This window comes from Spea bombifrons, chromosome 4 (assembly GCF_027358695.1).
Source record: "Spea bombifrons isolate aSpeBom1 chromosome 4, aSpeBom1.2.pri, whole genome shotgun sequence".
In the NCBI taxonomy this organism is placed as follows: domain Eukaryota; kingdom Metazoa; phylum Chordata; class Amphibia; order Anura; family Pelobatidae; genus Spea; species Spea bombifrons.
In genome coordinates, this window is record NC_071090.1 from 102539439 (window position 1) to 102683617 (window position 144179).

At 45.5% G+C, this 144179-nt stretch overlaps 5 protein-coding genes across 10 annotated transcripts; 2 read left to right on the plus strand and 3 right to left on the minus strand.

Moving 5' to 3' along the window:
* Nucleotides 1-9196: 9196 nt before the first annotated feature.
* LOC128490177 (neurogenic locus notch homolog protein 2-like) lies at nt 9197-53825 on the minus strand. Its single transcript, XM_053461934.1, has 34 exons — nt 53690-53825; nt 32505-32586; nt 25399-25541; nt 24959-25294; nt 24670-24792; nt 23437-23670; nt 23159-23314; nt 22143-22328; nt 21743-21856; nt 20687-20800; nt 19741-19974; nt 19226-19336; nt 18827-19034; nt 18562-18710; nt 18179-18292; nt 17814-17933; nt 17450-17602; nt 17128-17356; nt 16348-16549; nt 16096-16249; nt 15819-16003; nt 15462-15594; nt 15079-15330; nt 14786-14898; nt 14124-14695; nt 13677-14009; nt 13171-13319; nt 12793-13006; nt 12560-12644; nt 12165-12327; nt 11730-12028; nt 11421-11568; nt 11117-11214; nt 9197-10893 (listed from the first exon to the last, which is right to left on the minus strand). Exons 1-34 carry the CDS (start codon nt 53760-53762, stop codon nt 9613-9615), a joined length of 7260 nt encoding a protein of 2419 aa, XP_053317909.1. The 5' UTR covers nt 53763-53825; the 3' UTR covers nt 9197-9612.
* Nucleotides 53826-77010: 23185 nt separating this feature from the next.
* LOC128491105 (epoxide hydrolase 3-like) lies at nt 77011-84758 on the plus strand. Its single transcript, XM_053463294.1, has 8 exons — nt 77011-77078; nt 78493-78755; nt 78837-78922; nt 80505-80662; nt 81246-81374; nt 81927-82030; nt 82929-83077; nt 84359-84758. The coding sequence occupies exons 2-8, from the start codon at nt 78513-78515 to the stop codon at nt 84600-84602; spliced, it is 1113 nt and encodes a 370-aa protein (XP_053319269.1). The 5' UTR covers nt 77011-77078; nt 78493-78512; the 3' UTR covers nt 84603-84758.
* A 4596-nt stretch (nt 84759-89354) lies between these two features.
* On the plus strand, nt 89355-110184 carry BRD4 (bromodomain containing 4). 4 transcript variants are annotated; one of them, XM_053462953.1, is made up of 21 exons: nt 89355-89533; nt 95858-96182; nt 100239-100376; nt 100979-101114; nt 101213-101293; nt 102758-102987; nt 103392-103793; nt 104041-104169; nt 104558-104770; nt 104923-105116; nt 105586-105908; nt 106117-106227; nt 106361-106413; nt 106773-107064; nt 107238-107894; nt 107992-108101; nt 108221-108386; nt 108519-108646; nt 109050-109243; nt 109557-109773; nt 109855-110184. In XM_053462953.1, the coding sequence occupies exons 2-21, from the start codon at nt 95892-95894 to the stop codon at nt 109924-109926; spliced, it is 4137 nt and encodes a 1378-aa protein (XP_053318928.1). In that variant the 5' UTR covers nt 89355-89533; nt 95858-95891; the 3' UTR covers nt 109927-110184. The 4 variants fall into 4 exon arrangements, with proteins under 4 accessions (XP_053318928.1, XP_053318931.1, XP_053318930.1 ...); XM_053462956.1 differs by having other exon boundaries at nt 108224-108386; XM_053462955.1 differs by lacking the exon at nt 89355-89533 and adding an exon at nt 93624-93724.
* Nucleotides 110185-122168: 11984 nt separating this feature from the next.
* LOC128491537 (A-kinase anchor protein 8-like) lies at nt 122169-131589 on the minus strand. Its single transcript, XM_053463856.1, has 14 exons — nt 131559-131589; nt 131128-131163; nt 130997-131029; nt 130206-130344; nt 129512-129719; nt 126423-126507; nt 125927-125976; nt 125190-125229; nt 124545-124620; nt 124036-124234; nt 123871-123952; nt 123659-123789; nt 123279-123374; nt 122169-122713 (listed from the first exon to the last, which is right to left on the minus strand). The coding sequence occupies exons 1-14, from the start codon at nt 131572-131574 to the stop codon at nt 122495-122497; spliced, it is 1410 nt and encodes a 469-aa protein (XP_053319831.1). The 5' UTR covers nt 131575-131589; the 3' UTR covers nt 122169-122494.
* Nucleotides 131590-132747: 1158 nt separating this feature from the next.
* On the minus strand, nt 132748-140373 carry LOC128492108 (A-kinase anchor protein 8-like). 3 transcript variants are annotated; one of them, XM_053464554.1, is made up of 13 exons: nt 140283-140373; nt 138705-138737; nt 138265-138433; nt 136938-137238; nt 136470-136584; nt 136095-136132; nt 135813-135864; nt 135660-135738; nt 135426-135567; nt 134852-134957; nt 133853-133983; nt 133414-133509; nt 132748-133278 (listed from the first exon to the last, which is right to left on the minus strand). In XM_053464554.1, exons 1-13 carry the CDS (start codon nt 140317-140319, stop codon nt 132955-132957), a joined length of 1623 nt encoding a protein of 540 aa, XP_053320529.1. In that variant the 5' UTR covers nt 140320-140373; the 3' UTR covers nt 132748-132954. The 3 variants fall into 3 exon arrangements, with proteins under 3 accessions (XP_053320529.1, XP_053320527.1, XP_053320526.1); XM_053464552.1 differs by having other exon boundaries at nt 135660-135732; nt 140247-140365; XM_053464551.1 differs by having other exon boundaries at nt 140247-140364.
* Nucleotides 140374-144179: the final 3806 nt, after the last annotated feature.

The window sequence follows — 144179 nt, forward strand, 5'->3', positions numbered from 1 at the left end:
GGGGGATCTAAAGGGGGTTCTGCGGCATCCCCTCTCTCTCAGGCTCTCGCTCTCCTTCTCCTCCAGCTGTCTCAGGTGCACTGACTGTCTCTCTCCCTCCTCCCTTCCCCCTTTCTCTCTCCTTCCCTCTTGCTATGTGACGTCATCAAAGGGCGGAGCCGTGCCCTTCCGTCTAACAGGTAATTCGCTCTGCACAATGGAGGGAGGCAGCCAATTCCTTTCCGATATTAATAATGAGGCTGATCTGTGAATCACCCGGCATGTCATCACATAAAGAGACTCCATTAGAACATGGATCGCTTCAATCGGGCTCCACTCCTGGCAAAGCAAACACGAGTGCCTGATCAGTGAGTGTGGGCTCAGCCATTGTGACGTCACTTCTTTCTCTCCTCTACACTGCATTGTTCTTCATTTAGTGCTAAGTAAATATGCTTTGGATGTGCCGGTGAATTAATGTCAATTCAATAAAATGTATGTGGCTTAGAGCATCATAATTGTGGTTTATTATATATGTATAGTAGTGGAGGAGGGTTAGATGTAATGGAAGTTTTACGTTACTGAGAGGGTGGTAGATAGGTGGAACTGCCTCCCAGCAGAAGTGGTAGAGGCTAACACAGTGAGGGACTTTAAACATGCATGGGATAGGCATATGGCTCCTTAACCTAAGCCGAGACCAACGACTGATTAAGGTCTGAGGCTTTACACCAGGAGCTGAGAATAGTGAGACTTGTAGTCAATCATCATCTAGAGAACCACCTTCCTGGCTGTGGAGGTAACGCAGGTGAAGCCTTCCTGGGCTTGGGTGGCGATCATCTCACCTGTGTGTATTTTTGAATGGAAGAAGAACAGGTGTCTGTAACGTGCCTTGATTGTGCATCAATATCCAGGGCTGGTTATCAGGGTCTTTGTCTCCAGCAGACACTTCTTTTTAGTACTGGAAAGAAGCAGGCTGTGACACCGCCGTCTCGGCATCCTAGGCAGTAGCGTAGCGGGCCTGTCTGCTTACCTCGTTGAGCTTCTATCCACCTATCATCCAAGTTTCCGTGATTTTGCTCAGGTACGTGTGTGGTCTGTGGAGATAGTTGGACAAACCCTGAATAAAGGGGAACATTAGTTGCCACCTCAAAGAAAGAGGGTGATGTGGAGCGGGTACTTAGGGTGACCCAAGCTAGTTAGAGGACATCTGGACCTCAGCCTACAGACGTTATCAAGGTGGAAGAAAGACATGCAAAGGTGAGGAGCCTACAGGAACAACACAGCAAGGGACCCTGATCTATGGGGCCCATTAGGAAGCTAAGCTCTCATGGACCAGCTCCTTAGGGGCCACCTCAGAGGACATGGAAGGAGTGAGGCACATAATTATATCGATGGAATCATTATAGAATATAGAATAGGTTTGGTACCACACACTAGGCCACCAAAGTACGGCTCCTCCGTGCCAATTTTTGGTTGTATATAAGTCACTGGCTCCAAGAAGTTTGTTGGCTCCATGGAGGTTCCAGAACAGCTGTTTTGAGAAGACCAACCAAACCGGTTTATTTGTAAGGATGGATTTCCCAATGTTCCTTAGGGCTGACAAAACAAGATTGTTTTATACGGTGTAATTGTTCCAATTATCAGAGGCCTCTCCGGCGTGGAAATCACAGCGTTTGTCTTTGCGCTTTTTAACATGCCTACGAGAAACTTTCACGGCTCTCGGCAGACGTTCTCCTGCAGATCCAGCAGACGAGGACAAGAAGCACCACGGTCTTCAACGAGGTCCAACGTGAGACCCCCTCAAAGATCCCTCATCCGTGATGGAGCCGGAGAAAGGCTTAGCAGGGGGTATTACAGAGCGGACCCCCTGTAGAACTAGAAAGTATCCAAAACTCAACGAACCCCCCGCCTCTAAAAGATCTAGAAGAAATCCCGCAGGTCGGAGAAAGCCACGCATAAGTTATTTAATTGCCCCCGAGTGTTAGGAGTACAATAAGATCCCACGATGCACCTGGCTTTACAGTACCGGGACTTTTAGAGTATTTAGATTAGGGCTGGGGTTTTAGCGGCCCCCTAGCGGGGCTCAGGGTTTGGAGAGCGTAAACAATAAAAGGGAGGCATTTACAGAAGAAAAGGCGTCGTATAAATTCAAATACCCAACGGAGACAACGGAGGTCGGGCAAACGCCCCAACTTATCAGGGCCATCTCAACGTAAAAACTGCTTTGGCTCGGTTGCACCTTGGGGTTGCCTGTTCCACCAGAAGCTTAGAGCTCGTCTGATTCTCATTGACCGCGCAGGAGGTCCTCATTTTACATCAACTTAATTTACAGCTCTTCACACTTACATCATGCCTCCATCGGTATTATCGAATCCCTTGTCTCGTTCCCCTAAACGTTACACAGGCTGCCCATACCGGCCTAATCAACAGCAAGCAGTGGCTTAACGAGAGGAAGAAACAACTTAATGGGGAGGAATAATCTTGCAGATGCTGAGAACAGGAATGGCTGCTCCCATGGCATAGAAGGCATTGGGAAAAGTGAAAGATCTGATTTAAGGTGCGTTGCTGTCTTCGGTACGTGTGTAGAAGCAAAAAGTGATTATTCTCAGGTCCAAGTAGGGGGTTTTAGTGAGCATTATAGACAGTAGGAGAGAAGGCGTTGGGGATTCCAGGCAGGGGGTACACCCCGCACCCCACAAACATAACCCGTTTATATGTGAAGGTAAATCTGATTTAGCTTCCCGTCGGTGTTCCTCGCCCGTGTCTGAATCCTCTCCGACTCCATGACGTCATTTAATAAGCTGATGCCAAGTACACCGGCTGGAAAAAAAGAGAATATCGAAGCGTACCAAGTTCCTTCCTCTTTTTTTTGTTGATCTGAAATGAGACAAACAATAAATCCTTTAATCCGCCATCGCCCTCACGTCAGTCTGCGTAGGGGTTTGGCCCATTGACCATTGGTCGCTGCTTAGCGCTACGCAGGTATCATCTGATATAATGTGCTTCAGCGACAATGCCTGCTACCCGGCATAATAAAACTACATTTATGTCCTCGTTTCTCTCTTTATTTTACCCCTAGCCATCCAGATCCACAGGTACAGCGAAGGCTAGTCGATGTGTGACCTTTTAGCCATGCTCTGCTCTTATGTGATATTGCACCTGTAATTCCACACATGGCCACTGGGGGCATCTGGACTAAGGCAAAGCTGGCTTCCGTGCAACTGGATCCTTTCTGTGCTCATTCTTTTAGGCTTATTTGGGAATGACTGTAGTTACTGTAGCACATTGTTAATAAGCAACCATGTACAGTAACACCATGCCTTTAATTTCTAACTAACCATAGAATTCGGCCCGTCTAGTCCATTTTTCCTGATGCAAAGATTCTGACCTTAAATAATCCTTGGTCCTGTCTTACATTCAGGACAGCTTTATGCCCATCCCATGCATGTTTGAATTCTGGTACTGTATTATCTTCTACCACATCTGATGAGAGGCTGTTCCACTTATCTACCACCCTCTCATTAAAACGGCTAAAACATTTAATCTTCTTGTTTGTTTTCTCCATTGGATCGATAGTGGCCTTTAGTGACCCCTTCATCCACCTTGAAAGGTTATCAGGGGGACTTTTAAGGTTAGTAAACAGAAACCGGCCAAGCTAGTCATTCCTCGTAATTGATCTGTCTAATTATAGAAGGTGACCTGTTGGTAGCCTTTAAGGAGTAGGTTTGTCCACCACTGATTTACACCAAACAAACCGGTTAGGGTTATCTGCCTCATCCAGCCGAGAAGACTAATCCTCTCACTCACAGCCACGCTGAGATAAGACGGGTGCAGCTGATTGGACAGTAAGCGGGATAATCTTAGAGGAAACAATTACCACGTTAGACAGGGATACGAGCCGGGCTTATAGAGGAAGTGCCATGGGAAAAATATTTCCTCCAACCCCCAGTGCTGTATACAGTAATAACCCCAAGCACTGTATACAGTAATAACCCCCCAGTGCTGTGTACAGTAATAACCCCCCAGTGCTGTGTACAGTAATAACCCCCCAGTGCTGTGTACAGTAATAACCCCCCAGTGCTGTATACAGTAATATAACCCCCCAGCACTGTATACAGTAATAACCCCCCAGTGCTGTGTACAGTAATAACCCCCCAGTGCTGTGTACAGTAATAACCCCCCCAGCGCTGTATACAGTAATAACCCCCCAGTGCTGTGTACAGTAATAACCCCCCAGTTCTGTATACAGCAATAACCCCCCAATGCTGTATGCAGTAATAACCCCCCAGTGCTGTATACAGTAATAACCCCCAGTCCTGTATACAGTAATAACCCCCAGTCCTGTATACAGTAATAACCCCCCAGCGCTGTATACAGTAATATAACCCCCAGCGCTGTATACAGTAATAATCCCCAGTGCTGTATACAGTACTAATCCCCGTGCTGTATACAGTAATAACCCCCAGTCCTGTATACAGTAATATAACCCCCAGCGCTGTATACAGTAATAACCCCCCAGCGCTGTATACAGTAATAACCCCCCAGTGCTGTATACAGTAATAACCCCCCAGTGCTGTATACAGTAATAACCCCCAGCGCTGTATACAGTAATAACCCCCCAGTGCTGTATACAGTAATAACCCCCCAGTGCTGTATACAGTAATAACCCCAGGGCTGTATACAGTAATATAACCCCCAGCATTGTATACAGTAATATCCCCCAGCGCTGTAAACAGTAATAACCCCCTAGCGCTGTATACAGTAATATAACCCCCCCAGCGCTGTATACAGTAATATAACCCCCCAGCGCTGTAAACAGTAATATAACCCCCCAGCGCTGTATACAGTAATAACGCCAATGCTGTGTACAGTAACAACCCCCCAGCGCTGCATACAGTAATAACCCCCCAGCGCTGCATACAGTAATAACCCCCAGTGCTGTATACAGTAATAACCCCCAGTTCTGTATACAGTAATAACCCCCAGTGCTGTATACAGTAATAACCCCCCAGTGCTGTATACAGTAATAACCCCCAGTGCTGTTCAACAAGCAGCATTTAACATGGCAGGCTGAGCATCATAGGAATTGTAGTTACGCAGCATCCAGAGAGCGACCTGAGAAGCTCCAGCAGCTGGCTGTCCATTCAGGAACTTCAGTGCGAACCACTTTTAAAGAAAAATGGACCGTTTCCTTTATTACGATACAGATTTCTGGAGCTTTCCTGCATGAATGCATTACGTTCATTAACCCTTCCTATACAAAGGGGTTATCTGAGTCCTGAGCCAGCAGCAAACAGATTAAAATTCTTCCCTGTACCCAATACCCCCCAGGATGTTATATCCGGGGCCGTGACGCCGGTCCGTAGGATATTCTGTATCAGAGGCTCGTTGTACGGTTGTGTTCCGTGCTTCTTGTTCGGCCCCGAGCCTCGCGCTTTAAGTCCTTTTTATTGTGTGAAAAGAAAGAAAAAAAAAAATCACCATATTTTATCTTTTTTTTTTTTAATAGTAAATTAGATGATACGGTAAAAATAACGGTATCTCAAGAAAGCCCTGTTTGTCCTGAAAAAACAACAATATATAATATGTGTGGGGGAGCGCGAAATGAGAAAGATGGAAAAAAAACAGCAACGCTGAAAAATGTTAAGAGCCCTTATTCCAAAATGTACTATGAGTCTGGTCATTAAGGGGTTAAAGGCTGTAGTACGGCGGGTGACCGTTGTCAGCCTTATTTGCATATAAGTACCCAGAATCCCTTGCGGCGGCGGTTGCAGCACGACAAGTTTTGGATTTCTGGCTGGTGTATAATTGTTATTTAATTGTTTTATATAGCGCCATCATATTCCATAGCGTTGTGTTAGATTAGTGATTAATAACGCCTCCGTTACCTTCTTCGCACGGTTCACACACATTCGGTCTGTTTACCGCAGGACGGGATGCAGTGTAATTAGTGCGGCCGATGCCATCCCTCCATAGAATGAAACAATTTACAAAGAACAAGGAAAAAGGTACCTTGTGTGATCTATCAATAGACAGCAGCGACTGCGTGTAAGCACAAAGGTCGCTCTCCAAAGCGCTGAGGTCATTCATTTAACTGATGACATCACAATACCTTGTATTGTGTTGGCTTCAAAACTCCTCATCTATGTTTCCTTGCAAGTCGTCTTCCATTACTACGTGCGGGAGGACCATCTGGTGTGAGATAAAGGGGGATATCCGTGATGAGGATACTTTTTGCGAAGGCTACAAGGGTGTTTATTCACTAAAACAGGAGTTGCGGTTTGAACGCCCCGTCTTCACCATGCATTATAAAGGGCCAACACCGACAAGTTTCCTTTACAAGAAGAACTGTGCTGGCCCTGTAAGATGTATAGTCAAATCAACTAGAGTCCTTCGAAGTCCCCTCGCCGATTGATCTAGCCACTCTGCAGGGCCAGCTACCTGCTGCTTTCCAAGCCCTTTAAAATGCTGACGCGGCATTCCTGCAAATCCCTATATTACACACCATCCAAAACTGTATCTAGGAAGACCTAATATCCATGCAAAGTCGATAGTTAACCCATTAATGACAATGCATTGTGAGCCCGTACATGTACAGACTTTGTCATGAAGGGGTTAAAACACTCTGCACCGTGTTACCTGTTAAGATTGTCAGCTCACAAGATCCAGGCCCTCGTCTCATTACTTCTTACTGGGCCTTTCATCTATGGACAGGTTCAAACTGTTCGTGAAATATTTCCTATCCCCCGTTGCGACAGCGCTACAGACCCTGCTGGCGCTATAGAAATAAAAGCAATGTGTAGTGGTAGGCGTTTGCCTGAAGACAAAGTGTTTCAAAAGCTGTTAAAATACAAGAAAAAAAAAACTATCCTAAAAAAAATTCGTCCTTGTTGGCAAATCTTCTGCGTTTTTCAGCCAATAAGAGTCCATCCCAGCTGGTGGGGTTCCCTAGGCAGGTGCGTAGGGGCCACTCCTCAAGGACGAGCCACCCCGGCCTACTGATGGACATCTTGGCCGATCACACACCGCTTTGGTGGTGCCAAGTGACCCGGCAGTAGCCGTACAAGCTATTGTAAGGGAATATATAGCTTTCCATATAAAAAATAAAAAAATAAAAAAAAAAATTCAACCAGAAATTAAAAACAAACAAAAAACCACATTCCATTGACTACAGTTTTTTTTTATTGAATTAGACACTTTACATGTGAAGAAATTCGTACCAGTTTTATTTACACAGTATAAACCTACATGATAATTTTTTTTTGAGTAATTTTATTATTTCATACAAAAACAAGAAAAAAAAAAAAAAACACGTTATCTCGAGTAATAAAAATATACATTATAGCCGATTAATAAAAAAAAAAAAAATCTAAACATTGTTCTATTTATTAAATGCACAATCTGTGTATAAAAAGAAGGAATGTTTAACCTTACAAAAATGTATTATTTTTTTTTTTTTTTGGTCGTGACATCGTTAAAAACACTGGGTGATTTTGTAGAGATTGCGGGCGCCAGGCAGTGGTGGTGATGCCCTACAATTACTGGATCTATTGGCGTTTCTATTGGCAGTGCCTGATACGGTGCAGTCATACGTGTGGTTATACCAGGCTATACCGTACAACGTTATCAGCGACATGGGCAGTATGAAAAGATCTACGCCGGGGGCGTCCAACCTGCGGCCCTCCACCTGCAGCAGGACTACATCTCCCGTAACGCTCTTTCAGCTAAAGGGGTGGCTGAGGAGGATGGGAGATGTAGTCCTGCAGCAGATGGAGGGCCGCAGGTTGGACACCCCCGATCTATGCAGTGCTATCCTGCTATAATGGATCAGCTGTGGATCTTAAAGGGACAGCAACACTATATAATGATCACAACAGCTGTTCAAATAAGAAAACATCAACATGCCTGTTTTCTTACCGGGGGGTCTCAATCATATGCGTTAATTTTTATATACGCGTTGGAACCATTTTATTGTTACTGTCCCTTTAAGGTAAACACGATCGCCCAGATAGAACGATATGAATAACTCCCAAGCCTCTCAGCCGTACAGCCATAGTGAGCAGGTATTATGTGTCAACAGTGACATCTAGTGGTGAAACTGTACATTACACGCATTGTATTTACTTACAGGACACAGAGCTTTCGGGATGAATCCATCCGGGATGAAGAACCTCTTAAGGTCGCAGGCAGTTATTAGACTTAATACAATAAAAGCAAATTAAAAATGCACACAATTTGCCAGGCAGTGTTATAATTAGACACAAATCATGACATAGATATGTGTATATATATATATACGTATTTATACCACAGTATAAATAAAAAGTAGAATTTATTATGTCATATTAAAATCCCCCCCCCTGCTTGGGTCAGCAAACAAATTCTTTATTATGTGTTCTCTCTATTTGTAAAAATGATTTTTTTTTTTGTTTCTTTCTTTCTATGTATACCCAGTACACAAAAATATATATATTTAAATATATATAAACGGCTACAGCCCAAATAATACAATTTAAGTATTACAAAATTGGTAACACCAAAAGTCTTCTCCTTTAACCATGGAGTTCTCGTAAAATCCGTTTCAATTTTCATCACGAAAATTGCAATTGTTATTAAGAATTTAACTAAACATATGGCCAAATTCTGCCTTAATAAACCCTTCACACTCAAAAGGTAAGGCAGACTTATTATTATTACTTATTTTTTTCCTCACAAAGATTTTGGGATGAAATTGTCAGTTAAAAAAAAAAAATTAACACAAAATCAAACAGTAAGATTTTATGATTTATGGAACAAAAATAAATCTGAAGTTCTGAGTTTGTAATATTTTTTTTTAAGTGTATATTATATAAATTTTACACAAAATTTTGCCAAATAATTGGAAAATAAAATATATAATTTTTTTTAAAAAACTGACAATTTCTTTCCAAAATAAGTTGATTGATCTGCCCTACGTGGCATTCTCTATTTTAAATTGTACCTTAAGAAAAAAAAAAAAAAACAATTATACCATGTAACAAATTTCTTAAATATCTAAAGTTTTGTACCGACTTTTCAGACACTATCCATAATAGTTGTCAAATTGTTGCCAAAACACAAGAAATAAAAAAAAAAGAAGAGAAGGCTGAGGGGGCAATCTCCATATATAAAAATACATCTACAAGTCCATTTTTCGCCCCAATAATGGAGCAGCGTGGGGCAGTGACATTAGCATAAAAAAAAAAGGAAGAAATCCATCCCCTTCAATTGTAACATTCTTCTTAGTAAATAATACAATATTAATTTGTGGTAAAAGTACATGTATTTCTCAATTCTGTTTCTTCTGAAACATGGCAAGTCATTAAAAAGTCTTTTAAAATAAAAATTAAAAAAAAAAAAAAAGTTGGCCCAGATGTAGATAATTGTTTTCTTCATGGTCCCGTCATAAAACATTCTTATAATGGTTTGAGACTTCATATATTGTGCTGTTGCTTAGGTTTTTTGTTTTTTTTTTAAGGGAAGATAAAACACTATAGAAAAAGGGGGAATATAAATGAAAGAGAGAATAAAGAGAAACGGAAGGGAAGGGGCGGATGGAATGCATAAGTATTAGGCATGGTAAAAGAGGAATGTGGGCTATTTAGTCACAAAAGCAGCTCAGGCAAACACCTGCATATTGTTGGCCTGTTCGGGTAAATGGGCCGTCTGGCCATGCGCACCCACAACCACCACTGGGCTAGGGGTGGCGTCGGACCACTCCGACACAGAGTGGGGGGATGGGCTGGACCACTGCTCGGGGGATTCCGGAGAGGGCGTCAGATAGGGATGCTCGCTGGGAACGTGCAGGTAGTGTTTAGGAGTGTCCTCTTGAGAAGGTGCAAAGGTCTGCTGAGGAGGAGCAGGAACAGCTGGGGGGGTCTGGATGGCACCCTCGCTTTGCACAACCTGCTGTTTGAAGTAATTGCCCTCTGGCGGGGTCAGGGACTGAGTCGACCGCTCTGAAACGTGTGGCATGCTTTGCTGCCTCAGGTGAGCGACGTTGGGGGCCACTGAGCCCATCTGGCATTGCTGCTCCATGGCCATCTTCACGGGGCTCTGCATAGCCATCTGATTCTGCAGCATGAGCACTTGCTGGGCATGCAGCTGATGTAAGTTGGGGACGGAGCCCACCGGAGGAGCTCCCGCCATTACATTGCGCGAGGAATGCGAAGGTGCCAGCTGGTTTTGCCAGGCGAAGGGTGCGTTGGGGTTCACCATGCCCAGATTCAGCCCATTCACAACACAGCTGGGTGCCCGCTGCAGGGGAACTCTTCCTTGAAGCGCCAGAAGGGCATTGCCTTGGGACTCCCCAATCTCATTAAGACGAGCCAGGGATACCGCAAAAGGCCCCTCCATAAGCCCATTTACAAGGGGAGTTGAGGGCACTGAAAGAGAGCCAAGGTGGTAAGTACCAGGGGCAGCCATTGCTGGAGAGCCAGGGTTGGCATTGTACGCGCGGGGTGAATCGAGGGAGTCGACAGGTGATAGGGTGACCGAACTCTCCAGCAAGCCTCCATTTCCCTGAGGACAGTCCAAGGACAGCTTCTTGCCTCTACTTTTTGCATCCTTGGCCTCTGCCCGATTCAGACTGGCTCCGCCAGCTTTGGCACCAGCTCTGCGGCTTTTCTTGCCCTGGGGAGTCTGCTTGATGTTACCCATGTAGCCATTTGGAGGGCAGAGTAGCGGTGACATAGTGTGTCCAAGAGGGCCTTGGGAGCCTCGAACTGTGTTGTGCTCCTCCAGTAGCTGGACAATGTCGTGGTGAAGCCTTTCTTGAGCTATGTCTCGAGGAAGCCGATCCATATGGTCAGTGATCTCGCGGTTTGCGTAATGGTCGAGGAGGACCTTCGCAGCTTCGTAACTTCCTTCACGAGCGGCCAAGAACAATGGTGTTTCGTCCTGAAAGACAAAGAACGGAGTGAGAAGGACATAGTATTTAACTGCTCATTTTACCAAGACAATGACCGTTTCGTCATTATTTGTCACTCTATGGCAGGGTCCTTTATTTTTATAAATGAACGTACTATTGGAGAATCAGCATTTACACAGAGTAGAGGCACTCCTTCCATCTTGTCATTCTGATCGGTCTAGGATACCCCACCGAGCCTCAGGCCACACTCACCTTGCCATCTTGCATGTCTTTGTTTGCTCCATTCTTCAGCAAAGCCACAGTAGCCTCTATGTTATTGACAGCAGCCGCCCAGTGCAAAGCCGATTTACCTGTCAAAGAAAAATAGGGTTGCTTAAGAAATACGTTATCCGCTACAGATGATTTGCTCTTCTAGCTCTAGGGGCAGTCTGACCGATATCGAGCCAGGAGAAAAATCCCCTTACATTTTTTTGGAATGGCACGAAGAAAGCAGACAGAGGAACCACGAAAAGACCATCCCAGACGGTTAGACCTCACGGTTTAGGTTGGTACTCACCGAGTTCATCCACAGCATTCACATCGGCGTGGCATGCGATCAGCTCCTCCACCATACCCTCTACAGCCAAGCGGGCAGCTAAAATCAGAGCGGTTGACCCATCACCCATTCGGGCATCAAGATCTGTGGACCGATTTCTAATCAGGATCTGCAGAGGGAGAGGAACATGTACAATGTTAGCTATGGAAACATCGAGAGACGCAAAAATACATGTCTACATCCCAAATACACAATCTAAAAGGATAAAGGAAATACAGCGATAGAAAACACCTTGGCTGAGCTTGGTAGTTCTAGTAAGTTTGAACTTGCCTGGAAGACACCTTGGGCATCGGAGGCCACAGCCGCATGAAGCGGCGTTCGACCTGTATGGTCCTGCGCGTTGGGGTCAGCGCCAGCATCCAGCAATCTCTTGGCGGCGTCTGCTCGGGCGTATCGAGCTGCGAGGTGCAGAGCCGTTTCTCCGGTACGGTCAGTCTGTGCCCCGAGTGATGCCCCTTGGCAGATCAGGTCAGTAATGGCAGAGACTTCACCTTCCTCTTCATCTTCCTGTGACTCTGGCTCAAGTCCTCCTCCCAAAAAGGAGGCCAACATAAGAGGGGTGAAGCCATCTATAATTCACAACAGAAAGGACAGCGGTTATAAAAAACATTCCAGGCAGACAGGGAGAATCAATTCTCTGATGCACCTCTAGACTACCCTTCTGTATCCTTCTCAACATAGATGTTCTGACCGGCTTCCACTAACCTGGCCCTCTCACGTTGACATCCATGCCATCGCTCTCGTAGTCACCCTGTGGGGGCGTCAGAGCCGTGGCCGGAGGCAGCCTGATATCAGCAGCTGCCAAGTGGTGTTGAGTCCAGGGACGGGGGTCCACCGAATCCTGTCGACAAGGGGAAAGGTCCTCGGTCTGTTGGAAAATAAGAGTAGGCAGAACAGAAGATAAACAAACGTTCAGATTTTTGTGGAAATTGCAAGCTCTTAAGGGAAATGTTATTACTTGACACATAATGCCGATAACAGGGGAAAACAGTCAGTTTACAATGAGACACCATTGTCTTCCTACAAATGGAAGGATGCTGGTTGAAGGCCTATCACTCCATGTCTCAAATCAAGAAAACAAGATTTTGGCGCGTACAAACCTTCAGTCTCTTTGTCTCCGGACATTCAGTCTCCGTCCAATCTTCTGACGGGTCTTCCATGAGACGTTCAGCTTTTGCGATGTTCCTGTAGAGTTTGAGATTGACCAGAAGTGAAATAATGATAAAGAAGAGCACAAAAAGCGAGACGATGATAATGCTGAAGGAGGACCTGATGGCAGGAAGAGATACAAACGGGGTAGATAACATAAAAACAGGATGCAATCCAAGCTTACTTGAGTCCCAGAGCATCTTGTCCCACCGGCTCCCTACGGTCTCTCTCCTTCTTCAGAATAAAGCCCTCTGGGAACCACAAGGTGCTGTGTGCTCTCTTCCTACGAGACACCAGAACTCCAAGTACCCCCACTACCAGAACCAGCAGCCCAGCTACGCCAACCAAGGGCAGGAGACGAAGGGGGCTTATGGGCTCTGGCGCATCCAGCTTCTCACCTGGGAAGAGACCCATAGCAGCTTCAATATACTGTGCACGATTGGCAATCATGTTCAGTTAGTCTATACAGTGCTCGGTTTCCTTGCTTATTAAAGCAATCTTTTATATTATCCTAAAAACACAGCCATACTTTCATGAATGCGTTCAAGTCTACAAGACCCACCTCGTACAGATTTCAGCGGGTAGGGGAAGTTCAGCTTCTCTAGGCCGTTCAAAGCCGCCAGATAGTCCGCCGCGCTCTCCGTGTCCGGAAAGCACTCCCCCATTTCCTTGACACATAGTCTGTTATCAATTTCTAGGTTTACGGTGGATCTGTCGAACAAGAGGAGAAAAAGTTACTCGGGTAATACGCTTCATTCGCATGTGACATAGGGGTTGGATGGTCTACTAACCACGGCCAGATCTCACATCTCCAAGTGTCAGGGACACGAGTACCCTACGCGGCACTCAGTGGTCGGTACATATACAAAACCGGACAGAGGACATTAGCAGCTTGCACCATAAGTGCGTGGAATAAATAATCAGAGACAGCCACTAATTCCTTTAAACGTATTGTTCACGAGCCATAAATCGGCTTCTAGCAACCCCCAAAGTAATGGCATTTAGTAGAAAATACTTGCTTTATTCTCACTCTCTATATTCTGATGAATAGCTTACTGCTGTTCTTACCCAATGATATCGCTGTCCAGCTCCCTCTTCCCCCGCCGCTCAGCCATCTGATCCCTCCGATAGGGGTAAATCATGTATTTCCCGTCACTGTCAGTGCAGATCCTTAGCGCCGTGCGCAAAATGGCGCTCAGCCTCTGCAGAAAAGCGGTGCTCTGTTTCAGCAGCTCCTCGGGTGGGAGTAAGACCACTATGACCAGCACTCCACTCGCCAGGACCTCGCCTTCAGTACCTCCGGCACAGTCCAGACCATCCCATCCGCATTCTTCCTTGTTGCATCCCTGGTCACAACGGCCATCGCCATAATGGGCCATGCAGTACTCCTCATATAGAGGGCTGATGATGAAAGAGACGACTCAGGAAGTAGAAAAGTACTGCATACCCCAAAACATCTAGAAATATTTACCCCACTCTGCCTACACCATCCACCCTTCAGCGATCATCACTTACTTGCAAACGTCCTTCCCCCGGCAGTCGAAGTTATCATACAGACACTCGGCCGAGACACAATCCTTGTCGCACTTTGAGTTGTTGAAGAGGCTCCGGCAGTGTTGATTTGGGCATCGCTTCCACGGATCGTCTATTTGCAGGGTGCAGTCCCAGCCATCCCATCGGCACGCAGCCACGTTGCACTCCCGGTCGCAGAGGCCATCTCCCGCCTTCCCAAGGCACTGTGGGATGGTACATTCTTGTGCTGGAGTCGGTGGAGGTAGTGGGCTACGTACAGAAAAGTCACAACGTGTTCCTCTCATGTGCGGTGGACACTGGCAGGTGAAGTAGGGGAAATGGGACGAAGGATGGCATGTTCCCCCGTTACGGCAAGGGGACGTTGAGCAAGTGTCCGAGGGTGGGGAGCGTGCAATAAGTGGAGGGAAGGTGGCATTGGGAGAAACGGGACAGACGGCTCCTGGAGGACAGATGCAGCGGGGACCCGATGGGGGAGGAAGGCAAGTGGAGCCAGGAGGGCAGGCAAGTTCTCTACAAGATAGGAGGGAACGTTCACATGAGGGTCCTGCGTAGCCCTGCAAGACAAAAGTAAATTACAAATTTAAGTGAAGCTGCTGATGATGGTCACGGAATATTAGAACAGAAGAAACAGAAGTCGGACTTACACTGGGACAACGGCAGGTGTATCCAAGAGCCGTGTTCACAGTCACACGGCAGACGCCTCCATTTTTGCAAGGCCTGGATTCACATGTATTCACCACGCTCTGACAGTGGCGGCCTAAAAACGTCAGAACACAAGAAAACATTCATTTTAATCTCAAATTAAATCAAAAAATTAAAATAAAAACAATTAAGTGTCCAGACTCGCATCTAGGTCACATTCTCTTCCGCCTTAGGTCGAACTCCCAGCTCCAGCCTCATTCATGGAGCCACGTCCATTCCGGCACATGTTACTCACCGGTATAGCCGTTCCGGCATATGCACTGATAGTCGTTGGCCAGAGGGACGCAGTCCCGGGTGTTGTGTGGATGGCAGGGTCCAGATAAACACTCGTTGATGTCCCCCTCGCACCTCTCGCCTGTATAACCGGGGGGGCAGTTGCAGCGGTAGCCTCCGACTTTGTCCACGCATGTTCCATTATTCAAACATTTGGGGGGGCCAGGGCTGGTCAGCATGGAGCAGTCATCTTCGTTAATTTCACACAGCACGCCTATAAAATATAAAAACCGATGAGGAACGCAAAGTGTAAGAGGGGTAAAAATCTGGAACATTCAAAAGAAGAAGACGGCAATAGAGCGGTAACCGGGTTACAAAATGGCGGTCAAGCGAGGGAAATCTTACCAAGTGTTCCTGGGGGACAGGAGCAGATATAACGGCCAATCAGGTCAATGCAAGAGCCTCCATTTTGACACGGGTGGGATTGGCATTCATCAATGTCATATTCACAATTTTTCCCCTCATATCCCGCTGGGCACTGGAACAAAACAAAGGATTAGAGCGTATTCCCGTAGAACGGAGCATATTAGAGACAGATGAGCCACACATGGAGGGTCCTCCAGACCCAAAGACGGAAAGGACGTGGCTTTTTGGCCATTTTGCACGGTTTCCCTCAAGGTGTTGGGCTCAAACCCATGCTGGTTCACACATTCACAAAATGTATCTCACCACGTTACAAGCAGTATCAATGTTCTTCCTCACCTCACATACGTATCCACCCAGAAAACTTCGACAAGTCCCTCCGTTGTGACAGGGATCTGGGTCACATTGGTTGATCTGGGTCTCGCAGTAGCTGCCCGTGTAGCCTCCTCTGCAGAAACATTTGTGAGAGCTGCCGGTATTCATGCAGGTGCCTCCCGAGAGGCAGAGCTGCTCCGCGCGTACACCTGAGCGGAGAAGAAGACCACCGTTACACTCTTGTTTTCAGACATACCCCTTAAGAAAAAGCAACTTCTTTCCTTGTGCCGCCATTACTCACCCCTCCTGGCAGCTGCCACCTCACAGGACACGCGCGGGACATCGCAGTAGCTCCCAGTCCATCCCGCGGGGCACTCGCACCGGAAAGTAGGACCTACTTGAGTGCAACGGCCGCCATTCTGACAGGGGGACCGTCGGCAGAGGTCCAGCAAATTCTAGATAAGAGCGTGCGTGGTGTTATTTACGAAGGTATCCCTTTGGATTGACAGCATGTATGATATCCCCCTTTACACTGTATCAGGGCAGTCCTCACCTGGCACTGTGCCCCCGTGTATCCGAACGGGCAGATGCAGCGGTAGGATTCTACCCGGTCCACACACGCAGCGCCGTTCTGGCACGGGCGCGAGGCGCATTCGTCCACTTCATGCTGGCAGTGCGAGCCCGTGAAGCCGGGGCGGCAGAGACACGTGTACGTGTTGATCCCGTCCACGCACGTGCCGCTGTTGAAACAAGAACTAAAGGGAAGAGGTCAGAAGAGTTAGCGACAGCACAGGACAGACGCAGACAGCAATTCTTGCTTATACAGGGGCCCCGATATAACGCATAATAAAATGGATGCATTATATAGAGCTAAATAAGCTTTTCCTGCAGCTGAAGCACTGGGGCTGAACCGTCATAATGTATATGGAAGTCTAGGCGTTGAGCCTTACTGATATACTGGCTAGGCACACTAGGGCAAACCTCCTAACTGTCCATCTTTAAGAGGGACAGTCCCTATTTTGGCCCCAAATGCCTCTGTCAACAAAAAATGTTCAGAATGTTTGCTGGGTATGAATGTGTTCATTTTCTACAGCCCTAAAACTCACAATGTGTGCGGAATCCGAAAGGAATGAGTTTAATAATTAAAAAATGTGAGAGAATGCCTTATTTTTAACGGCTTAATCAGTTATCGAAATAGCTACGAATACCAAAGGTCGCATAAAGGATTTGGTGAAGACTCTAACCGCACGGTCCCTCTTTGGCGCTATGCCCTAGGGGCCCACCTGTTTCATCTATACGATAAGGCAGGTCACGTTTATAAGAGCGGGCTCACCTTTCTGTGCAGTCCTGTACGTTTGTTTCGCAGATGGAGCCGGTATAGCCAGGCGCGCAGGTACACACGTAACTATTCACAAAGTCCATGCACGTGGCACCATTGCGGCACGGATTACTTAAGCATTCGTTAATCTCGTTGGTGCATCTCGAACCGGTGAACCCGGGAAGGCAGGTGCAGGAGTAAGTGTTTATTCCATCGTTGCAGGATCCTCCATTGCGACAAGGATCTGAGGGTAGGAAGAAGAACAAAAAAAGGTTTAAATGTCCCGTTTCTCATAAGGCTTGCATGGATTTGTCGGACGCAGAAGGGCGCCACTCACTTGGGGCGCAGTCGTCGATGTCCGTCTCACAGTTGGGTCCGGTAAATCCAGCTGGGCATGCACATGTGTACCCGCCTAACATATTGGTACAGACACCGCCATTCTGGCACGGACTCCGGGCACATTCATCCACGTCGATGCCGCAGGAATCACCTGAGGGAGGACCCAGAACATTTCACTTCTCATATGTACCAATGTATCGGGCCTCTGGTTGATGTTAAACTAGCTTCTTATGACCCTTCAGAGGAAATTGTTTCTGATGTTGTGTAGCCCAAGCCATTATCCCATCCCCATATGTATATATACACACACACACACACATTTATACATTTGGTATTACATATAATACAGGTGAGCCCCTTACCTTCCCAGCCAGCATGGCATTGGCATGTGTAGTCTTGGTAATCAGAGGTGGGAGAGCAGATGCCCCCGTTCTGGCAGGGGTCCGGGGCACAAGGGTCCAGCAAAGTCTCACAAGTTTGACCTAGGGGTAAAAATGCAGTTTGTAGCAATTACTCAAATAAAACATTCCTACGGACCCTTCCTAAATCAATCGACAAGCCCATAAGACCTACCCAGCCGACCGACAGGTATGTAAAGCCCCCTGCAATTCCTCCCATCCCCTCATATCTACAACAGACCTGCCACAGCTTTAACCTTCTAATTCCAGGCCCAAGAAACACCTTTCTCCCCAACGGTTAATCAATGATTCCTCCCCAGCCCAATCACCTGTATAGGGCAGAGTACACAGACAGCTGAAGCCTGCGATTCCATCCACGCAAAGTCCCCCGTTGAGACACGGAGCAGGGCCGCATTCATCGATATTAATTTGACAAGTGGGACCTATGCAGAAGAAAACCCCCAAAAAGTTACAAATTAGGAAACATGAAGCTGGAAATCTGCATTCTACAACATCGTACGGCCAGTAAACCTTAGTAATAATAACTTTCAGAAGAAGCCAAAATGACTTTCCATGTCCTGTTCGGATAATGTTATCTTAGATACTTAGAGCCTTCTAAAAGAAATGTCTCAGCCAATCAGCTATTCTATCAGTGTCTGTATGAAATAGTGTGTTCACAAGTATGTGATGTCATCCAGAAATAATACATCACCTCGGAATCCATCTCGGCAGCGGCAGACAGGCCCTCCAGAGCGTTCTGTGCAGGTCCCTCCATTCAGACAGAGGTTGGAGGAACAGCCATCGCCAGACCGTCGATCGCACATTTTACCTGTCCAGCCGGGCTGACATTCACACAGATATCTGGAGGCAAGATGACATGATAAGAAAGGGGGCTCGAAGGAGAGGGGAACTTAGTAAAATGATGGGGTGGGGGAGTGGATTTTTGAGCAGTTACACCCCATTTTTGAAGTACGCACCCGTCTGTGACTTTGCGGCACGCTCCGTGTACACATCCGGCCATGCAAAGCGCTTTATCGCGGTCCTGGGTGGGATTACACAAGGAATCACGGGGCCCGCCACCCTCGGGACAGAGGCATCGGAATCCGTTCTGCAGAGCCTGGCACGTGCCCCCCGCGTGGCAGGGGTTGGACGCGCAGGGAGACACTTCTATGTTACACAGAGAACCTGAAACCGGAAGGGGGGAGAGAACGTCAGCGCTCCATCATGGATGACAGCACCTGGTATCGCTCATCATACAGTCAATTCACACAAAGACCCATATTACTAAGGTTGCCAGGGGGAACAGGGCATGAACTTTAGGACAAAGTATTTTTGTTACCAGTCCTCATCTGGCAACGTGAACAATGAAGCCTCACCTGTGAATCCCGGCTTGCAGACACAGTCGTATCTGTTGATGCCATCTTTACATTCACCGTAATCACACGGGTTGCTGGCACAATCATCGTAATTGTGTTCACAGTTCACACCTGAAAAGAAGATGAGTATGAGTGGTGCAGACACACAGCTACTCCGATCAACACTCTATGGACCAGGACATAAACCTTCCTTTTTAACCAACCAGATGGGGGGGGGGTTAGGGTGCTACTCAAAAAAGCACATCTCACCCACTAAAACCTCACATTATGGCGGGACAGGCGAACATCTCAATCGCCTTCCACTCGGGGAAGCTCAAGGCCATCTATAAACCATTCAGAGCACCAAAGCCTGTCCTAAACCCAATCCACATTACACTAAACCTCCTACAAGCTCCGGAACTCATCTGGGTTCCTTTTTGGAATTTTTGTTTCATTTGTAAAGCCCAAAAAGACACGTCCAACCGGAATAAATAGTGATTTTGGAAAACATGTATAAACAGATCACAGCCGCTTACCAGAAGTCCCAGGCTGGCAGTAACACAAGTACTTGTTGACCAGGTCAATGCATTTCCCTCCGTGGAGACAGGGATTGCTGTGGCATTCGTTGATTTGGTTCTCGCAGCGATAACCCGTGTATCCCGGATCGCACGTGCAGGTGAAGCTGGCGATGCCGTCGCGGCACTTACCGTGGTGACAAGGGTCGGGCGAGCAGTCGTTAATGTTACGCTCGCACAGCGGACCCTCAAATCCTGCATTGGGAAATAAGCGGTTGAGTGAGGCTTGAGGGTGGTTAGTCTGAAAATACTAACTAACTAGTTTAATCTAAAAACGGTAGGTCCAGATGGGAAACCAAACAAAAGAGCCTGGGGCAAAATTAGGCTAAGGGGGCAGCAGAGCGGGAAGGATACGTCAAGGGGCTGGAAGGGACTGATGGTGCAATAAACATTCAGCAAACAGAGCAGCAGAAAGGTTGGGCCAGAACCTGGTTAGATAAAGTCTCAAGGTTGTTCTAGGTCATCCAAAACACAGGCAGCTCAATCTAGGTAAGATGTGCAGGGGCAAAACAGTACCAAACACAAAGCAGGGAGGGATGCTGGAATAAACAGCTCAGTGCAAGCTGGGGGAACGATCAGGAGGTCGCACCAACGCAGGTCTGGACAAGCAAAGAGGGCTCATGGAAAAGCAGCAAACAAAGCAACACGATGGACCGACTAGGCACGATGCAATGGCCAAGGTATGGCAAGATGATGGAGCGGAGCAGTCCGAAGAAGCACAGTCCTCAAGAAACCAGAAAATCAAGGGAGGAAACAAGCAGGAAAACCAGAGACAGTCCAAGACTTACCTCCCTGAACATAATAAGAGACATCCAGAGAGCGTGAGAAAGAATAGGATACAGCATCAGAGAGACCCACCGGGTGTAAGGAGACCCTCAGTCGCAGAAATCGAAAGGGAAGAACTCACCCTCAGCACAGCGACACTCGTACCCGTTGGGTCTGTCCACACACTTGGCTCCGTTTTTGCAGGGAGTGCTGGCGCACTCATCTATGTCGATCTGACACATGGAGCCCGTGAAGCCTGCGGGGGGTGGGGGGCGTTATTAATACAGTTTGCTGGTCAAAAAGCACCATTCATGTACCAGCAGATAAACAATTTCAAGCAGGGCTTAGTTGAGATAGAAAATCCTACAACAGCATCAATTTCCATCTCCTGAACCCAAGCCTTCTAGGCGTGAGGAGAGCATCCCAATAGAGCACCGGTGGTGATGTTTCCACCACATCCTGCCCCGTTTTAAGGACCATTTCTCCGTCGTATGTTATACTGGCTGTTCAGACATTAATATGCGGGCAGTTCCAGGATTTTACGAGCACTATTTATTTACGTTGCCCACAAGCTCCCCACACCCAATCTGACAACTATACACACTCGCCAGGAATACACGCAGCTTCAGAAACAACCCCCGTTAAGAAGAATAAATACTATAAACTGCGAGAGCAAATCATGAAAGTAAATCCCTGGAACCTATTGACCGTATGAGAAATACGACTCCGTAGAATATTTCATTCCATCTTTTCACCTCAGTCTACCCCAGAGCGTCTCATTCTTCGCCTACACTCCTACAGACTGCGCTTCTTTCACTTGGCTTCGCTCGCTCCTTTGGGAGGCGAAAGGCATTTAGAGGAATAATAAAACCCAAAAGTCTTCTGGCAGGAGAATATTCCAATGTTTCCAGAAACGTACATTACCCCAACCCCCTTATACTGTAAACCTCAGCCCTGTAATAGCTTAGTCCATCTCCTGGACAAAAACCCTCCAAGCCTTTAACTCCTAAAATACCAAAAGCGTGTTAGCCTCTGCTGACGGACAGATTATGCCAACTCAGCCATTTGACTGACCAGCCGATACCGCGCCACTTGCACCTCCGCAGCTTTTTTTGCCCATTTTGCACGTTTTCTGCCCATATTTAAAAATTTTATTGACGTCAGTCACATGACTCGTTATTCTGCATCCATTACTCACCAGTTGGGCAGCTACATGTGAATCCATTAACCATGTCCTTGCACACTCCTCCGTTAACACAAGGGCTGCTCTCACACTCATTGACGTTAATTTCACAGAATGTACCGCTGAATCCTAAATTAGGAAAAGCAGGATTAATATATAAAAAAATTTTCATAACCCAAGAATAAAACTTTACCGGATTCTTTACGGCAATGCCATGGATTTTCATCAGTCAGCATCCGGCTGGATGATTAAGACTGAGCCACTCTGTTGCATACAAAAGGCAGCGTCTAGCAGAATGGGCTACAGTAACAGAGCTAGATCATGTACAAACTGCTAAAACGTTATTTTTTTTTTTCCTTAAAAAAATATTAATCTGGTTTTAGCCAAATTATTAAAAATGATTGGCGTCTCTCACCTGCCATACAGATGCAAGTGAATTCTCCAATACGGTCCAGACAAGTGGCATCATTCTGGCAAGGGGTAGACAGACATTCATTCACGTCTGTCTCGCAACGGGGCCCGGTATATCCCCGGCCACACTGACACTGGAACGAGCCTTGGGTGTTCACACAGCGGCCAAAGTGCTCACAAGGGTTAGCACCTGAAGACAGAGAAGACGTCATAAAATAATGCATCCTAATCCTTTGACAAATCCTCCATGGATCCCATCAATGCCAACACATTCCAAAACCTCTTACAACATCCCCTCATTCACCGCTTCTCAAACTGATTGACAGCAACACGGAGAGTAACAGGGAGAATGCGTTTAAACCAGTTCGCAGCGGTTATTTGGGGGAAGCAGTTCTTAAAATCATGTGTGTTACAGATTGTTACAGAGCTCGATCACAAGTCTGATGTGCCGTGTCAGGCTAACATTAAGAACTAACGAGCAGCAATAGCTTACAAAAAATTATATTATATATAATTATATATATATATATATATGTCTTTAGCCGCCCTGTAAAGAACTAACCAGTCACCCCCACTACTCCTGAGATCCTTCCATCATAGAACCACAGAATTTGATGGCAGATAAGAACAATTCAGCCGTCTAGTCTGACACAGAGACTCAAACCCTAATCGGTCCTTGGTCTCGTCTAGATTCAGGAACCCTATATGCATGTTTAGCTTCACCACCCTCAGACCCTCCGGTTTTAGATTATGTGTTCTAAAATTTCTCATCCCTTTAAAAAAACCTTCCCCCTGTACTTTATTAAGAGCCTTTATTTCAATGAATATACCCACATTTCATCGATTCCTTAGACTTCCTGCCCTGCAACTACCTGGACGGGCGTCCATCACACCTGCTGATCACTTCTCACACCATCTATCTGCTCCTACAAGGTCCACCACCCAGCACTCAGTCTTTCCCCAGCATCCTCCACTCTAATGGTTATCACTGGGCTTTCACAGCATTACTATAGCGCTCACCAATGGAGCACTCGTCCACATCTTGATCACAAGCTCCTCCTGTAAATCCCGGAGGACATGTACAGATTGCCCGACCGTTGACCGGATTAGTGTCACAAATGGCATCTTTGTGGCAGGGATTACTGACGCAGGCATCTTCCAAATGGCACAAGAGACCTGAAATAACGAGAAAATTATAGTCCTCTCTAGTCACTATAACACGGTTCTCACTATACCCATCACAAAATTAGGAATGTAGCTATGGACGTCCACCTCGCTCCCCAAACCTACGCACGTACCAGTCTTTCCCATCGGGCATTCACAGAAGAACGATGCTACACGGTCATGGCAGGTGGCCCCGTTGAAGCACACCGCAGTGGCACAGTCATCTATGTTCTCACTGCAGCTCTCCCCCGTCCAGCCATTCACGCACACACACGAGTGCCCCCCTTGGATATTGAAGCAGGTTCCACCATTGTGGCAGGCATTAGGCTGGAGCTGACACTCATCTACGTCATCCGTACAGAATTGACCTGTGGAAAGGAGAGCCAGTTAGACAGATATTTTTGCAGTCCAAGACCCATGACATATGCAAGGAGGCAAAACTATCTACAGATACAGCCTCATGTGATATTTATACAGAACTTCCAGGTATGATAGCATGAGAACAATGTGCAAGAATGATTCGATTAGCACAACACTGCTAGGTCACAGGTACGGTAGACTAGATACCGTAAACACGTGGAGACCATAACTAGTGAGAGCGAGGGGCTGCCCCCACTCAAGTGATTTTGTTTAAACTGGGGGGAGGGGGGGGATGAATGAATAACGAATTTACAGGAGATTTACAGGAGAACTTTAATTTGACTATTACCCATTTTAAATAGTTTACATAATACAAACATAGACATTATTGTATCTGTTATATGTTTTGTCTGTTAGAGTGTTTGTTTAGAAGACTGGGCTGAACCCAATCCTGCCTCGTGATAAACAATAAAATCGACTCAGTCTTAATCTCTCAGGGTAATGAAAGTCCTTGAGAAGGGACTTCAAAAGTACTTGGGGCAGTATTTGCAAATCTTTTTTACCCTCATTACCTGCAGTGTATGATGCGTTATGTATATATGACAATGTATGTGTATATTTTGCCCATGCTGGACGACAAATCTTTCAATGCATCTTTGTCCGAACTCTCCTTTTAAAGATCGGCATTGGGAATGCGGCACTCACAAAGCTTTTCCAGTTGACTTGGTCCTGAATCACAATATAACCGAGAAAGCCGGCCTCAGGGCACACGCATTATTAAAGTTACAATGAGTGCTGTTTACGCCAAGAAGGTTCCACGGCTTATTGTGAGAGTCAAATTACCAAATCTGACGTTCCCATGGGTGGGATAAGTCACATTACGAGACCCTAAAGCTCAAACCCAATGAGACTCTAAAAGGTTCATCCTAACCTGTTTTGGGGTTTTGACATTTTAGGTCTTGTCTGAACACTCGAGGTTTTGAGATATAGATATAGTTGTCACTCACCCGTCCATTCTGGAGGACACTGGCAGTTGTAGGTGTTCACGCCGTCCACACAAGTTCCACCATTCATACACTTGTGCGCTGGACAATCATCCACGTTTATCTCGCAGTTTAGACCTTCAAAACCTGCAAAATGATAATTAAAAAGTTCTGTTGGTATAATTGTTTGAACTTGCATGATTAATGTTGGGAAAAAAAACCAAAAACCCCTTTTTTTTGAGCTTTAAAGGCTCCCAGGCAAAATTTGGGATACATTCTCTTAGACTCCCACACCACACTTGGTTCCACTCACCTGGTAGGCAGGCACACTGATATGTGAGGTCCCCTGTCTGCCTGCATGTGCCCCCATTCAGGCACTGGGAGGGGGCACAGGGCACGTAGATGGCTTCACAAAACTGCCCGGTGAAGCCACTAGCACAGCGGCAGCGGAAAGAGCCAGGGGTATTGAGGCACTGCCCTCCGTTCTGGCAGAGACCAGGGGTCCGGCATTCATCTACATCCACTCGGCAGCTGCGGCCCTGGTATCCAAGGGGGCACGAACAGTTATAACTTCCATTCCAATTGGTACAGCGGGCACCATTTTCGCAAGGGTTCGTGGCGCAAGCATCTAGGAGAGAGCAATCTTGCCCTGTGGAAAGGCAAGTAGACGTTTTATCAAGAAGAACGGGTGGGAGGTACGTGCTCTGACATCAGACTCCCATATTATTTCCCCGGCCGAAGCCATGCACTCACCTCTATAACCTTTGGGGCAGCTGCACTCATACTGCACGGTGTCACCGCGGATGGAGCTCTGGCACGCTCCGCCATTAACACAGGGTGTCGGGACACAGGGGTCTTTAAACTGGCAGTGCTCTCCGATCCAACCCACAGGGCATCTGCGGACAAAGATAAACACGTCGTGAACAATCACAAAAATCAGCAAAAACAAATATAAAACAAATTCAAAGTAGTAACGCAAGATGCTGGTGAAGTTTTCTTTTAGTAAATACCCTCAAAATATTTCCAGAAGGCTCTACTTTACAAAGTTTCCTCTAATCAGACGGTCCCTTGGTGAAAAATCAAATTAACTTTTAAGTAAAAACGTAAAAAGGGAAAACAAAATGCTTAATGAAGCCTTGTGTAAGAACAAGCAGAACCGGGGTGTGGCAATTTATTGAGCAAGAAGCTTAGGGCAGGGATGACAAAAACAAAATGGCTGCCCGCATGGGATAATTAAAACATTTAAGAATTTAACAAGAAATAGCGTATAGGCCAGAATATTAGTGGCCCCTGGTGGCTTGCTTTGGAACCAGGTGGATTTTTATGGGGTATTGTAAGGTTCTAGATAAAGGCCAGGCACTTTTTGTTTTAGAACCCACGCATGTAGCCGACACTCCGGCCCATGAGGCACCTTTTAGAAGTTTCCATGTGAATGGTTCAAAGCTGCGGTCCATTGATTACAAGGTCTGGTAACCTTCAAAGCGACGTTTCACAAAGACATGTTCGAGCATGTGACGCAAAGACAGTTAAGCTAATCTGCCATCTTTTTTCCTCAAAACGGTAATCAGACAAGGACACACAAAGCTTTCTGGAAGTCTATTTTGTTGCACTGGCAACAACGTTCTACAGCCTATCAGTGCCCTGTCATTGTGCCACATAATAGGTTTAAATTAACCTTTCTCCGACTTCTTAGAGCTCATCTTAATGTTAGCTTGATATACGTTTCATTAATGTATATGTATTAGCTGCCGCAAATGACACCGTATGGACGAGTTTCTCTGAAGACTTCAAGCTAGAGGACCACCGTTTTATTTTACATTTCTCCTGGTTGACTCCCGCTCAAGCCGGTGTATAAACTCTGTTATTCACGTATTTATTCCTCCCCTGTCATTTGTGACACATTTCAGTAAACGGTTTGATACACCCGGCTGCACTACACGGTTCAGTTTACCGTAGCACAGGACTGCTTAGCTGGAGGCCGCCGTGCCGGATGTGGCCAGAAAAAAAAGGCCTTATTTATAGCCCCGGTATGGCTGAGAAGTCCACAAGAATTTAAGGGATGACGTTATGCCAGACGGGTCGTGCCCACCAGCATATGAATATTAAGCATCTATAGCCCACCCAAAAGAAAGCACCACACAGGCATAGAACATTAACCCAAACGCTGGGTGGAAATGCAGTAGAATCACAGAGATGCCTATGCTGGGGGGGGTCATGTTCTAGAACAGGGGCGTCCAGCCTGCGGCCCTCCAGCTGCTGCAGGACTACATCTCCCACAATGCTCTTTCAGCTAAGGGGCTGGCTAAAGAGTACAGGAGGTGTAGTCCTGCAGCAGCTGGAGGGCCGCAGGTCGGACACCCCTGTTCTAGAGTGTCCGTGGCTTGCTGAAGAGAAGCGTGAGAACTTCACAAAGATTAACCTTCAAGCGTATATGGTAAAGTAGCGATACCATATACACAAATATACGTAAGTTTCCCCAAGGACTAAATACCCCCCCTAAACTCATGCCCTAGTACTCAGGGGCTTCTCTGGTATCTAGACTCCTAAGGACTAGGATCTCTTCAGGCCAAAGAGTTAACCTGGTAAAGAAATGTTAAAAAAAGTTGGTGGCGGAAGATTAACCGCCCGCCCGCCCAAATTCCTTGGCCCTTGAGACACATCATTGAGAATCCAGAACCGAAAAAAAGGGGGGGAGAAAAAATAAATACAGGAAAAAGGGAAATAGAAAAGGTGGGAAAAAATCATTATAATAAACATGAACGGAAAACGAATAGAGGAGAACGTGTGAAAAAAGACAGAATTAAGTAAACAGGAAAGAGAAGGAGAGCGAAGGAGGGGTGTGAGGAAGAGCCAGACACGGAACAGCTGGAACATGTTAACGAGGGAACATCGTAACCCGTTACTGGCGCAAAGAAAAACACCATTACTCAATCATTCGAGCCGCGAGGGGAGACGTGGGCCGCCGCGGTAAAGATGGCTGCCAAGAGACGCAGAGCGGATAGAGGTATTCACTGCGTGGCGCACCCCGACGGCCTCGAGGTCTAGAACGAAACGTTTGGGTTGTGGTTTAGGTTGGCCATGTGGACGCGGGACTTGGAGGGACCACTTATTGGTTCTCACAGCCGTTGTGTAGGAGCGCCAGAATTGCTGAGTGTATCGGGACTAGCGGTCAGCCGCCTGCTCTGTTACCGGCTCATCACTAGAGGTGTTGGTCAAAAAAGTCATGAATATCAGCAAGAAACGAAAAAGTTAATTATCACAATCTGTGAACATGCAGATCCACAAAGTGGAGATTTGCTGGTGCTAAAAACGTCCGATTTGGTAAAAAAAAAAAATCAAGAGATTAGAGAAAATACCCCAATGGTAAATTTAAAGAAATTGATAAATAGAGCTCTACCGTATACCGCACCGAATACCTGGAACTGCTGACGTTGCGGAATTCCACGCGCATAAAGGGGAAGAGAAAATGAAATGAAAACAAAAACCAGACATTCTAACCCCAAAATGGCAGGAAGAACGTGAGATTAGAGGGCGCTGCGAAAACAGCAGCTGAGATTGGGTGTCCAGAATACACTGATTATCCGGATTTGAGGTATAGAATAAATCCGCGCGCCAACAAACCATTTCAGAATATCCACAGCGCAGAACGCCGGGTATCCAGAGCGCAACATACAGCGCAGCGGGCGCCCAGAGCTTACAGAACGCTTTACTCATCCGGAAAACCCTAAAACAAATAAAATGTTCTCCAAATTCCGAGGAACGCTCTGCACGCTGGGAAGCAAATATCCCGAGCACACAGAATACTAATTAGCCATCTTGAAAAGCAGTTGGCACACCGCAGCCCTCGGGGGGATACAGAAGGCGGTGTTTGAGTATTTGGGGTGGGGGACACACACACACACAAGATAAAGAAAGGAGAACTAAATTGTATCAAAACTAAATAAAAAAAAAAAATTAAATTAAAAAAAGGGGGGATATTCATGGGCGACTTTCTAAAACATTTCGGAGCCAGTGATCTAGAGCATAGATATTCAACTGCTTATCCAGAACCATTCACCCAGAGCCTTTCATTAAGGTTCTAGGAGTGATCTTATCACTATAGTAACCAACAGAACGAGCCATTCTTTTGGTTGCCATGTGGATAAATTCACTCTTGAAACTTTGCACCAAAACCGGAACCAGCGATCCAGAATGCACCGAACCGCACCAATAACCCAAAGCATGCTTGGAATAAAATGATCGAGAGTGATTTCCACCTCCGAGCCGACCGATCCGGAGACCAGAGACTGCCACGAATCCAGAGACTGCGCGGAGAGCGGCCGGGTGTGCGCGGCTGACACACTCCAGACTGGCAGGGGCAGGTGGTTAAATCTGCCCAGATGAAAACCAGATGTTCCGGCTCACTCTCGATTTCCCACGATCCCCGCAGCTGCCCCCCCCCCCCCGTGAGACAGCTGGAGTTAAAACATAATTCTAGAAGAGGGGAATAAATATTTTAGTTTCACCCCCTCTCGCTCCCATTACCAGAGACCATGCACATCCGTTAGAAATAATAATAAAAAAGGAGATGCATTGAAACTGTCTTGGAGAACAAAGACACGGCTGCCGGTCGGGGATGGCATCGCTACAGCGGGACATGAGTCGGTGCGCACTCATACTAGAAAAATATAAATACTAACTCATTTAATAAAAAAAGGCACCAATTTGACCCAACTTTCTTTTATCCCTCCAAAAATAAAGTACAAATTTTGGATCCCTGTTTTTCACTTTACTGAGAGAGTGGTAGATACGTGGAGCAGCTTCCCAGCATGCGGGGTACGGCGAGACTGGCAACTGATTAAGGTCCGAGTCTATAAATCAGGAAATAAAACTTTTAAAAAATGTTAAAATCGAAAAAGCAGAACGCCCTTGACCGGTCTCCGGCTTGAAAATCCATGGCAAGATCGTGTTACCCACTTGAACCCTTCACGTTCAAAAACAGAGGCGGGGGTCTGTCCAAGCATTTACCATGGGACATGTAGAAAGGGGCAAACGCATTTAGGGGGGGATTCTGCGACTCCTCTCCCATTCATTCGCAAAACAGGAAAATTTAAAGGGCCCACACAGCTTTTATCCATCAACGCGCATGTGATGGGTGCCGTATCCCTTTAAATGAAAGGCAAGTCATTTTCTCGTATTAAGCGTCTATTTTATTAGCGGTTTTGACGATGAAGGCCACCTTCTGCCCGCGCCTCCCTGCTTTGCCCAATAAATCTGTCAGACAATCCCAAGTAACGATGGAACTAGTAAAATCCGTCTGTTTTCATGACTAGTTAAAGGGACGCTCCAGCATCATGTACATTAAATACATAGAATAGCGGAGGGGTCCATTTAAATATCTGCCGTGCCCCCCTTGCAAATGCATTGCGGGGATTTATGGTATGACCTCATATGCATTTGACCCTTTCCACAGGTGGGGGGGGCACCCTCGCTTCTAACAGCCAATCAGCATTTTTTTCCCAGGACACTGGCTAATTTGTACATGTTACATGGTGCTCACTGAACCCTGCCCGAAAATAAATAAAAATAAATCTAATTAACTATTTTCATTTTTGTCAGTCTGGACTTATTATAGCCTGCTGTCATGTGACGGAACAGAGGGTCCCAATAGGCAAAAAAGAAATCTGTTGCCATTGCAGCAGAATGCCTTCTTCACAAGAGCTTTTGTTTTATATTTTGTTACAGGCATAAAAGAAACACAAGTCTGCTGAATGTTTTAATTAAGACTCCGTTAACGGTGGAAACGAGATGTACATGAAGGGTCTCGATATTTACACTTTTTATATAAAGAAGAAATGCCCACCTCATCTGCCTGGGAGAGAGAGAGAGAGAGAAAGAAATGAGAGAGAGAATGAAAGACATGAAATGAGAGAAAGAATGAAAGAAATGAGAGAGAATGAAAGAAATGGGAGCTTATTTTACTCTGTAATCACCACGCAGGTGCTCAGACATGTGAAATGGGTAGCGTAAGGAGCCATTTTAAGTGTCAGCACGTCAGTAAAGAGACTCCAGCGAGCAGCGGTGCTCCAATTAGTCAGACATAAGACGTCTTGGGCTGTGCTGGCTGGCATACAGATCTCCTCCCCACACTCCATTCCCCGCACCCTTAGCCACTGAACCGACCCGTCCGACGAGTTTCCGTCGATTCCCACGGCTGGGTGTTTTAACTTAAGTTATTTGTGCTCTTTGTGTTCTGAGTATTATCGGTTTACTCATAAAAGCGCCTACATCTTCCACGGTGCAGTACAACGTGCAAACACTAACACACAAAAGGAAAGAGGGCTTCTGCTCCGAAGAGCTAACAGTCTAAAGCAAGAGCAGGGGCGGAACTCCAACTCATCATAAGGCATTTGGAGAGCAAACTATTTATCAGGGCTGTCCTCTATCACCAACCGTTGCTCATGGGGTATGGTCATCGAATCCCTGTGTATACAACTCCCACTACCTAGAGCCAGGTTCTGCTAGCTGTAAACTATATCTACACCCCCAGTATTGTCAAGGATGATTAAGGGCACACGTAAATCGATGATACACAAACATACACGTAAATATTAGCACAGACACAGACAGGAATTTTGGGGGGTGAGGGCACAGCTTAATATTGAAACTAAATGTCTGGCACCTGATACCACATCAGTGGGGAAGCTACTCCAGGTATCCACTACCCATTCAGTACATCTGAACACAGGAACTACACATGAGCCCCCTCATTTCCCCCTGTTTGTGGCCCTTCTTGTTTCCTCAGAAACCTGTTGTCTCCCAAATGTTATAGATTTCCTCGCTATTGGCGCAGGTTTCCCTCCCACACGTCTCACCGGCGCGGCCCCCCTCTCTGCACCTGTCGGGCGCTCCCTGCTGCCGGCGTCTGCCTCCACACACCCAAACAACCTGTTCTACTCCTTCTGAGGAGCTTCGGCCTGGGGGGCAAGGAGCATCCGACAGACGTGCGGGTACAGAGCACAGAGAAACCGTACCGTATCAACCTCTACCACTTCTGCTGAAAGACTGCTGCACTTATCCACCACCCTCTCAGTACAGAGACATTGCATTTAAATAGGTTTACTTCTTCCACGTACTTTAGGGGCTCCCGGTTGGTTTATAACTACGTCTAGCTCCTAGGCACTAATGCCACTTACAACCCCTGCTTCAGAAAACAGGTCTTATCACCATAGCAACAAAGGATAATTTCCTGATGACAGGACCGTGATAAGGCTCCTTTTAATATCACCTTTATTTTACACAAAGTATTGTTTAGAAAAGCACTTTGTGGTACCCAAGATGTGTGGGATTATTTGCCCCAAGAGTATAGCTGGGGCCGGGCCGTCCCGCCAAAATTCTTCACAACGGGCTGGTTCAGGTCAGACTGTCACTCTGAGTAAATCTGGAGCGGCTCAGAGAGGCAGGAATGCTGTGGGGCCACGAGCGAGACTGCTTGCATGGTGTGTGAGGAGCCAGAGAGAGCCGCTGGCAAGGTAAAAGGGGTGCGAGAGTGAGCATGAATGTGAGAATGGGAGTGAGCATGAATGTGAGAATGGGAGTGTATGTGTAAGTGTGTAAGCGTAACTGGTGTAGGAGGGAGTGTGTGTGAGCACGTGTGTAAATGTGTTAGCAAATATACAGTATGTGAGTGTAAGCATGTGTGTTAGCGTGCGTGTGTAAATACGTGTATGTACAGTGTGTGTGTTGAGGAGGGGTAAGAAGCCAGTATGGACACTTGGCTATACTTGCCCCTGGGCCAGCCTATAGGCATTCAATACACTATATAGCACACCAGCACAGCACAGACGTGACGCTCGCCTCCCCGAGATGCCATTACTTACTCGCAGATGGCTTCTCCATTGGAATACATTTTGCAGCGGGCTCCATTTTGACACGGTCTGTAGGAATCCGAACATTGAAATCCTGCAACGAGAGGAAATCACGTGATTAAAGACGGTGTTGACCCCACGCAGAAAACATTACAGAACAATTCACACACCGCCCCCCACGCACGGGTTCCGTGTGTCCCCCAAGGGGCCGGCGGGTCAGGTTTCAGAGAAACGCCTCAGGAATGAAAACAAGGAGTCCGTTTCATTTGGAGCCGGAATAGGCTCTCCTTTAACCCACTCCATGCCATGGCGGTGAACACATTCGCACTTTCCTGTCTATATGTGAGGCTTAGAACACCATATTTTCCAACATGCACCTGACCAGCTCCCCCTTACAAAATGCAAAAAGTTTAGCCTCTCCATGTAAGAGGAAATATAAACCAGGAATAAAAACAGGGTCTTATTTAATAGGTGGGGGGTCCAAAACAAACAAACAAAAAAAAAAATTAAGAGTAAAACCGGGAAGCAGATTCCAAAGCCAGGATCGCCGCTATGGTTGGATCGTTAAGATGGTCGGCGACCAAAAGTCATCTGCGGAGCTCCGGAAACACACGACGCGTAAGGTATATTGCTCACGCTCCAGCACTGAACAGGTTAACGCTCGCTTCTTTTATTGCCAAACGCACTTGAAGTGAAGGGTGCGGGGCCCTCTTTTGTGCTTTGCTCTCCGGGATAAAAGAAGCCCTTGTAATGGCACCGGAGCGAGGCACAGCTGCGAACATCTGGACACGGCTAGAACACGAGAGCGGACCACTGTATGGAGATGTGGGAGTGAGGGGCCAAACGTGGCCCCATCAGACGTGTCAGGGACCCGCTGAAGGCAAGACCAACACGGAGTAAAGGTTTATTGTATCCCAAGGTGCCGTTCTGGAGTCCAACCTCATCCATCTCATGGGCCGTACACCTCTTTGGGACCCGAACCCCTCTTCTGCCCCCTTCTTTTCTAGGAGCTCAGAACATTTGCTGGGTATGAGGGTATCAGAGTTTTCTACTGCCATGATAAAACACAGGTTTCTAAATGACCGTGTGTAACAAAATGCATTCGATTATATGCGTTTAGAACAATTAGTCAATAGGTCACAAATTCTCCGGTAAGCAAGACGTGGCCCCGAACAGGGAGCGGAAAATTACGGTTAGAAGACTGCCCGGTAAACAGAAAACCCGGCTACTTCGGGGCTACAAGCCCACAACTTAATCCAAAAAAACACAACCCCAATCCACACAAACAAACAACGATTTCCCCGCGTCTGCCTTGGCACTCATTCTAGACGTTTGGGGTAAACGCGTTGGCCCCAATCAAAAAAAGTAAAGCGAGGGCGCGGCTCAGAGACAAAGGACGGCTTTATTCCCCCCAAAACACATCATCTAACGGTATAATATATTTCAGGGACGTTCCGAAGAAATCCTCGATTTAAACAATCAATTTTATTGGTTTTGTTGAAAGGTTTGGGGGTCATACAGAAAGAAAAAAGAAAAAACTCCGCAGTGCCTTTCGTAGATTTTACTTTTGTGTCTGGAAACAGCTCCGGGTAAGTGTAGTCTACATCAGTACTGCGCATGTACGGCGGCGTTCAGATTCATGCTTTCAAGAAAAAACATCTAGAACTTTGAACAAACGTGAACGTTTAACGCCGGATTTCAGAACCGTACTTCAGGGCGGCCATGTCTTCTGGCCAGCGGGACACGTACTATAACTCATCAGTCCCAACTACATCAGGACAGATCGCACGTATGACCCTGTGTGTTGGCTAGGACGGTAAATAATTGTCAAAATAACATTTGGTGTAGTAGCCAAAGACGATGGCTGCGACCCTCTATTCACTAACAAATTTGCTTGCCCCCCCCCCCCCCCCCCCCCCCGTTAAGCAGCCTCCGCTCGGCCCGGACCTTATCTACCAGAACAAATAGACATTGGAAAGGAGGCCAAAGTTTAGGAGGGGGCTAGCTGCCAGATCCCGGCGCTCCACATGTCCGACATGCTTTCTCCATGGGGTCATCCAGGAAAGCGGCGGAGATTTATTCCTTAAAAAGGGATTTTAATCACAGCTTTTGCTAAAACGAGGCCACCACGGAAAGCACCGCGTCTGCGAAAGGAGAGATATGCCTTGGATGTGGCGCGTTCCTTCGGCTTTCGCATACCTCGACTCTTGTCTGGCAGACAATTACACAAAAATACTTTGTCTATTTGAGAACGTAGCCGTTAACCAGAGCTGAAAAACACAGGACACGGCCTCCCCCCTCAAAATTATTATTATTAGAATAAATTCAAAGGGTTTTACATTTATTTAGTTTTAATTAAAACAAAAAAAAAGGCTAAATAAGTAATAGAGCCAAAAAATAAATAGGGCCAAATAATGGTAATAATAAGTAATAAATAAATAGGGCTAAATAAAAGGTAATAAATAGGGCAAAACATAAACCGTAATAAATAAGGCTAAAAATAAAATAAATAAGGCAAAATAATGGTAATAAATAATAAATAGAGCTATATAATGGTAATAAGTAAGTAAATAGTGCTAAATAATGGTAACAAATAGGGCAAAAAATAAATAGTAATAAATAGGGCTAAAAAGGGTAATAAATAATGGAGCTATATAATGGTAATAAGTAATAAATAGGGCAAAAAATAAATAGTAATAAATAAATAATATAATATATTAGTAATAAATATAAAGCAATGAATAGTTCTCTTCTCATTGACAGCATAAGAAAAACTTTTTTGTACTTGCAATGCAAGACATAACTCAAACAGAACTAAGAGTTGGTCCGCCGGACTCATTGATGCGGCGAGAAGGATTGGCGGCCGCCGGTGACCCGGATTCCGGACGCTGCCGCCAACACTTTGTAGGTTGGGTTAAAAAGAAATAAAAATAATAATATTTAAGGAAAGCAGTAGAGACTGTAAGCTCGTTTGAGCTGGGCCCTCCTCACCTGTTGTCTCTGTAAGTCAATTTGTTATGTTACATACTACTTGTTATGTCCGGTCTACCCATTGTACAGCGCTACGGAATTTGATGGCGCTATATAAAACAAATAATAAAACTCCCATAAGGCCAGAATTAAAGCGATATTAAGCATTTTCAGACTGAAGAGAGTGATTGAGGTTGGCACAACGCTTCTCTAAATGACTTGCCGCCCGCGTTCTCCGTCTGACAGCACAGGGGCCGGCAGCGCCCAAAACCCGGCCCCAGGTAGAAAGCGCGAGGAAGCGATCGGACGCGCGCTTCATTTTTCTTTTGTGTGCGCAAACCTTACTTGCCACGTAAATAAGGTTTTCCTTAACGCCTGCCACCGATTGGCTGCTTCAAGCAACCAACCAGTGCCAAGAGCCGTCGGACCACAGAGGAGGAGGGCTGCTGCAGCTGCAGGGCTGGAGCTTCTACCTCATCTAAAGTTTGGAAAAACTGAATCTTAAAGTGCTCAGAGAGAGTTAGGGTTACTCACTGTACTTTAATATGCATTCTTCTTTAAAAGGGGGTGTCTGACCTTTAAATGTAAAAAAAATATAGATAGAAAACCAAATAAATACTTTTTCTCCTTTTTTTGATTGTATACATTTTGCGGGGTGTCTTCTTACCAGACTTCCTATAGAAAAGGATATAGTTCTAGCTGTAAGAATGTCGCCGTGAAGAGGAGCGCATGTTTGAAGCCCTGTGGTTATATTAACACCGCCTCTCTCTAATTGGATCACAATAGGGCTGACGTACTCACGATCCCATCTGAAAGGCAGGTATGTGTCTAGGATTTCAGGTTAACACAAACCACAAAACCCAAACCCCACCCGTAATTTTTTGGATCCCCGTAAATAATCCGAGGAGGTGTGACATTCCCACGGTTCCCCACCCTTAAACAAAACAGAAAAACACACAACACTCAAAAAAAGGTCCCATTAACCACGTCCCAACGAGGCCTCTTTCTGCAGTTTTACCAGGTTAATGCTTCTGGGTTTTTTGTTTTTTTTTTCTGAAAATAGATTTGATTTTTTAAGGAGAATATAGAACTTTTCGGCAAATGAGAACCCCGCAACATAAACCATTTTCCAACAAGGCTTTTTAAAAAAGAAACAAATTTGGGCTGTGGGAGGTTAAAGGTTTTTTTTTTTTTTTTTTTTTTTTTAGTGCCGGGAGGGGTATAAGGAAGCCACATATAAGGGTCGGAGTGGTGGCCTATAATACAGGAATTGCCACATTTTATTTAGCCAATCTCACCCAATAACATCTACAAATCACAACCAACTTAATGTATCTGCTGTCTAATTCATTCACACAAGCACTTCTCGGCAGCAGTAAAGCATCACTGCTGATCACACTGTGACAGAATGCTTTTAAGATAAGCAAGATAATATTATTTGGTGGGGAGAAGCTTCAGACCAAGAGGGAGGTTATTGAGGGATTAGATGGAGAGGAGCGCAGGATTAGGAAAATGCACCGATAATGAATGAAAAATGATTTTACTGATAATGAATGAAGAATGATTCTGTAAGTCATAAGACAAAGTTTATGATTTCTTTGAGTCGTGTTACCGTTAAATCCGTGTGATTTACTATCCGGAGTAGTATCCATAATGGAAAGGAGAAGACATAGGCACCGCCGCGGCTCTGACCTAGACCCACCCTCATGCTATACGGCTGGATGAGGATGTTCGGAGTGGCAGACCACACTCTAAGGAATGATAACCCATTGGCTGCCGGAAGGATTAAAATACGTAAACAGTGAATTTTACCCCAGAATTTAACTTTATAACCCCCTGGAGTCCAAGGCGTGGGTGAATCCCAACACCACAGGCGCCCGTGGATAGCGAAACGTGGTTCCCGAGCAGCTCCTCTCATCGTGGCCAGTCACGCGACATTTCTTTGTATCTATTTATTTACCAAGACAGATCACTGGGTACACGGATTGTGAGTAAGCCTGGAATAGGATGTTCACGGCAGACGCACCGCACTGGATGTTGCAATTCATTATGCAAGATCCAGAATTAAGGTGCGTTTCTGCATATATCAGAGCTATTAATACTCAAATTATTACATATATATTTAGATTCATCGATTTTCCTTAAAATGCGGGTTACCCAGGGAAGTAAAGTTCTATATGTTAGGTCATATGTAACATAATCCAACAGTGACTTCAGAAACCGTAACTTAACTTGTCAGCCTCCCTTCCGTAAGAGAGACCCGAGGCCAAGTCCGGAGTTCACTCTTCGGTCCACGTATTTAAAGCCACGCCAGAGGCCTCCTCTGTTTTAACATGATGCCTATAGCGAGACCCTGGGCATCACACGAGACCGAGGAGGTGACGGAAAGCCTTTGTCACAGCCTTCAAAAGTCTTTTTTGAAGAGGGTACACAAATTCACAAGGACCCCCAATACTTGCACCTTTTTGGTAACCCCTGACACCACTAAATTTGTCATCCAATAAACCTACGCTATGAACACCTTCTCAACCCAAGCACAGCGGTTATTTGTTTTACATAGCGCCATCATATTCCACAGCGCTGTACAAACATGCACTGCTGGACATTCTCAGTTTCCAGGAGGATGCCTTTAAAATGATATTTTCACACATCAGTCAAGATGGTGATAAGGAAGGACAGTCATATCAATCCAAAATCAGATGAGCCCTTAATAGAAGGTGGTCTCTAGGATCTCAGCAGTCTCTTCTTCAGAGACCTCTGAGGTCCTGAAAGTTTCTGGGGGGTATTCTCCATCCAAGACCTACATATGACGGTCACCGTGTTTTAATGTAAGGACTGTCAGCAGTACATGTCATTGAACTATGAAATAATCTAACAGACTAAAAAAAAACAAAAAAAAAAACTGTACTGTTGTATTTGTAACAAAAAAAAAATCTAATCAAACATTTAAAAAAAAAAAAAAAAAAAAAAAACTTTATACAGTTACTTCCATTCATTATTTTTCAAAAATAATAATAAAAAAAAATGTGCAGAACTCAGGATTCTTATTCAATAGATTTAAAAAGAAAAAAAAAAAAGAAAAAAAAAAGTTTGGTATTATCTCACAAACGCAATAAAATCAATAAATATATATAATGAAAAAATGGAGTTGTTTGCAAAATAAATTAACGGAAGTAACATTTGTTTTTAAATTATTATTATTATTTTTTTTTTTTTAGAAAACTATAATTTAGCTTAAATCTTATATTCTGCCAGCATTAATATTTAACTAAATCTTTCATTTTTAGAGTTTGGTGCATCTTCTATTGAATTAGACCCAACTCTAGCAGGTGCAGAAGGATGGAAAGGGGGCAGACCGCCGTCTCCGCATACATCTGCCCCATTGTTTTAACGGGCTCTGGCTCCCTGGCATATGAATATTCAAAACCAATGGTCCATCCTGTGAACAGAACTGTCCTAGATTGTCAGGGGGCTACGGCCTCCCCACGTGACCCCCTTCTCCTTACATTCGGAAAGAAACGATCAGACAGGCTTGCTAGGGGGGTAGCGGGAATTAGCATACCCCCCCATTTTTAAATGAATCTATTTAATGGAGCTCCCTTGTCCCCCGCTCCTCTTTTGTGTTTGGGACTGTGATGGAGGGGGGGGGGAGGCATCCTAGCAGTCTGTACTAAAACCCATCATCCCTCTTTGGGTCAGACATGTCAAATCCAAATGAAATTAAAGGTCTCGGCATGTCACAAAGCAGCGAGGGCCACATTCCTGAAGTCCAGCTCGACAGAAGAAAAAATATATATGATTCTATATCGCATTCAGACACAATGGAAGAGAACCAGAGTCGAAACGACTGTCTTAATAAAGCCCGTGGCCGTCAGCCTGGAACACTGACCCGAGTTTCACGCTCCAGTAAATCGAAAACTTTTTTTTTTTTCTTCATTTTCTCTTTTTTTTTTTTTTAACCATCAAGTCCCATGAGTTTTTCAGATTGTTTCCGTATAAAAGCACTTTGTTGTCTGACAAACCACAAAGGCTACTTGATATGCATACAAGTAACAAACCGAGGGGTAACAGTATTAATAAGAATTTTTTTTTTTTTGTAAAAAAAAAAAAAAAAATAAATACAAAAAAAAAAAATGTACCCTCACATTCCATTATCTTATGCATTAACGTGCATTTGATAGAGCGTTAAAGATATCTGAAGCATACAAAGGTCTTGAATAAAGGGCAGGTTTATAAATACTTTTATTTAATGCAAATTAAAAAATATTTTATTTTCATGTAAAGCACTATATAGTACAACATTCAGGATGGAAACCGGATAAAACAAGGAACGAATGGGATTCAATGCAAAATAATAAATGACAGTTTAACACAAAAAGTGATTCTGAAACAAATCGGTTACTATGGTGACAGGACCCTGTTTCGAACCAAGTACCGCTGCTGCTTGGGCCATTCCACGGGTTGCTATGGTGATAGAACCATTTTGTGGATTCAGAATCAAACTTTGGCCTTGGTCTCATGTATATAGAGCAAGTCCGATGCAAAACGAGTAAAAGCGGAGCCCCCGATGTCTGCCCCATTCCCCCCCGCTTTGGTCTCTGAACGCACTTTATAGAAGATCCCCGAAATATTTTGAAATGGTTCACAGGAAATCGTGCGATCGCAAACGGGTTTTCTCTGTTTTAACGAGCGCGAGCGAGCCGCTCATTAGTGCCGAACAAGAGGAGCTAAAAAGAACAATTCTTATTCAAATCAGTAAAAGTGTCGCCATAAAAACTAATTGCCCCCGCCAAGTGATCAACTTTTTTTTTTCTTTTGTCTTTTAGCCAAACGCTTCTCCACGCACAACCTTATTGCTTCGAAGAAAGCAAAACGAAAGAAGTGTTTTAACCTAAAATGGAAAACATACGACAAGCTACAGCGTCACAAATAAAAAGACTGAAGTAGAGCGAGGCCCGAGTGTCCTGGCGTTACAAGCCACTTCGAGATCTCGCCTTTAGACATGGCGGGCAGCATGCCTACTCGCAAAACCGTTAGTGGAGAAGCTACCTCTCTGTAGCTGCAGCTTCCCACCCTTCCATGCTTTGACTTTTCACGCCACTATTTGGCCATATGAAGACCCCCCCCATTCAGAGTGCCCACCGAGCCAGCACTGGAGCGGACAGTAAGTATATCATGTGTCAGGAGATGTGTTTGGCCAAGCTGGTCGTGGGTAAAGGGGCAAATGCATATGGGGTGGGTGGTTGGTTGGGGGGGGGTGTCTATAGAATCCCTCTATGCATTTGTGAAGGCCACACCACAAAATGTAAAGGCACCTCTCAGCCGTCATTTAATGGTGCAGAAGTTTCCTCACAGACCTTCTTTGGCCAAAAGCCACCCCGACGACGTTCTATTGTTTATTACACGTTTGTGTGATAAGAACTTCACGTGTTTGCACGGTCCTTGAGAATTAGATAACATTCCTTACGCCAATACCTAAAACAAATATCCGGCTGTCAAAACATATTTCATGAAAACCCGTTTCTGTTAACGTTGCCATGTTGGGAGTCTTCAGTCGATGGTGACACCTTCCACCGGGCCAACATAGAAAGAGATCGGAGACACCTCAGAGATCTCAACAGTTTAAGGGACTCTACAACCTTCTCTAGGTTAACCTAATAAAAAAGGTATCACTTTTGACCAAAGACCCCCATATAACAAACTTCGAGAAGACTTTGATGGGCTTGGGCTACATTATTCTGTCTTGTCTTGCTTGGTATGTCGGAGTCAACCCTATTCTTCGTTGAGTAATGGTGCAAGTTTAGGTCCCTAACAGACCAATTCACACCAGTATATCCAACGCATTTTTTTTCTTTGATTATTTGAAAACGTTCACGTCTCTCTCTTTGAATAACGATGGAAAGGGCATGCGAGGTCCAGTATGTATGTGTAAATCGGCACGGTAGAAGCTCTTGTGCCGAGGGTGGATTCGTTATGTCTGCCCCATCCTGGATTAAGCTCTCTCTGTTGCGTCTGGAGACAGAGTGAAGTAGTCTAGAGGGTACGTGAAGTATGCTTAGAGGGTATATAAAGTATGCTTTGATGTAGCACAAAGCGAGATGAAGCGTAGGGGTAAAGGTTTGGGGGTTTTATGTTTGAGGGTGGGAACCACAATCTGAGAGGCTGAAGAGCTTAGTGGGGTATAAGGAAATGTTTGTGAGGGTAAATAAAAGCACAGGGTACCAATGATAAACTGAACATGGAGAGAAGCACTGCAGGGACGAGGGCGGTGGGGTAGAACCAGCAGAAGATCTGAAGAACAGGTGGTTTTTTTGGTAGAGAGGGAAACATGGCGGGGACGCATGGGAAGTACTGGAGGGAACTGGGAGGGGAGACTGGTGAGAGAATGTTTGAAACTGGAAGGGGGGAGGAGGAAAGTCAAATAGACAATTCATCATGGGGTCTGTAGAACTCTCTCTCCCATACAGTGAACCCGACCCTTTGACCCGAGTCCTACACAAGGGACAGTCTGTGATGGAAAAGGAAGGCTCCATAGTACTGAGACACACACACACACACACACACACACACTGCCAGGGAACAGCGAGATCCGTGCAACATGCAACATACAGACATGTATGCAATGATCTGGGATATGCAGAACTTCATTTAATAAATAAAAGTGTGTTGGGGTTCGGAGGAGGATGAATTGAGGAAAATAAATGGCTCTTTCATGTGGGATTAGAAATCATGTTGGATAAGAATCAATTGGCAAAGAATAGGGAGGGGGAGAATGACAACCAAAATTCAATGGAAAGTTGGGGGTGATGGAAAGGGGGTCAGAATAAGAGGGGAAAAAAAAAAAAAAGAGCAATGAGACAGGCTGGTGGGAAATTAGAAAACAAAATAGGGCAAAAATGGACATAAAACGGGAATATAAAAAGAAAATAGGAAATATAGAATTTATATCTTAAAAATATTTAAAAAATACAGTTTAAAGCACCAAGGTAGGAATAGGTATTGAATAAAGAATTATTTTATTTTTTTTTTTTTTTAGAATCTCACTCTAAATGAGATGGGGGAGGGGTAAATTAGACACAGTTGTACAAAGTATTTCCTTTCTGTAAAAACAAACATTCTCCCATAAGACTTTCTGGGAAGAACATTGAACTTCTGGATTTTATTTTCTGACGCAACGCATTCTAGTTTACTCAAAGGATCCCTCGACTCTTTCCTTTGTAGGATTAAATTTATAATTATATATATATATATATATATATATATATATATATATATATATATATACACACACACACATACATACATACATACATACATACATACACACACACACACTACCAACCAAAAGGTTTGAGGTCGCTTAGCCGTTTGTGACATAATTGCTAAACCATCAATCAGCCTTTTAAAACGTAAACTTGGATCAGCGAACACAACCTGCCATTGGAACACAGGAGTGATGGGAGTGATAAAGGAGTGATGGAGTGATGAGAGTGATAAAGGAGTGATAAAGGGCCTCTGTACGCCTATGAAGAGATGCCATTACAAATAAGCCATTTCCAGCTATAATAGTCATCTATAACATTAACCCCGTCCGTGCTGGATTTCTCATCCATTTCATTTTCATGGACAAGGAAATTTCTAAGTGGCCCCAAATATATATATTTATCACATAAACAGATCTTTTAACAGTAAACCCCAGGTCTTACGGTAATAAATTATTCCATACGAGCACTACACAAGGAGTTTATACAGAGTTACGTTTCATTAAGTCTTTTGTCTCTAATCTGGATTTTAATTTATATTTTTACCTCCGCAATAGAAAACCAAAATTAACCCTTTTCAGGTATGCAAGACACAAAATGATTTTAAAATACTTGTTTCTACCTCGAGAATATATTTTTCCCCCTCTCCCACACCCCCTTTCAATAGGGTCTTTTCTTCCTACCGGCCTTTTCCCCCCTATACCCAAGGTCCTCATTAAAATGCCAGAAGGGAGGGGGGGGGAGCCATATATATAAAACCCATCCTCTGCCCCCCTGAGAAATTGGAGTCTCTCTCATTCCCTCCTCCTGCTTTCCCAGACAGACTATTATAGGGGAGGGGAACATTCCCATAGAAAAGGACCCTGTGTATTGTTCTCCGGCAGACTATAGGGGGAGGCTGGAATTAATAAGGGAATAGTCCCCGGCAATCCTTTAACTCCGTGCATGCTGGACAGGGAATTGGGGTGGCTTTCAGGTGGAGGGGGGTTAAAAAAGGAGACTTTTCTTTAATGCACCGCTTGAAAAAATAAAAAAAACAACGCAAAAGAGAATTTTGATAAAAAGGGTGGGGTGAAAGAAGAAAGAAAAAGAGCAAAAGGTCTGAAGGAGAAAGGGCCGAGTGGGCCAACGTTACTCAGGACGAATCCGTGATCCAGGAGTAGCAGGAAAGATTAGGAAGAGGTCCTATAGATTGTAAGCTCCTTTGAACAGCCCCCCCCCGTCACCTTTTGTTTCTGTAAATCCTAATTGTTATAGCTTGGTTACCCATTGCACTGCCCTGCGGAATATGATGGCGATATATAAGCCAATAATAAACGAGACAAAGGAGAAACGGAGGAACAGAGATGGTTCTCGGGAACGCGGGATGTAGAGGGGCGAATTTCACGTTCGTAGTACAAAGAAAATAAGACGCACACGTGTGCCGACAGGAACACGCCTAATGTGCTCAAGGACAACGCATTTCGCTTTTACAGTCTATTCACACTACACTCCTGCCCATCTTACCCCGGTTCAACGGCGTGACCCCTCCCGGCCCCCACTGGACTACGCAAACTTTGCCAGGGAAATGTCATTATTCATCTACACGAAATGATTAACATAATAAATATGGCTGATAAACCCCCCCACGTAATTAATGATAAGTCATCCGCCATTCCTACGCCTCTTGGTAGAGCCAGACCACAAGATTACAGAAAAGTCATAAAGTTTTGGGTTTCCTGCGACAATAGCGGGAGACTCCACGCAACTATCTTTTATTTCTAGGTTTCAACCGCCAAGCGACCGCCGCGCCAATTAACAGTCCTCGGCTATATGAAGATCACGGCACGATTGCATCATATGTGATGACGCACGCGACACCATTGTGTAAGTGGTGATGTCACACATGGTGTCAGACATCCTTACGCAAGCCTGTATTTCTGACATTTCTCTGGCTCGGCGTGCTGTGAGTCCGATGTCAGCTCAGGTCAGTGCCGTCCCCAAGAGTCTCCGAAGTCCATCTAGAAAGGGCGGCAACCAAGCCTTTACAGACAGGAAATTGATTGGATGATGCTGGGTTTGCCACAGGCTGCCACCGATCGCTGCTTCCCAAAATGAACTTTTAAGCAAAATATTGACAAAATAATTAAATGGTTAGAGAAAAAAAAAAAAAAAAAAAACCAGTAGTGATGCTAAAAGCCGTGATGACGAGACGACTTAAAGAATATTCTGTTCCTCCTGAAGATAATCGCTATCGGGGGGGGGATGGGGGGTTGTGTGCGCAGGGGGTCCGAACCCCCGAATCTGGCGCATGAAATACATACATACACATATATATATATATTATATATATACATATATATATACACACACACACCGTATAGAGCGACAATGGTCATGGGGGTGGACATGGCGCTGAAGGTCACAGAAGGGTAAGGGCGGTGAGTGATAAGATTTGGGCAGTGAGGTTAAGTAAGGATAGAGGTGAAGATGTGGGGGGGGGTGAAGGTCATAAGGTCAGAGACAGCAGATAAAAAGGAGAATTTTACTTTAGAGGAAAAGAGGAAGCGAGTTAAGGGGCAGCGAATACAGGAAGTGCAGAAAGGCTGCGGGGAGAGCTGCAGAAAGGACACGCAGCACCATCGGGGGACGGACAGACAGACAATCACAAAAACATAGAAACTCTCCAGATGTAGAGACTCAAATCTTAATCGGCCGTTGGCCTGTCCCATGCATGTTTACATTCCCTCAACTGTATTTGCCTCTACCGCTTCTCCTGGGAGGCTGTTCCACTTATCTACCACCCTCCTGGTAAAGTAAAAACTTCATTCCATTACATCTAAGCTTCGGATTCTCTGGTTTAGGTTATGAGCTCTTGTTTGATACTTCCCTCCTGTACTTTTCTAAATGAGAATCCGTGGGGCAGAGACAGAGAGGAGAGCAGAGGAGAGAAGAGCAGAGGGAGGGTGCAGATAGCAGCGGAGGGTAAAGCAAACAGAGCTCTGCAAGATTAGGGAAGTAAACAGCACCACGGGGGCGCAGACAGTTACACGCAAGGTGCAGCAAACTTTAAAGGCACAGCGATGGCCAGATTTATTTTCACTTTCAAGTACTGCACTGAGATGCAGAAGGCACTAATATATATATTATATTTATATAATATATAAAATATATATATATATATATACACACACATACATATACACACACATAACGGAACAGCCCTATTTTACGATATTCCACACAAAAATACTACAAAACACTGCAGTGCTACTGTAACAATAACCTCCGATGTTCCACATACCAAACTGCAAGACTGGCAGGGCATTATGGGAGTTGTAGTCCACAGCAACATACACCAGAGGCTGTATCACTCATGACAGAGACCTAATAGCGCTGACACCCAGGAAGTGCAAAATTAAAAAATGATTAAACACTGGGGAAGCCATGGCAGCCTACAGCTTTTATAATTTCGGCATATTGATAATATAATATAATATATATTATACACACAGGTTCTGGTTCTATCAGACCCTTTGAACGTATGGATTGTAAGAAGCGGTTATTGCAGGCGCTATATAAGTATAATAATGATAATAAAGCGGATACGAGGCTGGTCCCTTTAAGTGTCCGTGGTGTCATTAATACGGTGACATCTGCTGATGTTCTGCTGCCAATTTGCATCAGGCTTTGATTGATTGTTCGGTTGAGGTTTCCAGGTCACCAAGTTTACAATTATCTCCCCAGCCGTAAATCAACCCGCTATCTCTTCCCAAAAGAAAACCAGCAGCGGGATGGGCCGATGGGGCCGCCTAACGAGTTGCCAGTCATAAAGTGAGTCAGGGCATCTCTGAAACTCGTCATAGCTGCCAACAGCCAAATACGCAAGACGAGTAGCCTTTTTTGAAGGTGAAGCGAATGCAGGGAAACAATGGTCCAACGTGGGCAATAAAGCTGGGGGTATTACACAGCTGGGCAACCAGGCAAATCCATTCCTAATCTGGCCCACTAGTCATGATCTATGTGAAAGCCCTCATCTGAAATAAAGATGTCAACCCGTTTCCCGTACCCAGCGATATATACGCAAACAAATAAGTCACACAGAAAACACGAAAGTATTCTTTACGGGGGGAGAATTGCCTCCCTGGTTTTCAAAAATAGACCATTTGGTTAGACAGAACCATAGAGTTATATTTAATCAAGCCAATACAAACACTCATCAGTCTTAACCCCAGTGACCACTCTCAGACCCACTGCCACACAACCACACTTACCAGTCTTTGGCACACTAATGAAAAGCACAAAGCCACTGACCATACACACACCAAAGTAAACTAAACCGTACCACTCTCAGCTACACACCCAAAAACACATATCTCTCTCTCCAATACATATGTCAGTCTTAGACATATGCTCTCGGCCATACATACGCATGCATTTATACATATACACACAGTGCCTGGATCAAGAGCTTCCACTCAGGGCTAGCATCTAGCTCCTGGTTCTTATATGTGAGCTGCCATCTCGCACTAGCCAGGCATAGAGTAAAACCGAGCAAGTTGCCACCTCTCCAGAAGAATTAGTTTCCGGTGCATACAACGAGCTGAGTGAATTGCAACCCGAAGGTCTAACTATCATTTTCCGAGATACCCGAATGCCAAATTTAAATTTCGAGGGCAAGCTGGGCAACTCTCAGGAGATCCTTAAACCCATAGCTGTGTTGAGTCCCACGAGCTGCTTAGCTTGGTGGGGAAACAAGATATTTTGTATGTTTCAAATATGTTCTTCCTATAAAATTGTTGTTGTAACAAGAGATGTTCATATTGCTGAAACTTTAGCAGATGGAAGCAGAAATGGCGTGGCCGTCAGTCTCTTTACCATCGAAACGCCATTCCCAGGCTCCTCCATTTCCAACCAAGAGAAACGTGCTTGTTAACTATGGAGCGGTTAGACCAGAACAGAGACCAGCGGAGGTCCAACTAAAACAGAACTACGGTCTTATCACCAGGGATCTTAAGAGACAAAGAAGTGGCCCTCTTTTCTAAGAGCTTAGAATGCTCGCTGGGTGTGAGCGTTCTACAGCCCAAAAAGTCACAACAACTTGTAGATAGAAGAGAAGAGAATGTGGTTATCCGTGATACCCCCCCATCCCTACACCAAGAGTACTCAGGGGTGCCATTGGGATTAGGACTGGCACGGACTACAGAGGGACCTTGGTGGTAACTCAGCTTCTAGATCTCAGGGAAAGGGGAAAGCGTGATGAACGACACCATCGTAACAGCAGAAGAAGAAGACAAGGAGGAAGTACATAAAGCAGATGTGTTGCAACAGATGTTTGTTTCTTCTGATTGGAAAATTGTCCACTTCACAATATCTCTTGACGGTTTCTCAGCATCGACACCACATTTTAAGAACTTAACAACTCCAAGAAGGTTTAAGGAGGAATGGCCACCTCCACAGCCTTGGCCTTTAAAAAGGGAACCCCTGCCAAAAAGGTTTTAGTCCTAGAATCCCAATAAAATGTATAATTGTATGTTCTAGTTTTTAAGATACGATATTTGTCATGTGTTCTAGCTGTTATTTTAGCTAAAACCTCAGAATAGAATGGCTCAGTCTTACTCTCCCAGCCAGCAGACACTCCTCTATGGAGGAACAGACTTCCTTAGCATTGCCATAAAGTATCACCTCAGTGTGGTGATTGAACAGGGAAAGTCACCATAAATATGACATGAACGGCAACAATACAACCAAGTCTCAAGTTTATTTCTAGTTTTACAGATACTTTTTTTTAAAAAAAAACATTTCTTCAAATTCTCTCTCCTTTACAACCCACGCCTGCCACCAAAGAGGCAGTAGTTTAAATGGGGAGGAATAATCACAGATAGCGAAGATGGCTGCCCCCACGGTATACAAACAAGGTGGGTTTCTTACACATCTATATTATTTTAACGTGCAAACACCAACACGTCGGTCTATTCAGCGAACGTAGGATTTTGGGAGAAGCGACAGGTCCATTGCCTAGAGAGTGAAAAATGTTACGCGAGGGTGAGAGTTTGCAGGTTTCGGTAACGTCGTTTATGGGGTATCGCAGCTACAGGGGTCTTAACGACCCGTAATAACCAACCTAAAGGGGCCGTTTCAGGGCAGCAGCAGCGAATGGATTTGTTTTACCAGACGGATTAAAAAAAAAAGAAACTTCCACACAAAATTTATCGGAGTCAGTAGAGCCAGAGAACGGACGGACGGCAGATAAGAACCGCCCGGCGCGGCTAGTCTGCCCGTTTTTCCTGACTTAGAGACTCAAGACTTAATCAGTCGTTGGCCTCGTCTTTGATTCAGGAGCCGTATATATTACATTCTCTCACTGTAATAACATCCATGCGGGACGTGCACTCAAAATTAAAAGCTTTGGGGTCTAGAACGTCCCATAAATAACGAGGCAAAGCCGAGAGCCTCGTTAACCAGCCGGCCAGCGGGGTCAACGCATCTTCTGCCATTCTAGAGCTTTAACGCCGCACCTAATTCTCTCACTTCGCTCTCCCAATTCCGGGTTAGAGATGACGTCTACTTACTGCGACCACGGAATATTTTCTATACCAGCCAGTCACGTGGCCGCAAATTAAATTATTTAGGCTAGCCTCCAAACCAATAAAGGGGAAGATCCGGAAATAGCTTCTTCACAAGAGCTTCTAGAAGATGCGTTTTGGAACACAGACAGAATTCTGGAGCACAATACACAATACTTTTTTTTTTTTTTTTTTTTACAAAGTGAATCACAAATCTATATAAAACATTAGGACATTCCCAAATTACATTTTAAGATGGCCCGAAACGTCTAGCTTTTCGTGGGATTCCCCTTTTAGCGTTGGAGAGCATGGTGGCCGGACCTCCCACCGTCCACACCGCAGGTTCCTTAAAAGAATTGGGTGTTCAGGCTTTGTAACGGAACGTCCCATACATCAGCATTCTAGGAGGAGACCTGCCTGCGGAGTTTAATGGCCGTTTACGGCGTGTGGCCACACGGACTGGTTGGCGGTCACAATACCACGAACTCCTAGAGAGCGTCATCTGACTCCTATCAGAAAGGAACAATACAAAAAGTGTATGGGAATGGAGGGACAATTGTCTGAGATAAGACCAAGGATAGAGACAATGGGAAGGAGAACCACGTCGTGGGGGATGGGGTGTCTACTGAGTGTCTGAAGAAGAAGAAGAAAAGATATTTGTGGACCAAGAACCAAAAGATCAAACATCAGGAACTCAAGGGCCCCAGCTAGGCCAGGACTTTTGAATAAGTGGTTAAAATTGATGAAATCTCTACAGAATTCCTGGACGTTTTGGTTCCCTCGTGGCCTGGAGGTCAACACCCTTTGCCTTGGTTTAGCGGGACTTTTGGGTTCCACGGACAGAAGGTTGAAGGTCGTGTGAACTCCAGAACAAGGAGATGAACACAATATTGAGACCGAATTAGGGTTTCATTTTCAGAACCTCTTAAGATCAGATTTTCTCCGATACATATTGGCTTTTCTTCAACCTCAGGGGTTGGAGAACGTGTAGAACTTTGGGGAACATTTGTTTATCAACAAGGATCTGGGTGCACACATTCAAAGTTGTGTTAGTCAAGTATTCTCTAGAACTGTTTATTTAGATCAAAGGAAAGAACACACACCCAATGGCTCAAATTTACTCAAAAATGGGGGAAAACCGCCTCGGGTATCAAGCTAGCCAGACCACAAGATCCCATCAGAAGAAGACCCATTCAGGGTCTTCGCTATAAGGATGACCACATGAGGCGAGGAAAAATAAATCATTATACTGGATAACGTTTATTTTAAATCACCGGGGAACGACGATATACCCTCAGAACGAATAAGTATTACTTCATCATTATTCAACGGCAGTCCTGTAAGAGCCGAGAGCAGCTTGGGGGGGGGGGGGCAGGTTGAGAGGGCCAAGACCGTGAGGCTCGTGATGAAAGCAGGGGGTAGACAAGGATGTCGGGGTAAAAAAGAAGAGAGAATAAAGGCTTTGGAATCAATGGTGGTTATGAGGACCAAGTGATTCTGATGCAAAGTTTGAAGTGGTCTTATCGCCATAGCAACTAATAGAATCGTCCAATCAATAGAACATTCGGTGGTTGACTGCTTTCCAAACTTTGTAGCAGAAACGCTTTTATGAGTAAAGCCCCCGTGTCTACAGCTTTCGGTTTGTAACGTTTAATGAATACTTAGTAGGTCCTGCCCGCGTAGCAGATGGACGAACCCTAATGGGATATTATGGTGTGGCTCAACTCACACCACGGGTGTAGAAGAGAAATGCCATTGGAGCGTTTCAGCGATTGGAATAAACCTGGGGGAAAATTAGCAGTGTGGGGGCAAGATGTGGGGGTCAGGGGGTCGGGGGGATTGAAAGAAAGTGACCATGAGAACAAGAGAGAAACCCAGAACCACAAAAAAGGGAGTCAGACGGACAAGAAGGGAGCAGCTGACAGAAAACAAATACGTGAAGGAGAGAAGAGGAAAAGCCGCAGGGGGTAGTAGACAGATTTGAGGGGGCAGTTTGGGAAGTTAACCCCCCCCACCCTCCTTCAACTCCTATCCCAATTGTTATCATACAAGAAAGGTTTCTCTCTCTCCCTCCTCTCCATCCACCTCCCCCCCTCTCCTTCTCTATGCCCCGAGGGAGGGAGAGAAGGAGGGGGGAGAAAGGGGAGAGGGGGATGGGTGGGAAAATTTGGAAAAAGGGATTGTTAGAGGAAAAAAAAAACAGCCATCCTGACGGCTAAGAAACCTCATGCAACGGGACAAAGAAATCTACACTCAGCCGGCGAGTATGAAGCGGGGCCCCCATAAAACCTTAAAGGGGGGGGGATTTACCGCCATCACAAGGGAACCCATAAGCAGCTTAGCGCTACTCATTACAATCACCTAATGCGGAGTCTTTAGCCAAAGTCGATACCTTTTATTGGGCCAATACACGAAAAGATGTAAAGTTACACAAGCTTTCGGGACCTCGGAGGTCTCTTCTTCAGACGGAATCACCTAATGTGAAATCTCAACACTCGACCGCTTAGCTCCGTTAGATTAGTACTCCATGATTTAACATTTACACGTTACCACAACGCGATGAGCGGCATAAAAAATACCAAAAAGTTACGTTTTTACATTATTTTACGGGATTTGGTCTGCGGCCACTGATGAGCCGAGGAGCTTAATGTCTTTCAGCAGGAAACATCGCGTCTAATCTGATGCTCTGTCTCTGAATCACAGCGTCAGGCTACACCCCGAAAGCCGACGCGTATCTCGCAGATTGTTAAAATGTAAAAAAATATAATGAAAAAATATTAAAATAAAAATGTCATTGAATCGATCTCGCAGACGGCCGTCTGCACTAATCCGGTGCACAGCGCTGGTTAATTTCACACAATTCTCCGCATTCCTATGCAATCGCCCTTCGTAAACTATGTCAATCTGGAAACTCTAGACTCCCGCAGTACAGCCGGACTACAAAAGCAGGATTATCCCACCCCCCCACCCCAAAAAATTAAATTAAAAGCCGCTCGGGACATTTATTTCTGCGGATTTAACCCCTTCCTGCGCGGACGATCTCCATGCTAGCTGTAAAACGAAGACGTGGCCAGAAAAATAGAAGAAAGAAAACCAAGACTCTAGAATTCCGACTCTAGATTGTCCTTCTTAACCCGTCAGCCCGTCCGTCCGTCCTAGTTCTTCCAGACGCTTGGAACAGACGGACTGCAGGAAGCGCCGCGGAAGTTGTTGGCGCTACGTAGATAATAAGAGGATGATAAACTTGCGAAGGCACTTTATTAGATCTTGAAAGCTTGCGCGACTCTAGATCCACTGACACTAAAGGCTGTACATACAGCCCAATAAACAAGGGGTTAATCCCAACGCTCCGCACACCCAGCCAATTAAAGAACGGGATCTTACGACCCGGCCGCCGCCAATACGGCTTTATGACTGGAGAAATAAATACGCCGAGTCCCTGCGGATAAAACTCTCTTATTAGATCGTTAGAGACGGAGCTGGGGGGGCTCGGGATTAATTCCGCACGCCTATTAACCGTTACGCCGCCGCAAGGGACGTTGAGGCTAAAGCCGCATTCCTCCGTAGAAACCCTTTCACATGATCCAGCCTGGAGTCCAGTTTACTGAAACCAGTGCTCCCTTTATACGGGGTTTATATAGAACGATGGCAACAGTGTAGACAGCTGGGGAGGAAGGGGTTAAGAGGATACAATATAACACAAATATATATAATTATATATATATATATATCCAAACTCAACATCTCTTCCAAACGCAGACACCTGCGGATAAATCTCATCGCACCGTTTACAGAACAGGCTTTTTTTTTTTTTGGGATGGGACACTTTCGGATAAGTTTCCGGCATACAATAATGGGTTAAAGTTTTTTTAGGACCACAAATTTTTTTTAAAATTAAATAAACGCTATGAAGCCCGAGTCACGGGACCCGTCACAACCCGCTTTATGTCACGCAAGAAGTGGCCCAGAGAAGATCTTAAGGAGAAGTCCACAAAGAAATTAACCCTATAAATGCCACCGGAATCCTATGTGAGTAATCTAAAGAGGCAGAGGGATACAATGTGTTAAAGGAGCACTGATCTCACAGCTACATAGGGCTTCACGCAGCGCTCTGTACAGTGTGTGTGTCTGTGTATAGTGGTAGCGAGTATACACTGCCAAGAACTAAACAGAAGTGAGAATAACTCATTATATATGTATATACATACATACAATATACATACATATAGCATGATTCGCATGTAAAGGCACACAATAGCCAGCACGTAAACATACTACATATACATGTATGTCAATCAGTGCCGGTGATGTACGGTCCCAGTGATGATGGACAGATGCCATTACATGCCACTCCGGTAAGTACACGGCCCCGCTGCAGAACGGTTATTAACCCATAGCTTACAGACTGTTCGGAACATACCGTGGACGATTCCGCGGCTCAGCAACACAGCAGCAGCAACCCAGATGAGTCCGAACATCCCCGGCCGCCCCATACTGATGTCCTCCCCCGGGGTCCTCTCTAATCACGAACCTCCTCGCTGGCCGGCTGCCTAAGCCACACTAAGTTGTGCGAGCACACAGAGGCAGACGAGCGGGTACTAGGCCACGCCTCTCCGAAGGAACCCAGCCATTCACATAGGTTTCGGGCAGGGAGATGGGATACCTGCAACCAATCAACGAAGGGCACACAAAAAGAGAGAAAAAAGGGGGGGGAGACATTGTATATCACGCCCATTATTTTGTAAACACACCCCTTTCTTGTAACTCGGTTCGAGAATCCATCTAACATGTTTGTAGATAGACCGCTCTAACTCCGCCCACACTGTCCAGTTTACTATGTCAGTCAGCGTCTTGAAGGCGGAGCTGCAAAGATGTAATTGACAGCCTTCTTTATTGTCTAAGCCAATCAAGCAGGGGGTATGGCTCCGGAATGCGGTGACGTAAGGCGGTACAGGCTAGCTTTATGAATAGGGGCGTAGCTTGGTCCAGATTCCGGCACAGGCGCCACGTGGGGTAGGTGATCCGGTCCGTTTCCGTGCCCCTGCGCCATGTTGTCCGTAGTGCGGCCCTTCCTGGGCCTTGCAGCATCTTATTACTTCCACTCAGCGATTTCCACCATTTTGCTTCTTTTAATGTGTGTGTCAGGTCTCTCATCCACTGCTAGCATGCACCTGTTTCTCCTTACACCTTGCAGTGCATGTAGCTACCTGCACCGTGCTCTTTCATCGTGTTTCACGTGTAACTGACATGTAAATCGCTGCCCAGTCTGTGTATGAACTCACAGCAGGTAGTCGGGTACGCCTGTGCACCAGAATTTAACTGAAAATCCTGACTGTGGCCTACAAAGCTCCTCATAGCGCTTCCCCTTCTTCCATCGCCTCACTGCATCCTGGTTCACTCCTATAGAACATGGTCCCCAGAGATTGGCTGCTTGAGACCAATGGGAGCGCTTTCGACCCATGCGCATGGAAGTCTGGATAGACCTCCCGCCCGCAGTATTCTCAAGCCAGCACGAGGTGACGGGAGGTGAGTATATCGTGTGTGGGCAGATGTGTTCGGCTGAATGGATCTCCTGCGTGGAAAGAGGGGCAAAAGCATATGGGGGATTCTGTAGAATTACCCCCTGCGTATGTACAAGGGGCATACCTGGGAACTCTCCGGTTGACGCACCAGTTCTCCGGGTCAAGACCGGAATATTTCGGGTCGCGGGAGTGGGGTCTTGACAAGCCCCGCATCACGCCCATTTTCCCTTTAAAAGGGGGTGTTTCTCGCTGCCGTAAGCGGGAACGCCCCCAACGTCAGTGGGAACTCCCACTGACATCACGGGACCACCCACTGATGTCAGTGGGCAGTCCTCGCCGCGTCCTGCAAGGGAAGGCTCCGGTTACCCAGAAGTTCCCAGGTATGACAAGCGACCTCTCAGCTATGAAATGTATTAAAGTGCATACGATGGCCGCAGTGTCTCATTAATTGGTAGGTTGCCTCCATTCCACCATATATATATATATATGGTGTCGAGTAATAACATTACTATGCTATGCAACGGGATACACAGTCACGCAAACATAATCATGCTAACATACATGCTTGTGCTAACATAATCATGCTAACATACATGCTTGTGCTAACATACACGCTCGTGCTAACATACACCCAAGCACACACTCACTCTCACTGCATGACCACATTCTTGCCCCTTGCGATTGGGCCGGTCCATGTCTACCTGGTCCTGTTTGGTGATTTCTGGACTGGTTGCGTGGCTGCTTCACCTCAAACATTTTTCACCTTGTGTGTAATATACCCCGAAGACCTAAAACACGCGTGCATCTGAGCAGAGCCCTGTTCACCATTTTTTTTTTTGTGAAGTATTCTTGTACTGGACCCGCTCTAGGATTTCTACTTCTAAGTTTAGAAGGGGAGTTGCAGTTTCTTTTCACTGGCTTCACCTAAATGGGAGCTGCCACCACTCTGCCCAAAGTTTATATTTTTCGGGAAGTCGCATACGCTGCATTACGCAAGTGGCGTCTGATGTCACCGGAGGATGTCATCGTCCATGGTCTGGCTTGGATAGCGGACGCTGGAGCCATGTGAAGACAGACTGCACACGGAGGGATCTAGGAAGTAGGGGCACTGGTGGGAAACGTCAAACACCTACCTACTAAGCACACGACAATAGGAAGCTCATTGACTACACGGGCAAACCCCAGTGAGCTCAGATGGCCCCGTGTAAAGAATATGTACATCGGCGTTATTACTTGCCCTTATTTGCACATTGTGCGCTGCTAACCCTTCTTGCAGAGAGACATGGGGGGGGGAACCCTTACGATGCATAATGAAATCAACTGTTCCTTGACCTCTCCTGCCGACTTCCACTATAGTGAGTAAACCCCCCGGTATCTTTTGTCCTCGCGCTCCAGTGTAGGGTTACCATTAAGCGAAATGCGGCTCTGTAGCATAATTTCTCCTGGAAGAATGCGGACCTGCAGGTTCTCGGTGCGGGACACTTCACAAGAGTGGAAGAAAGTTGTTTACACGGAACAAAAATGTAACTTTTAGACTATTTCTCGTGATAGCCATCAGGGCCGCGCGGCCGTGCCTCTCGGTTAGGTGTCATGAATACATCTTCTTCAACAGACAAAGGGGGTATTTGCCCCGGGCCTGCGTACACCTGTATGATTTGTCTCTGTTTCCTATTCATCCGATGTCGGATTCCTTCCTGTTCCAGCCATCTTCTCGTGTGCCTCAGCAGCTTTATCGCTCTTATTTTCTGTATGTGCCATATTCCTTTGCTGCTGTAGACCCGGGTGTTTGAATGATCACGTGTGTGTGTGTGTGTGTTCTAATGATGGGAGACTTCCGGAACTTTGGCATGATGTTCTAACACCGTGTTGTAGATAACACCCGGTACTACGTTGTATGCTGGTCTCTCTCACACACACACACACACACACACACACACACACACACACACACACACACATATATATATATATATATATATATATATATATATATATATATATATATATATATATATAGAATATCCCTTCTTCCATAGCTTCCAGAGGATACGTTGCTTTATACCAACTTTCTTCTCCTCTAGGTTCACCTTTTGATTCTTATTTTTTACCCTCAAACAGCTACTGGATGCCACATCCGGAGTTCAGATATTTTCATAGCATTCAAGGTAAGGGTTTTTCTGCGTTCGCCCAAAGGGTCTGGCAAGACAAATGACTCAATGAATACTTTAGAGACCTGCCAGCCAAACTCGGGTATGGTGCCGCTGCCTGTTTTTCTACACGGGTACATGCCTCAACCGGGTTTCTCCGTTACACACTTGGGGGCAAATGACCTTCCTCTCCTGACCATTCCTGCGGACAGATTCATTAACTTATTTTTGATGTTCAGCGATTGGGGGGGGTATTTGTAGTGTATGATGTTACGGGATTTAGGCTTATCCCCGTGTCTGCTCTCATGCTACCCTTCAATATAGCTTGTTTCCATAGAGGTAAATAAGTAGAACGGTCACCAACAGAGCTTTTAGCTTCATTAACCCCTTAAGGACAATGGGCGGTCCCTAAACCCATTGAAAACAATGCATTTTGAGCCCGTATATGTATGGGCATTGTCATTAAGGGGTTAAAACAGTGTGTGTATGTATATATATATATATATATATATATATATATATATATGACAGGTTTGTTTTGTTTACCAGCCTGGTAGAGTGTTTTAGTGTCCCTGTGCCACAATTGTAGCATCTTTAGCCTTTCCCGTAGGATCACTGCTTCTCCAGTGCCCTTCTCCTGCGAAGTCTCGAGTTCTCCCATGAGTGTTTTGTTGCCCCCAACCTCCGTTACACGATGTTCCCAACGTCAGAAAGTTTAGTTCCCAGGCATTTGCCTCTCGATTTCCCAAAACAGAATTTTTCCATTCTCAAAACATGCGTGTAACACTGAGATACTCTGCGCTATGTTTAACATATGTATTATTATTATTGTTATTAATAATCACCTTCTGTTTACAAGACCATCTGCAAATTCTCCAGACTTTGAACATGAACGCGAGGTAACCAGGGGTTAAAGTGGAACCGTAGCTGTCATGACACCAAAAGTCGGTTGGGGAAGTTTGATAGATTAGGGCATTATCTGATTGCCCTGAGTGTGAAGATATGTCGCTAAAACTAACCAACGGTTGGATCTTGAAGAACCCCCCCCCACTGCGTTTCTATTCCAGTACGCAGCCTCTGTATGTTGTCAGTGGGGTACCTATCGATGTCCGCAAAGTAGCTATTTTTATTTGAAGCAGAAGAGCAGGAAAGCGGTTGTAGGGTGTTGTTAGTTCCTATTTTCGCCCCAGTGTGACTTGCAGGCAGTAAATCACTTCGCTAGAGTTGAGTGCCACCTTTTCCTAAAAGGACTTCGGACAGTAACAGAAGGTACCGAGTCCGACCTGAGCTGACGTCAGATGAGCTGTATGTGAAGCCAGAGAATTTTGGTAAATACAGGGATGTAAACACGATACGTGGCTTGCGAAAGGATGTCTGACGCCTTTTGCGTCATCCGTATTTACATGATTACGTTGTACGCTATATCACATGTGACTCAATCAGCGATGTCTTCCGATCAAGAGGCTACCAGGTCGTGAGAAGTAGCTTCCAAAATAGCCGGGGGTCATGGGTAGGTGAGTACTTGGGTGAACTCTACAAATAAATTATAAGATTACTACTTGACTTTGTGTGATTAATATTACAACCATAGGACAACAGCAAAAGTAAAAGTATGGAGTTGAGTTCCCCTTCAAAGAGGAAGAGGACATGTAATCAGACGAGTAAACGTCGAAGGGAGAGAGTTAGTTTCACAGCCTTAAGGAACCGATGTCATGTGGAGATCAACAGGGGAAAAGGACCCATCTTTGCTTGACTTTATGGTAGAAATTACCAGCAAACAAAGCTACCATGAATAGTCTCGAGGTGTATTCGGGTCCTGACCATGGACCTCTGCTAAGGGTGGAAGAGCCTATATAGACTCAAACCCTATTCAGTCGATGGAACCTCAGTGTGGTAAGGATGCGTGGTCTTGGTTGGAGAATGAGGCCCACCTCTGGAAGCTGCTCCTTGTAGCATCTTTCAAAACACAGATCGGGACGAGCCCACGATGTTAACTTCTGACTCAAAGCAAGCTCGGTGAACTTATCTAGCAGGCTTCCTTCCACTACGGTCTCCTGAGATGGTTGTTGATTGTTCACGGAATCCTGCTTCTGTCTAATGAATCCGTCACAATCATTCATTCCTTTTAGTAAGGTCAGGCCTGGGGTTACAAGTCAATCCTAAATATTTCCTGACTGGGACTATCAGTTTCCAAGAGAGCAATGTTGTATTGCAATTAATTAGTTTGCATGCCAGAGTTTTAACGAACCCACAACCATTAGTACATCGTAATTATCTGTCTTGCTCTAAGTGAAGGGAACAGGTGGCAGGGGAAGATTTGCTTCCTAGAGGGATATACAGTGCTGTGAAACAGTAATTGCCCCTTCTCGATCCCCTAGAGGCAATTTTACTGGCTTTTGCCATTACTGCCTTGAGACAGTTTTACCGACGTTGTGCTGTGATAAAGACGTCTGGTTGTAAGTAGCCTTGTGCATTCATATTCGGGCGAACGTAAAAACGAACACGAAGGGTGCGTTTTCGTTGTTCAGCCCGGCGGCCAAACGCATACGAAGGCACAACCGGAAGAATCTGCGTGTTCGTCATCGTTTGCTAATCTCATTGGTCCCTTCCCCATCTAGCCTACCTTATCTACGCAGAATCACAGGGGTTAACAGGAGCGGAAATCGGTAGGTTCCTTGTCAGGAGTTAAAGGGCCATTAGAACGACTTTATCGATGCCTTGGTTGATGCTAGAGGAGGCCCCTGCTGGCGACCAATAAAGTCGTTCTTATGGCCCTTTAACGCCTGATGGCGAACCTACCGATTTACACTCCCGTTAACCCCTGTGATTCTGCGCAGATAAGGTAGGCTAGATGGGGAACGGACCAAGGAGTGCAGGTGGATGGCAGAGGAGGCCTCTGCTGGCGACCAATAGAGTTGCTCATACGGACCTTTAAAATCCTGACGCCAAAGCTGCTGTGTAGGGCATACCGCGTTAACCACGTATTAACCCCTTCTAAAAAAAAAAAAACGACCACGAACAATGTACACGAATATTCAAACACGGGAACGGGCGAATATTCGTGGAATACAAAGATTTTTTTTCCCACAAGAAGACGGACACGAAGAGTGTTTACATGAATTAACATTTACTGGTGAAACTTTTTTCCTATAGGGTCGTCTTATATTCAGGTTTTTTCTTTTTTTTCCTAAATTAATATTCAGATTTTAGGGGGTCCTCTTATAATCAGGGTCGTCTTATAATCGAGCAAATACGGTATGTGGGATTTTGATTTTTCAGATGGTGATTTTCCTTTTGTTTTGGAATAAAGGCAATTTCCAATCTGTTTTAGTTTTGCAATGAGCAGAAACAAGAGTCATCGACAATTGTATGTCAGTGTTTCTGGATCTACAGCTGAAACGGCAGCAAAGCTAAAAATTCTTCATTCTCTCACAAGCAAAAAAAAAGTTTATATCCCAATTGGTTTTTACAAAAGGATTTTTGATTTCTAAGAATTATCACCCTGGGTCTTTTATTATCTAGTTTTAATAGACGACAAAGACAACGCGAGTTAAAGAGTTAATCAAAACCTATATCACCCATGTGAAAGAGTAATTGCCCCCTTACACCTGATAATCGGCAAATAGTCTTTTACGTCACTGTGGAGGAATTTTGATCACCCTTCTTGGCAGATTTGTTTTAATTTAGACACATTAGGGGGGTTTCGGGCACAAACTTGCAAAGCTGCCCCGTCACCGTGTTCAACTGTCGGTATGATGTTCTTATTGTGGACATAACTGGACTCACTTCTGACTCGCTAGTCCACAGAGTGTTATCCCAAAAGGCTTGGGGGTCATCAAGAGGCTTTTTGGCAAACGTGAGCCTTCTTTTTTCTTAGTGGTGGTTTTTGCCTTGCAACTCTTCATGGATGCTTTTTTTTTTTTTTTTTTTTTTGCCCTATCTCTTTCTTATTGTGGAGGCAAGTGAGGTCTGCAGTTCTTTCTATGTTAGCCTGGGTTTTTTTGTGGCCACCTGGATAAGTCGTCAACGCTCTCTTAGAGGAATTTTGGCATCTCTGTTTACAGATCTCACCGCACTTCGCTGGAGCCCCAGATCCTTAGAAATGGTTTTGTAACCCTTTCCAGACTATTAGATGTCAACGACTTTGGTTTTTCTCTCTTCTTGAATTTCTTTAGATTTCAGCATCATTTTCTGCTTTTACATAGGCCTACATAGATTTGCAAGACAAGCTCTCTCTCTCCCCCCCCCTCTCTCTCCCCCTCTCTCTCCCCCCTCTCTCTCCCCCTCTCTCTCTCTCTCCCCCCTCTCTCTCTCTCTCCCCCCTCTCTCTCTCTCTCCCCTATCTCTCTCTCCCCCTCTCCCCCTCTCCGCCCACATACATATACACACACACATGCACTTGTGGCCTGCGGCTCCCGCACTTTGGGTCCGTGACGTTCAGCGGTCATCCTCCCTGACCGGGGCAAGTCATTTCCGGACATGCCGTGTCAGCAGGGGAAGATGAATGCGCATTGCGTGACCTAATTGCGTCGCCACTTTGTGGGACAGGGTGGGGGGACAGAACCCTTTGGGACCCTGGAGTGGTTGGCGCGGGGCCCTTCAGAAAGCCGGGGCCCTACAGCTATTGCTCCGTGAGCTCCTCTGTTAATCCAGCCCTGCCTGGACCTTAGAAAGTTGTGGTTTCCAGTTGGCACCATGGATTAAAGTAGACTGTGACCAAGACACCATGCAAGCCAAAATAGAACTATAAAAGACCATTAGCTGTCCTATTTAACGTTCTGTAAGGTGAACCTAAAAGTGTAACGTTTTACCCCATACCCGGCCTTTGCACCAGTTCATCTACAGGCACGGAATAAGCTGTTTGACATGCGATAATCATTACCAAAATAGATGATAGCGGCTTAGGGGTTAAGACAGTTGTTCTATTCAGGAATTTATCAGAGCTTCAGGCTTATTCCTTCTCCACGCTCAGAACAAATATTATTCTGAGTTACATTAGTTCCCCCCGTGTATTTGTAGAAAACACGTCTGCGTTTCAAGAAACAAATCCAATAAGTTAGTTTTTGTTATGTAGAGTTTTGCCGTTGAACACCATTTAGCGCTTTGGGGATAAGCGCCGAATCTGCTTTCCAGAACTTTCCTATCTTTAGGTCTAATATTGAATACTTGATGGATCTTCCTTCCACCTGGCTGGTTAAACTCATTATATACCGTATTTGCTCGATTATAAGACGAGGTTTTTTTCAGAGCAAATGCTCTGAAAAATACCCCTCGTCTTATAATCGGGGTCGTCTTCTAATCAGACCTCAAATAGAGGTCTGATTAGGAGACTAAGATCCAGATCCCCCGCACCGCTGCAGGGGACCTGGATCCTCCTGTCGTCGCCCCCCCCCCACACACACACACTTACCGGTGCTCCCGGAGGTGAAGTTGGCAGCGGGGGTTTGTATGCGTCCGTCGCAAATACCTTCCCCGACTGTCAGAGATCAGAGTTCCAGAGTTCCTGATCTCTGACAGCCGGGGAAGGTATTTGCGACGGACGCATACAAACCCCCGCTGCCAACTCCACCTCCTTCCGGCTGCCGTGGAATGAGACGTCAACCCGCTGCCCCGGCAATACACCAGGAAATTGGAAGCACCGGTAAGTAAGTAAGTAAGTGTGTGTGTGTGTGTGTGTGTGTGTGTGTGTGTGTGTGTGTGTGTGTGTGTGTGTGGGGCATTTCTGGAATGCCTTACACCCCTATATGCCACTCTGGCACTTAGGGGGTTAAAAGGCATATTATGGGGCAGAGTGGCATATAGGGAGGTATAAGGCATTTCAGGAGGCAGAGTGGCGTTAAGGGGGCATTTAATAGTGCACTCTGCCTCCTGAAATGCCTTATACCTCCCTATATGCCACTCTGCCCCATAATATGCCTTTTAACCCCCTAAATGCCAGAGTGGCATATAGGGGTATAAAGCATTTCTGGAGGCAGAGTACTCTATATAATGCCTTTTAACTCCCTTAATGCCACTCTGCCTCCTGGAATGCCTTATACCTCCCTATATGCCACTCTGCCCCATAATATGCATTTTAACCCCCTAAATGCCAGAATGGGATATAGGGGTATAAGGCATTTCTGGAGGCAGAGTGGCACATAGGGGGTCAAAAGGCATACCATGGGGCACAGTGGCATATAGAGGGTTAAAAGGCATATCATGGGCCACAGTGTCATATTGGGGTGGCAAGCCTGGGGGCAGATGTGCGTAACTGGGGGACAGGTTGGAAAATACAAGAAATAAAAACAAAAAAAAAATATTTTTCTCAATCATAGCTTTTATTAAAAAAAAATAGTTTACATGAATTAACATTTACTGGTAAAACTTTTTTCCTTTAGGGTCGTCTTATATTCAGGCTTTTTCTTTTTTTCCTAAGTTAATATTCAGATTTTGGGGGGTCGTCTTATAATCAGGGTCGTCTTATAATCGAGCAAATACGGTACTTTACCTATTCCGTCCATTGCTTCATCGGACTATGTCATTCTTCTAGGGACTTACTCTCTACGGTAAGAACAAGTACTCTAACCCCGGGATTAAAGGTACAGATTCTAGCATTTCTGTTGATTTTCCTGAGATATGGGATCCCGAGACACATGTTCTACCTCACTTCGGCAAGGAACAGACTCATGTTTCCATGTCTAGTAGCCCCTAGGCTGGTGGCCATATATTAACTCAAATATGGACTATCCAGTGGATGCCTGCTGGACTTCTCTAGTAGAAAACATTAAGCAGGACAACATAACGTCTCAGTCATTGACAATCAACCATCTTAGCGTACTTTTTACTATTTTATAATTCTTAGATCCTCTGTAAGGGGTTCCCTTGATCTTTAAGGATCGCTTTAGGAATAGCTACATAATACATTAACGCGAGAGTCTTGGATATAATGGAAGGATGTTTTACTTTACTGAGAGAGTGGTAGATAAGTGGAACAGCCTCCTAGCAGAATTTGTACAGGTTAATACAGTAAGGTAATATACAAAATGCACGAGGCTATCCTGAATCTTAGAGAAGACCAAGGACCCATCTGAGCCTCTACAACAGGAACACTGGGCGGACTCGATGGCCGAATGATTCTTGCTGTGGTAGCCGGCAACCTAATCCAAAATAAGCAAAATGTATTGGCTTCACCAATGTGTGTGTGTGTGTGTGCGTGTGCGTGTGCGTGTGGCGCATTTAAAGGTTTCATTGACGGGAGGAAAACAAGGTGTACATAAGATACACTATATGACCAAAAGTATGTGGACATCTCTTCTAGGTGTTTCAGCTGCAACCATTGGGTATACCATATAAATATATAAAATCCAACGCGCAGGCAGCCATTATCAATGTACTGAAGAGCTCAATGACTTTATTGACGATTGACCACATGGTGCTGTCATGGGATGCCACCTTTGCCAAGTAAACCCATGAAACTTCTGCCCTGCTAGATCTGCCCCGCTCCACTGTAAGTGCTCTTATTGTGAAGTGGAAGTATCTACGAGTAACAATGGTTCAGCCATGAAACGGTAGACCACGCATACTCACAGAGTGGGCTGCCGAGAGCTGAAGCGTGTAAAAATGTGTCCTCTATAGCGTCACCCAGCGTAGAGTCCCAAACCGCCTCTGAAAACAACATCAAACAAAGAAAAGGAATCCCAGCACTCCAAACAGCTTCCAATCTTTAGGATACTTTTATTTAAGAGAAAGCAAAAAAAAAAAAAAAAAAAGCAACGTTTCGGCCAAACAGGGCCTTTGTCAAGCAAAACAACATCGTCACAAGCTCTGTGTGTCTGGAGCTTCATGAAAGGGCTTTCCATGGCTGAGAAGCCACAGATCACAGATCACTGATCACTGTGCACAATGCCAAGTGTAGGCTGGAGTGCAGCAGCAGAAATGTTCTCTGGAGCGATGGATCACGCTTCACTACCTGGAAGTCTGATGGATGAATAGTTTGGCGGGAGGAGAACGGCACCTTCCAGAATGTGCGGTGCCTACTGTAATTTTGGTGAAGGAGGGATAATAATCCGGGGCTGTGTTTCATGGTTTGTGACATATTTATTAGCGTTATCTATTTATGTGTCACAGTAAGGTATTTCGAATAGGGGAGCCCGGCCACTGTCAGGTGATGGGGATCACTTGCCGTGTTTGCCATAAGCCACAGCTTTAATGTACCTCTGTATATGTGATTTAGTGGCCATTGGCTTGAATGTGCAATTGTGTTCCCTCCAATCTGACCCTGCACACACTCACAGTCACGCACATTCACCTTGCACATGGCCCGTCTTCACAATTGCACGCGCATGCTACGAGCTGTTGCGTTAGTCCCCCTGGGTCATGTAGCGTTGTGTTTAAAAAACGAGTCGGCCCTGTTACAAGAGTATAGATTATAGCCCTAAATATAGCCCCCATACCCCCTGGGCTGGCCATTCTCTGGGAGTTAACCTGTCAACAACTTCCATAGGATAGGGGCAGCCATTGAGAAGTCCTCTCTATGGACAATATAATGGTAGAAGACGGACCGAGATCATCAGATGAGCAGAGAGACGGATCCGCTGCGTGCTTAGAAATAAGAGAGCTTTGTAGGGGAGAGTCAGGATTTTAACGTGAAGAGCTCGACAGGGGAGACCAGCTAAGGTTGAGTAATTAAGACGAGAGATGACAAGTTTATGAACAACAGCCTATGTTAGGAAGGAATGAACGCCGGCTCCTGGAAAATAGGGACGTCAAGGGATTTGGCAGGGGCTGCCCCTCTTAAACATGGACTGTATACATAATAATCACATTAAACCTTATTAAGGCGTACACTCAATCGTCCTTATACTCTCTTAAATTAGCATTTTAGGCTCTTTTAGGAACTTTTTTTTTATTCCAGGACTTAAGCAAACCAAGGGAAGATTTTTTTTAGATCCTGTTCTGTTTTTCCATAATGTCACGCTAATGGGGTAATTTGTGTAAAATCGGCAAACAAAACAGTTGGCGTTCGTGAGGTGTTTTTGGCCGGTAAGTAACTTGGCTTGTACATCGTATAATGTTGTGGTATATCATAGTACTGATGCACGCGTGCAGGACACCGCTACAAATATGGTAGTTGCCAAAAAGTCCCATATTTGCTAGGAGGGTCCTGGCATTTTTCTAAATTTAGTTTTTAATTAATTTTTTTTTTATTATGTCCCAGCTGTCTGCTGTCCAAGAAAGCGTCACTTTGATTGGGGCTGCTGGGACCTTTTCCATGGGCAGCACCCTGCTTGGGAACGAGATTGGGCGTTCTGTGGATGGGAACACCAGGGGGCGTCACATTCTGCCCATATGATGTAGATAGAGTATGACATGCAGTCGCGACAACAGCCTTCCATTGTTTGGGGCGATGTCTTGATGTGGGACATCGCTGGGAGAGTTGGCATGTGTGTCTTGTTTGGGGCACTGGTGCTTGACGACGTTCACGTACCTACCAAAATCCTGGCACATCAAGAGAACGCCTGCCCAAAATACACGAGCAACGCTGCGGTGTCCAAAGAGTAACCAATTAGGACACTTGGCATCCATACCTGCCAGCAGTCCTGATTATGGAGGTACTGGTCGAGATGATACTATACTGGCAAATCTGAGACAGCTGGCAGCTATGCATTCAATTGCGAGCCTGGGACTACTAATAGCCCCGGGCACCTCTGCTGTCACAAGGTTACTCGCTCAGGAATATTATGCAGCGCTCCCACCGGGCAATCGCCCGTGGTCCATGATAACCGTACGATACGTGTCTAGCCATGCGTGTAACAGATACACACCCGGGCAGAGTGTGTACACACAGAGCCCCAGCGGCTAAAGAGTTAACAGGCACCTGCTGTGTATTTATTTCCACACTCCTGTCTGGAGAGATAACAAACACAGAAAGCACTTAACAGTAAGTAAATAGCCCTACAGGTATGAAGGAACTGAGATTAGAGTTAGGTGTGTGTAGCGAGGGGGGGAATCGGTCTCATGTAGCGTATCGCCGCACCGTACAGTGATATCAAGTATGGCGATTAATACGATATCATCCCAGCCGCTTCTAGTCGTAACAACTACGATGATAATCTATGTAAGTATTCATGAAAAAGTGGTGCAAAGTTCCAAAAGTGGCCTTGTCGCCATAACTAATCATATTCCTGCAGATTGGACCATTCCATTGGTGATAAGACCACTATAACCCCCAATTGGAAACATTATAACACCGTCCGAATGGTATAGTTATTATTACTCATTGATGATAAGTGTATGATGAATGTAAAGTTGAGAGCAGATGGTATAGCCGCTAACTTCTCCAAATCAGAAGGGACAGTCCTGACAATGGGACCCTCTGGCTGGAGTTACCGTCACCGCAGCACGAACAGGAGAAGTTCATTATGATGGTGAGGTGTGACATCACAGTGCTACACTATAATGCACGTGAATATGACATCACTGTCATTCTGGGCAACGAGGGACTGCGCTATACATATATATGTGTCTATATATAGAGGCTAATAATCCCCACGCTGTAGTGTAGAGGTTATAAAGCATTCCTGTGTGTACACAGCAGGCTCGGCACTATATGATGATGCTGAGTATCTGCACCCTCCATGGCACGGATGGCTGCATCCTGAAGCTTCGGGCTAATGCCACTTTCATGTGTGTGACAATAAACAGAGTGCCACGTGTGCACCTGTGTGCTGTATGTAGCGTGACTGTCCCTGTAGCTGCTCTGTACGCAGCACTCTGACAGCCCAGCTCTCTCTCTCTCAGTTGAAACCACAACTGTCCTGCCAACTCTCTAAATAAAGCCCTTTGTGAGCATAAAAAATGGGCCTTAAAGGACCAGAACCTCCCCGTCATCGTCAGTCTGGCCCGGTATCTTTTTATTTAAGGCAAGTGGGCTTCGGAGTTAGAATCGGATGGCTCTCAAGCCGCGGGTGTATTGGATGTATTTGCACTTTAATAAATACGTGCTTTATCGTGTGCATGAATGAGAAGGGTTAAGCTAAATAAAAGACCGCCGCCTTTTGTCAAGTAATATGTCTTTGTATGCTTTTGTTATTATGTAAGTTATTGATTGTCATTGAGATTGTCTCATACACGCATGTGTTTTCCCAGGCACATACTTGGACTCCTGCGCCGTCTCTCTGTCCGGCCTGTCATTCCTCACTCTCTGTCTAGCGCTCTGCCATCCCTGTCCCATCGCACACTCACATACACTCTCTTCTCATTCTCTAACACTAACACACGTTATCAGCTACTCGCTGTCACTCGGTTGAATAATGTTGCCATTTACCGTTTTTTTGCTTTTTTTCTCACACTTACATAGCCGTCTCTTTTTCTCGCTCTGTTCTGCGTTTTTGGATGCGCCTATTATTCCTCTTTGTCTCTCTCTCAAAATACATAGCGTTACTCACAAACACATACATTAACACTAGCACACACACTGAATGTAACACACAATGTGTCACTAACACACACATGCACACATTCACCCAGACACCAACGCACTCACACATTAATACTCAAGCACACTAAATGTAACACACACTATGTCACTAATACACACACACACTGAATGTAACACACACTGTGTCACTAACACACACACACACACTGAATGTAACACACACTATGTCACTAACACACACACATAAACAGAATGTAACACACACTGTGTCACTAATACACACTCAGACCCTGGATGTAACACACATTATGTCACGAATACACACACACACTGAATGTAACACACACTATCTCACTAACACACTCACACTCTGGATGTAACACACACTGTGTCACTAACACACACACACTCTGGATGTAACACACACTGTGTCACTAACACACGTGCACACATTCACCCAGACACCAACGCATTCACACACTAACACTCACTTCTCCCGCCATACACATCCCTCTCACTAACTGTCTCGCTCATTAGTGTGGCTGCCTCGTCACCTCCCTCCAGCTAATCGTGTGTCTCTCCTGTCATTCTTTTGTTTTTTACTCGCTCGCTCTCTCATCGGTTCCCAGTTTTTTCCTTTCTCCCCTCACTCTCATACTAGCCTCTCTTTTTCTCTCACACTCCCCAGACGGACTGTCTCTTTATCCCTCTCTCCTCCCCTCTTTCTCTCTCAGATTCTCCCTCTCTCTCCTTCTTTCACACATTTCGCTCTGTCATTAATCACAGGGCTTAGCTCCAACAGTGGGAAAAATAAACAGTTCAATATATTAATCCTCTCAATCAACAGAAGTGACAGCCCCTGGGGGAGAGTCACAAATGGAGGGAAAAAAGGGCGACAAGGAAGGGGGCAGGTGCCTTATTGCCCTTCAACATAATATTTACATTAAAAATGTACAGTGCGTTATTGGCCCTGTAACATTTTAATACAATAACCCAACTCTTTCAGCTCCTGAGTGCCTTAATACCCCAGTAACATTTATTACAGTACCCCGGCTCCTGAGTGCCTTATTACCCCTGTAACATCTTATTACAGTACCCCGGCTCCTGAGTGCCTTATTACCCCTGTAACATCTTATTACAGTACCCCAGCTCCTGAGTGCCTTATTACCCCTGGAACATCTTATTACAGTACCCCAGCTCCTGAGTGCCTTATTACCCCTGTAACATCTTGTTACAGTACCCTGGCTCCTGAGTGCCTTATTACCCTGTAACATCTTATTACAGTACCCTGGCTCCTGAGTGCCTTATTACCCCTGTAACATCTTATTACAGTACCCCAGCTCCTGGGCGCCTTATTACACCTGTAACATCTTATTACAGTACCCTGGCTCCTGAGTGCCTTATTACCCCGTAACATCTTATTACAGTAACCTGGCTCCTGGGTGCCTTATTACACCTGTAACATCTTATTACAGTAACCCAGCTCCTGGGTGCTTTATTACACCTGTAACATGTTATTACAGTACCCTGGATTCTGAGTGCCTTATTACCCCTGTAACACCTTATTACAGTAACCTGGATTCTGAGTGCCTTATTTCTGGGTGCCTTATTACCCCAGTAACATCTTATTCTAGTAACCCGGCTCCTGAGTGTCTTATTACCCCTGTAACATTTATTACTGTAACCCGGCTCCGGAGTGCCTTATTACCCCTGTAACATTTATTACTGTAACCCGGCTCCGGAGTGCCTTATTACCCCTGTAACGTATTATTACAGTAAGCCAACAATCTTTCTTGCCTGCTGTTCCTCTCTTCATATACATAGCTTATTTTTCGGACTCAAGTCTCACTGTCCTGTTTCCACTTTCCTCTTCTTTCCTCGGGATTTACGTACAGGGTGACGTTTCATTTGTGGGATTTAAAGTATTCTCATCCTTTTGGTATCTATATCTGTCTGTTCTCTCAGGAACCAGGGTAGGGATCAAAAGTGAAACAAACACAGATAGATCATTCTTTTTTCCTAATGAAGAAACATGAGAAGACACATTTATATATAGGCACAGTTACGCTGTCGCTATGAACTCGTAACCTGGACACATATATAAATGCATTTTAATATGAGTGAGTATACAAAGATGTTATAACATGGTAAAGATGTTAATTTGGTGACAATAATGAAATCAGAGGGAACATGTGTATGTAAGAGTGAGTATGATGACATCAGAAGGTGAAGGAATGAGAGCTGTTGACGTAGGGCATAGGATGAATAATGGCGGGCAGTGTTGGGTGAACTCATACAGGAGGATAATGACTTATGAAAGCGGGAAAAGATGATTGAGAGGCAATGACATAAAGGGCGGAAAGTACAATGAATGATGTTTATGGATGGGAGCATAATGGCTTGGAAGATGGAAGAGCTTGGCTAGCCCTGTATAATGCATAGTTAAATCAGTGAGAGTTTATCAAAGTCTTCTAACCCATTTAATTAAACATTATACAGTGTCAGCTCAAACATGGCAGATTTGGCCCTTCATTGAAGGAAGAGAGTTGAAACCGCAACTAATGCCAAGTTAGTGAGTAGACCTCACGCACAAGTGACACTGTGTGGCAGAGGGTCTGCTGTCCCCCCAAAGAACCTGCCACCCTAACCCAGAATACATCACTGGTGAAGATATAAGCAGCCATTAGATTAACAAAGAGGCCATGAACATTGGAGGGTGAAAGGATAACGGCGGAGGGGGGTAAGAAAAAGACATTGCAAGGTGATATACTGTACCTACATGAGAAGAGGGACCCTTAGTCGGGGACAACTAGACATAATCCAGGAGAGAATGTTTCCTACTTATAACAGTCATGCCCCCCCCCAGTTGAGCCTCTGGGTACTGTGACCCCCAGGACTTTGCTGTTTTCTCTCAAACAAAACCTAGGGGCAAACCTAACTCAATTAACAGGCCAAAGGGTCAGAGCAGCCTGAGAACTGGCATGATCAAAACCGTGCACTCAAATAACAATAAATGCACTCAAAGATCACCAACAAAGCTCGCTACATGGGGGGACGAGTGCAGTCAGTGTCAGGATTAAAAAGGCATAAAGAAGCAAAACACCACATGCAAGCATGACATCACAACGCCAAATTGTGCAAAGAGTAATAAAATAAGACATCATCAAAATAAGTGACTGCCCACGTATGAGATGCAGAAATGCAGCCAAGAAGCCATCAAAGGCATGGCAACACGAGACCAGAAACTCGAGGGAAGATCGTGAGGGGTTAAAATATAGACAATTGGGAATTAATGGAAAAATAGGTGAATAACGATATTTGGGACTGGAAAGTGTTAATTGTTTCATCAGCAATGACATTGAGGACATATAAGTAAGTAGGATCTAGAGAGGACCCATCTAATTTTGCAAACATGGCATCTGTGTGTTGTATGTCATGGTATGTTTCATTCTTTCCTTTATATGTTGTCAGCGCCACAGAGATTGTCATTGTCCATAGAGGCCTGGTTGACAAAATCCAACCGACTCCTCAACTTTCTACAGTGAGACCACCCAGAAAAGGGAGGACTTGTTCATTCAATCACTACAACTCGGTTGTGTTTCCTTCAACACAAATGTGCCTCTGGCAAGGAAGGAGTTGAGCGAGACTCTGTAGGGGAGAGGTTAGATGCCTTTGGGCCTTGGCCAACATGCTTATCTGTCCATCTAAACTTGGCTTTTACCCTCATGGACTCCACTGTGAGAACATTCCATGCAAGGATTTAAAAAAAAATGTGGCTAAATGTAGCTTTAACCTCTCCCAGTTCCACATCTTCACTCACATCATTTTTTTCCTTGCCCCCTCTTCCATTACCCTCCCTCCTCTGATTTTTCATCTTCTTGGGACCTTTCCTATTTTCTCTTTATGCTATTAATATCTAATCTCCGACGTTTCTGTTTCATTTCCTGCAATTTTGGCTTCACCGTTTAATCTTTTATGGGATTTTTCTGTTACCCTCCTCCTTTTACACTCCCTCTCTCCAATTTGTTTGTTTTCTCTTTGCTGTCTTTCTGTTTCCCTTGACGTTCTTTTCCCTTGCCCTATTCATTCCACCCTATTTTGTGCCACCTTCTCCCCCTTCTATATTCAAACAACCTACTAATGAGAATCAATACGGCCACGTTTCAGTAACAATTTGTAACATATCCTTTACAGAGTTATTAACCATACAGATGCCTGGAACAGTCTCCCCTTAAAAATGGGAATCTGAATGAATGTCTGGTTGTTCATTATGAGTCATGGTGTTGCAGTGACACAAACTGGCCACTAGAGTCAAACTGTGCTTTATATAAGAGTTCAACAGTGACATCTAGTGGTCATCCTATGTAAGGTTCATGTATTATTATTACATCTGCAATCTATGTTCTAAATACACAATAGGAGATACAGAGATGCCTTGATAAAGCGAAGAACTTTCACACAGTTTCAAAGTATGTTCCACTTTCAGTTTGTAAAAAACTATTACCATGCTTTTTTTTGGCGATATAGAAAAACATTTTTGGATATATTTTATTTTTTATTATTATTATTTGATTTATTTTGCGCCATCATACTCTACAGCGTTGTGCAATGCTTTCATACAATTAGATATGTTTTAAATATTATAATGTTTGAAAAGCTTTGCATTAACTATAAGTAGCTGTTTTGCTTCGCTTTATCTACCAGAGCCACACTCCTTATCATGCTGACTTGTGATAAGCAACACAATGGAGGGGGGTGAATAAAATATGGTGAAGATGCACTGCCCATGAGGCTGCCGGTTAGCACAACCATCAGATTCACATATATTAAGGCAGCTGCGCTGTCTTTATACATTCAGATCTTGAGTTGTGATCCCGTAAAATTTCCCTTTATGCCAAAAAGTATCCTTTAAAATATGCAAAAAAAAACAGAACTGGAGCCCTCTTCAGTGTAAAAAAATGTAAGCTTTATTCTTTTTTTTTCCAAGCATCTAAATGTAAAGAGTATGCAAGCACATGAGTTACGGTGGCTCAGGTATGCCAGCTTACTAACGCGTTTCGCTCTGAGAGGCACTTAATCATGGGGGTAGAGACCTCCTGTTCTGGTGTTTGCACATTTTGGAGATGTGAAGGTTTCCGAATGGTAATGCCCCACCGAGTATAAGAAGTGAGTGCTACAACACTGGGACCACCCACCCTGATCCCGAAAAGGGGGTCCACCCTCATGCCAAAAAAAGAGGGCTCCGGGTAGCTGGAGCCTGGATGTTCCCAGGTATGTATAAAGGTAACGAGGACTTAATGAAATAAGCAGGACTTCATTAACATTGCCATAAAGAATCAGCTCAATGCAGTGCTAGGTTGGGTTGGGAATGTTGTCCAAATATCACATGACTGCCCACAATGGTATCCTCCACGTCTGCATCTAAGCTGAGTGATAACTGATATTTTCTTCATTGCTACACCTTGTGACTGTGTTTAATGTTTAAAGGAATTCTTCAAAGTGTGACAAGTGCGCTAACTCCCCTACTTATTTCATAGCGCTGTCCACATCCCCCCTATGTGTACTATAGTTATAAATAATAATAATAATAATAATATGGATATACAAGTTATAAATGTGCATCATTTAATAATTCATTAGCAAATATGCAATTAGATCTCTCAAAACTGTAACACTCCTGTCTCCCTTCTGAAGAAAGCCAAAACTGCATTCTAGTCGTGTGATAAAGTTCCTTTCCACAATAACGTTCTTGAGGGGCCGTGATCTTAGGACAATCGTCATCAGAAACAAAGAAAGAAAATTGAAACGGGAATAAAAATCAGAAGAGAAGAGCAAAAAATGGTCTATCAACCCATTCCCCTTCAGGAGACCTTGTTGTAGCACCCCCTGTCCCCTGCCGCGTTTGGAGAAACATTCATAATTGTGTCTGGAATAAGAGCTGCTGGCGCCATAAGCTGAGGAAGCTATCAGAGATCCCAAATCCGTTCTTCTAATGACAGGCTTTAAAGGAACGTTCATGGAAGTCCTGTTGTTGGCGTGGAATTCAGACGCTACCTCTAGAAGAACTCATTGTTTCATAAGTCGTCTAATGACTTAGCCAAGAGGTAAACCCAGCCTGAGCTGTGAATCGGCCTCACGCAGGTCTCCGTTCCTTGCCTGCTGTCCTCTGGAACATGGTGTTCTTGACATCACCGGTGACAACACCTTGGGACCTGCTGGTTTTGTGCTCCGGGTTCCAAACAAGAATTCAAGCTTTTCATCAAAGGGTTGCCATATTGATCATTTTTTTAAAAGGAGGTGAACATTATTATTTATTGTTTTGTATAGCCCCATCATATTCCGTAGCGCTGTGCAACGGCTAGACAGGGCGTAACAGCTTGACTTACATTTCACGTGTTACTAGGACATGTGACTTGGACTGGTAAAGTGCTGTCCTTGGTGGGAATCAGTTACTTGGTGGTGTCCCTTTCAAACGTATCTCCGCGCATGCGATCTGCTTACCTCCAGAGCAGTCTCAGGGAGAGAGGGGAGAGGGAGAGGGAGAGAGAGGGGAGAGGGGAGAGGGAGGTAACTGTTAATGATGAATTAGCTGTTTAATATAAAACATGTTGCGTTCTGTTGAGCTCTCTTGGTCAGCATACGATCCCGCACTCGGCCGAGACAGACATATCAGGTAACGGCTTAGTGTCCGGACCGATGCAGGAAGGAATGGGGGGTGGGCGAGACTCTGTGAACATTAAAATACATTTATTAAATGTGGATTCTAAATCCCCAAACATGTTTTTTTTTTAATTAAAAATCACGTTAAATTCCACCTCGTACTGTCCTGTATATCACTGTTTATTTTCTGGTGGGTGGGGCTTATTGAAGAGTTTTATGTTCCTTTATGACCTCTTCATATAGATTTATTTAACTAAGTGAGGCATTTAGATAGAATGTTATATTTATATATGTTATATATCAATTTATGTTCACATTCTCTGCTGCAACTTTCGGGGCTGTTTACGTTGATGCCCTCATACCCATCAAACATTCTGCTCAAAGAAAAGAGCGACATCCGGGGAGGAAAAAGGAACAGAGGGATTTGGGTTACACAGAGGACCTCCCTCTTCCCTTTAGAAGTAACATTTGGGGATACGGCGGTAGTCTCCAGAGCCTGATCGGATTTCTGATGACCTCTTGCTGAATCGTAACTGGAGCCATGATCAGGAATGGGGGGCTGCAGCCCCCTGCTTTCTGATCATTCCGTGATCATCTCCAGGGGGGCGGGAATCATTATATGCCAGTGATGTCACTATGATGTCATAAGGTGTACCGTCTGGTTACAAAAGAGATCCCCCCAAAGGGGAGATTTAAAATGAAAATATACAAAAATAGCACAATGACGTTAATATATAATAAATCATCCCGGTACCGGGGCAGAAGACCCAGTCTGGTGTTACTTTGGGAATGTGTTTGGAAAAGGGACCAGGTACCGCATACACCGGCTCTTACCCCAGGATCGCTGACCTGACGTTTGTTTAAAATGTTTACTTTCTGCCCCCTAATCTAATCCTTACGCCAACAATCTAATCTGTTCACAGTCACGCTTGGCACCTTTTCTTCTAGTATTTGCTTCCATCAAATATTTTGGGTATGCCACATATGTGCCGGTGCCCACGGGTGCCCTGACATCCACACAAGCCTAGCGGAAGAATTACACGGCGACGCCAAGCATCACTCTGGGGCTTATTCACTAAGGTGGGAGTTGGCAGGGTGAGTTTACTGAATGCTTGCGGTGTCAGAATTCACGCAGGAAAAACATTTTGTGCCGGCAGCCAGTCAGTGGCAGGAAAACGTTTCCATGCACATGGGGGTCTTGTTAGAGCGCCGCCCCCACTGAGCATTCGGTAAACATATCACATGTAAACATTTCACATGTCAGGAGATATTCTAGCCAGGGGGCTGCCATCCCCTCTGCCGCGTTACACAGAGCCAGATCACCCCATTGGGCAATCAGCATACCGGTACCATCCTACCCGATGGGCCGTTTAAAAGGGCCATTAAAAATATGGAGGTCAGTGCTATGTGGAGCGCCGGGATATGACGTTACGTCCTGCGGAGTTGGCAGCTGGCGGCGTTGCCCTCGGTTACGGTAAATACACCAAACAAAACTCTTGCTCAACAAATACTGGGGGGGGGCAGATGCTCATTGGGGGGATTTTGCGGACCCCTCTATGCATTTGCAAGACGGACGCCCTACAAATGAAAGGGGCTGCACAGACATCCACAGAAAGTGGCTTATCTACTAAGTACCATGCTTCTTAAATCAATTCTATACTCACACATAAGGGGAAGAATTAAAGAAGGGACAACTCTTTTATTCCAACCCAAATAGCGAACCCCTGCCTGGCTGAGAGTGATGGCAGTCACGATCCACAGACTTTGATCTGTCTCAGAACGTTCATCAACGCGGTCACAGCTGACTAATTGGCTCAGCCAATCAGCGCTCACCCAAGCCTTAAGCCACACCCACTCATGTGAACTTTACTCTACTGCGCAAGGAAGCTAAACTAGCTCAACCTACCCTGCTGTGAATAAACACCGACCAATAAAAAGCCAGAACACGCTCTGTGTTGTAGGTTGACACTTTAATTATCCAGTGACGTGGTTGGAAAGATGAAAGGGGCGGGGCTTCTGATGTGTCCTCTGGAGAATAGAACACCGAAGACAGAATTGCAGGTGATATACATCGCAATATTTACAAATGTGCGGGATATATAGAATTCTGAGTCAGAATGTGGAAATTTAGCTCTGTAGATGAGCATTTCCGGTATAATAAATGTTCATTACAAAAAGGCAATGGCTGAATGCGTTGGGTAACTGGAAGTGTCAGAACTGGAGGTCAGGATCTAGGACTGGAGGGTCTGAGGCTCTGACGTAATGAAGGGAATTCGATTTTGCTGAGAGGGTAGTAGATAAATGTAATAGCTTCCCAGCAGAAGTGGCAGAGATGAATACAGTGAGGGCATTTAAAAACACATGGGATAGCCATATGGCTTCTGAATCTAAGGCGAGACCGACAGTCTTTACGGCAGGAACAGGCAGTCCGGACGGGCCGGATGGGTCCGATCTGCCGGCAAGTTCTAGGTTTCGATATTAAGTATATTTGTGCAAAAATAAATATTATTTGTGTATGTGACAGTAGAATGTTCTTTCCGTTCTGGAACCCGTGTGCGTGTTTCATGCTGCGCCTGTGTTTGTTACGTGTAACCACGTCCTTATGGATGGTGTATGGATACATAGTGCTCAGCGTGACGTGTGAAAGGGGTCGTATATGGTCACCCTAGGGGCAGATCTGTGCCAGTAACCGCCAGTGTATATATATATATATATATATATATATATATATATATATATATATATATATATATATATATATATATATATATATATATATATATATATATATATATATATATATATATATATATATATATATATACATATATATATACATATATTGCGTCCTTATTTCTGACCCTGTGCAATAAGTGTGTCGCTGCTGGGATCCTATTGGATCTAGTGGGTACCTGTGGAGATCCTTCGGCCTTAACGTCAAGTGGGCTTCATGATGACAGGGGTATGATTTACATGGGTGTGTAGATTTCACCCGGACCCCTCACGTATGACGTATGGCTGGTGGGGTGTGTGTGTGGGGGGGCTTGTAACCCCAGCCGTGTTCGGGGGCCGGATACGGCACGCCAATCATGTTTTGCGAGCTCTTTTTTTCTCCAGTTCTTGGCGACCCTGTTGGAAATATCTGGTGGGAGGGATATCTGTCCCTTTTGGCCACCGTCCCTCCTAGAAGTCTTCAGTGGGTCTGCGCTTCAGAGGAGACCCTACAAGATCTGGCGACCCCCGACTTCGGTCTGGGCTCTCGCAGATCGGGGACCTGGTACCCCTGTGGTCTTAAAGCCACTTGGCGCTCCGAGTCACCGTTTTTTCCCCGCGGAGGGGAGTGCTCAACCCCCGAGCTTCACAAAATCCCACTAGTGTCTCCTTAAATATGTTTCTAACCGGGAATAAACGGTACGCGGCGGATCAAAGCACCGGCTGTAGCCTTTTTTTCACTCGTTCTTTTCTCCCTCCGTAGGAACCCCCGGCGTGGCCGCCATGCAGTTCTACGTGTCTCGTCTCCTGCTAATGGTGACCAGGGCCGCCCTGCGGGTGTCCGGGGTCATGTTCTGGATCCTGGTGTACACGGCCGCCCTGCTCTCCGCGGCTTCCTACCTCCCCGATGCTTTGAGGCTGGTGATCAGAAGACCCTTGGGAGCGTTTCACTGGGGGCCCCGTAAGACGGCACCGCACTGCTTAATGAGCAGCGCCCACGGGCAGCACGGAAACCTCAGGATCAAGGTGGGTTTGGCTGGTGGGCAAAAGGGGGGGCGGTCTGCAAAAGTCGTGGAATTATCTTTAATTCTTTCTTTTTCTGCGCAGAATTCCGGGATCCGGTTCCATTATGTGGCTTCGGGAGACAAAGGGAGTCCGTTAATGTTACTGCTGCATGGGTTTCCAGAGAACTGGTAAATGATTCCCTCTCGCACAGCGGGGCAAAGCTGCCTTTACAACACGGGGGTATTCTGCCAATGCAACTGCCCCTTCCCTTGCCCCCTAGTTTGCGGGCAGAGGCATTATATAGTCTAGGGAGGCACCGAAACAGAAAATTCAGGATTCACTTGGCCAAAACTGAAATGGAAAATGACCCCCTTCCTTAAAAAAATAAATAACCACGCTTTTATAAAAAGTAATTAACACACCAAAATGGGACAAAAAATGGTTAACAGCAATCACACTGCTATCATGCCCGGACAACCGGTACATGCTAGAACCTGGGCATGATAGGAGTGTGATTTCAATAACAATATTACGTAAATGATTGTTAGCAGCAGTGCATGCTGGAATCTAGGTATCCCTGGGCATGATAGGAGTGTGATTGATGTTAACAGTTATATATATATATATATATATACACTCCTATCATGCCCAGGCAGCCAGCACATGCTAGAACATGGGCATGATAGGAGTGTGATAACAGGCCATGCCATCCCCCCTCCCTACACACACTCACTCATATACTCATTTATTTACAGATACTCTGTAAATTTATTTAGGGATCGCTTTCCTGTCACTGATTGCTGGCTTCAGTCAGCCAATCACTGGCAAGAAATGACAGCTGCAGCAAATAATCTGCAGCTTAAAGTGTTTTTGTTTTGTTTTGATGAATATTAATGTAATTCTTTGGGTGTGTTTAATTTTAGGAACAAACTTTTAATTGACTGGATCTACCAGATTTATTTCACATTAAAAAATATTCTTTACCGTCTCTGCCCTTCTCCTTATATTATATTTTTATTATTATTTAATAATTTTTATAGCGCCAACATATTTCGCAGCCCTGTACAATGTGTAAACAGGACAAAACAAATAGGTGAAGCAAAAGGTGAGGAGGGGTACGTTGTAACAGTAAAAATATATACTTTTACAAAGTGAAAATTTATATAATCATCCTGCGATAGAAAAAAAATCTTAAAAAGGGGCAAAACCCACAATATTTATTTTAATCGAAAAACCTATTTTTGGTATTTTGAAATATTTTTGACTTTTTTTTTTCTAAAAGTTAACGTTACAGAATCTGTTAGAAGAAGAAAAGTAATATAGGGGACTCTCTGGTGAGATAGAAACAGAATTTCTGGCCCATCTAGTCTGCCCATTTTTCCTGATGATGTAAAGATCCCCATGTGTGTTTCAATTCCCTTTACTGTTTTAGCTTTTACTACCTCTGCTGGGAGGCTGTTCCACTTATCTACCACACTCTAACAAAACAAAAACAAAATCCCACACAACGGTAAATGCACGGTAAAGACTTGTTGCATTTATTTTTTTCCCCCAACTAAAATAGGATTTTATTGGTTTTCATCAAAATGAGTAAATTTGATTAATAGAAACACTATTATAGACAGTTTGGTACCAACAAGAAAAAGATTAAGATAGAAAAGAATATAGTACAGACCCCTATAAAATAAAAAAGTTCCTCCGTACCCCCCGGCGCTCTGCTCCTTCTCTCCTCTAGTGAGACGATGCACTTCTATTCCTTTTCTATTCTAGGTACTCGTGGAGGTACCAGCTTGATGAGTTCTCGCGCGGCTACCGGACAGTAGCTGTTGATTTAAGAGGTTTTGGCAGCACGGACGCCCCGTCTAACCTGCAGGATTACAAAATAGAGACCCTGCTGCAGGACGTGCGAGATCTCATTTGGGGTCTGGGTGAGTGCCAGCTCTGGGGACAAGAATTCGACTTTTTTGCTTCATTTGCAGTACCTGCTGCTATGGTGTGCCCTGCGCGGAGCCCATGATTTCCACTCGGACGTAACATTCTGTCGTTTTGTTCCTTTTTCTGAAAGTTTACTTGTGTAAAGCAAAACAGGATATTTTAAGAGGTTTCTATGGCAACAACTTGATGATAATTAAATAGATATATATATATTATATACACACATAAAATGACAGCACGTTATTAATGTAATATTTCTTATTACCAAAATCATGAGGTTTCTGCGCTATAATGTAGCATTGCGGCTTATGTATAAGAATGATTCTGCCATTATTAGCAGCCGATGGAATGTTCATCCTGTTGGGACAACTCCATTGGTTGCTATGGTGATAAGACCACATTTGATGTAAGCTCGTGTTTTATTCACATTGATTGGGTTGAATATTTGCACAGGAGGCGGGAATGCATGTATACGTATGACATGGGACTTAAACATTTTACCGTCCATGTCCTGGAGTCTTATGGACAGACTTGGTACGATCCATTGTGACGTTTTTGCTTCTTTCACGAGGACAGGTTACTCCAGCTGTGTTCTGGTCGGCCACGATTGGGGAGGTACTCTGGCGTGGACGTTTGCTGTTCGCCACCGTAATATGGTTACCCATCTTATCGTCATGAATGCGCCTCACCCCTCGGCCTTCCATGGTGAGCAAACTATCCTCTGAGTATTGTTTGACTGCTTAATTGTGGCCCTATTGTGATTGTAAAACTATTAAAAATACTTTACTTATTACTTAAAGAGTTTAGAAGGGGAAAAAACGCCGTCTACCTGCCAATGTACCCTCAACAGTACAGGAGCCGACTGTGTCCATAAAGTTTGCATGGCTCCTCACAGCCAAGTATGGTTTTTGGACACTGTCACCTCCTCCTATAAAGTTGGGGGTCAGTTAATGCAGTGAATACCAGGGGCAAGACGGCAGACAGAAGTCAGCATCTCAACATCAAGTGAAAAAAAATCTGGGGTCTTACTGAAGGGTTCATCTTGGAGTTTGAAGATGAGACGTGTCCCATGGCTGTGATAGGATCGTGGTCCACGTTTAAAGGAGGCAAGTAGGGTCTGCTGACAGGGCATCCATGGATCTGCTTATGGATCCCTAGGCTATACGCCGTTCAGCGACTGGTGTATTTAGATCGCAGCTGTCTTGACATGTTGGCCGTGACTGAACTGATCCATTGATCTGGTGTCTTCCTCATCAGATTATGTGCTGCTGCATCCATCACAGCTCTTCTCGTCCCGGTATGTCTTCCTCTTCCAGTTGCCGTTCTTGCCCGAAATCCTGCTGTCCATGGGTGACTTTGAGGTGAGATATAACCATGTGCATGAAAACCAGTAAGGATTTCATCTTCAATACTGCCCTAGGCCTCACCCAGGGCAGTTCCCCCTGCTGCCTCCCCTCCATTACTGGCATCCTTACTGCTGATCTCCCTTATAACATTGAGCAACGAGGAGCCTGGTTTGGTGGCAGAGGGGCTGCTGCCTCACCTTGGTTTAGGTGTAGACCTGAATACTCCTCTGCTTATATCTAAAGGGAGGACATCGATGTAAGGCAGCCTCACCAAGAAGCATAATCAAAATTCCTACTGAAGTACATATATAGAGAGCAGCAATCAACTATAACCCAGCTCTATAATAAGCAGATATTGGGTATTATTGACTATTACTCATATAGTGCAAGCCAGTTGTCTGTACGATTATACCACCCACACTGAAACGCTAGCGGCCAACTGCCTGCTAGCCACATGGTGGTAGCTGGCTTTTCAGTACCTGGGGTAGGAAGCCACACAGTGGTATGTGGCTGTAAGGAGCCCGGGGCAGGAAGCCACATAGGGGTATGGGGCTGTAAGGAGCCCGGGGCAGGAAGCCACATAGGGGTATGTGGCTATAAGGAGCCCAGGGCAGGAAGCCACACAGTGGTAGTTGGTTGTTCAGTGCCTTGGGTAAGAAGCCACACAGTGGTAGTTGGTTGCTCAGTGCCTTGGGTAGGAAGCCACCCAGTGGTAGGTGGCTGTAAGGAGCCTGGGGAATGAAGCCACTTAGTGTTATGTGGCTGTAAGGAGTCTGGGTAGGAATCCAGAAAGTGGTAGCTGGCTAATCAGTGATGTGCAGTGAAACGCGTGACAGATGGCTGCATGTTGGGTAAAAGGACTGTTACACCTGGCTATGCAGCGGCTGACCATTGCCTAACACTTTTTCCACAGTACATCAGAAAGCCGATGACAGATTCCATTCTGGGGATACAGAGCAGGGAGCGGAGGCTGAGCAAAGACGAGACAGAGGCATTTATATATTACATCTCCCAAAAGGGCGCTCTGACACCCCCACTCAACTACTACAGAAACCTGTTTGGGTGAGAACTGATACACAACATAGCACTGTGTCACATCAGGGATTTAAACAGTAAGACCCCATTATTAGGCAATAATACTGATGGACAATATAAACCTCACCAGGAGAGTGCTTGCATCTTGCAGCCCAGTGAGCAAGAACAAAAAATATACACTCAAAGTAAAATAATATGCATAGCTCCACTACAAAGAGTAGATATGAGGGTCTTAAGAGGGGATATGATAATGTCATGTAGATCCATACAGGGCCGATAGCTGCCGCTCTCTGATGACCTGTTTATAAATAGAACTGTATGACAAGAGGTCATCTATACAGACTTAAAGGAATGCATTTTCCCCTAAAGCAGGGAAGAATATTCTTTAACCCCTACACGACAAGGAAAAACATCCCGTTGGCGACAACTGACGGGCCTAGCACGTCATGACTTTAAAAGGGTGATTGCCGTAATACCTCGATAGTGAGAGAGCGAGACCACTGTGAGGGATTTTGCCTGATGGCAGCGTCCATTACATAAAAGTTCTCAAGAGGGCCTCTCCAGAGATTCCCCCTGCAAGTTGAATACAACTACTGCATTCAGGCATGCAAATCAATGGAGCTCAGCTTACTAATCACATATGGATAGTCAAATAAATAAAAATAGTAAAAAAACTGGTTACATGTAAAAATAATTCCCCATGATGCCACCGTCCAGAACCATCCAGCTCCAATAAAATGAGAAAAAAAAATCCTTGCATGGAAAGTGTTGAAATACTGGCATTTTAAATGTCCATGGGGTGTCTAGTTTTAAAAAAAATATATTTTTATATATATAAGAAATAGCCATATGTACTTATTGGCATGGAACGTGCAAACACCCCATAAAACCATTGGGTATTTCTAAACTCAGGGCAAATAGTAGAATCTCTCTAGCAGGCTCTTTTCATTAGCTTTTGTAGATAAGTAAACGTCAGAAAAAGTCATTTTTCTAAATTTTTCCACCATATTTTATACTTTTTAATAGTAAATTATGATACAATCGTTATCAGCTGGGCTGGATGATTCTTCTTAGTCCAGAAGGATATACAGATGTAGAACACGATACAAGGACAGCATTAGTTATAGCGAGTTGGTCACGAGAGAAATCAGGTGCCGTTATGACGTGAAGAGAGAATTTTACCCCTTTTTGAGGCACAATTGGAGAGTTCTTCCATGTGGGGTGTCTTGCTTTTTCTGGATCAACAGCAAGGTCGAACTTGGTGTCTAATAACTTCCTGTTATTGGGATTTGTGATTATTCTCCTCAGGTTCTTTCCGGTGAAGGCTCAGGACGTGCTGGTGCCCACGCTTCTCCTCTGGGGGGAGAATGACGCCTTCTTGGAGGCTGACATGGTCCCAGAGATGAAGCAGTATGTCCACGGGCCCTTCCGGACGGAGATCATAGCCAACGCCAGCCACTGGCTTCAGCAGGACCAACCCCAGGAGGTCAACAGAATCATGAGGGACTTTCTGAGAGATGATGATGTAGATGGAATACAGCAGGCCGCCTAACGGAACGTTGCGTATAACTTTCGGGCTCGCCGTAGACACGCTCGTCGTATCAGACGAGGTGTGAAACAATATGATAGTGAATGGCTTTAAGAGCAGTTATGAAGACATAATGAAAGAAGCCCCATTTTAGGGTATATTTTAAACGCTTTATTTTAATGTTTTTTGAGGGTTTTTTTTAAATCGTGTTTATTTCTGAGGGTTAGTTCTACAGGAATAGGTACTGTGACAAACCCACTTTTAGCTAAGGGCCAGTACTTTTCAGTCCCCTAGGGCAATATGCCTCGGGGGCAGCTATATTCTGGTGAACTTTGATTTTATTTATATTTACAAATATCCCCCCAAAACCAGCCCATGAACTAAAAGCCTAGCTCCCAAACTCAGTCCTCTCTGCATGGCCAATAATCTGTTGGCCCAGACTGACCAGGCGAAACATCTACTCACTTCATCCTTCCCACCAGGTTCTAGAATGCCTCCCCAGACAGCGTCCACGGGTCCAGACAGGCAATGCCATGTTTGGCTCAGGGATCCTTCTTCCGGAGAGGCCCTTCTTGCCCTGGGAACTAACTCTAACCTCAACAGTCTCCCTGATCGTGAGGCATCGGAGACTTTAAATGTCCATGTCCAGCTTGGACATCACGTCCTGCTCTCCAGTTGCTCCACGCCAGGGACCCATAGGCATGATTTACGCATCATCTGTGCACAAAAACTCTGCTTAAGAGTTACTGAGTGATATCAGGGGTGCTACGAGCAGTTTGGGATCTACGCGCTGGAACCCATGGCCTGGGCATTGTATATAGTGGCCCTCAACTAGGCAATATATAGAATACATAGAAAAATGCAAATGGTTTCGGATTACATTTAAACTCAAGTGAAAGTTAAAGATTCTGTTAAGGAGCGTTACACGGGGCGAGGGGTTGCAGGAATCCGGCAGACATCACATCTGCCTCCAATAACGAGGACGCAAGGAATCAGCGTTTAAATATAAAATATGTACATATAGGGATTCCACCGCACTATACGGCCGTATATTACATAGCCCACCTACCCCGAGTTTGGAGCCAATCGGTGGGACTGCACTGTTTTTTAACCCACGGAGACTCTCATGCAACTTAAAGCCCCCTCTCTGGACATAATAATAATAAAGGGGTATTTTGTGGTAGGTGGGCTGCTTAACAGTAAAGTCGGCCAAGACCACAGAATTTAGACAGATGTAATATTTGCTGGGTATGTGCGCTGTGCATGTACATGTTTTTTTAGCAGCACCCCAAAATTTGAATATATATGCTTTTTAGGGTGTGCTTCGTTGCAGTGATCCCTCACTGGAGATTGCACTGTGTTCATGCTATTAGCTCGACCTGATATTTATCACTAGCCGTAGATGCCCTCCCGGGGTATTTTCGTTTAGGGGGTATCTACAGAACAAGCGAGTGGTTCCCCTCTTCGGAGAGGGACCGAGAAGATAAAGCCCTCGCGCAGGACTTCTGACCGGGGAGGGAAGGAAGGGGTTGTAGATACCCTTGGGGGGGGGTGCGGAACCAGGAGATGAGGATTTGGGGTCCGTGACAGGTACCGTTGGTAAATTACTGGGTACGATTCTAGAACTCCAAGCCAGTCCCGATAGGTGGACGATACCAATGTGATCCATGTCATATTGCTTTAATATTATATGTCAGGTAAGCCTAGAGGGTACTGCGGTGTAATATGTGTACATTACTGTAAATGATCAATGTGCGGATCGGGGGAGGGGGTGTATATTTGTATATGTGTATTTATTAAAGTGGATTGATGTGTTTCAGATTATTGGAACTTTGTTTTTTTTTTCTGTAAGATCCTAAAATGTGTTCTTAAAGGTCTTGGTGTATTAACCCCTTCGGCCCCGCACAAGTTATACATCATTATACATCATATAATAATTATTTGTGATGACAGAAGATTTGTGATCATTAAAATAATGATGTTTTCATTTAACGAACAGGACCAGGTCCTCTAATGTTGGACTTCGGCTCCTCTCAGGTTAACCTGCTCAGATCTCACAGTGATTTCCCGCAAGCGCTGAGGTCTGCCGCCTGCGGGGTGAGTGCACGTTAGGTCATAGTGTGAGATTATGACGTCATCGTAAAAACAGCCAGTGTGTTGACCTGGCATGAACATCAGGGGGCGATGTATCCGGGTACCTCTATTGTAATGCAAATTCGATCTCCCATGAAAACAATAGAAAAGTTACACTCCAATGACCTATTTAGCAGATAATGCCCCAGGTGGGCTGTGGATCCCCGCCACTTACAGACTGAATGCTGTGCACAGAAGGCTGTGTGTCCAGCTGGGGGCCAGGCATGTATTTTCTCATCTCGTTCGAGTTTTTACTTGAAGTGGATACCATTTTTCCATAGTTTTTAAAGATACATAAGCGATTGGAAGCCTCGGATGGCTCTTCTACAGATGAAAGGTCTTGAACGTTTTACATCTTTTTTTTTCCATTTGGCCCAATAAAAGCAATGAAGAATGAAACAAGAATTAACCAAAAGGGCTTTTTTTTCCATTGACCTTTTCTAAAAATATACCAACTTGAGAAAATAATGGCATTCCTGGAGCTGTGGATTACGGAATGGTATTAATAATAATAATTATTATTATAATAATAATTAAAGGGGGTCCCAAATAATGCAAGAAGAAATAGAATTCATTGCCGGACAAGGACGCCATGCTAGGGCACGGGCGACTAAGTGCTTCAACGGATTTCCTTCCAACTGGAGGGCTACTCTAAATGATTATATATTAATTTATATAGCGCCGTCCTATTCTGCAGTGCCGTACAGGCCCCGAACCGGCCGCCTGGCAAACTGTGCCAATGCCTGTCGTGATGCTGGATATGCCCGGCCATCCGCTGCGTGACTATAAAAACGTCATGTGTAGCTGCTGGCCTTAAAGTGCCACGGCCACCAAATCATCCTCGGTGCGGCCCTGTACCATGGAGAAACAGAACATAAGAAGGAGTGCGTCAAATAGCTTTATGCTGTCCAAAAGTTTGGGGTCACTTAGAAATGTCCTTGTTTTTGAAGGAAAAGCACTTTTTGTCCATTAAAATAGCATGAAATGGGTGAGAAATCCAGCGCAGACGGGGTTAATGTTGTAGATGACTATTGTAGCTGAAAACGGCTTATTTTGAATGGAATCTCTTCCTAGGTGTACAGAGGCTCTTTATCACTCCCATCACTCCTTTATCACTCCCATCACTCCTTTATCACTCTCATCACTCCTTTATCACTCCCATCACTCCTTTATCACTCTCATCACTCCTTTATCACTCCCATCACTCCTTTATCACTCTCATCACTCCTTTATCACTCCCATCACTCCTTTATCACTCTCATCACTCCTTTATCACTCCCATCACTCCTTTATCACTCTCATCACTCCTTTATCACTCCCATCACTCCTGTGTTCCGATGGCACGTTGGGTTCGCTGATCCGCGTTTAAGTTTAAAAGGCTAATAATTGGCTATAAAACCCTTTTGCGATTATGTTACAGCCAGGAATGTCCTTGGTTTCCATGAAAACAGCTCAGTGACCCCAAATGTTTGAAGATGTGCGTGTGTGTGTGTATGTGTATGTATGTATGCGTGTGTGTGTGTGTGTGTATGTATGTATGTGTGTGTGTATATATATATATATATATGCACACACTATACAGAGGCATCCTGAGAAATGTCGTACACACAACGACCCAATATATGGAAAGGTATGGGGTATAGAAGGACAGTATGGGAACGGAGGGCACGCACGGCAGGAGGAGGGAGGCTGGGATCCAGGGAGAGGAGGACAGCATGGAGCACAGTGAGGGAGAGGAGTGGGCACGGGACACAAAAAGATGCGTCAATTAGCCTGAGAACAGGAAATGAAAGGGGAGGAAAAACTGGGGGAAGGAAACGGACAAGGGAAATATGTCCATTTGTGGGCAGGAGTGGCCATGAGTCTGTGCTGAGTCCCGCTTTCAAATATATTATACAATATATACATACACACTCATACACATATACCGTATATCCACACACATACATACACACTCATACACATATACCGTATATCCGCACACACACATACAAATACGCTCATACACATATACCGTATATCCGCACACACACATACATACACACTCATACACATATACCGTATATCCACACACACACACATACATACATACTCAAACACATATATAGCCGCACACACACATACATACATACTCACATATATAGCCGCACACACACATACATACATACACACACGCATATATATATATATATACCCACACATAAACACAGAGACCTGCAACTTGATATGTTCTGTTTATGTATGCATTTATGTATGTGCAGCGCTAATATGTACAAAGACTCATTAACATGCATGTATAAAACGTGTATGTAGCTATGCACACACACATACATGTATAAAGCATGTCTGTAGCTACATGTATATACATGTATATAACGTAGCTATATACGAACACATACGAGATATAGACCTAGGCATATACAATGTGTATGCATTGTACCCATATAGATAAACGCGAGCAGGACACTCGCTCTGGGTATCCCTCCGCCCCTCCCATTGTCCTGCCCCTCCCATTGTCCTGCCCCTCCCATTGTCCTGCCTTTCAGCAGAGAGGAATGTGAAAAGGCTCTGAGGGGGCGTGGCTTTCCCGGTATCGAGAGAGGGGCGTGGCAGTTTGTACGTAGGAGTATGCGTATGACGTCAGTTGCGTAGCGGCGGCGGTGCTGTGTGAGGAAGGAACGGAGGGCGAGCTCTCTCGTCGGTGCGTCTCCATTAATCGCTATTGGTGAGCCCTTTGTTGACCCCTTCGTAGTATTGTTCGAGTCGGTGACCGGATCTTACGTCTAGTCGTCCGCGTCTCGCCTCCCGGAGGGGGATCGAAGGTAAGCTACAAGGCCCCGTTCTCTGTGCCTCTCACGGGCTCTTATGTACGCCGGGCCCGCATTGCGTAACCAAGGGACCTAAGAGGAATTACGTAATGTTCGTAAAGTCCCTAAGTTATTTGCGCAGTGGCTCAGAGGTATGTTTTTTTATCCTGTTACGTGTTTACGTAAAGGTGGGTTTACCCGGCAGCGGGAAAAATACCTCAGGTAGGCTATATGTATCACTCATGCTGCTGAATAGGAAGTGGGTGGACTACTGTCTGTGCCAGGATGCACCACTATCGGCCTGGCTTTGTTGCTTGGACAAGGCCAAATGTGCTGTATGTGTTTTATGGAGCGGCTGCCGTTTGGCCTGCTTGTTTATGGTGCTGGGCTCCAGCATGGAGGAGGCTGCCCTGTTTGTGTAAGGTTTGCTGTTAAGGCCTTTGTACATCGCTGGAGGGAAGCCGTTCTCTCAGCCCATTGATTGCTCAGAATTTGTGGCTTCGCCGCGTAAAGCTTTGCATGTTGAATATTGGCCGGTTCTGGGTGAACATCGCTGTTCCTGGGTAGCGTCCCTAAATGGTGGGCTTTGGAAACAGACGTGCGAATGATTGCCGTTTATACAGTTGGCGATTAAGCAAGTAACGGTTACCTGAACTTAAATGGTTACTTTTTGTGGGTCTTCTTCTGTTAATTATGCTTAAATCTGTTGCTGTTTACTGACTGACTTTGTCTCGAAGTCTGACTTTAGTTTAAAGCGACCGTTTGATGCTCGCGACGCTGTCACTTTGTGTGTACTTTCATAAGATACTTAAGTGACAAGCTGCAGCTTCCTTCCTCCTCTGTGGTCCAGCAATTCTCACCAATGGTTGGCTGCTTAAAATCGGTGGGCTCGCTCTCCATGCATGCGCACGGGGGGATCACGGACTGGGAATGAATAAACTACGCATCAATGTTTTGCTAAAGAGATGTATTTTTAAGTGTAAAAAGCTGGTTTAAGCTGCTGGTTTAAGCTCTCTGGATGAATAAATGTCTCGGCTCCTTTGCTGCTCTTGTCGTCTATTTCGGCTGAGAAAAGGCTCCGTGCCGTTATTATGTTTACGTGGTCCGCGGGACACGTGGCAAGTCCTGGTCATGTTGTCCGTCACAGAGGAATCATAAGTTGTTGTTGATTTCTATAGCACCATCATATACCGCAGGACGTAACAATTTTCGCTAACGGATAAGGAGGTTTCTGCGCAAACGGTCTTACTGTTTATTGTGTTATATAGCGCCGTCCTGTTCTGTAGTGCTGTACAACAGGTAAACAGGATATAAATAAAACATAGCAATTTGACTTACAGAAACGGGTGAGGACGGCCCGGCTCCAACGCGCTCACAATCCAGATGGTCTTGTTCTAGTGGGGGTTGCCCAGGCATATATTCTTAATACTTTGTGTAATTTTATAGCATGTTAGTCTGCATTATTGTGTTGGGGATAGATAGCAGGGCATACACATGATTAGCTCTTGCTGCCGCCGCTCTCAGTAATATCAGTGGGTTCTCGGCTACCATTGAGCAGGAGGGATACTAAGCGTGTGCAGGAAGTGTACTGGAGAATGCTTCCTGTTTAAATGACAAGCAGCTGGGGTGGAGCCAAGAGGCAGAAGTCACGTGCTCTCATTTGCATAGGATCGAGGGGTCCTTAAACGTGAGATTGCAGGTACGGCTGCGTTTGTGATACGTCTAGCCACGGGAAAGGCATTTCAGGGCGATGTACGCTGTGTGCGTGTCTTACACGTCTCCATGCGGGTGTAATGTATATCCCGACGGGATTGTTTCTAACTGCTGGGCACGGTATCTCTTTTCTGGATATATCTGGAGAATTGCCTGCTGTGTATACACATGAATCCGCATTGTGCGGGGGCTGCTGGGATGTAGAGAGCGGCGGTGAATGACGGGAAGCGCCCCATCGTTTGCAGCGTTACTTCATTGGTGTTCCCGGACTCGCGCTCTTAAGGCTGGGATATGATTGAGCTGTGAACTTGTTGTGTGACGGGCTCATCGCGACACGACTCGATAGACTTAACATTTCCAGCTACCGTGTGTATCTTCCGTGTACCGATAAATGCTCCCGGGATTAGCGTGTAGACTGGTCTGCTTTCCGCGTGCATCTTAGCCCCCGTGCCGTTATCGGCGTGATTCTGTGTTTGCTAACTAACAAGACGTCCCGTTTCCAACGCGGTCCCAGCCCTGCCAGTAGGGGCTTCCCGTCGTGCCGCGGTATTTGTTATTATTTATTGAGTTATGCGGCAGGACAAATACTTGCTGAGGACAATCACTGTGCGCTCTCTCTGGGAAGGTAACTTCTCTCGGCTCAAAGCTTGTTTTGTCCTTTCCTGGAGTTGGAAATCTTTACACAGCTTCAGCTTTAACGGCGGTGACCTCGTTTTTTCCCGTCGTGGGGAATCGGTCTGTGTTCGGGGCGACGTGTTCCTAAAGAGATAAATATTCCCCGTAAGCGGGATACTCGTTCTGTGGTGGCCTCTGGTTTATATGTAGAGGAGACGTGTCCGGGGTCACCCGGTATTAGGAATGCCTGCTCGGGTATGAGCACGGAGGGGCGAGAGGGTCATCCGGGTTCATGTAACTGTCGCCTGCTTCCTGTCGGAGTTTATTGCTTGCGGAGCTGCTTGCACTGTACGCGGCGGGCTCCGTGGTCAGGTTAGGCAGTACTTCTTGCGGTGGCCGTTTCATCCGCGTCGGTGGAAATGAATCCACGGAAACGTTGAATTAGTGTCTAAATTGTTTTTTTATTATTTGTTTTGTTTTTCACAACTCTGGGTCTGAAATGCCGGCCGTACGTCGGACCCGCCAAGGAGAGATGTGACTTGGGGGCATGTAGTGTTTTTCTGTTTTATGATGAGAATAGTAGTGGGGTAAGAGACCGGAAAGGACCCCCCCCCCCCCCCGAGCTTTGTGCATTTATGCCAAAGTTGAATACGTCCAAATCAGTGAAGGGGCTCTCTTTGATCTTTTTTTTTTGTTCCTGTTCCTTCGGACGGTCTCTCGCTGCTCTGCGGTATCTCTATGGTGGGGTGCCCCTAGGCCTTGGTTTAGCAGGCCTGGCGTGATGCTGGCAGGGTCCGGTCCTGGGAGAAATCAGAGGCTGACGGCACGGCCTAGCAGCAGGCACCCACTAGCCTCTCTTATAGAGTAGTAGTAGCAGTGTGAGTGAAACGCGTCGGAGAAGCAAACACTGTTTTCTTTGTTTTCCGTTTATACCCCTCCAGGGTAGCTCTCTACCCCTGCGATAGAGGCGAACGCCAGCGAGTAACCCGCGTGCATCTGTGCTGGAGAGGAAAGTGCCCTAAGGGTAGATTGCAAGCTCATGGGCAGAGTGCTCACCCCCGTTGTGTCTGTGTGAATGTATGTCTGTCCCCCGCTCCATAACGCAATCGTACTGCGCTGTGGACTACGCTTCCGAAAAGAATACAGGGAGTGATGTGAGTTGGTGCGCTGCTGCCGCCTGTCCCCTGAGGTCACCCTGTGGTGTATCTTGGTGCTGACCTTCGTTGGGGCAATGGAGGGGATATACTGGACATGGAGGGGTGAGTTGGATTTCTGCATCCATACGGTTATATGCAAAATGCTCTGTTTAATACCCCGGGTCCTAGGGGTAGCGGGGCCAAATGGGCAGGAAAGTGCTTACTACCCTCTACATATATCTAGCTTTGCTTCCTGTTGTAATCATGCTGTGTTGAATCGCGTGTATCGTGATAGCATTTCACATGTTTAAATTCTATGCTAGAAATGCTGCTCGTAGTTTATTGCTGGGAAACGGTACGTTATTTGCGTAACCCCGCCTGACTATGTTCTCCGCTCGCTCCATTACATTGTATTGCATCACCACGTTCCATCTGCGCATGACGTCACTTCCTCAACTTACACTACGCATCCGTGAATTAGACTCCCTACGTCCCCAGCGTGACGCAGCTCCCTGCTTTCTCCTGCGTTCAGGTCACGGTCTTCTTTTCCTGTCACGCATTTTGCGTAGCGCAAAGTGCGAATTCTTGTTTTACGCAGACGGAGGAGGAGGGAGGGCTTACGCTGGCAGCGTAAGGCAACGCTTGGTGAATACGCGCCTTGCGCCGGGGCTCTCCTTGGCAGTTGCCAGCGCTGCGTAGTTTCCGTAGCGCCGGGTCTCCTTGGCGGGCCCTGTGTCGGACGGTAAGGCTGCTGCTGGTGACGCGCTTCGGGCGTGCGCTTGTATTGTTACGGACCGAGGCCGTTAGTTGTTTGTTTTTAATGCGGCCGCACAGCCTTTGTGGCTAGCTGCAGGCTGCCGTACCGGAGAGGAGGAGTCCGGGGCCTGGAGAAGAGCCCCGAGCCGGCGCCATTTTCTGGGAGAGGAGGCCCGGGGGTGGGTTGATATACACAACATGTATTCTTCTGGAAATGGCCCGCACCGATACGCGTACGTGTGCGGGGTGAGGGAGATCGGCTCCCGGGCGGTGACTGCGTGTTACCCGGCTGCATGGGCTGCGTGTTTGGGGTCGGGCTCACACGGAGAGCGGGCACCGCAGTGCCAGAGGAGGGGCCGCTGCGCGTTATCTCCCGGTGCTCCGGCCTCTTATTTACGGCTTTTGTTCGGTTTGCGATTCTCCTGGATTTCGCTCCTGCTCCGCATTACAATAAACGCCCAGATTTATCGCCAGATCCGTGTATCTGCCCACTAACACGGAGGCACCGACTCGCTGTACAAAGGCTTGAACCCCTCCCCCCAATTCGGATTGTATCTGGTTTAGTTCGGTTTGACACCATCGCCTGGATGTCGTGTAATGTGGAGTACAAACGGCTTAATGTGCATGCAGTGTATTCATATATACAGGACCGGGGCAATAGCACTTACTCGTACATGTTCCCATAGCCTCATATACCAAACATGTGAACAGGCAGGCAGTGTTATAACTTACACATGGTCCCCGGCACTAGGCTTTCCTCCTGACTGGTGCTGTTGGTTTTGGCCCGGGGGTGGCGGGCAATGTATTACACACATGGATTAACCTGCATGCCGTGTATTTATGTATACAGGTGTGGGGCTGTGCGTGAACCCTGTGTATTAACCATTACTGCTTCACAGGCGTGATGTCATAGGCCGTACGAAACGCACCGTTTACAGTAACATGCGGTGTATGGGGAGAGATGAGTGGCGGGTAATGTTTATAGTCTGTACGCCGGCGAGTACCGCGTGTGCATGTCGTGTAAATCACGGATGTGAAGCCTGAGCCTTTATCGCTCCCCGAGAAGCAGACATGTATAGATTATACGTATGTCTATCCGTATGGGGCAGCCCTTTATTTGAGGACATATCTGTATATGGATGGTAGTCTGCATTAATATATATTTATCCCCCCCCCCCCCATTTATCTTCCTGCTGAAACTCAACAGACATCTTGTCCGCGTTCTCCGCGTTATTACAAAGCAGTAAAATGAGCCGATAAAAGCCGCTGGACGAAATGAGTATTCGTTGGTTTATATAGCGCCGTCATACTCCACAGCGATGTGCACTGTGTAGCCGGGGCATACGTAATGCATAACATAATAATATGGATTTACAGAAACCAACCGAGAGCTCAAGCTTAATATATCCATATCCACCTATCTATATGATCACATCGCCAACATTAAGCGCTAGCAGGGGCAGGATTGATATTTCTATGGACTTGGCCGCGTCATATATTTAAGTCACAGGCCACATTGATGCAGCTGTTGGAGTGCCAGTCGTTGGTTTGAGTGATGAGCGTTCACTCAGGTGTAGTAAGAACCAAATGCTACCTGGCTGGTAGAATAACGCCGGACAGCATGCGATAAGACTGCTTGGGTTCTATGACATGCAGCCTACACGCAAACTAGAAAGAGCCCGAGGGCTGTGGAGTAACTCTCCCCCGCGTAGTCGGCGCCTTCCCGCCGGCAGATTCGTGTCGTGGCTTAGTGAATAGCTGTGCGCGGCCGCCGTCTCTCCTCATTAACGCTTCTTATTTACCGAGAGCCGTTCTCGGCCCATTTTTAAATGTCGATCCCTTTTTGTGTGAGTGTTTCCTCTGTTGTCATGGTTACTGCTCCTCATACAGACTCCTCTGAATCACTCGCATAAACCTATTCCTAGGCTAGAACCCCCGATAAAAGAGATGTTAACCATGTCAAACTGTCAGCGTCACGACTTACAATATAAATATATTTTTAAAATAGAGAAAGTAGCCTTCGGTCTCGGGTCTCAGTAACTCGTGATGTATCTGGTTACGTTTGCATGGAGTTTTGTGTCTTCCTTCCGGTTATTAACGTTTCTTCCTCCTCCATCAGGTCGCCTGGCCCGACGTGCGATGGGAGCACCGCCATGTCAGCCGAGACTGGGCTTGGTACGCGTTTGAGGGCCACGACTGGAATGGGTGACGGAGTGGAAGGGAGTCAGATGTCGGGGACTCAGCTGCCTGTCCCTCCCCAGCCCCAGCCACAGGTTCCTCAGCTCGCCAACCCTCCTCCCCCCGAGACGGCCAAGGCGAACCAGCCCAAGCGCCAGACCAACCAGCTGCAGTACCTGCTGAAGACCGTGCTTAAGACGCTATGGAAGCATCAGTTTGCCTGGCCCTTCCAGCAGCCTGTGGACGCCATCAAACTCAACCTTCCCGTGAGTACACGCTGCGGACGCGGACAGGCCGGACGGGGTTTGTTTTGTTATTTGTGCGGCTGGTTTGGTTGGAAGCCTGTTCTGTGCTCGTGGTGAATAAATTGCGTGCGTTATTCCGCCCCGTTGCGGTCGGGCTCGTGGTGGGGTCTGATCGCTGGGGTCATATCAGAGCCCGATGTCTGTTTCATTGGAAGTGCAGCGGAGGGGGGGGGCTGTTAATGCCACGGAGAGATCTCACTCCAGCCTCTCCCCGTGCCGGCTCTACTGCCAGCGGCTGGGTCACCTCGGGCTCTTGTGAGGGCCGAGCCTGATCTCTTGTACGTTCTGTATCGGTTCACCCGTCTGAATTGATGGTGGGATTCTGGCGTCGTGTCGGCCGCTCACGGGAATCCAGCCGGAATGGGCTCTCTCCCGGAGCCAGCGTTTGTTTTTAGTTAAAGGAGAGTTTTATGGGTTTGAAGACTCTGTACGCTGGGGGAGATCGGTGTGAATGGGGGGCAGTCAGCCGGAACCCTCCGTTATACAGCGTACGGTATTATACCGCATGGAACTATTTATGTAGGTTTTATTATCATTAAGAGGTTTTTTGACGCTTCATGTTAAACCACAAAGTGTCCCCATATTGCATGGGTTGTTGCTAGAATAATAACCAAGTAGTACATAAAACAAAACAAGAGTTCAGTGAATCCCATTCTAAAACCCCTTTCTGCCCTGATATTTATGCCTTAGGGGTGTTTTTTAGGGCTGTTTGCTGGGCATGCACTGATTTCTTGCTCTGTTTTGTGTAATTTGTGTAGATTTGTAGATCTCTGCAGCTCTTCGTTCTCTATGAATGCCCAAAGCATGGGACATGTCCTCGCTTCACCTCTGTGTGAAGGACGGGGCCCCTGACACGATGCATGTATGAGAAACGTGGCTCTTCGCGTGTCTGTAACTCCATTTCTGCTGGTGGTGTAACTGATCGCACTTTCCTGAATAGACCGTCTCTGGTACCCGGTGCCAAGGGCTGACTCACGCGTGACTCGTTCCCGTGTGCGTGTACTAGTCGTATACGTGTAGTCATTGCTCATTCGGAGGAGGTGGAATGACTCAAGCCTGAGGTGCTTTCTCTTCCCGTTTGCTGCTTTGTTGGACGCGTGTGAAGTGCCCGTCATGCTGCGGCTCCTTAACCGTATGCTGGGTTCGTAGGATATGCGCTTTTTTTGTGACAGTGATATTACTCCCAGCCATGGATGCGACTCTGCCCGGCAATCTGACGCCCCAGACTCCGTGTCCTGCGTAGCGGCTTTATTCACGCGGTTATTTGCGCCCTGTGTTGCGTGTTACGAGGGCTCTGGTGTTCCCGTCCCCGGGAGTTTCGGGGTGGTGAGGACAGGAGTCACATCTTCCAAAAGAGTCCTAGGAGCCAGCTGCTCGCGATCGTCCTGTAATCACTGCGTTCATCTGTTACTCCCCTCACGCCAGTGACACGCTAAGAGCATACGAGTGATATTCACTAAACCAGAAGGTTACCGGAGACCTGAATGCTTCGCCTCCCCTACTTCCAAAAGAGCGTCTCCTGCCACCCCGGCTGGAATGGGGAATGTGACGTTTCTTGAGCCCGCAGGAGATGACCCTTTATAAGCTGTATGATGAAGTCAATCTGTTGCAGACTCGGTTTAGTAAATACTTTTGTTTCCTCCTTGCTTTGTTATTCGTCGTCCTCTGAGTGAAGTGTGGGGTGGATGTCTGGATGCCTGTAAGAGGCATTAATAGGCTTGGTTAGTGTTTGGAACGCTTTTACTTTCTCTTTCAGCTATGGAACAGCACCCGGTACGCATGCACAAAGTCAGGGATTTCCTAGGCTTATAATCAGGAGTATAATGAAACAATTATACCAAACAGTGCGGTGTTAATGATCATACATTTAATATGTAGGTTGAAACATAATCATTCACTGAAACCAACAGCTGTGTAGGAGGCGGAAAACTGGGTGAGGAACGGCCAGACTCCTTAACAAAGTCTTACATCATAACAAACCACGAGGAGCTGTACTGCATCAGCTATACTGCGTCTCATCGCAACCCCGGCCTCCTGAAAAGGCACCAAGAGACCGGCAATGGTGATGACCGAAGACTCGGTGGTCGACCAAGTTAATTTACTACAGCAGATGAAAGACGCGTCGCGCTCGCTTCCCTCCAGGATGGGAAGATGTCCAGCGGTGCCATCAGCTCAGCAACAGTGGGACCCTGGGACCCCCATCCACTGTCTGGAGAAGTCTGGTTAGATGTGGTCTTCGTGGAAGCCTTGCAGCCAAACCATACCTCTGGAAACTGGCGTGCGGAAAAATGACAGCAGGTCCTCAGCTGATGAGTGAAAGTCTGGGGCTGCGTTTCTGCAAATGGACTTGGGGGTTTGGTCAGAATTAATGTTCTGGGAAGTGTAGCTAATCCATCATACTATCGGGGAGACGTGAGATTATTATTATAAGTTATTATTATTAACATATAGCCAAAGTACATAAGAACTATCTTTAGCTTAAAGAATGCAGTGTCCCGGAAGGGATGGTTTGGCTCTACAGAGTCCTGGTCTCAGCATTGAGTATGTCTGGTATCGCATGAAGCGAGAGACGCCACTGAGGTGCCTAAATCTATCGTTGGTTAGTAAACCCAGGCCCCCGGTGACATGCTCTCGGGATGCGGAGCCCGCAGCGCTTAATCTCGACGAAATATTCCTTTTGCCTGCCTTTACACCCCCCCCACCACCACCCGTGTTCATGCATGCAGAAATACTATGAAGGTATTGGCTTCCCTGCTATTATCCAGAAAGACTGAAGTATCTCTATCTGTGACTTGGAGGAAAGCCAAGAAAGTGTATAAGACTGAAACGTTCTCCAACGTATGTTTTGGAGCCGGGGGAAGCCGACACCAGGAGGCCCTCGCCTTTTAGTAGACGGCGGAAGGCTCGGTACGAGAGGTGATGGATGTTACTATAGTAAGGGACTTATCACCAAACCGCTGGATGTCATATAGGAGATCACTGCGGTAGCGCCGAACGCACCCAAGATTACACCGCGTGGTGCAAGCTACTTGTATGACGCCGTTGGAGACCTCCGAGTTATCTGAAGACCCCTCTCCCCTGTGTCAGATCGCACCGGCCCTGCTTCCTCATCACTCTGTGTCCTCGTCTTCCATGCGGAAGTTTCTTCACTTACAATACTAATAAATGTAAAGAATGCGAAATTAGTCACCAAGACAACATAAAAAAAAATGTCTGCCTACCATCCATTCCTGGGAGGATGTGCAATGTAATGGAATTTGGGTTTCTTTTTAACAGTGGTTTCTATCCTTTTATAGAAAAAATAGAGGGTTTAATTTCTCAGCTTTTAATAATTGTGTGTATAATATGTATGTACGTTCATACACACGCTACAATTCAAAAGTTTGGGGTCACTTAGAAATGTCCTTGTTTATGAAAGAAAGCACATTTTGTCTATTAAAATAACATGAAATGAATGAGAAATCCAGCACAGACGGGGTTAATGTTGTAAATGTCTTGTAGCTGGAAACAGAATATCTTCATAGGCGTACAGAGGCCCTTTATCACTCCCATCACTCCTATATCACTCCCATCACTTCTATATCACTCCCATCACTTCTGTGTTCCAATGGCACGTTGGGTTCGCTGATCCAAGTTTAAAAGGCTAATTGATCGTTAGAAACCCCTCTTGCCAGAAATGTCCTTGTTTTCCATGTAGTGTGTGTTTGTGTTTATGCAAAAAAAAAGCCATTTATCTTGATGCGCGGAGAGGGAAACTTATTTGGGGTCAAATTAAAAAGTTGCAGGAATTGCTGTGGTCCTGCGTGGGATAGAAACCGGCCTATCCTATAACACAAGAACCAAGCAAGGTGCGAGGCTTCACACAACAGAGCCTGCTGACCTGTGACGCCTGCCGGGAAGCCCGTGTGTCTGTGGATCATAGAATTAGTGTTAGGATTGTTGTCTCTCTGTGACCATAATAGTGTATTAGTCGTGACGGAATATGAGTAAACATGTCTGTCTGTTTCCCTCCTCCAGGATTATTACAAGATCATTAAGACTCCGATGGACATGGGCACCATTAAGAAGCGTCTGGAGAACAATTATTACTGGAACGCCCAGGAATGCATCCAGGACTTCAACACCATGTTCACCAACTGCTACATCTACAACAAGGTGACTTCTTACGGCGGAAGCTGGAGCGGCCCTCGTCTCAGAGGAACCGGCGACGAATCTTCTCGATAGCCCCTTTAATAAAGCGCTCCCAGGCAGCTCGCTTTCTCACCGAGCGTAATGTATGATAAATGATTCCAGTGAAATGTTTCAAGAGGTCTCCTCACTACAGCAGATGGAATCGTCTGATCCAGATTACGTCCGTTGCTATGGTGATGGCATCACTTAAACGTTTCACCTGAATTGTTTATTTTAACAGCCGATTTCCCCGTTACTGCGAGGTCTGCCCCGTTCCTGACACATAGGTTTTATGTCTGACCCTTTAATATTGTTTAAAAGCAGAAATTGCTTTCTATACTTGAAGTCCCCTCACAGGCGTACACGCCAGGCATACAAGCAGCCATGTTAACGTCCCGTGCCCGTTCTGCTTTATGCGCCGTCATGGTTTTCGGACGGTAATGGGGAGAATGGGGGGCCGCAGAGGCGATGCGTTTGTCACCTGCTGCTGAAGCTGCTTTAGCTCAGGTTAAGCGAACCCGTACCCAGTGATCTGTTACAAAGCCATGAAGTGCCCGATGTGCTCAACACTCTCCTGTGTTTCCTAGCCTGGGGACGACATAGTATTGATGGCCGAAGCCTTGGAGAAGCTTTTCCTACAGAAGATATCAGAAATGCCCGAGGTTGAGACGGAGCTGACGGTCATACAGAGCAAAGGACGAGGCCGGGGAAGGAAAGAGCCAGGTGATTTTTGGTTGTAACCCCGCAGTCAGCTCCAGGCTGCTCGTGAAATGATTTATTGGGAAGAAAGGTGTACTTCATCCGGTCCTTTTCTCTTCCAGATGCCTCAATTACCCCAATGAGAACTCGGGTCCTGTCGGGATCGCAGACGGAGAAGCCCCCCACAAAGACCCCTGTCACACGTAAGTCACGTGCGGGTCTGTGTTATGGAACGGTTACTGCTATTATAGCAGAGGCTGTAATACGCATGTAGAGACCGAGTGCCTCGATCCGGAGGTACGTCTGAGGAAAGCGGGCTCCTCTGCTTTGGGAGAATACGCACTCTAGAGCGCTGTCGTTTGGGTTGTTCAGCCGTTACAGCGGCCTTGGAGGTTTGTGGCCCTTTCCGCTTGGTGGTAGGAGGCAGAGGCTTTCATGTAAAGAACACTGATGTAGGGTCAGGCTAGTATGGAGTCACGCGTGTGCTAACCCTGTTCCCCAAGCCATTTTCTTTCATGGTGCCACGCGTGTATTTCCAGTTCTGGCTACTGTTGATATTGGACGGATATTCTGTATGGACAGAAGTTTCCGGAAAGGTTCTTATACTATTGAGACATTTGTGTGCAGTGCAGCACAGTATGTCCGTATGTTTGAGAAGTAAACGATCACCAAAAGTCTTCTGACGTCTTCTGTCTCCCGTTTTTTTAATGTTTTTTAGCTTTTTGTATAGATTTTGGCTGCTCGGTCTCTTCATTCGCAGCACCCTTCCCACTTTGGACAGAAGCTTTGTAGATTTCAAACTGATGATCTGTTTCGTTGGCGAATGTGTGACATTACCCGAATAAATGCTTTTATGATATATAGAGGTTAGAAATGAGAAGACTGTCCTGTTATAAGAATGAAAGGAAATGAATGTGGAGCACTTTCATGGTGAAATTGAAGGATGGTTTTAGGGTTCTTTTGTCTTGGGAGGCTTTTCTACTTATTGGGAATGTAAAAAAAAAATGATATATAGGCTTTTAAAACGGGGAGTTCAATAGCCCTAAATCCTATCCGTCCTGTGCTGGAGTTCCTCATTCTTGGGTCGCAGCGAATCTCTGAAACCGGGCTATGAGGTCCAGCTGTTTCCCACGGCTTTCTGGCAGTCGGCCCCTTCCCGATATGTCCCAGCGCTCCCTGTTTCCCGCTAGCGTTCCCATCACCGCCCTTTCCAAGTTTAAGCCTTGGCGGAGGATCAGGACTGTCGCGGAAGATACCGGGAGGTTCGGGGGGGGGGAGCTGTTTGCTGTGTAATGCCGCTGGTTCTCAGTAAGCGTATATTTGGTTCCTGATGTTGCTGTCATGATACTTTTCTAAAAAAAGAAAGAAAAAAAAAAAAAAGCCCAAAGTTTTGTGAAAATGGCACAAAAACATATCTAATAGACCCAGTTTTCAAAGTTTTTTTCCCCCTTGTTTGAAGTTACCGGCTGCTCCGTCGGCTGTCTTGTTTGAGGAGCTGGGAATGAATGGGAAGGTCTATAATAGTTGCCGAGCCGCTTGCTGTGATGTCTGCCGTGGCGATATACGTGCATCGGGGTCTTCTCCGTACACCTCTGCTGCTCTCGACCTGTACAGAAGTGAGCGAAATGACGTTATAGCTTCCTTTATTTTTGTATTTTTTTTCTCAGCTGTTTCCAAGCCACCGACTCCTTCCCCGCCCGTCGTGACCCGGGCCCCTACCCCTCCACAAGCTAGACCTGCAACAGCTCGCCCCCCGGCAATCACGCAAGCACCCATTACCTTCGCGCCTACGGTCCCTCAGGACATGGTGGTGCCCACAACTGTGCCCCAAGCTCCTGCCCCTCAGCCTCTTCAGAGTCATCCTCCAGTCATGCCGACCACTGCCCAGCCTGTGAAGGTGAGTTTGATGGTGGGGAACCTGGCGGAATAGCGCGAGCGCACGGAAATGTTCCTGTGTCCAAAATATACTCTTCACACACTTTGTATCCACAGCCATCTGCCCCCTGATCGTTTTCAGAGCTGTCAGTATCTGAAACGGCTGGGGTTAGGAAGGATGGTTTCGAAAGGGCTTTGCAGCTGTAGAAAATGAAACTTTAATATATTTTAATGCATGATTTGGCCATTAGTTGGGAAGTTCTATATATATATATATATATATATTTATATATATTATAATGCGTGTATATATAGCTGAGCTTGTCCAGCAGGATCTAGGTTTTTATTATATGTTCATCTGATGGATTTTATCCTGACACGGCTATTGATGGAAAATGTTGACCATGCTTCACGTTTTCTCTCCAGGTAACAAAATTTGTGAAAAGGAAAGCGGACACCACAACTCCCACGGCCCATGACCCTCTCCACGAATCCTCCCCTATCCCCGGCGAGTCCAAGCCTCCCCGGGCCACCAAGAGACGAGAGACGGGGCGCCAACCTCGCCCAGCGAAGAAGACAGAGGTGCCCGACTCCCAGCTGCCGGCGCCTCCGACTCTCCATGTGCCGGGACCTCCTGCTGGTATCTCCGACAAAAGCAGCAAGACGTCCGAGCAGCTGCGCTACTGTGCGGCCATCGTCCGTGAGATGTTTGCCAAGAAGCACAGCGCGTACGCGTGGCCCTTTTACAAACCCGTGGACGTGGAAGCCCTGGGGTTACACGACTACTGCGAAATCATCAAGCATCCCATGGACCTCGGTACCATAAAGGTGCGCGGAGCATCTGGTTTAAAAGTCTATATGTCCTGCAGACATGACGCGTTAATTTGGGGGGATTCCGTGTTAGAATCTATGCCACTTCGTCCAACCAAAGAGGCTTTCGGGACGATCTTGGACAATAATATATTGCATGTAGGCATTAATAAGGAATCGTTGATCCATAAATAAAACGCAGATGTCTTCTACATACTGGGCCAGGCTGCATGGACCTTCATAACCTTAATATTTTTGCTTGCAGGTGAAGCTGGACGGCTTCCAGTACCGGGACGCTCAGGACTTCGCCTCGGATGTGCGGCTCATGTTCTCCAACTGCTACAAATACAATCCTCCTGACCACGAGGTGGTGGCGATGGCCCGAAAACTGCAGGTAACCCCAGTTCTGGCAACGTGAACATCGTCTAGCAAATTAAGCCTACACTCAGTTTTGGACATTATATATAAGCATTCCAGGGTTACTAAATAAACTAAACTGTATGTTAAGAACCCACTGTATGTATAGAACATTCCTTACCGATGGACAAATTATGTATTTTTTATTTAGCGACCTTTCCCGTTTAGAGAGCTGAATATTTGCAATGGTTTTAATTTATACAGAGGGCACATCCTTGGCTGGTGGGGCAGATTGCAATGGCCGTCATTGGCTTTGGGGGGGGGGGTCAGTCTTTGGAAGGTGTTCATTTCCGGTGATCTCCTGACTGCTAATGGATATGCCACAAAATGAGTTTGATCTTTTTCCCATTCTGTCCATGCTGTAGGATGTGTTTGAGATGCGCTTTGCAAAGATGCCGGATGAACCAGAAGAGGCCCCTGCTCCAGCCCCCTCGCTTGCTCTGGGACCCCCAGCTCCTTCAATCAAGGGGCCACCACCCACTTCCAGCGACAGCAGCAGCGACAGCTCCTCGGACACCGAGAGCAGTTCAGACAGCGAGGAGGAGCGGGCGCAGAGGCTGGCGGAGCTCCAGGAACAGGTGAGGATTGGGAGCTGTATTCCCTTAAGGTGTCAAGTCTGGCCGCTGGAGGGAAACGGTACGGGGGGCTGTTATACTAAATGGCTGCCGTATAGTTACTGTGATGATTTATTGGCCCCTTTTTCTGACCGCTGACTGTTCTGTCCTCGCAGCTGAAGGCTGTACATGAGCAGTTAGCGGCCCTCTCTCAGCCGCAGCCGAACAAACCAAAGAAGAAAGAGCGTGAAAAGCGGAAGGAGAAGCACAAGAGGAAGGAGGAGGTAGAGGAGTCCCGGAAAAGCAGAGCTCGGGAGCCCCCGGCCAAGAAACCGAAGAAAAGTGCTCAAGTACCAGTGGGAGCACCCAGGTACCGTAATCCTCTAAACAAAACGCTCTGCAGATGTTTTATCCGCGTCACAGATAGAGCTATTTGGGCATTAAATAGTAACAGTACTTGGCGTTTGTTATAAAAGGATTGAGTCCCTGTAAGGAATAGAGGGCGCTCTGATAACCTTTGTGTTTTGTCTGTATGTAAAACAAACGTTTTGAATATCTGGAATATTTATGGACAGTTGAGGTTTATGTAATATGGTGTTTCTGGTCACCGTGAAGAGATCCTGCTGGTTCATGTTGCTTTCTATAGCGATGACGCTAATTTTGCAGTATAACAGCAGCTCCTCTCGTCCAACACGTGGGAAGTGAAATGCCATGGAAATAAGAAAAAAAAAATATGCTAGAATAAAATTGCTATGGAATAGTTTGGTGGGTTTTTTTCTTTACCTGCTTTGCGTGCATATTTTTTTTTTCATCTAGTGATATCCTCTCCCCCCCAACAGCATCAAGAAAGAAGCCCCTCCGCCGGTCTCGCGGCCGCCTCGTCCAGCGCCACCTCCTGCTCCATGTGAGTCGTCGGAAGAGGAGTCGCAAAGATGTCGCCCCATGTCCTACGAGGAGAAGCGGCAGCTGAGCCTGGATATCAATAAGCTGCCGGGGGAAAAGCTGGGCCGGGTGGTGCACATCATCCAGTCCCGGGAGCCCTCGCTCAAAAACTCCAATCCCGACGAGATCGAGATAGACTTTGAGACACTAAAACCGTCCACGCTGAGAGAGCTGGAAAGATACGTCACCTCCTGTCTGAGGAAGAAGCGGAAACCACAGGGTAAGACGGGCTGCTAGGGACGGGTAGAGGGGCTTTAGTGTCTGTCTTGGTTGATGGAACCGCAGCCATGGAGCAAAGCGTAGAGTTTTTGAAGGTTTACACGCAACACGCGTTGCTTTTAGGGTTGTGTAGGCTGGGATGGAGGGTTTGCCGGCTAAACGATGCGATCGGACTAGGCTAATTCTTCCTGTTCCCTTACTCTTGACAGATAAAATGGATGCTCCCTCTTCTCTCTCTGGTAAAACTAAAGGCTTCTCATCTTCCGAGTCAGAGAGCTCGAGCGAGTCCAGCAGCACAGAAAGCGAGGAGTCCGACCTAGGTCAGGAATGGTCTCTTTCCCATTTTGATGTTGAATCCCAGATTCCTGCTTAGACGATATCCATATACCCGAATATAAAGGAATACGGAGCGTTTATTGCTCGTTCCTTACACTGTATGCTTTCACTTTTTAGAAGCAGTCCCGAAACAGAAGAAGAAATGTCACTCAGGCAGAGAGTCAAGAAAGGTACGTGAAATCCTCCCGTCTCTGTGGAACACGGTGCTGTACATTTTAAATCTGCTGTGGGCAGAGAGACGCTGGCTTTTATAGTGTAGTAAATTGGGGCAGATTAATGTACTGCGGTCAGGAGATGGTTAAGGGATGTTTTGGGCTGGGCAGATTTTCCGGTCAGTGACCTGACCGTATTGGAGTCTGGGAGCATGAGAACTGCGATGTGTTTGGTGCACAGACCCAATCTGTCAGAGCTTGTGAAAGCCAGAACGTTATCGTGAGTGAGAATCTTCTGGGTATGATGTATAACTGGTAGGTTTCAAGATGTTTTGTATTTATTGTTTGATAATTAAATGTTTTTCTTCTTCCAACAGCATCATCACCAGCCTCATCCTCCCCCACAGCCTGCAACCCTTCCACCCTCTGTTCTTAAGCCACCATCTCCGGTCGCACCACCCTCTTACCCGGCGCCGCCAATCCTGGAAACCTCCCACCCGTCTCTCCATCACCCTCTCCATTCTGGAAGTGTCTTTGAAGCGGTAACTCCTCATTACGGGCAGCCGGTTCTACACCTCCCTCCGCCGGACCTTCCTCCACACCTTACAGGACAGCCGGATCGCTGCTCTCCCCCTCATCTCAATCAGCATGCCCTAGTCAGTCCTCCAGGTAAGAGCAATGTTATTGGCTTTAAACATTGGAGCGCTGGCCAAGGAGAGACCAGGGATGTGCCGAATGCCTGTATTTACCAAAATCTCCATAAAGCACAAAACAAAACTTTTTTTAGGTTTAAAAATCATACAAAAACTGTCTTTAATGGATTTCTTTCTTGCCTGTTTCAGCTCTACACAACGCCATGCCCCAGCAGCCTTCTCGACCTTCTAATCGCGCAGCCGCCCTCCCTCCCAAACCAGCTCGACCTCCATCTGCCTCTCCGCCTGCGTCCCAACCCCACCACCAGCCTCCGCCGCACATCCTTCATCATCACTCTCAGCCGCCGCACGTCTTGCTGGAGGATGATGGGCCTCCCTCTCCCCCTGGTGGTCTCCCGCCATCTCCAAATCAGCTTGGCCACGCGCAGATGGTGATGTACCTTCAGCAGCTGCAGAAATCCCAGCCACCTCCTCCTCAGTCCCCCATGCAGCCGCTCCTACCCTCCGTTAAAGTGCAGTCACAGGCGCCTCTGCCTCCGCCGTCGCAGTCAATGAGGCATCTGCAGTCCTTATCTTACCCCACGCCTCCTCCATCCTCCGCGCCCACGGTTCCACCACCTCAGTCTTCTCATGTGCACCCTTTACAGTCGCCCCCGACTGCCCCCCAGCCACAGCCAACTGTGCAGCCGCCACCTCCATCTCAGCAGCCACAACATCCAGCTTTACAAGGCAATCTGGTCGCTCCACACCAACAGCATGCGCCGCACCAGCAGGCCAAGACGCAGCAAGTCATTCAGCACCATCACCCTTCACCTCGGCAGCAGAAGCCAGAGCCGTACCCCGGAGGTGAGATGTTCTTCAGCAACCGTGTGACCTGCGTGCAAAAGGAACCGATTAGGCGGGTCTGCTTCATTAAATATCCTCTCCCGTTGTGTCTTTGCAGGTCATTTGCGGGAGGCTCCATCCCCCCTTCTCCTTCATTCTCCTCAGGTCCCTTCGTTTCCAGGCTTGTCGCACCCCGCTTCTCCCCAGGCTGGACAGCCCAAGAAGCAGGTAACCAGTTCTAAAAAAGCATCACAGGCTTGCGCCGTCTTCCTTTCTGTTCCTGAACGTCGTGTTGTCTCGAGCGTTCTCTTCTTGTGTGCTGACTCGAGTATATTTGTTCCTATCAGCAGGATATAAGAGGAGCCTCGGTTTTGCAGCCTCAGCCCTTGGTGGTGGTGAAGGAGGAGAAGAGACACTCGCCATCCCTTCGTCCCGAAAGCTTCTCCCCCAGCATGAGGAATGAGCCCCAGAAGCTTCCGGAATCCCTTAAGGGTCCTAGCCACGTGCAGCCACGTTAGTCTTGCATCTATTTCTCTTTGTGGTGAACATCTGCATGCCAGCTGTGCACCCTGTCTTCTGTCAGGTCTTTATATCACTGACCCCCTGCCTCGCTTCTCATCTTGTTGCTTCTCCCCCCACCTCCAGGGCCAGAATTAAAACCAATCGATGGAGGACGTCCTGTAAGACCCCCTGAGCAGAGTATGCCGCCTCAAGGGGTCCCAGACAAAGAAAAACAAAAGCAGGAACCCAAGACACCAGTGGCCCCCAAAAAGGTGAACTTCAATAATCAATCTGACCTCCAACTCTCAGGAGCACAAAACCCCCTTAGGGTTTATAATTATTATTATTATTATTATTATTGCATTTATTTTTTGAGGGCTAGTCCTTGATGTATTTTTATCCAGAAATTAATTTTTAAGAAATGCCGGCCTTGGTGATATGGCTGCTTCCTAGTTTTCTTTTGGCAACGTTGTGGGATTGTATATACTCGTGACATTAGATCCTCTCCCCGAAATAAAGCCAGCAGCAACCTCATCTATGCCACTTAATGTAAAGGGATGAGCCGGAGCGACCGCAATCCCCTGCACTGCGCAAATAATTCAGGGTGGGCTGATTGCCGACTGTATATTCTGGTCAGCAGGGTCTGTGTGTCTAATCATTGTCATTCTGTGTCAGGATCTAAAGAACATTGCACGCTGGGCCACCCTGGCACAGAAGCCGCCAACTACCACGACTCCATCCTGCAAGTCCTCCAGTGACAGCTTTGAACTTTTCAGACGTGCAGCTCGTGAGAAGGAGGAGCGTGAGCGAGCACTCAAGCTACAGGCTGAGCAAGCCGAGAGGATGCGCAGAGAGCAGGAGAGAATGAGGTAGCGGATCTTCGTAGTGTGTGTTTAAGGAACCACAAGATCCACTAAAGAACGGGAATGGGTGTCTGGCTTTTATGGGGGGGTGTTAAAAATTCCAGCTGATTGTGTGAAATCCCATGGATTACTGTGTGCCCCCGGTCTGACAGACCGTACATAGCAACACAACCTGTCGTGCGTACGCCGAAAAGGCCTGCACAAAGACCTATTTAATGTGTCCTCGGAATGCCCATAAGGGGGTGTGTAGCTGGTCAGTGCCTTGCGAGAGAGGTGAGCGTGTAACCTGATGTGTAACGAGTGCTGTGAACACTTCTAGGAACCGGGAGGAAGATGATGCTCAGGAGCAGGCGCGGAAAGCGCACGACGAAGCACGCAGACGGCAAGAACAGCAGCAGCAGCAGCAACAACAGCAGCAGCAGCATGTGCAGAGTACCCTGCAGCCGGCTCCACCCCCTGCGCAGAGCTCTCAGCCAATCATGGATCAGAGAGAAATGGCCAGAAAAAGAGAGCAAGAGAGGAGGCGGAGGCAGGCGGTAAGTATCCCTCCATCCGCGTGATCCGTCTCGTGAAGCCTCTATGGATGCCAATAACCGAGCCTCGTTTCTTCCCTACAGATGACTCCTTCTATAGACATGAATTTTCAGAGCGACTTGATGGAGATATTTGAACAGAACCTTTTCTCGTAAGACTTCATGCTCCTCACCCTCCACCTCCTCCTCCACCACTTTACTCTTTACCACCCTTCCCCAGAATTTCCACTTGTTTTTTTAAATGTCGGCGGAAGGGACAGGAGGACGCCTCACCAACCAGAGACACGGAATCTTTTTCTGCCCTTCCTGTATTTTTATCCCCGGCCCCTGTACATTGAGACGCGGCAAGTCTCCAGAAGTGATAATGGAAGCGGGGGATGCTGTTGACCCTCCTCGTAACGGATTATCGTGCAGTAACTCCCGGCCGGCGCGGAGCCGCAGAGACTCTGAAGGAGGACGGCGGCCCGACTCTCGCTCTACCCCTTTCTGCGAGGAATGAAGTGGGGCGCTTTGCAATGAATGAGGCTCACACAGAACGGGGTTTGGGTGCCACACGGTGTGTGCTTGATTGCGCAAGAGGACAAATGGGGGGCTGCGGGTCCTTGATCTTTGTGTGTGTACGTGCGCGTGCATCTGAGTCGTTAATAGCAAGAGATTATTGGATATCAGAGGTTACTGGTGTACAGCTTGATCTGTGACCATAATGTATAATTTTCTGTACTGTTCAATTTATTTTTTTTATTTTTTTCCCCCTCCTCTCCTTAATGTGTCTGTGCTCCTCGTCCCAGAGTCCAACGCTTCTTCAGGGCGTATTCCATATGCAGAGCATTGCGAGATTGCGACCGCTCCTCGGGTTATATAAGAGCAGGTAGTCGTGGGGCACGCGACTCGCCCCGGACCCGGGAGCATGGCAAAGAACCGCATTCAGGAGCAGGCGCTGATTTAATTTATCGCAATGGAACAATTCAGCCTTCATCTCCCCGCATTGTCCGCATGCGCGCAGCCCCGCTCCTATCTGTATTAATTTCAATTGTTCTGATCTGCAGGCTTTTAAATCTCTACACTAGCAGTGCCTGTTATCGATGTGAACGGCCGGCGGCGCGCGCATGCCTGGCTGCCTTATCGCTCTTTGGCAACACGCATCACAAGCACTCTGCTGCCACGGAGTATACAGAGACTGCCACGGCGTGCTGCGTGCGGCCATCTTTCTTCTCCATGCGCGTGTGGCTGTGGCGCTTGGCGTGTGCGTGTATTCGGTGCATCTCGCACGGTGTGTGGCTGCGTGTAAATATTCATTTTACTCAAGTACTTTTAATCTCAGGTATCAGGCATATGCCCCTTTCACTGCTCCGGATGTCGCTCTGCAGGCGCGTTCCCCCTGCATGCAGAACCTATATTGCTGTGTGCTGTCTGCGCTTCTTCCGCCCCACGCGGTCACATGGAATGGTTTATATAGACTCGAGGTGCAATGAATGCCGTCTGATCTTTACAGTCCATCTGCGGAGCCATTCCATTTGATTTTGTTGGCTTTGAGGAACACGCAAGCGCTTCCGAGGCTGTCCTCGGTGCGTCCCCAGCAACGCGCTCGCGATCTGTAAAGATCTCTGCTCAAGCAGTGTTGGCAGCCCTGGCTTCATACAAATAGCACTATAACTCTGCTATACGTATAGAATACGCACCACTGCGTGCCCCGGGACATATATGTGTATATATATATATATATAATATATACGCCCCAGTGCTCTTTATCCGAAATGCTCTGCATATATCCCACTCCCAATGCTCTGCGCCATCCGGTTAATATAGTGCAATTTTCTGCACGCGCGGTGACAATGCTCTGCGGGCTCCAACGCTTTCACGTTAATGTGGGGCAGCTGATACGTAGCTCTATAACCCTCCTGTGAGAGCTGCCTTAGAGTCCTGGGAGTTGTAGACGTACGTGTTGGCTGCTGTAACATGGAGCATCACTGCCCACCCATACATGTAGTGTAAATCTCCGTGTGTGTATGTGTGTGGGGGGTCTTTAATGGTCTGATGAGGGCAAAACCCAATTAATTTCATACTGAATGAACCCTTCCCCCTCCTAACTTCTCCTCCCCCTTCACCTATGTAATTTTTACCGGTTTGGTTACATTTTTGTTCTGTTTTTCCTTTTTTTTTTTTATTTTATATACAAATATATATATAATTTGAACTGTTAAAAAAAAAAACACAAAAAAACAAAAAACTAAAATCCTTTTATGTGCCATAAGCTCTGTCTCCCTCCCCTCCTCCTTTTTAGATAGTTGACCCCCCCCCCCGTTTCGCTGAATAACAGGCACAGAAGTCTGTGTTGTAACTGATTTCATGCAATAAAGTCTTTTTTTATTATATTTTCATTTTATTTTTTGTTTTTCCATGCAGTTTTAAGATTTCATTTGGTTTCAACACTTCCCTCTCTTCACCCCCCTCCCCCGATCTTTCCCTTTTTTATTATAACGCTGCGGAAGGGTCCTCTTCGTATGTGGCGACCTGCAGAAAGGGGAGAGTGGCGCGCGTGGCCCCCGGCTGACTTATGGCCGTCATATGAGGTCGCGCGTGAGCAGGCGTAGTGATAAGTGCCGCAGTATTTGTGATGTCTTCAGCGTTCGTTATGCACGGCTCGGGGCTGTCGCGGTAGATCAGCGCTCTGTACTGATGTAGAACGGGACAGAATCCTTTATTCATTATATAATGAGAAAAAAAAAGTGTTACGGTCCGGCGGGGATGCGGATATTTACTGGGGGGGTTCTGAGGTTCTGGCACGTTCCCGGGTCAGACGGGTGCCGGTTGGGTCCGTTGGGACACAAAGGTTCTCCAGCGGCAAAATCCAGTTCAGTTGTGATGCTCTGCGGGGTCTGAGGCACTTGTTGATTTTCACAGGCGATCATGACTTAAAACAGTGTTCCCTCGAGCTGGGGACCCCCTACTGATACCTTGGGGGGCTTCTTAATGCCACTAACCCAAAAATTCCCTCGCTTCCCCATCACGTAGTTTTATACGCAGCCGGGAGGAGGAATGCCGAGGCTGGGAGCGCAGGAACCCCCGGATAACGTGCTATTTACATGAAAATGTGGCAAATAATTCCCCTAATTCTCTAAACAAGTTCCCGGGGGGGCCCGGCCGAGCGTCTTGTTTTTTATTTTTAAAGAACGTACTAGAACCCCGTTGATCCCTCGCTGTCCTCCAGCACTCGATATGCTGCCGGAGCGACGGGTGAACGAATGGTTTCCCGGCTGCAGTATTGTAACCTTTGGTGGGCCGGGCGCTCGCCCCGACTTGTATATTTAAGGGATCCATAAAAATATTGGTTCGGCGGTGATATCGATGAGTCTGAGTAACGGGGGGGTCCTCCAAGCCTGAAACACGTGTGGTTTGACCGTTCAGCTCTGTTTTGAGGGGTCCGGGGCGTAGCTTGGAACCTCAGAGAAATAGAAAGTCCGTGACGTCATCGCTGGCCACGGTCCTTAGATCCTTAAACCGGTTAATGGCTAACGAGCGATGGCCGCCGCGGACAGTGTTATCTTACAGCAGCAAATGTCCTACACGCCGCGGCTATTGTTTGATAGGGGGCCGGGTCGGGGGCTGCATCTGTTGAGCGCTCCGGTCTCTCCATGGCAGCTCATCTTCACGCTAGCCAAGAATCTAGGTTTCCTGTCGCTATGGCAACCATAACTTATACAATTTGTTTTAAGATCTGCAAAAATAACCTTTTAATTGGGGGAATCATCAGCACCCCCCCCCCGCCTACATATTTGCAATATTTCTTACCAATTAATACAAAAGCTCTACTTTAATACATTATTTCATAGCTCGCGGTAATTCATTCATGGGGGGGGCTGAACAGCAGTATAAGTCAGGATTTGGCTTTTCCGTATAACCCGAATGCCTTATCCATGATAAAAAAAAAAAACGATTAACAAACTTTAGCCACCAGGACTGCTTCTTCACACAAAAATCAAGCTACGGTAAAATCATTTTATTCGTTACTTTTACCCAATTTAGCGGACGGCGAGCGTTCTTATCCCAGGGGTGAAGGCGGAATCGGGCGAATCCTGGCGCTTGTTTAGAAGTTTATGGATTTCTCTCTTTAAGGCCATTGATTTTGGGAATATATGTAACAAAAAAATAAATAATTGGTTGAAGGGAAAGTTCCACTGAAAGCAGACTAGAACCTGCGCGCCCCGGTGGATATAAAGGAAGGGGGGCTATGCGTGCCGGGCTATTACTGCGTGTTTGTTAGCCTGTCTCTCTCATGTTTTAGTGTTTCCGCATCTCTGACTTTCCCCGATTCCCTCGCTTGAGGTCTCTTTAGGCACCGAGCTTCTGTAAATATAACCGGACGGCCGCTCGCTGCGGCTGCCACGATGCCATCGGGTAGCGGGTGCGGAACTTCCCCTTTTAAATGACTTCTAAAGAAGGTTAAAAGTAACCGGGTTATTGGCTCCGTTTTTCCTGCACCGTCTCTAACAAAGACTTTAACGCGATGACTGTAGAGCTGTCAATCAAATCAGGGCCCGCAACGATTGGGGAAAGCTAGACTTTGTGCTTTTATTACGCAGAAAACGATAAAAGGCGTGTATAGTAAAAGTATCGTTACGGCCGTGATGTCATTAAGCCGATAAGGCTACGGGGAGCGAGCGTACCTGCGCGGACCGAGCCGTTATCACCGTTATATAGTACTGAAATCACCTTCTCGCTGGTTCCGTGTTCTATGTTATGAGTTACACGTCCACCTGCATGTTTACACAAAATGTAATGTCACAAACTCGCAGTGTCTGCTTGAAAACAGGTACGCTCCCCGCCGCCTTACCTCGGCCTTTATGTTAAGTGGCGCACTTGGCTTGGAGATTATCCACTAAGCTGCGCGGTGAGGCGGAAGGCATGAAGCGATGCGCTCGGCCCATCTGTACGAGGGATTACGGAGGGGTACTCTTTAAATTAATTTCTATGTGTTCTTTGCCCTCTGAAACGAGCAAACAGTGTTATCGTCTGTATTAATCCCCCGGCACGCGTTCTAGTTTGATGCCCGCGCCCGCCGTAACCCTCTGCCGATCGGTCGCACTGTTTTATCGACCGGATTTCCAAAGCCTGTGATTTTTTTTTTTATTTTTTATAATTTTTGTTTTGCATCGTTTCCAATATAGAGACCACATCCGTGTTACACGTAGAACTAGTATACGGCGGCCGTTTGTATTTCTCCTTTCGGAAACCCTGTCGTCCGTCTCTTAGCCGCTCTTGGTTGTCGGTATCCGGAGTCTACGAGGACTTGGCCTTTTTTTTTTTTATCTTTTTAAATTCCAAATGAGATCCCGCAGAGCATCACGTGTAAATTTAAAGAACATTTAAACAAATTTAAGAAAATACCAAATTTATATCCAACCACAAATGTATCACACGGGCTTGTATTACCATGTTCTTATTAAAGACTGTATGTGAATTTAAGAAATAAATAGAATTTTTACTCTAAAGCTGTGCGAGTGACTAAAATTTTTTTTGCCTGTTTTCACACTTTTTTTTATTAATCACTTATAGTAACTCTTGCTGAGAAGTTTCCTGGTCACCTAACTGTATATCATGTTCCTCTACAGAACAATACTACCTCCCAGTGCATCAGACTCTTATCACCAAATTGCAGAAAACAGTTAACCTCTTCCTACCTACACTCTCCACATCCTAAGATTCCACAGTCCCCCCCTTTCATGCTTTAACGATTCCATGAAGCATGACTCTTAGGCATCCACCCATTGCGCTTAATCCATTTGTGGGCAGCCAAATCTTGGTCAGCGTCATAAACAGATAATAAACGTGTAAATTCTTGGTATTGATATTAGAATCTCCATTAGCACTAGGGGGACATTCATGAAGGGTCTTATAAATTAGAACAAGGTAATGGGCAATAGATGAGGTAGCAGAATTCCAACATTTAAGGAGTAAAAGCTTCAACACTGCTATGGAGGCAAATATGGTTGTGAGGAACAAAGCCCCTATAATCAAACCATAGAAAATTTTTGATCCTAACACCCTAAACCAACTACTTATTCCCCAATCCCCAGAATAAATTTTCAGGGAATTTTGCATTTCGAGTACTTCTTTCCTAATTTCGCTAACCGCTAGAGTAACATTTTTTAGAGACGTCTGGAACATAAGTGCAGCATTCAGAGCCCACTAGTGAGCATACCGACTAAAATGAAATCAAGAGCCATACAATTCTGTATGGCACCCAATCGTAGTGCTTGCATTTCTGCTGTAATACTTGTGAGAGCGTTTTCTGTTTAATTGGCCACCATTTCTAACATGATGGTTAAAGCTCTGATTCTTCCCCAATTATCTTAGACCCTAGTGGAAGGGATTATTATACTTATGAAATTATCCAAGCTATCCAAAATTTCTGAAAACGTGGGTTCATCTTTATGGTGCCTTTTAGTTCTATGAACCCCAAATACAACTATTGCTCTTTCTTTATTGTAGGGAATATGTAGGCCACATAACATGATCCTTGACAATTCTCAGGTAATCTAGGAAATGCATAATTTCCACACACCTAATAAAACCCATTTAAAGTCACATAAATATGTGCTTTACCTATAACCCAATATCTTCTTCCCATGCAATATTAACAAGATGTACAATGACACCGGATTCCTGCACTTACTTGTGACACTTACTAGTTCCTACAAAAATATCTCCCTCAATATTTGTACGTTCTAAACCCCCAATGGTCTGAACTACTGTTATTCTTCCTCGTTTCTCTTTGAAGAATTATACGACTGAACATATTCAATTTAGTTTTATGACATCCAGAAAGGGAGGATAAAGAGTTTTAGGGAGACCTGGGAGTAGAACTTGAGTCTTATTTCTAAATCCTACCATTTCATCAATACAATACTCAGTGCAATATAATGAGTCGGGTATAAAAAGGAACAACCCTGTCTGAACTATGAGGCATATGAATATAAACATAACACAGAGAATCTTGTACATTCTCAACATAACTATTGGTAAGAGCAATATAAGAGTTCCGTTCATAACTCTGAAATAGAATAACAAAGGATAGAAAAACAAACATTTGTAAAATTATACTTTTTTAAAACTTCCTGCTTTCTCTGTGTGAAAATACATGTTAATTATACAATCTAAATCTAAATAAGCAACATAGAATAAAACCAAACAAGTATCTGAAATATAAAATTACTAGGAGAATTTCAGTCTTTTAAATCTTTTGGGGAGGAGCAAGCTTGCAATGGGAGATATGGATCCAAGAAACAAACAAATCTGCGTTGTACGTAATACTTGATAAGCTCCTTTCCAGTGTGGTTCCTTTGGAAGGACCAAGTCTCTAGATTGGATATGGTGCACATTTTTCTTCATATATTGTTGGCTGTACAGCTTTGACCTGTAGATGTCGAGACTCCAATGCTTAAATTAGCGGCATATCCACATTTATAAATTGTCCTCTTGTATGATTTTGATAGCAAATAAGAACCTTTCGGCCCATCCACTGTCCATTTTCCCAATATAAGGCTCATATCCCAATCAGCCCACGGTCCCGTCCTAGACTCAAGAGCCACGTGCCCATGTCCTGTATTTTACATTTCCTCACTGTACTAGCATTTACCACTTCCACTGGTAGGCGGCTCCATACATCTACCACATAACTCCGTAAAGAAAAACCTCCTTACATTACATCTAAATACACATTGCATTGACATACTTATTACCTAGACTAAAAGTACAAATATACTTAAAGAATACAAGCACAAGATTTTTTGTAATTATTTTCATTTAAGTGTGAAAAAGAAAGTGGTTAGAAATTTTTATTCCATGGGATAGAATCTAGAAAGATGTGATCCTGTATCTGTGGATTTAGAAGCCACAAAGATTTCCTTATAAATTCATAACCTAAATGAATCCCCTAGGTACTAGTCAAGTCATGACTTTATGTGAACATTCTTGTTACAAAGTACCCAGTCACCAGGCGTTCAACTTTCTTTCTTATCTGAGTTCTGGTGGCTTGAGAACCCTGTTGAGATATAACTCAAATCATAATGGTTAGTTTATCAATATTCTAATACAATCTGACATTGCACATATATAAATATACTTGAGATATGGATGTCATTGTATCCTAAACTGATATTTCCTAATAAACACAATTCTAATCTCACATACATTTAATACTAAAAAAATATTCCTTATAGAAATACTAGGGAACTATTCCAATGAAGATATATGGGTGTATTCTATTATATATTTTCCAAGTCCAATCTGCTTAATCCATTTTACACGCATTATAACAATATCCATGTTCCTATCCAACATTCATTCACACTTCATTCGTATCACACACACACTGGTAAAGCAGATTGGAGTAGAAACAACTTTTACAATAGCAGTTATCTTATGCACATTGTATTCACTAGTGTTGGTACTACCATAAGAGTTTGCAGTAAGCAAAGTTGTAAGTATATATATATATTTTTTTTGTTCTAATCATTTTTATAGTTTACCTCAGTTTTCCCCAGCTGGCCAGGCTGAGGCAGACATTACTCCAGGGGGTTTTCAAAACTTAACCCCCAAAATACAAAAAGAAAAACTAATATCAAGTTACAAAAATATTATTTTGCCTATTTTGTTTAAATATGCATTTCCTGTACATCACTTTAACAATAATCAAATAATTATCTGTTAGTGTAATTGTGCATGGGCGTTATGGTGGAGCAAAGCTACAGTCTCCTTCAATGTTCCTTTATGCACAAAATAGGCAAGTTTGACACTTACATAAACCACATTTACAATAACTACAAATCTCTTATCCACTTCCTAGAATGTTCAAATTAATATCTGACAACAATTATAGAGCAATCAAACAATTCTATTTCTTTACCCAATGATAACATCATACCAGTTATAAATCATTCATAGAACCACCACCAATAGCAGCCCATCCCATGCTTCCACTACTTTTATTTTTTAAATACATCTTTTTACTTTCATAACAGTACAACTCACAAACACTCTTTACTTCTATTGCATTCTTATTCACACACATACAAGGGTGACGTCATTTCTTTAGTTTTCTGCGCCTTTATTCTTAGAGAGGCATGCCGGTAATTCTAAACACTTTTATTTAATCATTTTTCTTAGACTTTTGCATTATGTGCCAATTTCATATTACATTTAATCAAAGGTACCTTCTCAGGGAATTGCAGTTTTATCTTATTCCCCAATTTGCTCCAATAAATAATTTTATATACCTCACGTGAATTCCTGGTAATTAAATACCAAACCGGGGTTCCCTTTTCCTGGGACCACCACTTCCTTGGAACTCATTTTGCACAATCATACACCAAGAACTTATTTTTCCTGGACCAGATACAATTAGACACAATTATCTACTTGCGCTTGCTCTGAGTCCACTACATCAACGTCACCACGGCCAGTCTCCTCCCTTAAAGGTACTTTTATTAATACCCGGGACCTTCTATCAAATATAACCTGACCGTCCTTCAACCGTCCTCAGGGGTCTCCTGTGTACCACTTCATTCAGCCCTCAATTTAACACGCAACTGGGTTTTCCTCAGACCACCCTTGCAATCAAGATACCCTGGTCAACACCCGAAAGGCTATCAGGGGTCTTGGGGCGGCTGCAGTCTGATTATTACCCAGTCCCGACCCATCTGGGTCTCAGTCACACAGCACTCACACATGTTCCAGTACCCCTGACCTAGGTATACAACCTTAATATTAACGTTTATACATTCAAAGTAAAAAGATCCCGTCACCAGGAATATCTTACCTTCCATGGGAACAATACTACTCACAGGAGACACAAACAATAGACATTTCAAAAGGTGTCTTACCTCTTAGTAGCACGCTGGGTTTGTGTGTCCTGGAGAGAGTCCCAAGGAAAGGTTTGATCAGGTTTCCTGGATGTTGGGATCCTGCCGACTATGCCAAAAACTGTTGTGGAAATGAAACGTTGTGCTGACCACCAGACTTCTTTGAATGTATAAAAGTTTATTCCGGATACAAGCAGCTGCAAGGAGATCTGCACAAAAGCAGGCAAATCTGATAGCTCTACATTTTCACACATTATATATACATTGATAACAAAAGAAAATAAGTAAACTCCTACTAAAGGCTGGCACAATTGTAATATCTCTGAATTTACCATAAAAGGCAAAAACCTAGCCTACATAATATTAATATGTATGATATGGGTGGGGTTTCAGTTATTTAAAGCAGACATCCTGTGCCCTGAAGTTGACCCTGAGTCTACACTTATGGTCCAGTTTCTCACCAGCTAATTCAGTTTGTGTAATTTGACCTATGTCCTCTACCATATATATCATGTTCCTCTACAGAACAATACTACCTCCCAGTGCATCAGACTCTTATCACCAAATTGCAGAAAACAGTTAACCTCTTCCTACCCACACTCTCCACATCCTAAGATTCCACACCGGTGTTGATCTGTCTGTCCATAGAGCCCCAATGACGGAGTACAAACCTGGCCTGTCCTCCACTCGAATCCCGCCTACTTCAGTTTGTCAGCATGGCTCCTGAGAGGGAAGGATTAATTCAGGCTGGTCTCTCTGAAGAGGTAGCTGAAACCCTGACGAAGAGCCGTAAGCACGTTACCAATCTCCGGTATGAGAAAATCCGCAAGTCGTCCTCCTCCTGGTGTTCTAGCAGACAGCTCCAGGGGGCTGTTGTCTCTATCAACATCCTAGCAGGTTTCCATAAAGGTCTGTCTCCAGCCACCCTGAAGGTCCATGTGGTAGCTCTCTATCGACTGAAAAGTTAGCCACACATCCTTGGATATCTCGCTTCATGAAAGCCATCTCGAGACTTCGTCCATTCAAGAGGCCTCCGATGCCCTCCTGGGACTTGAATTTGGTCCTATCTAGCCTCACTTCTCTGCCTTTCGAATCAAAATTCTCACCTGGAAGGTGGTCCTGTTAGTAGCGTTAACATCAGCTCGATGAGCAGCCGAGCTCCAGTCTCTATCCCATTTGAAGCCTTATCCTCAGATCTTAGAGGATAGGGTAGTTTTGTGTACGCCTCCAGAATTTCTTCCTAAGGTCATGTCACCATTCCATTATCATCAGGACGTTGTCCTTCCGGTCTTGTCTTCAGTAATAACAAAGAGCGCCATCTCTATTGCCTGGATGTACACAGGTGCCTGGAAGTTTATCTACAGAAGACTGCTCCATGGAGATCTTCCGGTTTATTTGTCTCCTTTTCCGGAGCTAGGAAAGGTCTTAGCGTTTCGAAGGTCCTCTACAACTAGATGGCTAATCTCCGCTATTTCTCTAGCCTACGAAGCTGCTGGTGAAGAATTTCCCTCTGGTCTCAGAACTCATTCCACCTGGGCGGTCACGCCATCTTTGGCTGAGGCAGCTGGAGTGCCTATTGAGCCGGTTTGCAAAGCTGCAGTGCGGAAGTCTGTTCATACCTTCGTCAAGCATTACCGCCTATAGCCTGCCGGTCTGCCTTGTTACGTCCCAGTAGGAATTTTTTGAAGCCCTCCTAAATAATTTTATTGGTTTTCCGTATTTGGTCTTTTGTATTCACTGTGGGTAAAGGGGCAGATTCTGGGGGTTTTATTCTTTTCTGCCCTGTTCGGATAGGCTGAGCTATCTCCTGTGCTACCAGGAGTAACAAGAATTCTCAGGTAAGAATCCAATGTTTCTTGCCCCTATGCATGAAGTCAAGTATGACCGCAATAAAAAGTAACAGGTGTTTTCCTGCCTGTTGAGTGACTTCCCAAATAACGTGGGGGCAGCTTCCACGTGATTGAGGAGGAATAGTGAGAACCGAATGAATAAATGAAGTTAAAAGCATAAGCAGCAGACCTTGTATAAAAGACACTGTAGCTTTCATCTTTAATCCACCAAACTGTTCACACTTACCATTTACATTCAGTATCCATGACGACAGGAAACTACATGACAGGAAAATACATTAGTTTTATAAAAGTTTCCAACCGCTAAACTAAAATCGAAAGGACAGAGTGAGGCTGTGATGCGTATGGTGCCCAGTAGACCATCTGATTTATGGTGTCATTGTTGGGGTGCCAATGGCTGAAAATGGGCAACAGACCTGAGCAGGGTTTAGGGGAATGGTAGGAGGGATTGGGTTTGAATGAATCATAACTCAATAGGGAGCAGAGGATACATTTTTAAATGTACATTATAGGAAGGTAACAATAAGTGGCAGGACTGACAACCATGCTGGTTTTCTGATTGAACAGCAAACCTTAACGAATTGCAACTGAAATGTGTTATTCACCAGGGTGTTTAACAGCTGTGATACTTCTTGCTTTTATGAACAATATTTTCCCAGGAGATATCCAATTTCACAAACTTCAACCGTGACTTCTTAAGTATGGTTTATTGCCTCAATATCACAGCTTCGCATAGCCAATGGCAAACTGGTTGTCCCTCATTATCATCATCCTACATAATGACAAGTCCAACTGGGCCATTATAAACCTTTACCTCTCGTATTGAAAGCATAGCCAATTTCAGAAGACCTGGCTATAGCCTGGGTCTGGGTCGTTGCGACACAAGTCTTGCCTTAAATAACAGTAAATTAAGTTTTGTGCCATCACACAGGAACCAGGGCTTGATGAAGTGACCCAAGCATTTAGCTTGGTGAACCACAGTTGTTTTTGGGTTTGCTCCATTGCTTCAGTTGTTCATGGAGCTTCTGTGGTGGCATCATCACCATCATCATCATCATCATCATCATCATCAGCAGCTGTTGTGTGCACAGACCTAGATGGTTCCTGGTCTTCAGCCAGGCCATGGTCTTCCTTGCCCTCCGTCTCACAATCTGAAACCACATCTTCTTCAGGCACAAGGTCTTCCAATGTTGCCATGTACTCCTCCTCCATATCTTGGAAGGGATTATCACCCTGAGGAAGACAGAAGAAAAAGTAATATCATCTCGATGAAAGTGGTAGGATGGACAGTGTCAGTACGAGGCCCAGGTGTATGTTGCAGTCTATTCAAGGGAGCATTTGCAGGAGAAGTGTGGTTTCAACTTCTTTGCTTTTCCCTACATTTGGGGAAGGGGTGCTATAGGAAGCACCTGGCTGGCCCTGTTTAACTAAGTCAGGTTTTGCCAAAATCTCCTGCCTTATTACTTTATACAGGGTCAACTCAAGCCTTCTTGTTGGATACATTTGCCAGTGTTGCCCTTTCCTAGTGAATTGAGGGAGCTGAAACCACAACTCTCCACTTAGTAATTAAACCCCAATGTGCAGAAAGGAAAGCAACCTTAAATAAAACGAGTACATATCCAGTGCTAAAGCACCGGCTCCTGAGCATTAATCCACAGATTTTCAGCCCTTCAGATAAACATTCAACCATCTCCTAAAGCCAACCAATCCCATATTTCAGCATCTTGGTTGTCTTTTGGACCTTTTTACTTCAAACGCACTTGGTTATATTTTTCCTGTCCTCTCAAATCACACTCACCTTGGCGTACCTTTCCAGCAATGGATTGACTTTTTTATCTCTTAATAACATCCTTGCTGCTATGACACATTTATCTCGGGTCTCTTCAAACTTAGCCTGTCAGGGAAGTGTTGAGAGTATGGTTAGGACGGTGTCCATGCTTACTAACACTCAAGGGATGCTTGGCCAGGAAACAGAAACCGAAGACAACAAGACATTAAGAGGTTTAAATTAAGACAAAGCCGTAAGGGGGTTGTGTAACGTTGTGGCATTATAATAAAAAATATAAAGTTATAGAAGGCAGTGTCACGCGGCGTTTTGTGTGCCGGAACAGAGACAACATAACATCCACAGCTGAAAAGACACCACAGTAACTACAGACAGGCAACGGGAACGCTCACCCTGCGATTCCGCCCATGGGTCGGGGATTTGACGTGGTCCGCCAGGAGCTCAGGAAGAGCTGGAATGAGGACATCACAGGCAATGCAGTGAGCGGCTTCGATGCGATGGAGATAATGTTCCTGTCCGATACCTAAACCAAAAACCAACAGATTGTACTCAGAAATGAGGCACTTCTGCTGACAGAAAGGAGCCACTGAAAGTCCTCCAATACCTCTAAAATCATACTTTTGGGGCTCTAGATTCCTCTTCTGTCGTTCACGGGACACCAGCTTGAGCTCATTGCTCATGAATTCCTACAGAACACAGAACACAATGCACATCACGGCACAGAGCTGAGAGGAGTCACCCAAGGTTTGACCGCTTCTGCTCATGTCACCTTTATAAAGTCCACCTCCCTCCTGGGTAGAGACTCGTATAAAATCCTCATGATCTCAACATGCTGAGCGTTCTTGAAATGCCTCTGGACTTCCGCCTCATCTTCAGTGCGGAAGCGGCACAGTTTGCACGAAAAGTATATACCGGAAGCATTGCCGCTGGGGCCGTCCGTGCGTTCCGTTTCCTCTACAGCCGTATCCCTGTAAAACAAGGAAGTGGCTGTGAAGAGGCAGCGTACCTCTCCAAAATAATTTCCTGCTCTGTAACAACTGGGGAGAAGACGCATGCCTAGTATGCCCAGTGCCTCACAGCAGGTAGAACTAATCAACTTATCGCACGCATCTTGAAACCACCACAATGTTCTAAAATGTTTACTAAGCTTTTAAACTCTACAGGTAACCAAGTCTGTCTTTGGAGACAGCAACAGCATGGAACGAGAGCACCTAAAACATACCGTTACATGGACGATTTCACGGGTACATGCAATAAAAAAAACTGAGTATTCCTTACTTGTTATTTAACATTGATGCACATGATGACTTCGGTTTCTTCTTTGGTGGTTTTAGGTCATCAACAGTTTTGTCATCTAAAAAAACCCAAAAAACAAAGAAACAAAATTTGCATACAGTATATTATAAATACACACAATATATATATATATATACACACACACACACACACACACACACATACACACACGCATACACATACACAAACATAACTATATATGGCAAAGGTTTGGTAGAGCTCTGTGCCTGTACTGGATTGAAGTAAGAAATAAAGGTTTATTTACTAAGAGGAGCAGTCACCGGCATTATAAAGGACTAGTTCACTTCATCTGTAAGAACAGCTGGGCTGGCTCTGTATAAGACATACTTCCACCACCTGATTGAATTATGCATTATGCACGGCCATTTCACACTTTGTGGGGAGGCCTTCTTGTCAGGGTCAGGGTTAACCCTTTATACTGCACCTTGAAATCAGCGTGTTGAAACTAACTCTCCCACAAACTCAGTCCCCCCCAGGCGGGGCCGGCACCTTCCCAAGCGCACAAAGAGTTATATTAGGCCAGCGGGGTATTTAAATGCAATTATTGGCTTCAAACTGTTGAGATATTTTCCATGTGATATATAACGAGGCACTGAACACACTGACCTTTCTTTCCGTTGTCATTCTGCGCATCCTGGTCCTTCCCCTGTACGAGAACACATTAAAGAACGACATTAAAGAGACTACGTGTGATGAGGCCGCGACGTCGTCTTATTACTCCATCTGCAAAATCTATCAAAGTGTGCAAAACGTCCAAACCGATGTGTTTTTTTTTTTTTTTGTCAATTCTCCGTTTATTGAGACATGCACATCGATAAAACACAAGGATGACAGTGTACAGTGTGCAAAGGTTACACAAAATAAATGTAAATGAACACGGCAAGAACAATCCATGGTATCACACAGTAGAATACAAAGACATGTACATAAGAGGATCATATGAGTACCGCATGCCAGAGTCGCGCAGGCGCCATCAGTGATGAAAAAGGCACAAGAGAATCTGGAGAATACAATGTAGCGGCAAATAACGTTACAATATATGAAACGTGAAACAAGTAACGACAAACAAAAAACCGCGCAGAAAAGTCTGCAAAGGTTTGTATATGGTTACGGAACGCAGCAAAACTAGACAAAAAAAGGCCAGTCGCACCACATAGTCAGGGGTCACCAGCAGGGGCGGGGGGGGACCAATGTGTTTGTTAAAATGAGAATTAACGAAATCTGGTTGGCGTTTTTCTTTGATTTCAAGTTTAATAGATCAGGAAGCTGAGATCGGCACAATTTCATTAATTTCCTTAATAACAGGGGGGGGGGCAAAAAGTCACGTATCCCACAATACTCACATCTACTTTCTTTGCAGTGTCTCTTGAATGATGGTGAGAGTTTCCTTCATCTGGAAGACAAGGAGAATATTAACCGATGGAATAAGCAGGACCTCGTTATCTATTAACCATAAACATTTCTTATGACGACATATAGTCATTGATTGGAGAGGCAGGATGTTCTTCTGTCTCTCCAACCAACCTTACAGAGCCTGTCTGAACCAATCAACAGCCAAAAAACGGAACACGGGAGAGACAACAGGGGTGAAAAAAAAATCAAAAAAAAAAAAATCACACAGTTCCCTCGTAAAGACGGCCGCCACTCACGGTATACACGTTAGGTGGGCTTCTGATACATATACCGTTTATTTTATTCCATGGGATTTATTTATTGTATCCCTACTGAAGATTCTGTACAATCTTCACGAGTCAATAATATTACATTTTAACAACAGATTCTAAGGATCACATCTATTAAAATCCACTAAATAATATACCAAAAAGAAGAATTTCTCACCAGTAGGCTCCTCTTTCTGGAATTTTCTCTTTTTCTTGCTTTTCTTGTACCCTGTGAATTTGTTTGCAGAGGCCAAACCGCAGACCTTTAGCAAAGAGAGAAGAGTTTAGCCTGTAGGTCGAATAGATCGTAAGCCCCCTCTTCTCCTGCACCTGTATGACGTATGACCTGTATGACGTACACAATCTATTGGCGCTGTATAATTAAATATAATCATTTACTATAAGACTGCATGAGATTGGGTCTAAAAAGAGAACATTTAGAAAGGAAAAATAATTGAAATCCTCGACCCCCCAAGCAAACGGTGCGGACGGCACTGAAGGGTCTCGCTGGGTTCGAGGCTTTGTTGCGCAGTGCGCTCCGTTATGCTTTAGGTACGCGGAAAAGCACTGCGAGGGACAAAATAACTTGATGACAACCTGCCCCCCCCGTTTACAGCTTTTAGTATGAAGTCATTTACTAAATATATATCTATATAGTGTGTATTTTTTGTTTAGTTTTAGCCAGTTGGCTTACCCGTTTAGGAGAAACGCGTGCCCAGAGAAAACGGAGGTCTGCATCTAAACACAGCAACACCCAACGTTTCTTCTTTATTTTTTTTTAGCTAAAAACCTCACAAAGGCTGACAGATCTGGGGATACGTAATGGGGAGGAACAATATGCAGATACTAAGCAGTGGCGGAACTACCGGGGTCGCAGGGGTCGCGACTGCGACCAGGCCCTGGAGTTCTGCCAGTCAGGGGGGCCCAAGGGGTGCCGAGCGGTTGCTGAAAACGACCGCTCGGCACCCCTTGGGGCTCCTGACTGACAGAACCCCAGGGCCCTTCTGTCTCCTCTGCTCGCTGCCGCTTGCCTCAGCGCTGCCCCAACTGCACGCTGGCCGCTTTAAAATCATTAAGCGGCCAGCGTGCCTGCACAATGTCCTGTTCCGTGTGACTCCGCCCCCTTGAGCGGCACGTCACATCATCAATGTGATGGGCCGCTCAAGGGGGCGGAGTCACACGGAACAGCTCCTCGTGACAGCTAGAACACGTTGGAGGACAGCAGCAGTGAGGAATGACAGCAAAAACGCAAGTATTAAAAAAATAAAAAAAATAGTTGGGGTAATAGGCAGAAGGGGAGCCATATTCAAAGGGGGGGCTGCATTGGGACAACAATTAAATGCAAAATGGGGGTGGCTAGGGGGTATAAGTACATAACAGGGTGGTTGGGGCACCACATAAATCAATACACAAAGGTGGGGGGTGGGTGGCTGGGTTCAATATACATTATTGACATTAACAATGCAAAGGGGAACATCAATACACAAGGGAGGGGGGCTGGCTGGGGACATCACATAAATCAATACACAGGGGTGTTGGGGCATAATGTACAAAGGGGGCTGGCTGGGGGCACAAATCCACATGGGGCAATACACAAGGGTGTGGAGGGGACCTACATTAAAACCAAAGTGGCTGGGGGGTGGCTGGGGCATCAATACACAAGGGGGGGAAAACAAACAAACAGCAAACCAGTGTGGAAAGCATTTTGGATGTGGGTGTCAGTGTCGCAGAGCCTGTCCTGGTGTGTGTGTGTGTGTGTATGGGTGTCTGTGTGGCAGAGCCTGTCCTAGTGTGTGTGTGTATGTGTGTGTGTGTGTGTGTTTGGGTGTTGGTGTGGCAGAGCCTGCCCTGGTGTGTGTTTGGGTGTTGATGTGGCAGAGTCTGTCCTGGTGTCTGTGTGAAAGGGCCTTTTCTGGTGTGTGTGTTTGACTGTCTGTGAGGCAGAGCCTGTCCTGGTGTGTGGCAGAGCCTGTCCTGGTGTGTGTTTGGGTGTCGGTGTTGCAGAGCTTGTACTGGTGTCAGGGTGGGCTGTTTGGGGACAAAATTGGCTCACGCTGGGCTGTTTGGGGACAAAGTTGTCTCACTCTAGACTGTAATTTGTTAATGTTATCTTGGTGCTGGTCGGGTTCTATGTGGGCAGTGTGGAGACCAGGGCTGGCTTTCTGTGATCTATGTCTGTAATTTAGGGGGTTTTATCTATACCTTTAATGCTTAGTTGTTATGTGATTTCCAGTTGATCTGTACCTGCAATGCTGGGTTTGTGTGTTATTCTGTTGATCTGTATCTGCTGTACTATGTTTCCATACATTATTTATGTATACCTGCAAATACAGGGTTTGTATTTCTTATTCAGTTGATCTATACATGCACGTGCTGTTTACATGTGTTGTTTATTTGATCTATACCTGAACTACAGGGAGTAAGTAAAACAGAGGTGTGGCTTAGTGAATGAGGGACAAAGGGACTCTGGGGATGATTACAGGCAGGGGCCCAAGGAAATGCCTAGGGTCCAATTTTTCCTTATTTAAATTTTTATTTTTTTACAAAGATTAGCTGTTTTTTAATGTATTAAACATATTCTTTTTCACTCCCAGTACCATCACATTACATCAATATGCGTTAGAAAATCAGGAAAAAATGGGCATGGATGGTGTGCTGATTCGGTGGCGCAATGGGCCACTTCACTAGACTTGGCCCCCAGGCCTTAGGCTGCCAGCCCTCCCCTGACTGCAGTGGTGGGAGCGTGAGGCGTCTGTCTCAGGTGCCGGCGCTTCACGCTGAGCGCCGGCATATGACGTCGTATGCAGGCGCTCAGCAGTGAAGCCGTGCGCACCGCGGCAGAGCTGCGAGACAGAGGCCAGTAAGTGACCTACAAAGGGGTGTAGGGAGAGGGTAGATAATGAGAAGGGGGGTAGGGAGAGGGTAGATAGCCTGAGAAGGGGGGGTAGGGAGAGGGTAGATAGTGAGAAGGGGCTGTAGGGAGAGGGTAGATAATGAGAAGGGGGGAGAGGTTAGATAGCCTGAGAAGGGGGTAGATGGGTTGGGGGTGGGGGGGCCCTTAACAGATTCTCGCACCGGGGCCCTGAGGCTTCTAGTTACGCCCCTGATACTAAGGAATGTAAAGAGGGCTGCTCCTCTGCTACAAAAAGCGAATGATAAAAATTTAATATTTGGGGAAAGTGCCAGGACGGTTTAAAAATGTGATTTCTACACAACTTTTCAGATTTTGTTTGTTTTTGATGCAAACAGAAAAATAAACGGACTGACCTCTGTGTGCGGGGGGAAGCCGTTCCTGTCCCGCTCTCTCCAGCCGGGTTTCCTGGATCCGCTTTCCAAGCTCAGAAAGCCGGAGGGCGACCTCACATCAACACCCCAGCCGGAATTCCTCGGCCATGACGGGAACCCGAGGCACCTGTTCAATCCTGAATTCGATCCGTAGCCGTTGGATACTTCAAAACCTGAGTGGAAGGGAAGTCTGACAACGAGAATATGAATCATTTTATTCGGAATGTTAGGGAAATCTGCTTTTTCTTTTTTTATTCCTTCTCTCTGAGGATCAGGGAGAGGAGAATTATATTTCATAGCCTACCCATGCAAGGTACAGCCTTAGGGGTGCTTTACAACATTGTGATCCTCAGAATACACAAGAAGAGGCAAAATAATCTTTGTAAAGATGGTGGGAAATGAAGGAGTAACATAAGGACAGGAAATTATGTCATATGCCTATGATGTCACCCAATCCCTCCGACAAAACAAAATTCTCTAGAATAACTAAAAGCCATAACGAGTTTCCAGTTAAATGCAGCAAAACTTCAAACCATGCTGTGTAAAAGAGTGAAATAAAACATTACGGCACACAACAGACTGACGGCTGTATACAGTAAAGAGGCTGCACGATGGGGGACGGAAAGGGAGAACCCAGCGCAAGAGAAGAAGCCCAGCAAAGCCCCCAGCCTCGGACCTGTCTGCGGCTCGAGCCGCCTCGGCTGCTATCACGTCAAAGCTCTCGCTGATTCTGGGGACCGCAGAGTTAGAGGGGTTCAATCTAGAACGTTCCCAGGAGAGGTTGCCCTGAGAAACCGCTGAGGGGAGGTTTAAACCTATTGAAAATGAAAAGGAGAAAACATGAGTCTTCTTTATTGCTATAAAAATGTCCACCTAAATAGATTTTGTTTACATTTTCCAGCATTTGCAATAAATCTACATATAACACGGCCACATATAACACACACACACTGTATCTATATACATATATCTCTGGTGAATATTTGGCATCTTTACCGATAAAGATCAGTTCATATTTCTGCTCAATCATTATCACTTTATTTTTATGATTCTCTTTAGAAGATGCCGGCTGCATATCGTATCAGACAGCTGGTTTGTCGTATCAGAAACAAAACTGATCACCGAATGGAATAAACTGTGATACAGACGCCATTATATACGCTAACATGGCCGCGATATATGTGCTTCCTCTGCTTTATTTTTGCTCGTTATCTTTAACCCCAGCATGTGTGGATTTTGTGGTCTATAGACACGTGCACACACACATATATATATGCAGAAGCGCTGCGAAACTTACGGGCACTATATATATATATATATATATATATATATATATATATATAAATATAAAGGGCACTATATATATATATATAAATATAAAGGATAATATATATATATAGATATATATTTCACACAGATATACCACGATGTTATCACAATTTTCAGTTTATATGAATGCGTTCTTACTTTGCCATCGGAATGTCGTCTCCACAAACGACGCTGAAAACAAAGGATAAAAGATTACCGAAGCGTCACTCTAGGCATTACCCGGCGGGCACATCCTGCGCCACCTCGTGCGTCGGATTCATTTCCCTCACCTTGTGGATCGCCCCCTCTTCCTGTGGATCCAAAACCTGAAATACACAAAAAGATGTCAGCAACAATCTTAAATGGGGTGTGTATATATATATATTGCCACTGTAACCATGGATACTTCACTTACAAAATTATGGTAAAGGGGGGGGTGCATGATCGTGGTGTAAAGCTTAAAACAAGTCTTGTTAAAATAGCAACCAAAGGAATGGTCCAATCAGCAGGGACGTGACCATGGTTGTTGCTATGGCAATAAGGCCATAATCATTTTTGACATGTAAACCCCAAAGTTACCTCTTTCCCAAAATTGACATGTTTCTAGTACATAAAGACAGAGCCCGCATGGCAACCTCTAGTGACCAATCATCGAACGGCCCGCATTCGGTACTAATAACGCTTTACTCTGCATTAATCACAAGCGCCGAGATATCCTCACCCCTATAGGAATCCATCCCCACAGCAATCGGCACGACTTCCGGCCAATAACACTGCGCACTGACGGTTAATACAGTTTCCCCAACAGGCGCTGGCACCTATTGGCTGGCAGCCGCGCGCTCGACGACAGCTGGGGGGAAACCCGAAATACCATTGGCTACTTTACGGAAGTGGCGACAGAAATGGGCAGGAGGCAGGGCAGAGGCATTTCTCTTGTGGTACCGGCTTGCGGATCAGGTTCCATTTTATGGAAAGTAAATAATAGCGGATGGCGCTTTATTACGCTGTTATGTTATATGCATGTCTGGCGGCGCACGGGCACGGCTTTTGTTTAGAACGCTGCTGTTTTGTAATATCCAACATGCTCAGCCAGCCCATTACTGTACATACTCCGGATTGCCCGGAAGTGGGCCTATCAGCTGTCATATACGTTAAAGTTAATACCGGAAGTGAATTTATAGAATAAAATATTCCATTTAGATTATAAATATACCGTGTGGCATGGAGCATGAGATCCCCGCCGGGGCTCCATGCCACACGGTATATTTATAATCTAAATGGAATATTTTGTTCTATAAATAGCTATCATCAGGTCACATAAAACGTCGAGCCCAGACCATCACCCACATGTGGCAACCCACCCATACAGAGCGATCGTGACCAGGTGTAGAGGTTCAATAATAACTCCATGTCCTTAATTTGTAACACACAATAAGTACATTTCTCTCTAATGGGCGAGGAGCAGTAGAAAGATTTTTTTTAAATAACTGGGGGCCATCGGCTCTGACTGATCATCAGAATTGTTGCTCCCCATAGTTTAGCCTTCAATTTTCACTGTAATCACAGGGCATTAATCTTTTTATTCTGTCATGGCAGCTTCCAGACAGTCTGTCTACAGAAACAGCAGCAGAAACGGATACTGGTTTGGCTCCTACGATCCGCTTGTTATACACGGTTGACGACGAAAGAATATACCATATGCTTTACGCATACACCACAAGGCCCGTTTAATTGAAATGTAGCAATTTAAATTGGTCCATAAATAAAGTTTCTATTAAAAATCTTTTATGTTGCTCATTTCTTGAATTCCATATACATGCTATAAAATGTTGCAGACCTTCAGATGATCATCTATATACACACAGTATATATTTACAGGTAGACCCTTATATTTGAAATCGGAATGGTAACGAGGAGTGAAAGACGTTTTATTAGGATAGTGGTACAAGGCATGGAAAAGACAAAAAAAATAATTCCTATGACATATATTAGATTTTTGTTACATTCTAGTTACGTCAGTCATATGCCCCCCGACTCTATAATGTAAAGTAACTCATGGTTCAGCCAAAGTCCTTTAAAGCCCCCACGGTGACCGATCACACCCGAGGGACAGTGGTTTATTTTATGAATGAGTTCTCTTCCTCAGTTCCATCTCTGATAATTGGTCCCTCTGATGCCTCCGTTGTATCCCCTCCCTCAGCTGTGGTTTTGGGGAACTCCGACGGATCCCCGTCCCCCACGGCGCTAACAGCCGCCTCCGGTGAATGATCTTCTCCTGCCGCGGTTACAGGAGCCTCGGGTATCAGGGGATTTTGATCCGATGAACATTCAACCGGCTCCTCTGCTGTGAAATCCTCTAATGCCTCCTCCTTCGCGGGGCCTCCGGTCACTTTGGTACCATCTGTATTTTCACCTTGGTCTTCTGTAAATGGATTTTCACCCTGAAAAAGCAAAAAATGTGCCAATATAACAATGATATAGACACAGAGAAATGGGAGAGACAGACATTCTTCCAAAATCCCAAACCTGTTCTAATCCACAGAGCCCAGAGAAGAAGAAGAACATAAATCCCTCACCTTTACGTAACGGTCAAGTTTTTCCCCAATGAGCTTGTTATTCAGTATACTGCGTGCCACCGCCAGCGCGGTCTTCTTGGACTGCTCCATAACGTGCTACAAAAAGAAAAACAGGGATGAAATATCGCAAATAAAACCACCCATCCCAATAAAAGGAGGAATAAAAACAGCTACGCAAGAAAAACCCGCACTGTAATGAGATCGCTCACGGGCATGGATTTATTGCGATGTACCGCTGGTCAGCAGAGAATCCAAACACGCATTTAGAAAGAACGCATGCGTTCTGCACAAACGGGGGGAGGCGGCATGCTTTTTACAGCTTGACTCCATTAAGAAGATGGGGGTCTCTAGATAATAAGAGTGACATCTGTCCTTTACCTTGACGTACTACCCACCCCCCACACACCGTGTACACAAGGAGCCGCTTTCTGTAACGTACCCTGCGGTTCTGGTTGTGAAGAGCGGACTTGAGATGACGTTGCAGGGCAGCAAAGTGCATCGGGATGAAGATATCGCAAGCAGCACAATGCGCCGCTTCAACCTTCTTCACAAAATGCTCCATTCCCAGATCTGAAAGAGGTAAAGATTCGATTAGGAAACAGCAAGTATGAGGATGGAGGCCGAACCTCTGATGTACTCTGGAGAATGGAAAAAATGGGGTTCGTTTGCTTTACACTATAATGGGGTTTATTCGCTAAACGGAGTGTCTGTGGTTTGAACTCATTGCCTACAGGTCATGAGGGCCCATCCCCCAATAAGCTGTTGCTGCAGAAAAAGCTTGGCTGGTCTGTATAATATATAGTCAGATCAGGGAGATTTCTTTAGTATCCTCACCCACTGACTTATCCATTATACAGGGCCAGACCAGCCCTTCTACTTGGAGGAACATCCCATGTAATGTCTTAAGAAGAGGTTACCAAATCTCAAGCTTACGCATGTAGATCGGTCTCACTTTGCGAGCACATTTATGAGAAAGGGACTGAAAATTCAAATGTAGTTATTTTTAAAAATAAATCCCCCAAATCACATGAATCCAAAACTAAGCAGAGCGATACAGTATAATATATATAAATATATAATATATACACACATCTTATGTCAAGGACCCTTCATAATTAACAGTGAAGTGGGGGAGTTGACACCGCTCCCTTTAGTGAATAGACCCCACTGTTTTTCGGACTGCATGTTGGTGACCAACCACTTCCACATAAACAAACGACACGGAAAACAGGCAGCAGGACGCTTTCTATTATCATGAAATGAAAAGGTCTGCTATCGTGACATAACAAGGAAGTACAAATATGTACACGCAGTATACATCATCTGGACTGAATGCACGTTAAGCGGGATTGGACTACAAGGCATTGGCTCAAAGCTGGTTATTTATGAACGTTCATTGTTTTATGCATTTCATGAGAGGTCTTCCGGCGCTCTTTACCCTGTGTGAGGTCCTGGTCCCGGTAAATCTGCTGAATGGTGGTACTCAGGTCCGATATGGCTTGGCGACGCTCCTCTGTCTTTTTTCTCTTTTGGGTCACGTATTCCTGGAAGCACAGGGAGATAACGGTTAACCGGAAAGCAGTGCCAATTATGTAGGTGATGGCATAGCGCTCCAGCGTCAGCCCTGGCTAGCGTACAATGATGTTCCTGGATTGCTTTAAGCCCCGTATAATGTATAGGTAATGTGGGAGATTTTTGGAACTCTCCTTACCGATTTAGCTATCCATGATACAGTGCCACCTCAACTCTTCTTGTTGGATAATCTCAGTAGAGGTTTGGTGATGATAATGCATATTTATATCACGGAAATGGAATGGTAAACTTATCTTTAGTATTTGTCTTAATCACCCACCAAGACCCTCTTATTCATAGATTCATTAGCACTGCCATCGAGAAGGCTTTACCAGTTCCTTCGAAGTTATCGAGGGCCTAAACGGACATTGGAGAAAACTTTTTCTACGGACAGGACAAGCGATAAGAAGGGGGTGAGAGGAAGGAAAGGAGAGATGTACCTCCAGAAAATCTGCTATCTGCTGGGGAAGCTTGCCCCTCACATAGCGGAAATGTTCCTTATGGAAGTCACTTTGTAAATGATTAGTCATCTCATCGTCATAAAACGTACGGAACTTGCAGAGAGAGCACACAAATTGGATCCTGGAAGAGAGAAAAAGGACGAACCGACCTTGAAAGCAGTTTGGGAGAGCAGTCAGACAGGCGATGCTTTCCAGACCCGCTCCGGCACTCACCTCTCCACCATCCTGTCACGCAGGCGCCTGTTCTGCGGGTCCTGCCGCCTTTTATCAGAAGATGGTTTGTCTTCTGTACCTGGCAAGAGAGGCTCAATGAAACCCGTGCCAGGAGAATAACGAGTCCTCAGATCTTTTCCAGGTGACTCTTACCTTTCTCAACATCCCCTAGGTTTCCGCCGTCGTCCTCCTTGTCCTCGGCATCCTAGGAGATAAATGAATACTACTAGGTTACAGATGGTCCATTGATATTACAAGAATTTTTGATGGCAAAAAAAATTTAAAACAAATAAATAAATAAAGCACTCGCCCCACAACACAATTTTCTTAGGACAGAAATGGCTGATCTTTAGATGAAATACAATACAATGCAGTGTGGCGCTGGTTGGTTTTTACACACATCTGGTTTGTTCAATAACCATACTTTGTACTTACAGCTTTGGTACTTTTTTCTGATACATCAGCTTCTCCATCTAGAAAAAAAGAATATAATGAATATACATACACACATATATATATATATATATATACACACACACATATATACATATACACATATATCCACACTGATCTAGTATTTAGGGAACCCCCATATAAATGGCGCAGGTGATGCAACTCTACATCAGTTGGTACATCTAACTCTGACCAGCAGCTCTAGGTCACTACACAATAGTGAGTTTGAGTAACCAACACGCACGGCTCCTCAATACATCCACGCACAAGTCTGATACATTAAAGCCTCCCTTTGGTTCGAGTCAAAGCTCATTTCTTCTATTCTAAAGCCGGCACGAAGCTTTTATCACAACTCACCTCCCTCAGATGCCGTTTCTTCAGACTTTGCTTCTGGGTCTTCAATACTAGTAGTTTTCTTCATTTTCTTTTCTGGAGGGGCTCCCCCATCCCTCGCAGCCTTCCTCTGAGCTGCCTACAAGGAAAGGACAAGAACCTTTCGGCTTTACGGCTCTTTGCCAGAGCACAGACACGTTGACACAATAATGCCCCAAGCACGGACCGACCGATGCCCGTTATTCTTCTCTCGATTAGACACCAAAAAAATTTAAATTTACAATAAATATTAGAAATGATCAGACATGTTATAGGGGAGGTTGTGGTTTTTCTTAATTATGTATTTAAAAGGTTTCTAAAGACCTCTAAATATGAAGCTTGTGCTCTGAACCGCACCTCTGTATACAGCAGCCAAACAGCGTTTTACTCAAGCACATAGCTAGCGCTGCACAAACCCATCTTACAGTAAACGGTGACAGATCTTTGACTTACTCGGTCCTTCCAACTTCGCTTTGTCCTCTGCTTAAAACCTCCACCGAAGTACGAGTTCCCCGTGAAGGCTCTAAGCCCATGGAAGCCGGCCAGCTCAGGAAACTGTCCTGGAGGAAGAAGCGGTGGGGGGCGGCCCACTCCTCTCATTGGAGCCGGGACCCCGTAGTTGCCCCTGTAACCTCCTCTGGGGCTTCCGGTCCATGACCGATGCTGCGGGTATGAATGCCGATGCTCCCTCCGGCTCCCATATCCCACATCTGCTTCTGAATATCCATATTTTCCTTGATTTACGTCATAGGAGCTGTAAGGAGAAAACAGAAATAACAGACCACCATTTAACAAAAAAAAAATACACCTTCCGTATAGAAAGGTCTCAGATCCCTCATCAGGCATTACAGGAGAAAACCCAGAGCTGTTATCTTGGCAAAGGGAGGTATAACAAAGTATTGACTAGAAGACTGCCAATAACTAACACGCTTATATTTAAATCTTTTTTTTTTGGATAAACTTGTTCATTACATGACCTCACCGGGCGCCTGTGTGTATACGAGTGTATACTGTAGTGTCAGTGTGTATATGTATAGTGCTGGAGTCGGTCTGTGAGTGTGAGTATGGTGTTAGCGTGCTGCTGTAAGGCGTTCGTGTTTGTGAACATAGGACATTAGTGTGTGTGTGCGTGTGTGTTATTGTATGGCGTTAGTAAAAGAATAATGGTTAAACATACAGGCTTGAGTGTTTATGGTGTCAAATATCCCCTGTGGTAACTGCAGCACCGTACAAAGAAAGTTCCATTTTTATTATTGCGCCAATAAAGATCCTTTAACTGCAGACTTTAACTGCAGACAAATATTAGGTCATAACGGATGCCCGTGTAATCAGAGCATATTAACCAAGTCAGAAGTGAAATATACGGCTTGGGATAGCCGTGTCAGTCCAGCAGTGTGGATAAGAATGGAAATGTGTGATATATATATATATATCCTCTAGACTGTAAGCTCGTTTGAGCCGGGCTCTCCTCACCTGTTGTCTCTGTTAGTCAATTTGTTATGTTAAATACTACTTGTTATGTCCGGTCTACCCGTTGTATAGAGCTACGGAATTTGATGGCGCTATATAAAACAATAAATAGTAATAATATTATATATATAGCGCAATATAACATACCTTCTTGGTGGACTAACAATTAATTTAAAGGAGGGGTATTTCAGGGTATTGACCTCCCTGTACCAAGTAGAAAGCACTACACACAGTGTAGATACGACCAAGGACCGCAGCATGAAAAGCACGTGTAGCGCTCGCATTAAACGCGCGTGGATTTTGCCGTTACCTCGCAGCGGGCATATACTGTGCTTCCAAGCCATCGCTGACGAGGCCTGAATGCGCGGAGCCATCGCTGGGGGGAGTCGGGTACGAGTTCTGCCAGGACTTCTCGGTGTAAGCGTATGAGGTAGATGAGCCCGGTCCGTAGTCATAGGAGTAGTCGTACGGTTCATATCCTTCAAAGAGAACTCCATATTAATCGGAGCGGCCCTCTCACCCGCGCAGCTGCCGGCATCACTAAATACATTTTCAACACTGTTTCTTTTACTGGCATTTTTTCCCCCAATTTACAGCACATGAGCGGCAGACGTTGTGTGACTGATGAGGGTCCCCCGTTGTGTGACTGAGGAGGGTCCCCCCATTGTGTGACTGAGGAGGGTCCCCCCCCAGGGTGTTTAGTACATCATGTTACAGACCCAGCCCCCCCAAGTATATTTAGGGTCATACCTGTGCTTTCTCCTGTGTTCCAGTTCGTATAGCCTACAAAATAATCAAAACGTAGGTTTGTGAAGCAAAAAAAAAAAATCTATACAAAACACTAAGATTCATAAAAGCTTATTCCAATAACACCACCATATGACACCGACCGCTACACGTTACACCATCGCGTCGTTATGCATCATTACACCGCTTTTTATTCTCATTAATAACACGCATGTACCCCCCCAATTGGCAACAGACATCCATGACATGTTTTGTGAAATAGATCAAGTAGACAGGATGATGACATCACCAAAGCAACCTATTACATCATGAACCCAACGGAGCCGTCCAGAAATGCAAGGATATTATTAGAACTAATTATTTTCTTTTATTTATTGAGCGCCAACATATACCGCAGTGCTGTACAATTTAAATGGGGCAGTTAACACATGTATAACAAATATACATTAATACATAGACACATCAGGAGAGGAGAGCCCTGCGGGAATGGCGGGCTTACGAGGACCCCGCACGTGAGCTCACAATCTAATTCTTAAATTGGAGGGTCACAGACTTCGATGTAACGCAGGAAAATATTACTTAGCCGACAGGGTGGTGGCCGAGTGCAATACCTTCCAGCAGAAGAGGTGGGAATGAAAAAGCTTTTAAACATGCCCGGGACAGGGCTGAGGACCAAGTATCGGCTCTTCGGCAAAGGGGAGTCCTTTCGTTGGTCAACACATAATAAATACGCAGCGCGACGTCAGCTTTCAGCACCTCGGAGGTTATGCTGCTGGTCCTAATCAGTCAGAGGGGTCTATTCACTAAAAGGAGAGCTGCTGTTCCAACTCCCTCGTGTCACGTCATGACGGCTGAGCCGTTCCCCATATAATGCATAACGTAATAGGTGAATGAATCCCATATAATTCACTATGCATTATACAGGGTCTGTGGAGGTAACTTATTGGGGATGTGTCTTCACAATAGATGGATAAGCCACAGCTCTCCTGGTAGCTCTCACTTTAGTGACTAAACACTAACACGAGTCCAGCTGGGGGGTTAAGACTGAGCCGTTCTATTGTTTGCTGGATGATAAGGCGTTAAGGGGTGTTTGGGCTCAGATAGAAGAGCAAGAACCATTTACGAAACCACCGGCTTTTAATGTTACAAAAGGGTGTTTTCCATAGTGAATGATGAGCCTGAAAAAGAAGGATTAGTCCTAAAAGAGGCAGACGACCCATATCGGTGCATCCAGCGAGAATAAAGCGGGGAACCAGCATCCAGCACAAAAAAACTTCGCATTTTCCTGGATGACCCAACGTGAGAGATCGAAATGCCTTAAAACACATGCTGCAGCCCCCCGAACCTCCCCATAATGCACCGCGCGGAATACTGTAATATATACACATATACACAGTTATATCTGCATATTTATATATAAAACACAGAGCTGGCCACGCTATGCCCGAGCCTGAGTGTCCGTGGGCTCCCACTCTGCACAGATGCAAACATATGTCACGCATCCCAGGCCATACATCACACATTATGTATCACGGGTTCTCCTACCACTGGCGGCCGCATAGCTCTCTTGACCCCACATACCATCGCCCCCTAGGTATGCTCCGGTTCTCCCGTCCATTTCGGCCTCCACTGCCCACAGTGCTCACACTTCCAGGTGTCAAAGCCACAGGCAACAGTATTGCTATTGGCTGAAAGACGTGCGCCGTGCTGTTCCTTCGCTCCTATTGGTGAGTTATTTCGTCGCTCGTAGGAATCGTCATAGTTACGCACCTCAAGTCCCGCCCATTTTGGAACGACTTTTTCGTGCAATCTGAACACACGGTATTCGATCGATATAGCGCTTTATCCCGCCCCTTAGATGTGTCTCTAGACGCATTTTTATTGGCTCACGTGGCTGTCAATCATATTAAGAACGTTACTACGCCACACGGTGATCCCGCAGAGTTGAAAGGTCTAGAGGCGCAATAAAAATCGTAGTCGTAGCGGAATTCAGGAAACACCGTGTGTCGCTCTAGCGATTAGAACTCTGCACATATTCGACCTACCTGCCGTGCGAGAGAACCCAGAGGAACCGCTTGTTTTGAAGGCAAAGGGCGGTCACACCAAATATTAATTTCATTTAGATTTTTCTTCTGTTCGCTAACTTTGCATTTTGTTAAGTTATAAAAAAATAAATAAACCATTAACATGTCTATTTTTTCAATATATATATATATATATATATATATATATATATATATGACGCACACACACACTGAGCCCTGTCTTTTAACCCCTTATTGGCACACGGTGCCCGGTGGTATAGCCGTGTGACAAGTTACCACCTGATTTCTCAAGAGTGGGACGCAGGATGGGTTTTCAGACGTTTTTCGCTGAATTGACCAGAAATTGACACTTTTTATGCTTGCCTTTTGCCACCCGTTGTGCTTCGTGGGGCAGTTGGCTACAGAATAAATGGCCTGTTGTCACGGGAAAACCGACTGCTTGCGCCTGAGGACTTATCTGTATCCAAACATCAATGGCCACTAGGCGCGCATGTCGTGCCAAAATACTTGGCTTGGTTGTATACTTGGCTGCGTTTGAGAAGCCACCACTTGGCGGCACGATCCAAACTGAATTTTAGTAGACTCTCCCTGTGCTTAACACCCTTTCTAGGATCCAGAACTTCTTGTGGCCGCCATCAGCGCAGGGGGGACGTTCTCTGGCCTTTGACTATACTCAAGCAATAAACCTCGGAATTTGGTAGTTTCTAGGTGCTGACATCACCAATAAAGCCACAAGTCGAGCCCCTGGTGTCTGGGATGCAGCTGGTCCACATCAACCTCCTATGTAAAGCTGCCACGCTCCTGTCCTTCTTTCTTCTAACCTTCTTCCTGGTTTCATGGGCGACCAGCTGTGTCCCACACATTACCTACTTAATTTAAATTGATAGAAAGTGCAGATGTTATTCTTCACATTCGTTATTGGGAGTGTGAGACCCCTGTAAGTTAGCAGGGATCAGCCTTTGTTTTTTTTATTATTACTAGGAAGCAGGGGCGGGCTGGCATGGGGGACGATTACCTCCAAGGCCAGTTTAAAACTCTTCAAAGAGAGCCAGTGCAACTGTGAGCAGCCCACTCACAGAGACAAGAGTGGCGAAAACATGGAAGCCTCATCTCAAACCAAGAATAGGCCTTATACCTACTCAGGCATCACCTTTTAGTTTTTTTGCTCACTTGCACCGTTACAGTGCAGACCTGTGCATTAGCATATCAGATTGGCCCCACCCATCAGGGCAGTCCAGACCTGAAATGCATGAAAAGCCTCCCCTGCATGAAGAATAGAGCAACCACAGACATACGTTTCAGCCTATCGCCGGCCTTCGTCAGTGTGATACAGCTGATAACCATCCCTCTAGGTGCAATGGGCCAGGGGCCCTTGTCTGGGGATACCCTGGAAAACCTAAGGTGAGAAATACAACATGGGAGCCTCATCAAGCATTTTAATACTTTCTATACCAGGAGGTTGTGGAGGACTTGCTCTTTTATTTTGTTACATTTTCCTGAAACGGGGTGGTTCTCTTCATGGTGATATCACTGGAATCTTTATTTTTTATTATTTTACCAATCACATAGTAATCAGTAAGCTGGGCTCCATTCACCTGCGTGGATGGCTGCAGTATCGGCAATGACGCTGCAGGGGAGCTCAGAGTGCTCAGGAGGGGCAGACCCCCTGCAAACTCTTTTACAGTGTATTGGGCGCCGCCATCTTGTAACAGGCAGGATTTGAAGCTTATTTAACCCATGATGTGCCAGGCACATTAAAAGGTTGTTAAGAGGTTAACAGATTACATTGTTTTGCACTGTTTAAGAGTATTTATCCAGCCATGCATACTTATGGACCATGAAGTCGCGTGTGTCATCTACTTACCACTGCTGATCCAAACCAAGAATGACACATGCACAATGTGGCTACCGAAGAGGTGAGGGGACACTCAAAACATGCGCAATAACAATTTTGAAGGAGTGTGATAATTCACTGGGTGCGCAGAGGATTTTCTATGACTAAATGTCTTACCTGGAAACAAATAAAGCCACTAACGTGTTCATGCATTGTGCTCACATACTTTAAACAATTAAGTGTTTCATTTTTTTAGGCCATGAATACTACAAATACGGGGAAGTTACCTTTAATGTCAGGTAAAATACAATTAAAAGTAAAAAAATAAAATTTCACAAAATAAAATAAAATAAAAAAAAAAGAATCACAAGAGACTGCTGGGAAGGGGTAAAAACTGATTATTTTACTTGAATTCTACACATAAGAATTAAACCCAAGAGGATGTATAATAGAGACCAGCAAACACATGGTTACTCTACACATGGATATTAATACAAACAGGGCACTAAAACCGGAGCATTTGTACTTTACAAATTCATGATGATGGGGGGCTTCTGAAGTGACCCCAGAATAGAAAGCAATAACTTTGAAGGGGCAACAAGACTGGCGTTACCCTTTCAAATCTCAGGGGCGCACATGTATACACCAACACTTCAAACAATCGACTCCCGGGAGTAACACGATGTAAGAAAAAGAAATTGCCCTATTTTTTTTTCCATATATTAGGGTAAAAAATAACATGATTAGGCAAGTGGCTAGCTCTGGTGCTCAAAAAAACAAACAAAAAAAACCGTGTAGTGGAGGTGTATAACGTAGTGGAAGCCCATTTGTCACTCGCAAGGTGCTAGAATATATAGGTGCTTAAGTGAGTAAGGGAGAGGGAAGAAATGAGAAAAAAATATATATTAAAAAAAACAAAAAAAAAAAACAACCAGAGCCACAGCATTTCTGGAGTTTCTTACATAGATGCCCACCAACCTAAACAGCTGTCAACCTAAATCATCTCAACCCCGCGTGCCAGTGGGGTAACAAGCGTAAGACGTACAAGTTGGCCTAAGACGTACAAGTTGATAAAATATACGGCAACTAAAAGCTATGAATAGTTTGAAGCGTATCCCCAAACCAAGTGTGGGCAGGAAGCAGGGATTTCTAGCATTTCCTGTACATTTGTGTGGAATTGTGAACCTGAAGCAGGAACACCCATTACGTACGGACAGAACTAGCAGTATCCAGAAATGCTTCCAATGCCAAGGGGAAAGTTATACTCTGGGGTACGTTGGATGCATTAGGAAGAGTTCTGAATTTGTTCCACAATATAAAAGAAGCAAAAAAGGGGACTGGGGAAACCCTCATAAAAAGGTCAGAATAACTAAAACCCTACAGGTGTTTTGCCCCAAAAAGGGGGAGCATGACGAGATATACAACCACAGTATTACAACGTATATATTATATACATAAAGGCTACCCCTTCGACAACCCACCAACTGACCAAAAACTCAGTCACATTGGGTCCATTAGGGGGCGACTGGCTTGATGTTGTTTCCACAGTTTATCCGCAATAAGGAGCACTCCGAGGGACGAGGGCTATACGTTAACAGA

Bases quoted from the DNA above. Each gene is read 5' to 3' on its own strand.
- BRD4 (XM_053462953.1), top strand. From the start codon at position 95,892: ATGTCAGCCGAGACTGGGCTTGGTACGCGTTTGAGGGCCACGACTGGA. The intron at 107,895-107,991 runs GTGAGATGTTCT...GTGTCTTTGCAG, and splicing joins GCCAGAGCCGTACCCCGGAG to GTCATTTGCGGGAGGCTCCA. The intron at 109,774-109,854 runs GTAAGTATCCCT...TCTTCCCTACAG, and splicing joins AGAGGAGGCGGAGGCAGGCG to ATGACTCCTTCTATAGACAT.
- LOC128491537 (XM_053463856.1), bottom strand. The intron at 130,345-130,996 runs GTAAGAACGCAT...CATTTTCAATAG, and splicing joins GACGACATTCCGATGGCAAA to GTTTAAACCTCCCCTCAGCG. The intron at 123,953-124,035 runs GTGACATGAGCA...TGTGTTCTGTAG, and splicing joins GGGAGGTGGACTTTATAAAG to GAATTCATGAGCAATGAGCT.
- LOC128492108 (XM_053464551.1), bottom strand. From the start codon at position 140,319: ATGGACGGGAGAACCGGAGCATACCTAGGGGGCGATGGTATGTGGGGT. The intron at 136,585-136,937 runs GTAAGTCAAAGA...CTTTCCTTGTAG, and splicing joins AGCGAAGTTGGAAGGACCGA to GCAGCTCAGAGGAAGGCTGC. The intron at 134,958-135,425 runs GTACATCTCTCC...CTGTGCTTCCAG, and splicing joins AGATAGCAGATTTTCTGGAG to GAATACGTGACCCAAAAGAG.
- LOC128491105 (XM_053463294.1), top strand. From the start codon at position 78,513: ATGCAGTTCTACGTGTCTCGTCTCCTGCTAATGGTGACCAGGGCCGCC. The intron at 78,756-78,836 runs GTGGGTTTGGCT...TTTTCTGCGCAG, and splicing joins ACGGAAACCTCAGGATCAAG to AATTCCGGGATCCGGTTCCA. The intron at 82,031-82,928 runs GTGAGATATAAC...CTTTTTCCACAG, and splicing joins TGTCCATGGGTGACTTTGAG to TACATCAGAAAGCCGATGAC.
- LOC128490177 (XM_053461934.1), bottom strand. From the start codon at position 53,762: ATGGGGCGGCCGGGGATGTTCGGACTCATCTGGGTTGCTGCTGCTGTG. The intron at 23,671-24,669 runs GTGAGTGACAAC...TCCTTTCCACAG, and splicing joins GTGTCCTCCAGAATGGACGG to GTCAATTCTGTACGGATGAC. The intron at 16,004-16,095 runs GTGAGTAATGGC...TTCTCCGCTCAG, and splicing joins GGTGGCAGCTGCCAGGAGGG to GTGTACGCGCGGAGCAGCTC.